Below are 101,317 nucleotides of genomic sequence, written 5' to 3'. Positions count from 1 at the left end.
CTCCGCACCGGAGGTCGGGGGTGGGAGAGGCCTAGGGGGTGCTGAACGTGTCCATTCTGGCCAGCTCAGAGGGCTCCCTACAGTCACGGGCCAGCGCTCGGCAGAGTCCAGTTTTAAATGGTCTCAGACGATGGGCTTCCTTCACTCCGAGAGCTGGTTCCACAGCTCAATGCGTGGCGGTCACCGTTAGATTTTCAGTCCGGGCCCCAGAAGTGGAGTCGCCAAAACGGCCCCCCACCCCAAAAAAAAAAAAAAAAACCCCAAACCCCAACACAACGAAGCCAATCAACAAAAGGCCCGAGGAGGGGCGACGAAGGGGGACTGAGAACATGGAAGGGAGCAAACGACCTACATCATGTAACGTCACCCTTTTCAAATCAAATTCATCTTTAGGAACCCCCGACCCCGGGGGCCCCCTGTGCGCCAAGGCGCGGGGTTCGATTTGAAAAGAAGCGCCTCCGTGTCCCGAGACGGCGACCCCCCCCCGCCCCCCCCCCCGCCCTAAGGCCCAGGCCGGCGTCTGCACCCCGTCGGCCGCCCGGCCTGCAATCGACGGGCATCTTCACCCTCCGCCCGAATCCGTCCAACTCGTCGGACGTCCCAGGCTGGGCCGGCGGTGAGGGTGGGGGTGGGGGTAAGGGTGGGGGGTGCGTGGGAATCAAGTGTCACAGGCCCGCGAGGGTCACTCACACGGGCGCCCCGGAGCGGAGGGCGCCCCTGGATCGAGGCTCCCGCCCGGGGTGCGGGTCGCCAGGGGCTGCGGTGGACGCGGCCCGACTCCAGCCTGAGCCTTAAGGCAGGTTTCACCTCCTCCCAACACCGGGGGGGCTGTGGGGACAGGGGCGGGGGGGGTCCCCCGACTCCCTGCCGGCTCCAGAACACCCCCTTTTTTCCAGTCCTGGCCACCAAGTCAACGTCAGACGACAACACCCGGGGGAAAGGGGAGGACCGACGGGTGGGGAGGAACCGACCTGTCGATGAGGATCTTGTGGTCCCCCATCCAGGGGATGAGGTGCTGTCCCTGCTCCAGGGCCAGGGCCCGCTCGTCGTCCCGGAACAGCTTGCAGGCATAGCCGAACACCAGCAGCTCCACACGGTTCCCCCCACCGCCGGCTCCGCCCGGCCCGGCCTCCTCCTTCGCGCCACTTTTCCTCTCGGTTTTGGCGCGGCCGCCGCTCGCGCCGTACATGACAGCGTCCCCGGCGACCAGGCTGGCTCTGTCGTGCGCCGCTCCGCTGCCCCCGAAGCCTCCGCCTGGCCTGCCCCCTCAGTCAAAAGTGCCGCATCCCGGCTCTGATCCGGGCGTCGCCGCCATAGCGGGCAACAAAATGGAGGGCGCGGGACTTCCGGCGACGGGCCGCCCCACTTCCGGTTGGCCGGGGCGGCAGATTCGTCACCCCTCGGAGCCGTGGGAGCCGCTGGAAAATATGTCGGCTCCAGCCCTTGGCACTCGGGGGGCGCCCCCGCGGCAGGAGCTTTCGTGTTCGGTAGAGAAAGCGTTTTTTTTTTTAGTATCGGTTTCCCCAGGTGGCTGTCGGCGGCGCTGACGAAAGTGCGGCGCCAGATCGTGCGCCACCTGCAACCGGGCCGGCGGGCGCCCGGAGGAACGAGGGCGGGCGCTGCGTGGGCCGCGGGCGCGGCTCTGTGGGCCCCGGCGATGGGGGTTCGGGGGGCCTGGAGAATCGGGGGATCCTGGCTGGTCCGGGGTCCTTGGAGGCAGAGGACTGGGAGGTTGGGGAACTGGGGGTTCCGGTATCCTGGGAAGCTGGAGACTGGGGGGGCTGGGAACTGGGGTACCGGGACCTTGGGAGGCAGGGGGACTGGGGGACTGGGATCCTGGTGGGCTGGTAACTGGGGGATCGGGGATCCTGGGAAGCTGGGGACTGGGGGGCTGGGAACTGGAGTACCAGGATCCTGGGGGGCAGGGGTAGTGGGGGATTGGGGCTCCTGGGAGGCAGAGGACTGGGAAGTTGGGGGACGGGGGATTCTGAACCCCCCAATCCTGCCGCTCCTCCCGCGGGTGTTTTTCTTTATGAGATTATCAGTGATAATCTTTATTTTTTAATCCTCACCTGAGGATGTTTTTCCATTGATTTTTATTTTTATTTTTTTAAATATATTTTATTGATTTTTTTACAGAGAGGAAGGGAGAGGGATAGAGAGTTAGAAACATCGATGAGAGAGAAACATAGATCAGCTGCCTCCTGCACACCTCCCACTGGGGATGTGCCCACAACCAAGGTACATGCCCTTGACCGGAATCGAACCCGGGACCCTTGAGTCCGCAGGCCGACGCTCTATCCACTGAGCCACACCGGTTAGGACTCCATTGATTTTTAGAGTGGAAGGGAGAGACAGAGAGAAACATGGATGTGAGAGAAACCCATGGAACGATTGGACCAGGGCCCTGGCGGGGAGGAGCCTGCAACGGAGGGACCTGCCCTTGTCAGGACCGGAACTGAGACCCTTGGGTCCACAGGCCTGCGCTCTATCCACTGAGCCACACTGGCCAGGGCTCTTCCTCAGATTTAGTCACTAAGCTCTCGAGGCCCAGGGTGAACACTGAAAGCCCATGATTCAAAAGACACACTTGGGCCCTAACCGGTGTGGCTCAGTGGATAGAGCATCGGCCTACGGACTGAAGGGTCCCGGGTTCGATTCCGGTCAAGGGCATGTACCTTGGCTGCGGGCACATCCCCAGGAGGGGGCGTGCAGGAGGCCGCTGATCGATGTTTCTCTCTCATCGATGTTTCTAGCTCTCTATCCCTCTCCCTTCCTCTCTGTAAAAAAATCAATAAAATATATTTTTAAAAAAAGCCACACTTGGTGCCCACACAGGGCTCTGCAGTTGCCCACGGTCTGTGCACCACGTCCCCGCGCAGAGCCTGGGAGCAGCCACCCTCAGGCGGGCTCGGGGTGACGATGGCTCCCGGGGACGGCTGGGATCTGGGTCACCTCCCTCCGGACGGAGCAGAAGCCCGTCTTGGAAGGTTGTCCCAGAAGGGAATTACCCCAGAGCTGGTTTCCATCCCCCGAGATCACTCTGTCGATCGGAGGTGACCCCTGCCGTTTATTGCGGACAGAAGCGGTCCCTCGGACAGGGCTTCCCGGGAAAGCATCGCCGTGGAAACCTGGGGAGAATTCAGCGGAGACGCCCCCCACCCCCCCAGCCATGCAGCGGGGCCAGCCCTGACTCAGCCCTGGGAGAAGGGGGAACGCGTTTACCCAGCACTTGCCTCTGGAAACCATCCCAGGGCGTAGTGGGGGCGGGGGGGGGGGGGGAGTGCACGCCAAGATTGATGGCCTTGGCGCTGTGTACAGCGGTGGAGAGGAGGGACCCATTAAGTAAATGACTGCATTATCGCCCGTCGCATTCCAAGCATGCATCAAAGTAATGCTGAGCCCTGGCCGGTGTGGTTCAGTGGGTAGAGTGTTGGCTTTGCAGACTGAAGGGTCCTGGGTTCGTTCGATTCTCTCCCTCTCCCTTCCTCTCTGTAAAAAATCAATAAAAAATAAAAAAATAGGGGTAGATAGATATACACCGAGTGGCCATATTATTCATCAGTACTAGGTTGGGCCACCTTTTGCCTTCAATACTGCGGCGATTCTTCTTGGCACTGACTCCACGAGATGCTGAAAGGTGATGCGAGGAATCTGACACCATGCCGGATGAATAGCACCCCTATCTTCAGAAAAAAATCACTGTCGTGGTAAACAACCTGCTTCCCTACTTAGAATGGTCTGGCCCTCTAGCAACTCCAGCGCGGAATTATAGCTAATTTGCCTGCCAACGTCAGGTGGTCATAATAATCTGGCCACTCAGTGTACCTATATGTTTAAACGTGTTCATGTTCAGACGACCTCTGGAAAAAGTTATGGAAACGGTGACATGGGCTGCCTCTGGGTGAGGCAAACGGGAGACAGTGGGACCAACATAGCCCGGCACTGGGTCCCATTTATATTCGGTTACTTTGTAACCATTTATATTCGGTTACTTTGTAACCATGTATATTCAGTTACTTTGTAACCATTGCCCAAGTCTTAATAGGGGGAGGGAGTGGGTAAAATGTAGCCTAGTATACAGATATAGGATAATGGGTGAGGGCATCTTGTTATAATAATAATAATTGCTGACCCTTCTCTGCCTCCAAAATCTTGTTGCTTTCCATAGTCTATGAAACATTAGTTTCGTGGTGTGTGTGTGTGTGTGTTTACTAGTAAAGGGCCCCAGAATCCAGAATTCTCGACAACATGTTGCAAAACGCCTATTTCTACTGTTATTTCCCATGGCTCTGTTGTACAGCAAAAAACATTTTAATTTGCCTGCTTTTGCATATTAACATTCATTTAAGTTCCATTATGTAAAAGCTAACAAAGGATTTTAAAAAATAATTTAAAAAAAGCCGATTCCATTTTCTGAGTTGGCAATTCTGTGGAAGTGAAGCGAGAAAGTCACTTCATTCTCCAATCTCTCCGTGTGCTCAGAAGATCGGAGTTCACCAGCACAAAAACAAAAACAAAAACCCCACTGCGTTTAAGCCGGTCAGGTTGCCGTGTAAGCTGGCGTGTTCTGCATGAGCTGAAACTCCTGGGAGAACCTGGCCAGCGGAGGGCAGTTTAGCAGACGGGCTGCCTGGCTGAGCCGGTTCACGCTTCCTTAAAGTTTCATGTAAACTTCCCTAAGTTTTCTTTTCTTTTATTTATTTTTTAATATATTTTATTGATTTTTTTTTTACAGAGAGGAAGAGAGAGGGATAGAGAGTTAGAAACATCCATGAGAGAGAGACATCCATCAGCTGCCTCCTGCACGCCCCCTACTGGGGATGTGCCCGCAACCCAGGTACATGCCCTTGACCAGAAGCGAACCTGGGACCCTTCAGTCTGCAGGCCGATGCTCTGTCCACTGAGCCAAACTGGTTAGGGCAAGTTTTATTTTCTTTTAAAAAATATGTATTTTTATTGATTTCAGAGAGAAAGGAAGAGAGAAACATCAATGATGAGAGTCATTGATCAGCTGCATTTCAGAGAGGAAGGAAGAGTGAGAGAGAGAGAGAGAAACATCAATGATGAGAGTCATTGATCAGCTGCCTCCTGCACGCCCCCTACTAGGGATCAAGCCTGCAACCCGGGCATGTGCCCTTGACTGGGAATTGAACCTGGGACCCTTCAGTCCGCAGGCAGACACTCTATCCACAGAGCCACACCAGCCAGGGCTTTCTGTCCCATCTTCTATTCTATCTATACATTGTAACCGTTGTAGGAGTCTTAATCAGGGAAGGAAATGAAGGAAACATAAACTGACACACAAATGCTATGGCCTTGGGCACTGGCCGGCCCCGCCCGCTCTGGGGCGCTCTCTCTTCAACGCCCGTCTATACGCTGGAAATGCCACCCGAGGGGCACTGGCCCGTGGATGAGCCACAGCTGGTGGCCCGTGTCTGAGTCCCCCCACCAGACGGCCAGGTTCCCTCCGCTGGTCTTGTCCAAGGTGCTGAAGCACTTTTGTGGGTCTTGCAAGCGATTCTTTTTATTTTTTTATTTTATTTTTATTTTTTTAAAAAATATTTTTATTGATTTCAGAGAGGAAAGGGAGAGGGAAGAAGAGAGAGAGAGAAAGACATTAATGATGGGAGAGAATCATTGATCGGCTCCTCCTGCCACTGGGGACCAAGCCCACAACTCGGGCATGTGCCCTTGACCAGAATCGAACCGGGGACCCTTCAGTCCACAGGCGAATGCTCTATCCACTGAGCCAAACAGGCCAGGGCTCTTTTTAATTTTTTTAAATATATTTTTATTAATTTCAGAGAGGAAGAGAGAGATAGAAACATCCATGATGAAAGAGAATCATTGATCGGCTGCCTCCTGCACGCCCCCCCACTGGGGATGAAGCCCGCAACCCGGGCACGAGCCCTTGATGGGAATCGAACCCGGGACCCTTGAGTCCATAGAAAGACACTCTTATCCACTGGGCCAAACCGGCTAGGGCAGCAATTCTTTACCAATAGCGTAGTGTCAAGTCTGGTGATCCTTTTGGCGTTTGACAAAGGGGCTTTTGCTAATGGGCACTATGTTACCTCATTCTCGGGAGCCGTCTCGTGGTGGAGGGAGGGAGGGTGTGTGTGGAGCGGCTTCCTGTCCGGAGGTTAATCACCCGAGGCCCTGGGTACGGGTTCTGTGCCTCGTGGCAGAAACTCACACTCTGGGCGGCGTGGAAAGGGAATTGGTCGGCTCCCAGATCAAGGGATCTGGGTATTTCAGCCTCAGGTGGGGCTTCATTGGGGCAAGAAGCTGTCCCTCTCCCTCTTAGCTCCGCCCTCTTCCGTGCGGCCTTCAACGTCAGGCCCCCGCCTGGTGTCCGGCGGCGAGCTGGTCGGGCCTGCAGGACCTCCATCCCAGGCGCTCGATAAAGAACACGGGCCCTGGCCCGTGTGGCTCAGTGGATAGAGCAGCGGCCCACAGACTCGCAGGTCATGGGTTCGATGCCGGTCAAGGGCAGGTACCTCGGCTGCAGGCTCTATATCCCCAGCCCTGGTCCGGGTACATGCGGGAGGCAACCCATCGATGATTCTCGCATTGATGTTTCTGTCTCTCCCTCTCCCTTCCACTCTCTCTGAAAGTCAATAGGAAAATATCCTCGGGTGACGATTTTTTTTTAATATATATTTTATTGATTTTTTACAGAGAGGAAGGGAGAGGGATAGAGAGTTAGAAACATCGATGAGAGAGAAACATCGATCAGCTGCCTCCTGCACACCTCCCACTGGGGATGTGCCCGCAACCAAGGTACGTGCCCTTGACCGGAATAGAACCCGGGACCTTTCAGTCCGCAGGCCGACGCTCTATCCACTGAGCCACACCGGTTTCGGCATTGGGTGAGGCTTTTAAAAAGAAAAAAAGAGCCCAGCCAGTGTGGCTCAGGGGTTGAGCTTCGTCCTATGAACCAGGAGGTCACGGTTCGATTCCCGGTCAGGGCACAGGCCCGGGTTGGGGGCTCCATCCCCAGTGTGGGGTGAGCAGGAGGCGGCCGATCCATGATTCTCATCATTGATGTTTCTATCTCTCTCTCCCTTCTGATATATATATTGGGGGGGGGGGGAGGCAGGGAGAGTCCACAGGACTTTCCTAATAGCTGCAGCACCAGCGCCGATAGGACTCCGATTGGTCCAAATGCGGTCCCATGCCCAGCCCCCAGTAATGCTGAGGCCGGGACGCTGTGCATTTATTATGAGGACCCAGCCAGCCACACGATTCACACAGGAAAGGGTGAGGGCCCCAGGCAGACCGCTGACAGGAATGACAGTAGTGAGGGGTCTCCCCCCAAATGGGAAGCCATCCCAGAAGAACGGGGGGGGGCAGTCCTGGGGAAGGGACACCTCCGTGTGCACCTCGGAGCATGACCTTACCCAAGGTCGTCTGCGCCAGGGACCTGCTGATTCTTCTTACTCCCCGAGAGCCCTGCGGGTCCTCCTCAGGCCCCGGGGGAGTGTCGGCTACTCCTCTGAACAGCATCTGTCAGGCGCCCGCTGTGCTGTGGAGAGCGGTGGGAAGCCCGAGGCTGTTTCCGACCTGAGTGACAAATGAAGTCTCTCCCTGCTCGGGGGACTTCAGCTGGGGTGGGGGGAGGGGGCGGGCGGGGGGGGGGATGCCTGCGAACGCCGGGCCCTGGCAACGTCTCTGTCACTCAGGCCCGCGTCCCCCGCCTCAGCCAGGGCAGGCCTGTCACTTCCTGTCCCTGGGACAGGGCTGTTTCCTTTTGGTGACTTAGGGTGAGCAGGGACCCGGTCAGAAGAGGGTGAGGTGGCCCCGCCAGCGAGGCTCAGTGATGGAGCGTCGGCCTGTGAACCAGGAGGTCACTGTTGGATTCCTGGTCAGGGAATCTCTCTCTCTCTCTCTCTCTCCCTTCCCCTCTGAAATCAATCAAATATATTTTTAAAAATAAAAAGAGCCCTAACCGGTGTGGCTCAGTGGATAGAGCGTCGGCCTGCGGACGGAAAGGTCCCGGGTTCGATTCCGGTCAAGGGCATGTACCTTGGTTGCGGGCACATCCCCAGTGGGAGGTGTGCGGGAGGCAGCTGATCGCTGTTCCTCTCTCATCGATGTTTCTAGCTCTCTATCCCTCTCCCTTCCTCTCTGTAAAAAAACAATAAAATATATTAAAAAAGAAAAGAAAAGAAAGGCACCAGGTCATCAGTTCAGCCCCTGTGTTGGCCTGTGCTCTGTGGGGGTGGGGGGTAGGGGGGGGTGGAGGAACAGCCCAAATCTCAACGGAGCCCGGGACAGAGTCTGGGATCCCGTGAACGTGACCAGCAGCACCTTCTGGTCTTTTTTTTTTTTTTTTGAAAGAATGTGTTTTTATTGATGTGTAGAGAGAGAGGAAGGGCAGGGAGAGAGAGGAACACGGATGAGAGAGGAACATCACCCACTGCCTGCCTCCTGCACATCCCCTACCCGGGGCGGAGCCCACACCCAGGCATGGGCCCTGACCGGAATCCACCCAGCGGCCTCTTGGTTCCTGGGTCAACGCTCAACCGCTGAGCCACGCGGGCCTGGCTTGGCCTGCACCCTGCGGCCCAGCGCCCCCTGGGACTTCACGCTGCCCGCGGCCGGCCGTGGAGGTGGCCTAAGGCCTGCGGCTTTTTCCTGACCCCACGCGATCTGGCCCTTGACCATCAGGCCCTCCGGTTCTAAGAGGCTTTAGACCCTGATTCTCCAGGGCAATTACGTGACCAAATTACCCTCAACTCATGAATTCCCACCTGCGCCCAGAGGAGCTTTGCGTGGGGGGTTGCTATGGCACCCGTCGCCATGGCAGCGGCGCCCGGTGACTGAAATCAAACGTGGGACTGAGCAGCATCCCTGTCGGATGGCGGGATGCTCATGGGAATGTGAACCTCTCGGTGGTTTAGCCCCTGGGCCCCCTCCCAGGGGCGCCCACAGCTCCTAACCTCCTCTGCACCTGCCCGGGGGCCAGGGGGGCACAGCGGGGTCTCCCTCAGCCCCTCTCCCTGGAGCCCTGCTGGCATCTCTGACCCCGTGGGAGACCTGCCCGTGACCCCTGCTCACCCCAGGAGGGCTTCTGCGGGGGGCAGAGAGAGCAGAGGCACCTCCTGTGCCCCCCCCCCCCTACGCCACCCCACGCCAGCCTGGGCACCAGCTGTGACCCTTGCAAGCCCCGCCCCTCACCGCCACGCCCACTCCGAGCCACGCCCCCTCCCTCCCAGACAGGAAGCTCCTTGTGACTCTTCCCAAGTGGGAGGCCTGGGCAGGGCAGGCAGATGCGAATCTAGAAAGTTCTCTAGCGTCACATTTCTACGCGGGCTCCTCTGTCTGGTTGGCAAGACTGGATCGCCCACTTGCACTCCCCTCCCCCCCCCCCGCCCCTCCCTGTCTGGCACCCGCTGTGGGATGGGGGAGCTGGGGAGAGCCCACCTGCTCCCCCCCCCCCCACCCCCCCCCCCCCCCCCCCCCGCAACCCGCCCTGATCAGCAGGTGGTCAGTGAGCGGCCAGAGAAAGTGTGGGCCTGAGGTTCCTCGTCAGAAAGGGGACCCTGGGCCTTAACCGGTGTGGCTCAGTGGATAGAGCGTCGGCCTGCGGACTGAAGGGTCCCGGGTTTGATTCTCAGAAATCAATAAAAATATTAAACCCTACCCGGTGTGGCTCAGTGGATAGAGCGTCGGCCTGCGGACTGAAGGGTCCCGGGTTTGATTCTCAGAAATCAATAAAAATATTAAACCCTAACCGGTGTGGCTCAGTGGATAGAGCGTCGGCCTGCGGACTGAAGGGTCCCGGGTTCGATTCCGATCAAGGGCATGTACCTTGGTTGCGGGCACATCCCCAGGAGGGGGTGTGCAGGAGGCAGCTGATCCATGTTTCTCTCTCATCGATGTTTCTAACTCTCTATCCCTCTCCCTTCCTCTCTGTAAAAAATCAATAAAATATATTAAAAAAAAAAAAAAAGGAAGGGGACCCTGGTTCCAAGCCCAGGGCTCTCTCTGCTCCTTCTGGGATGGACATGTGTGTGGTGTGTGTGTGTGTGCGTGCGTTCACGTGTGCGTGCAGATCGGTATGTTGCATGTGTGCCCGCCCGTGTACAGGTGCATGTGCGTATGTGGGTGTGTGTCGCTGTGTGTGTACACGTGTGTGTGCCCCTGTCCTGCCTCTCTCCGGAACCACATGCCCCTCTCAGTCCGTTCTTTAGGGGGGGCAGACCCACCTCGGGGTGCTCGCGGAGGGCAGCTTAGGCCGGCCTGGTCACTGGGGCTATTCCCTTTCCCCGGCCACAGCGAATGAGCATCCGCAGGCCAGTGAGTCACCTCCTTTGCTGGATGGAGCTCGCGGGAAAGCAGGCTCGCGTTCAGAAACGAGAGAACTGAGCCCGAAGGTGCCGGGCGCCCCCTGGTGCTGCCACCGGGTAATGTCAGGAGAGAGAGAGAGACAGAGAGAGAGACAGAGAGAGAGAGAGACAGAGAGAGAGACAGAGAGAGAGAGAGAGAGACAGAGAGAGAGAGACAGAGAGAGAGAGACAGAGAGAGAGAGACAGAGAGAGAGACAGAGAGAGACAGAGAGAGAGAGACAGAGAGAGAGAGACAGAGAGAGAGAGACAGAGAGAGAGGGAGAGAGACAGAGAGAGAGAGAGAGACAGAGAGAGAGACAGAGAGAGAGAGACAGAGAGAGAGGGAGAGAGAGAGACACAGAGAGACAGAGAGACAGAGAGAGAGAGAGAGAGAGAGAGACAGAGACAGAGACAGAGAGAGAGAGGGAGAAACCTCCATGATGAGAGAGCATCGTGGATCAGCTGCCTCCTGCACACCCCACACTGGGGATCGAGCCCACAGCCCAGGCAGGTGCCTGGGAATCGAACCGTGACCTCCTGGTTCCTAGGTCGACGCTCAGCCACTGGAGCCAGGCCGGCGGGGCGCCTTTGCCCCTTTTGATGTAAACTGTTCTTTCTCGGTGACCCTGGGCCTCCTCACACACAAGACTGGGGGGACTTTGTCCTTCCAAGGATGCCCGGGGCTCAGCTTCCCCGTCCGGCCCGGCTCCTGGGCCGCTGGGGACCCGATTCCGCCTCGTTCCGTTCCCAGTTCCGAAGCCAGCCCCGCTGGAGCTGGGGAGGCGGCCGCTGGGAGGGGCAGGCTTGGCGGAGCGCCGCCCTGGGTCCGCCCTCCTTTCCTGGAAGTCGCTCCCCCGGCTGCACGGAGGACATTCCGGGCATTTCTTTGGGGAACGGGCATGAGTCATCACTGACCACGCACCACCCGGGGCTGAGCCGTGACTCTGCTGCCTCCAGCCCCTGTGCCGAATAGGGCCTGGGAGGGCAGAGGGGAGGAGGGCCACGGGCAGGGGGGCTGGGGAGGCCTCGCCTCCAGAACCATTCTTTTTTAAATATATTATATCTCTATTGATTTCAGAGAGGAAGGGAGAGAGAGAGAGAGAGAGAGAGAGAGAGAAACATCAATGATGAGAGAGAATTATGGATCGGCTGCCTCCTGCACGCCCCCTCCTGGGGATCGAACCCGCAACCAGGGCATGTGCCCTTGACCGGGAATCCAACCGTGACCTCCTGGTTCATAGGTCAATGCTCACCTGAGGATATTGTTCCACTGATTTTTATTTTTTATTTATTTATTTATTTTAATATATTTTATTGATATTTTACAGAGAGGAAGGGAGAGGGATAGAGAGTTAGAAACATCGATGAGAGAGAAACATCGATCAGCTGCCTCCTGCACACTCCCCACTGGGGATGTGCCCGCAACCAAGGTACATGCCCTTGACCAGAATCGAACCCGGGACCCCTCAGTCCGCAGGCCGACGCTCTAGCCACTGAGCCACACTGGTTAGGGCTCCATTGATTTTTAGAGAGTGGAAGAGAGAGGGAAAGACAGAAACATCGATGTGAGAGAAACACATTGATGGGTTGCCTCCTGCACGCGCCCTGACCAAGGCCCCGGCCGGGGAGGCGCCCGCAACCGAGGTCCGTGCCCTTGACCCGAATCGAACCCGGGACCCTTCGGTCCCGCAGGCCGACGCTCTACCCACTGAACCACACCGGCCAGGGGCGTTCATGGGAATTTAAGTCCCAGCAGCCCGGCTGCCCCTCCCCCCCATAAGAGGAGACCCCAGACATCGCCAACTGTTCGCCAGGCCTACGGGTCAATTCACCCCACGGCTGCTGGCCCCAGGACGCGGCTCCCCGCACGCTCGCTCTCTGTGACTTTTCATCCCGCACAGCCCGCGATGGCCGGGGCATCGCTGCAGCCCCATCTGCAAACCCCGAGCAGCGCGGAGCCGAGCCCAGTGCCTGCTGCTGCGACTTCAAACGCGAGCCCGCAGGTGCTCAGGGGGCCTGCCCCTGCCTCCCCGCACCTGTCACTCAACAGAAGGCTCAGCGCAGAGGCCCCGCCCACCGGCCCCGCCCAGAACCCAGAGATGCTCCCGGGCGTGGCAAGGCCCCCCCCCCCCCCCCCCCCCCGCCCGTGGTCTCCGAAGCGGGCGGTTTCCTCCTGCAAAACTTCCCTCCTGAAAATTTATGAGCCCGAGCAACACATTCATTTTATGGGACACGGAGTGAAATTAGGAGCACGGTCGTCTCCTTTCTTTTCTTTCTTTTTTTTAAATTTTTTTAAAAATATATTTTATTGATATTTTACAGAGAGGAAGGGAGAGGGATAGAGAGCTAGAAACATCGATGGGAGAGAAACATCGATCAGCTGCCTCCTGCACACCCCCCACTGGGGATGTGCCCGCAACCAAGGTACATGCCCTTGACCGGAATCGAACCCGGGACCCCTCAGTCCGCAGGCCGACGCTCTATCCGCTGAGCCACACCGGTTTCGGCTTCTTTCTTTTCTTTAATTCTCTGGGCACCACGTAGGTTATTCCTCAGAGGGTCAAAATGTTTTCGTGCATGAATTGGTTCTTAGAAAAGTGTGCGATTGCCCGAGCGGGTTTGGGCTCAGAGTGTCAGCCTGTGGACCGAAGGGTCCTGGGTTCGATTCAAGTCAAGGGCACACCCCCGGGTTGGGGGTTCGATCCCCAGTGTGGGGAGTGCAGGAGGCAGCCGATCCCTGATTCTCTCTCATCATGGATGTTTCTCTCTCTCTCTCCCTCTCCCTTCCTCTCTGAAACCAATAAAAAATATAAACATATATATATATATAACCTGTATACATTATGCATATCAGTATTTATCTTGTGCATTATATAAAATATGTGCAATATACTGATATAACTGTAACTTCTATTTACATGTGATATAAACATACACATTATATAAACACTTAATCTATTTGTGTTGTTTAGAAGAATTGGCTGTTACTGAAATTCGATTACAACTCAATCCGGAGGAGTATTTTAACACCTGAGGCTTTTTAGACACAAAATTTATTTTATGTAAGCCTCAAATATACGTGTTTCCGTATATATATTTTCCTGTTACGGAGAAGTATAATCTAGCCATCAATAACATGCTCTGGAACATCACCCAGCGTCAGGGGGAAATGGGACGCAATGAAATGTGAGTCTCGGAGAAAACAGGAGCGCGTACGTCTCCCGGCTGTCGCTTTAAACAGACGATATAATTTTAAGTGGGTGACACATCTCTGTGGTTTCCTGTCTCCCCGGAAGCATAGAGAAGAATGATGTAGCAGTTTTATTTTAGAATGTCAATATTGGCCACAGATGAGGGATTACAGTTCTGCAACAGTGTATTTACATTTCTGCAACAGCGTGTCTGCATCCTAAATAGAAATGTTAGATAGCAATGCGTGAGGAGGTCGATTATTTAAAAATAAAAAGCACGCCCTGACCGGTGTGGCTCAGTGGATACAGCGTCGGCCTGCAGACTGGGGGGGTCCCAGGTTCGATTCCGGTCAAGGGCATGTACCTTGGTTGTGGGCACATCCCCGGTAGGGGGCGTGCAGGAGGCGGCTGATCGATGTTTCTCTCTCATCGATGTTTCTAACTCTCTGTCTCCCGTTCTCTTTGTAAAAAAATAAATAAAATATATTTAAAAAAAATAAATAAAGCCCTAACCGGTGTGGCTCAGTGGATAGAGCGTCGGCCTGCGGACTGAAAGGTCCCAGGTTCGATTCCGGTCAAGGGCATGTGCCTTGGTTGCGTGCACGTCCCCAGTGGGAGGTGTGCAGGAGGCAGCTGATGGATGTTTCTCTCTCATCGATGTTTCTAACTCTCTGTCCCTCTCCCTTCCTCTCTGTAAAAAATCAGTAAAATATATTTTAAAAATAAAAATAAAAATAAAAAGCACACAACACCGAAGGGCAGCGGCCTGGAGGTGGCCAGGGGAGCTGGGAGCCAGGTGGCAGGTGTGCCCCTAGGATCTGAGTTATGGTGGGAAGGGGAGAGGGGAGGGGCCATTCCAGGCAACGTGAGGGGCCGGTGGGGGCCTAAGGGAGGAAGGGGGGTTCCGAGGGCCGAGGTCCAGGCACAGGGAGGGGTCGGCATTAATAACCCAGAACCAATGATCACCCCCCTTTTTTTCTAATTCCTCCACTTCGGATTCCCCTGCCAGCCGTGGGCAAACTACGGCCCGCAGAGCCGAAAGAGAGGAGGGTTCTCTTGCTCTCCCCTCCGCTCCTTTACTTTGAATTTATATTAGTTCACACAAACACTCCATGCATGCTTTTGTTCCAGCCCTCCGGTCCAGTTTAAGAACCCATGGTGGCCCTCGAGTCAAAAAGTTTGCCCACCCCTGCAGCCCGTCTCTGCGGGTTACTGCACAGCACAGAACTATTTGGGGCTTGGTCAGAAGGGCTGTGGGAAGACGTAACCAGCCACATAAATAGGAAAGTAGCGGCTTATCCGTCAGCGGGTCATTTTTTTTTTTTTTTTGTCGCCGGGTCATTTTGTTGCTGGTGGAAATGGGGGTCCTTTCACGGAGCCTCAGGGAAAGCATTCCGGGGGGCCCTACACCTTCTCTGGGAATCTTTGTCTCTCTCGCTCTCGTTTCTTTCATATAGATTTTTATTGATGTCAGAGAGGAAGGGAGAGGGAGAGAGAGAAACATCCGTGATGAGAGAGAACCATCGGTCCGCTGCCTCCTGCACGCCCCCCCCACTGGGGATCAAGCCCGCCACCCGGGCCTGTGCCCTGACCGGGAATCGAACCCCGACCTCCTGGCTCCTAGGTGGACGCTCACCCCCTCAGCCACACCGGCCGGGAATTTAGATTTTAAAGCAGATGCTTTCCCAAAAGCAGGCCTGTCTCTCCGCTGCCTTCATGCCCCAGGACCATCTGCTCACTGAGAGGCGAGGCTATTACTTCTGACCCTGGGGTCACAGCTGGACAGCATAGGGTGCCCCCCTGGCCGGCAGGTCCGAACGCTGCCCGGGAGCTCATTATTTATCCTCCGCAGCGCCGCCAGGCCCCCTGCTGCGGGTGTTTGAAAAGGAACTTTATGGGGGTGACCTTGCCTTCCCCATCCTGTGCATTTCCGTGCACAGCTGCTGCATCGCACGTCTGTTGCACGGTGTGCCCGCCCCCCCCCCCCACCGCAGTCTCTCTCTCTCTGTCCCCATGTGTTTGACCCCTTTATGCTCCTCACCCACCCCCTCCCCCTCGGGGACCCCCTGCTGCTGTCCCTGCCTGTGAGTTTGGGTTGGTTTAGTTTGTTCATTTGTTGCTTCTGACCCTCCCCCCTCGGGAGGCTCCGGGTCTCAGCAGGGGACAGAGGTGGAGGGAGGGTCAAGTCCCAGGAAGGTGGGGGGACTGTGGTGGTTATGATGGGGGGGGGAGCCTGGGGTGAAGGGGCGCTCGGGACTCTTCCACGGCAGCGGGGAGCCATGGCAGGTTGTAGAGGGAGGTCATTCTGCCCCCGGGGTTCTCAGGGGGCCTCTTGGCCGCTGCGCCTTCACAGCTGGGCCCCAGCCCCCCCCCCCCCCCCCCCCCCGCCCTGCGGCCGGCACCTCTGCCCTGGGTGAGGCCCAGCTGCGGCAGGACTGGGGGCAGGATGCTCGGGCCTAAATAGCTCCATTCAAGGCCCCGAGGTCAGCAGGGCCAGGAGCTGGAGCTGGAAATAGACCAGCGGTGACCCCGCACGGCCAGGGCCACGGCCCCGGGGTCGCCTTCCTGCTCACGTGGGCGGCAATCCGCAGTGGGGGAGGCGGTCCCCGAACAAGGCCGCCTTGTGTGGCTCTCTGAGGCGCTTTATCGTCGCCCGCCGCCCCGGAAGGCCCAGCCGCAGCCCCTCCGCACAGGGACCCTTGGGCCCTTCGTGGAGGGACCCGGCCAGGAGGGGGAGCAGACAGCGGTGGGGGGGAGGGGCTTGGGAAGGAGCCAGACCCCCAGGGACCCCACAGCTGCTTCCAGCCCCTCCCCCCTCAGCCCCTCCCCCCACAGCCCCCCTCCCAGCTGCAGGGGCAGGAGGTGACTCCCTTAGGGCTCCTCACAGGGCAGGCTCTGCCGCCTCAGGGGAGGGACAAGGCAGGTCCGGCTGGCAGTGGAAAGGGACAGATTCTGGCCCAGCCGGTGGGGCTCAGGGGTGGAGCGTCGACCTAGGAACCAGGAGGTCACAGTTCCATTCCCGGTCAGGGCACAGGCCCGGGTTGCAGGCTCCATCCCCCGTGGGGGGGCGTGCAGGAGGCAGCCGATCCATGATTCTCTCTCATTACTGATGTTTCTCTCTCTCCCTCTCCCTTCCTCTCTGACATCAATTAAAGAAAAAAGAAAAAAAGAAAAAAGGGACAGATTCTGGTGCAAATGGTCACAGCCACGAAGAGGGGGTGGCTCGCCCACCTGGGACGCCTGGGGAGGACGTAGGTGCAGCCGGGCCAGGACCTGACCCCGGTCTCAGCCCCACTCTCCTCTCCGTGGGGACGCAGCTCCTCAGCTCCCTGAGAAAGTCCCTCCCTCGTGGAGAAGGAGCGGGAACGTGGGGGAGGGGGTGGGAGAGGGGGGAGGGGGGACTGGGAAGTCGGGCGGCCAGTGTCAGGAGAGAGAGGTCCCTCCTTCCAGTTTCCCACGGATGCGCGTTCCTGGCATCTCCGCCGGCCGGCCGGGCGGATACAGCCACCCCACTGTCCCCCGGCTCTGACATCTCCTCCAGTTTGGAGACCAGCCCCGTGTGAGACAGAATGTCCCGGCTCCAAGGTCAGCTTCCCAGGGAAAGGGCTCCCTGGTCCCAGCTGCTGTCCACTCGGGGCCAGCTGTCCACTCGGGTCCATCCCCTGGGGCTGGAGGGCGCAGTGACCACTTTCCCAGGTCCTCAGACACACCCTCCCCCGTGGCCGGGGCCCCACACGTGGCCAGCGGGTGACCTGTCACCATAGAAACCAACGCCGGGCTGGCTGGTGTGGCCTGTGGTTGAGTGTTTCGGGTTCAAGTCTGGTCAAGGGCACGTATCTCAGTTGCAGGCTCGATCCCGGGCGTCCGTTGGGGCACGTGTGGGAGGCAACCCATCCATGTGTCTCTCCCACATCGATGTTTCTCTCTCTCCGCCTTTCCCCTTCTCCCCCTTCCACTCCCTAGAAATCATGGAAAAAATATCCTCGGGTGAGAATTAACAAAACAACCACAGCCACAAAAAATAGCCTAAACTGGGTGGGCTCTGTTAGCAGGTGGGCCTGCCCCTCCCAGGAGCCCCGGGGGTATGTTCCCCGGGCAGGGCCTGGGGGCTGAACGCCATGGTCTCAGCTCCCGCACCTGCTCCTGCACCCGCCTGCACCCGGACCCAGGCTGCAGACTCAGCTCCAGCCTTTGGACCCTCCCGTGTTTCCAGGTACTGATTCCGAGTTTCATTAATGATTTCCTGAGACAGGTGGTGTCAGGGGAGAGGTGCTTGCTCATCTTGCTGTGATTGCAACAATGTAACACACACACACACACACGTGCTTTTTATTGCAACAATGTAACACCACACCTGTGTGGAGGGGTTATTGCAACAATGTAACACCACACATGCTTTTATGTGAAGCAGCTGGAACAGCCGCCAAATGCTTGTAAAAAAGCTTTGCAGCCAAAACTACACGGATACTGAAAAAAAAAACAAAGGTGCTGAGAGGGGACCCACAAAGGGACCAAGGGACAGTGTATCGAGTGGTGGCTATTTTGGTTATCGTGTGACCTCACGTCCCCCGACTCCCTGCTTCCCACTTACAGGGCGGTGTTTCAGAGGTGGGACTGGGCCCCCCCAAAGCTCCCTGTCACTCAGGGGACCGGCCCAGCTGACTCTGCCTTTAGGACCCCCGAGGAGCCCAGCGTTGAGGAGCTCAGGCCCAGGGCCAGGATCTATCTTTTCTTTGTTTTTAATCCTCACCCGAGGATATTTTCCCATTGATTTTTAGAGAGAGTGGAAGGGAGAGGGAAAGACAGAGAGAAAGGTCCATGTGAGAGAAACACATTGATGGGTTGCCCCGGCCAGGGACGTGCCCTTGACCGGAATCCTTCGGTTCGCAGGTCAACACTCTATTCACTGAGTCAGACTGGCTAGGGCCCAGGAACTCTCTTCCTCCTCCTCCTCCTCCTCCTCCTCCTCCTCCTCCTCCTCCTCCCCACTGAGTCAAACTGGCTAGGGCCCAGGAACTCTCTTCCTCCTCCCCCTCCCCCTCCCCTCCCCCTCCCCCTCCCCCTCCTCCTCCTCCTCCTCCCCCCTTCCCCCTCCCCCTCCCCCTCCCCCTCCTCCTCCTCCTCCTCCCCCCTTCCCCCTCCCCCTCCCCCTCCCCCTCCTCCTCCTCCTCCTCCCCCCCTTCCCCCTCCTCCTCCCCCTCCTCCTCCTCCCCACTGAGTCAAACTGGCTCGGGCCCAGGAACTCTCTTCCTCCTCCTCCTCCTCCCCCCTCCCCCTCCCCCTCCAGGGGCTGGGCTCAGAGCTCACCCCTGGGACGCAGGAACCTCGGCCCTTGAAGGCCCAAAGAACCCCAAGTCCTTGCTCCGAGGATTCCTTCTGCCTCTCTCCTCCTTCCAGGCGTGTTAGGAGCCGGTTCTGAGGTTCTGTTGGCTGAACATCCTCCGGGGAGGGTCAGCGGGTGGCACGAGGGCCAGGTGGCTATCTCCCCCTCCCCGCTCCTCCTCCCCCTCCCCCTCCACTGCAGGGGCAGCGAGGGAGAGGCTGCTATGCTCAGCTCGGCTGATCAGACATCGGCCCTGAGGGTTGCAGGGCCTTCCCAGCCGCTGGAGTGGGGCTGTTGGCAGAAATAGAACGTGATTCCTCAGGGATTTGCCCGAGAATTCACGGTGCGTGTGGACGTGTTCTCAGTGTGAGCTCTCAGCACCCACTCCCCAGGCAACTGGGGCAGAAACACCGCATCTCCTCCTCCCGCTCGCTCCAGGTTCGTAAACACTTGGGCTCATAAAAGCCCTCGGCCGGCCGCACGCTGTCCCCCCCCCCACACACCGGAAGGATGAGAAAGGTCCCCTAGGGTCCGGCCGGAGCTCCCAGAGCTCTGGGTGAACATGGGGCCCTTTCTTTGAAGGAGGACGGAACGCTCTGGGAGGGGCCGGGCCAGAGCCGGTTTTTAAAAATGTATTTCTTAGTCTTTGAGCTTCTTTTCCAGCTCCCAGTGGCCCCGAGAGACTCTGACACGGCATGAACAATACCAGGCAGCGCTAGCTTCTTTTTTTTTTTTTTTTTTCTGATTTTACTTAGGTTTTCCTTATAGAAATTTTTACTAGTTCTCCATAGAACTTTTATTTATTTATTTATTTTTAATATTTTATTGATATTTTACAGAGAGGAAGGGAGAGGGATAGAGAGCTAGAAACATCGATGAGAGAGAAACATCGATCAGCTGCCTCCTGCACACCTCCCACCAGGGATGAGCCCGCAACCAAGGTACATGCCCTTGACCGGAATCGAACCCGGGACCCTTGAGTCCGCAGGCCGACGCTCTATCCACTGAGCCACACCGGTTTCGGCATCGCGCTAGCTTCTCTTGATTTCTGTCTCACGGGGCAGAAACACCCCTCAGAGCAGCTGGGGCAAAGCCTGAACTCGACTGCCTCCTCTGGCAAAGCATCCAGGGCGATGGCTTCAGGCACGGCTTGATCCAGGGGCTGACTCTCCCGTTGTCCACCCGGCAGATCTGATCTCTCCACGTGCGCTGGGCTCCCCTGGCCCGGGGTCGGGACAGACAGCGGCCTGGATCCCAGCCTCACGAACACCACGGCCTCTTCTCAGGAAGCTTACAGTTCCTTCTCAACAGGTTTTTGTTGTTGTTAATCCTCACCTGAGGGTATTTTCCCATTGCTTTGCAGAGAGAGTTGAAGGGGGGCAAGGGGGGGGAGAGCGGAGAGAAACATCCATGTGGGAGAGACACATCTACCAGCTGCCTGCCACATGCGCCCTAACTGGGGGTGGGGAGCGAACCCCAAACCCAGGTATGTGCCCTTGACCAGAAATCAACCCTGAGACTCCGGTGTGTGGATCGACGCTCTAACCACTGAGAATACCAGCATAGTTTTTTTTTGTTTTTTTAAAAATTCATTTCAAGGAGAGGAAGGGAGAGGGAGAGAGAGAGAGAAACATCAATGATGAGAGAGACTCATGGATCCGCTGCTCCCTCCACACAACCCGTGCTCCGGGTGGTGAGCAGTGTCGCCTGTGGCTGTCTGTGGTGTCCCACAAGCACCCGAGGTGGGTGCTACTTTTACAGACGAGGAAACTGAGGCCAGCAGGGCCCGGGTTCAAGGCTGCACAGCTGGGAGGGGCTTCAAACCAATTCTGGATCCCGATCTGTCCGACCCTGTATGCACGAGCTCTCTTCCGGTTGAAAGCGACAAGAAACCCACCTCCAAGCTCCTCCCGAAAAACCGGGAAGCATTTGGCTGGCTCCTCACCTGAGACCTGCATAGCTCAGGGCCGGCTTCAGGCACAGTGCGATCAGGGCTCCAGGTTCCAATCGCTGCAGCCAGGGCAGAGCCAGGGGCAGGCAAAAGCCTTTCCTATTGGCCCTGGACAAACAAACCCTGGTGCTCACTCTGATTGGCCATGTGGAGGTCAGGTGACCATCTCCGAACCAATCACAGCAGCCAGGGCAGAGCCAGTGGCAGGTAAGAGCCTTTCCTATTGGCCCTGCTCAAACCCTGGTGCTCACTCTGATTGGATGTGCTGAGGCCATGTGACCGTCCTTGACCCAATCACTGCAGTCCTGGGGAGACCTTCACAGGGAGCCCCGCCCAGATCACAGGTGTGAGAACTTGGGGTGGTAGTAGGAGAGGTGCATGCTGGGAGTCCGCCTGCAGAATCTGGGTCAATGCCCCTGGATGCCCCTACAGGGGGACCCCATTGTTTCCTCCTCACTTCCAGCCCTGGACCCGTGTCTTTGAGACCCGCTGACCTCAGCCAGAGCCTGGGACCCGAAGGACTAAGGCCGCCTGGACAGTCCTGGCCAGAGTCGCCCCGCCCCCCCCCCCCCCCCGCCGCCTCCCCAGCCTCCCCAGCCGCCCCAGCGCCTCCCCCTCCTCCACCTTGGCCTCCCCAGCCTCCCCAAGCCTCCCCCTCCTCCCCCGCCTCCCCAGCCTCCCCAGCGCCTCCCCAGCGCCTCCCTCTCCTCCCCAAGCCTCCCCCTCCTCCCCGGCCTCCCCAGCCTCCCCAGCGCCTCCCCCTCCTCCCCCGCCGCCCCGAGGGGGCGGGAATGCTCCCTAAATGGTCCCGAGTGGGCCAGCGCGAAGAGCGGGGCTCTGCACCGACCGGCTCTGACACTCGCGGCGCGGAGGCACCTGGCGGCTCTGAAGGAATCTGAGTGCTTAACCGACTCACCAGCTCGGAAGCCGCCGCTTCCTCCCGCGCGGGAAGGTATCAGCGAGCTGCAGCCGGTGCTGTGTGCGCCCGAGCGAAGCCCGGGCCCGGGATTTTCCGCTCGATTTGCGGCCAGAGACGCAGCTGAGAGGAATGCAAAGCTCTGGGGTCGCCCGGGGGAGCCGGCGAGGATGCTGGCTGGCCCGGGAGCCACAGCAGTCCCCAAGGCCTGTGTCCGGGAGAGGCGTGCCCCCACCCCCGTCCCCCCAGTTCTGTCCTTGGTGGAGAAAGGGCCCACACCCCACGACCTGTGTTATGGTGTGTGTGCGCACGTGCACACGATTGTAAGCGTGAGAATTGCTCTTTTTATAAAAATTATGTATTTTGCCCTAACCGGTGTGGCTCAGTGAGTGGATAGAGTGTCCGCCTGCGGACTGAAGGGTCCCGGGTTCCATTCCAGTCAAGGGCATGGACCTTGGTTGCGGGCACATCCCCAGTAGGGGGTGTGCAGGAGGCAGCTGATCGATGTTTCTCTCTCATCGATGTTTTTAACTCTCTGTCCTTCTCCTTTCCTCTCTGTAAAAAATCAATAAAATGTATTTTAAAAATAAAATTAAAAAATATGTATTTTTATAGATTTCAGACAGGAATGGAGAGGGGGAGAGAATCATGGATCGGCTGCCCCCTACTGGGGATTGAGCCCGCAACCTGGGCGTGTGCCCTGACCGGGAATGGAACCCAGGACCCTTCAGTCTGCAGGCTGAGCCACACCAGCTAGGGCTCATTCTCTCTCTCTCTCTCTCTCTCTCTCTCTCTTAAATATATTTTCATTGATGGGAGAGGGAAGGAGAGAGAGAAACATCCATGATGAGAGAGAATCATGGACTGACTGGCTGCCTCCTGCACGCCCCCCACTGGGGATCGAGCCCCGAAACCCAGGCAGGTGCCCTCGACTGGGATCAACCCGGGGGCGCAGGCCGGCCAAGGCTCCATCCACTGAGCCAGGGCGGGAACCCCTCCGGTTACCACCCACCAGGAATGAATTACAGCCTTCCGGGAGCACCGTTCATTTCTTCGGAACCCTCCCGACGCTGTCCCAGGAGCCATTTCCTGAGCGGCCTCATTTCCTGCCCCACCTGGCGGCGTTAAAGGTTCCCCTGGGGAATGAAATCTCCACGCTTGGTTAGCACCACCGGATGGCGACTTCATTGCAGAATTTCGTTCCATGCATCCCGGCCCTCGGGGAGGTGACAGCAGAGCGCGTGCTAACCAGCAGGTGGCTTTTTACAGCTTCCCCCTCCCTTCACACCTGGGAATCCTCAGCTTCAACCTTTTTCTTCCTAAATATGCACAGGACAGGAAACGGGGGGCAGGTTTGGCCACAGCTCCTTCTTTGGGGATCCCGTCCCATCTGCTTCTTACTCCAGGCTCAGCACACACCGCCGCGTTCTCACATTTGCGGGTTAAATAGCTCCCCACAAGCCCAACAGGAGTGGCTCCGTGGTTGAGCGCTGACCTATGATCCAGGAGGTCATGCCCGGTTCGATTCCCGGTCAGGGCACATGCCGGGGGTGTGGGTTTGATTCCCAGTGGGGGGCGTGCAGGAGGAGGCAGCGGATCCATGGTTCTCTCTCCTCATGGATGTTTCTCTCTCTCTCTCCCCCTCTCCCTTCCTCTCTGAAATCAATAAAAATATATTTAAAAAAAAAATAAAGACACCATTCTCATGGTGTTCAGTGTTGTACCGTGGACCAAGGATGTCCTTTCTGGGCTGGGATCAAGGAAAACCACTGCCGAAACAAGGGCTTGACTGGACCCCTGAGGGGGCCCCTCACTCACCACAGCTGGAGCAGCTTCACCCCCAGGCCCCCCCTCCCAGCACCTCCCTCTGTCCCCCCGTGACCTGGCCCCTTGCTGGTCCCCCTCTGTGCCCCCAAGCACCAGCAGGAGTCCCACCCTGGTCCCTTCACCCTGCAGGAAAGCTTGCAACTGAGTTAAACGCCCATTAAGCAGGGGAGCGGGTTTTTGGGGTGTCTCCTGCGGTGAGCGGTCTCAGCCCCGGGCCCCATGAAATTGCAGTTCCTGCCTGTCTGGGGCGGGGGGCGGGGGGGCACTCAGCTTAGCTCCCACGGTGCCGGAGGGACCAGCCCTGACCCTGGGCAGCGGGGGCTGTCCCCACGGGCCGTGCCCCGGGCTGGCGATGTGGCGTGTGCCCCGTGTGGGTGAGCAGAGGGACTTGGCTCGGGGGAGCGGGGACATGGCTCCTGTCCCTGCTCAGCTGTCCCCAGACCAGGCCTGTATGGCTGATCCATTTCTACGGAAGAAAATTACATTTGAGAGACAGTCATTGTGCACTTGGAATTATCATCCTAGGAAATCACATTATTGATGTCTAGACGGGAAAAAAATTGAGTTTTGATGATGATTATTATTTTAAAATATATTTTTATTGATTTCAGAGAGGAAGGGAGAGGGGGAGAGAGAGATAGAAACTTCAATGATGAGAGGGAATCATGGATCGGCTGCCTCCTGCACGCCCCCTACTGGGGATGAAACCGCGGGCAGGTTCCCTGATCAGGAATCAAACCAGGACCTCCCGGTTCAGGGATCGATGCTCAACCACTGAGCCACGCTGGGCTGGGCTGAGTTTTTTTTTTTTTTAATATATTTTTTATTGATTTTTTACAGAGAGGAAGGGAGAGGGATAGAGAGTCAGAAACGTCGATGAGAGAGAAACATCGATCAGCCGCCTCCTGCACACCTCCTACTGGGTATGTGCCCGCAACCAAGGTACATGCCCTTGACCGGAACCGAACCTGGGACCCTTGAGTCTGCAGGCTGACGCTCTATCCACTGAGCCAAACCGGTCAGGGCTGAGTTTTTTTTTTTTTAAATATATTTTTTTTATTGATATTTTACAGAGAAGAAGGGAGAGGGATTGAGAGTTAGAGACATCAATGAGAGAGAAACATCGATCAGCTGCCTCCTGCACACCTCCCACTGGGGATGTGCCCGCAACCAAGGTACATGCCCTTGACTGGAATCGAACCCGGGACCCTTCAGTCGGCAGGCCGACGCTCTATCCACTGAGCCACACTGGTTTCGGCCGGGCTGAGTTTTGATGATTTAACCCCATTTCCTGTTGCTCTCTGATGAGGATGCTTTCAGAGCAGCACCACGAGGGGCTTCTGGACGTTTCCGGAACGCTCAGTCTGTCCCAGAGGGTCAGCCTGTAAGGCCCTGGTGCCCACTCTGGACCTGTCAGCCTTCAGACTCCTCCCTCCCAGCCCTGCATCCTGGGCTGACCCGTGGGCGGCATGCCCCGGCCCTGTTCTCTGGGGGCCGTGCTGGAACTGCGTGTGCTGCATTCTCGCCACACCCACGTGCAGTTCATAAAGCGTTCCAACACATGCATTTCAGCAAGAAAAAAAACAGAGAGCAGATTCACATGGAACGGTCAATACCGCACTACTGCTTCTCAGATGCTTTCCACTGTGGCCTGCGTGTTGCGTTCTCCGTATAGCCACATCTGTTCTGCAGGCGTTCTACAAAGCCCGTGGGCATTGTGTGCAGCGGCTGATGTCAACCTGTCATTATGGATGTCAGAGAGGAAGGGGGAGGGAGGGAGAGAAACATCCACAATGAGAGAGAATCGTGGATCGGCTGCCTCCTGCACGCCCCCTACTGGGGATCGAGCCCACAACCCAGGCATGGGCCCTTGACCAGAATCGAACCCGGGACCCTTCCGACCTCAGGCCGACCCTCTCTAGCCACTGAGCCAAACCAGCCAGGGCTCTTGAGCATTTTTAAATAGAAATAAATTCAGGCCGAAACCGGTTTGGCTCAGTGGATAGAGCGTCAGCCTGCGGACGGAAGGGTCCCGGGTTCGATTCCGGTCAAGGGCATGTACCTTGGTTGCGGGCACATCCCTAGTAAGGGGTGTACAGGAGGCAGCCGATCGATGTTTCTCTCTCATCGATGTTTCTAACTCTCTATCCCTCTCCTCCCTTCCTCTCTGTAAAAAATCAATAAAATATATTTTTAAAAAAAGAAATTCAGGCTTCACGCACACACACACACACACACAAAGGAGTGGACACCTTGAACAAAGGAGGGACTTGAACCCAGAACCCCGGGGGCCGTTCCATTAGGCCCATGCGCAGAAGGAGACGCCAGGGCTCTGAGAGGCACTGTCACGCCCCCCCCTGCCTCCCCCCCTACCCCCTCCCCCGCTAACCAGGAGACGGACCGCCTCCAGTCCAGCCCCACACCTGCTGACCCCAAGCCAGCCTTCTCCCAGGGCCACGTCCGCAGACGGCGCCTCGTTATCTCGAGTCTCCTATCTGAGGCAAAATGGAACCAAAATGAGAAATGCAGGAGGAAAAATTGCTGACGCCAGTGGCCGGGCTTCAAGCACCATCCGTCATCTTTACCGTTTCCTCGGGATTGTCTTCGTGCTCGGAATGACAATGTCCTGGTGCTGGGGGAAGGTTTGGGGCGCCCAGACCGGGTGTCGGGGGAGTCAGGGAGGCAGCTCCCCAGGAGCGGGCACAGGAGGCAGGCAGCCGGGAAGGCGGAAATGGACAGGGAGCGTGGGCGGGGTCCCAGAGCTCTCCACGGTCACCTCTGGGGGGGTCCGGTTTGTGTCGGAGGAGGGGCTTCCCCCGTCCAGACCCACGCAGACCCCGGGTGCAAGCTCTGGGCTCCAGCCCACAGAGAAAAGGCCATCACACCCGTAGTCAGCCCAGGTGTGTGCGCTCAGGACAGGTGTGTGCGCTGCAGTGGGGAGGGCCCAGGAGGGAGCCAAGGGGCGGGGCCCGCCATAGGGGAGGGGCACACATGGGGCAGGAGCAGCCATAGGGCGGGCCAAGCCAGGGGGCGGGGCCAGCCTAGGGGCGGGGCACACATGGGGCAGGAGCAGCCATAGGGGCGGGGCACACATGGGGCAGGAGCAGCCATAGGACGGGGCAAGCCAGGGGGGGTGGGGCCAGCCATAGAGGAGGGGCCAGCCATAGGGGCGGGGCACGCATGGGGCAGGAGCAGCCATAGGATGGGACAAGCCAGGGGGCGGGGCCAGCCATAGGGGCGGGGCACACATGGGGCAGGAGCAGCCATAGGGCGGGCCAAGCCAGGGGGTGGGGCCAGCCTAGGGGCGGGGCCAGCCATAGGGGCGGGGCACACATGGGGCAGGAGCAGCCATAGGGCGGGCCACGCCAGGGGGTGGGGCCAGCCATAGGGGCGGGGCATGATAAAGGGCGGGGCCAGTTATAGGGGCGGGGCACACATGGGGCAGGAGCAGCCATAGGACGGGCCACGCCAGGGGGTGGGGCCAGCCATAGGGGCGGGGCATGATAGAGGGCGGGGCCAGTTATAGGGGCGGGGCCAGGCCCCGGAGGGGCGGGGCCACAGTCCATTAGGTCCAGGAGGTGGGTCTCAGCCCCTCTCCCTTGCCATCTTCTTCTTTGGACCTAAAAGCAATGAGGGGAGCTGGTCCTGGGGCAGCACCGTCAGTGAGCCTCGGTCATCTGCCTGCACCTGGGCCCCACCTGGTCTGACTGCTTCCTCATTCCCCTTTCGTCTGATCCCTCCCCGCCGTCCCTCCCGCCCTGAGGAACTCATAAAACCGTGTTTAACCGCATCTTTTCTCTATTGACTTTTTATCTTATTTACTTAAGAAGCGTCGGCTGCGATTCCTTTCTGAGATTTTATTCTTCGGGAATCTTCCGGCTGTGACTGATGGCGCATCTGAACGTGTTCTTGCAAAGTGCCCATTGCTGTTCTGTGGGCCCGTATTTTAAATCTACTGCGTCGAAGGCGCTGTGCTGTGCGTCTCATTCTGTTCGGGATGTGATTAAATTTTACGAATAATTATGTGTTGGACCTACGCGCACCCCGCGGGATATGCAGCACCTCTTGTTTGCACGGCGGCGGCATCATTCTCCAAGGTGCCCGTCCCCACGTTGTCCTCTGTCCCCTCTCCCGGGGCCCCCACCCAGGTGCCTCCGACCCCCGGCCACCACGAACACACTCAGGGCACACCCTTAGGGGCGTCCATGGGCGGGACCCCTGCTCACAGGTGGGCGTGGCCTTGATCTGACTAAACAGTGCCAGGCTGCTCCCCGGGTGCCTGCCCCACCCTCCCTCCCACCTGCAGGGCACCGTGTCCCTGCGTCCCGTCGCCCGGGCCACCCTGGGAGGGGCAGTTCCGAGCATCTGCCCATTCCCGTGGTGTGGGTGCGTCCCCGGGACGGAGTGTCAGCTGGAGCCGGAGCCAGGTCACAGGGCGGGAGCGGGACCCCAGTGCGTGACTAACTCGGCCTCCACCTTCCGGGGAGCTGCTGGGCCCCAGCCCCAGGCCCACCCTGCACCCCCCAACGGGCTCTTCCGGGCCACAGGCCACCCACGCTGCCAGCCAGAGACCCTGGACTGGGAGGAGACCCCGCGGGAGCGACAGTTCTCCGTATAGATGCCTCTTCTTTAAAGGGGACCCCCCCTCACCTTGCCCAGCCAGTGTGGCTCAGTGGTTGACTGTCGACCTACAAACCAGGAGGTCGTGGTTCGATTCCCGTCAGGGCATAGGCCTGGGTTGTGGGCTCGATCCTCAGTGGGGGGCGTGCAGGAGGCAGCCGATCCATGATTCTCTCTCCTCATTAACGTTTCTGTCTCTCTCCCTTTCTCTCTGACATCAACAAAAATATTAAGCCCTGACTGGTTTGGCTCAGTGAATAGAGCGTCGGCCTGCGGACTGAAGGGTCCCGGGTTCGATTCCGGTCAAGGGCATGTACCTTGGTGGCGGGCACATCCCCAGTGGGAGGTGTGCAGGAGGCAGCTGATGGATGTTTCTCTCTCATCGATGTTTCTGACTCTCTATCCTCTCCCTTCCTCTCTGTAAAAAATCAATAAAATATATTTAAAATAAAAATAAAAATATTTAAAACCAGAAAGGAAAAGGGACTTCATGCCCCATTGCACGCGTTGCCCGGGAAGGCTCTCTGTGCGGCGAAAACAAAGGTAACCTGCCGTGGCAGGCGTGTGCGCGGCAGAGAAGGGACCCGTCTCATCCTGGAACCGCCTGGGGATGGGGAGGTGGTGGTGGGGGGGGGCATAGGCCTTGGCGGGGCAGCGGGGCGGGGTGGCAGGGGCCGGGGGCCTACCGTCACTCTCACTGGAACGCCTGTCACCCCGCCAGACGCACGCCAAGCTCCGGGCACTCGATGGAACCCGCAGCCCAGCTTCCTCAAGTCTCTGCACGTGTGTGTGTGTACGTGTGTGTGTGTGTGTGTATATACGTGTGTATGTGTGTATGTGTATGTGTGCATGTGTGTATGTGTGTGTGTGTGTGTGTGTGTGTGTGTGTGTGTGTGGTTCTGGCCGCCTGTTCTCGGGACCGAGCCCATCAAACACTGTTGTTTTCCAAAAACGTCCCCAGTCTCCCTTCTTCCCCCGAGATCCAGGTGAGCGCGGGAGGGAGGGAGGGAGCCCTGGGCTGGAGATGCCATCAGTTTAATTAAAGTCTGAAGTTCAAGGTGGGGATGATTTATCGCCGGATTCCGGCTGCTCCGGCTTCAAGGAGCCGCAGCCTGAGGCCCCGGGGCTCAGAACCGCCCTCGGAGGGGAGGGAACCCCACCCCCCCCCGTGACAGCCCGCACTCACCTGACAGGTTCTGGTCCCCAGCTCTCCTGGGGTAAGAACACAGTTTCCATGGAAACCGAGACCTTGGCGGTGGATTGCATGGGCTGGCGTCAGTGGTGCCGAAACGATGTGGTGGGAGCAGGAGAACCTTCTAGAATAGATGAAGTTGATGTCATTTCCTGAAACTCAGAAACCGCCCCCACGCTCAGGGGTGGGGAGGAGCCCAGCAGTAGGTGTGCCCGCATCACCGCCCAGCCCACAGCGGCTGCGCACCCACCTGGGGGCAGATGCAGGCCCAGCACGTCTGTCCGCAGAGAGAGGGCGCACGGGGACGGACCGGGACACCGCGGAGCGCCCTGGGAGAGCCACCCAGAGGCGGACGTCCCTCGTCATGGTCACGGCTCCCCACGTCTCTCTGGGAGGCCCCCGTGGGACAGGCTACGTGGCCGCCGTGCAGAGTCCGTGAAGGACCCCCCCGGAAACTGATTCACTCCCTCCTGCCTGCACGGTGCCCGCGGGTGCACCGGCCCCCACCTCACCCGCCTCCTGGAACGTTGCATCTGCACTTCCCCCTTTTTTTTTTTTAATTAAGATTTTTCTTTCAAATATATTTTTATTGATTTCGGAGAGGAAGGGAGAGGGAGAGAGAAGCATCAATGATGAGAGAGAATCATGGATCGCCTGCCTCCTGCACGCCCTCCCTGCCCCCCCCCCCCCCGGGATCGAGCCCACAACCCGGGCTCGATGTGCCCTTGAACCGAATCGAACCCGAGACCCTTCAGTCCTCAGGCCGAGGCTCTACCCACTGAACCACACCGGCCAGGGCTAGAATGTCCTTTCTTTAACCAACGCAAGGCAACTGCGGTTAACAGAGCACGAGTCCCATTTCCCATAACCATGGCTGGTCCCCAGTATTCTATTTTGCCCCTAACGCCCTGAACCCCCCTTCCAGACTCAAGACCATGTCAGACCCAGGCCCGCCTTACGAGCCCAGCTTCCCGGTTAAGAAAAAAAACAATAATTGTTCTGGTGTCTCCCCCGGGCCCGAAAGCCAATCTGGCTGTTCCTCCACCTCAGCAACGTCTCCCCGAAGCACCCGCTTCCGAGCCCCTCGAGGCAGGTGAGGGGGACTTGATTCTTTCGTAACTAAATATAGTCTCTCCCCAGGGCCCGCCTCTGCCTAAAACGGCAGGAGAAAACGGATTCGGTTCCAGGTGAACGGCAGCAAGCACTTTTCCTGGACCATTGAGGGTTCCCTCCCCCCCCCCTCCCGTCCCGCATGCCTCGGAGTCGCGGCTTCACCTGCCCCCCCCCCCCCGTGCTCCCCTCCCACGAAGCAAAGCCATCGAACGCACTCCCCCGTGAGGGACAGGAAGCTTTTATTTCGTCAGAATCACAACACGTTTTCACTGCCGAGCAAGCGGCACCCGTCGGCCTCCCGCCCGCCCTTCTCCCCAAGGTCACCTTTGGTGGCTCCTTCATTAGCGGGGGGGGGGGGGGGGGGGGGGGGGGGGGAGGGGGGGGGGGGAGGCCTCGTCCCTGGTCTCCTGACACATTAGCTACGAGGGTGCGTGCATGTGTGCGGGGGAGAGAAACACAGCTTCGCCTGCAAGACAGTCCCACCAGGAGCGAAGGAAGGAAAGGAATCCGAGTGTCCGCTGAGGGGGACAGGGTCTCGCTTCTGGGGCCCACGGGAGCGGAGGGGGCCTGCTTCCGAGTCCCCCGGGAGGAGCCAGGGCCGGGCTGGCACGCGGCACTTGTCGCCAAACGCGGGGGCGGGGGGGGGGGAGGCCTCTGCAGGGACCCCTGGGGGGCTGCGCCCCGCCCGAGCTGCGTGGCATTGGCACGACCCGCTCATCGACGGGGGCACCTGGGGTCTCGCCTGGAGGGAGGAAGAGCTCACCCCCGTGGACCGTGCGCGGCTCCGAGGGACCCCTCGCAGGGCAGGGGGGCCTGTGCTGACTCACACTCACCCTGACACTGACAAGGAGCCAGAGGGGCCCTGGCCGGTTTGGCTCAGTGGTTAGTGCCGGCCTGGGGACCAAAGGAGCGTGGGTTCGATTCAGGGTCAAGGGCACGTACCTGGGTTGCGGGTTCGATCCCCGGCCCTGGTCGGGGCATGTGGAAGAGGCAACCAATCAGTGTCTCTCTCTCTCTCATCTCTCTCTCTCTCCTACGTCTCCCTGCCTTCCACTCTCCTCTAAAAGATCAATGAAAAAGATACCCCGGGGTGGAGATAAAAAAGAGGGTGCCAAGGGTGCGGAGGGTGCACAGAACAACAGAAACCACGGGCGTGCGGGCGGGAGGCGGCGGGCCGCCCTGTCACAGTGTTGGGGGTGGGGTTTCCAGTAGCTACCCCCGGCCTGCCCCCGACCGACCGACCGACCGACCGGCCATTTCACAGACACGCGGGCCGTGCGGTCACAGTGTGTCTCTCCCAGCCCCTCCCCGGATCCCTCGGTGGCGTCAGGGCCGCCTCTGTGACCTCGAACCCCAGCGACCGTGTTTGGCAGGATTCCGACCACGCACGGAGTGTGACCGTGACGCCAAGGCCCGAGGGGCCGAGTCCACAAATTCACATCCGCTCAGAAGACGCAGCGACGGGCACCCCCCCACCCAGCGCCAGCGGGCAGCGGCGCGTGAGCGACTGTGCGTGAGCGACGGGAAGCCTTGGTAAGCAATGCCGGGAAGTCAGGCCTCGGAAAACATCTGGACGGGCCCTGGTGGGCGCCCCCGGCGAACGGAAGGGAGGGGCCAGAAAGGGGGAGATCTGTGAGGCCGTGACGTCGAGTCTGAAGCGTCCACGCCCGTGAGGGGCGGTTGGAGGAGCAGCCGTGGCCCCGAAGCTCCGGGGGACTCAGCGGCCGGCGCGTCAGCCCGCGGCCTGGGCGTCAGCGAGGCCCCGGCACAGACCTCCCACCGTATCATCGCCGCGTGGAGTGGCTTCAGGGAGCCGGTTCTGGGGTGGGTTCAGCAGGTTGACGTTTCTCCCTCTCTCCCACGCACCCCATCTGCCTCGGCCCGACCCTCTGGGGCTGCGTGGGGACCTGAACCCCTAGCAGCACCCAGCCCTGTGGTCCGAGTCCCCTTCCCGGATCAGATGCTCAGCCGCCTCCTGGAGCTGGGCCGCTGGTCCTCGAGCTCAGTCACAGGTCCGACGGGGAGGCCCAGGGGGCAGGACAGCAGGCCGCCGAGTTCTGGGGAGCCCCGAGGGCTGTCACCCGGCCGCGGGGGGACCGAGCCAGGGGGTCCGCCCTCGTGGTGGACAGGCTGCGGGTGGAGTGGTGGCCTCTGTCACCCGGGACGGCTGTCACGGGGACCCCACGGCCAGACGGCGATGCGGAGAGGGTCCCGCGGGCAGAGGCGGAGTGCGTCTCGCGTGCTGTCGGGGGCCGCGCTCTGAGCGGCAGGCCAGCCCGGGTGCTGCGTGGCCTCGGCTCACACGGGGGACAGGTCCGCATGGTGGACGGACTGGCTGCTCCTGTGCCAGGGGCTGAGCTTGGAGGAGGCTGTGCCCGGCCGGGTCCCGTTCATCTGCGGAGGCAGAGGAGTGAGGCGTGAGGCTGGCTCCGGGCCCAGACACCTGAGGCCCGCGTGAGTGCGGGAGCAAGCCTTGGGCCTTGGGCCAGAACGTTGCCTGAGGGTCCTCCCTGGGGGGGCCCCACTGCTCCCCAGAAATGAGGATCTTGAACTGGAGAGGGTGCCCTTCTTCCACCTTCCTCATCCCTTCCAGGTTCCGGTGTGCATTCATTCACTCCTGTATCATTCATTCACCCCTTCATCCATCAATCTGCCCTTGTATCCATCCATCCATCTGTCCATCTATCATCCATCCATTCATCATCCATCCATTAACCCATCCCACCCATCCATCCATCCATCCATCCATCCATCCATCCATCCATCCATCCATTCATCCATCCATCCATCCATCCACCCATCCCATCCATCCATCCATCCATCCATCCATCCATTAACCCATCCCATCCATCCATCCCATCCATCCATCCATCCATTAACCCATCCCATCCATCCATCCATCCATCCATCCATCCATCCATCCATCATCCATCATCCATCATCCATCCATCATCCATCATCCATCCATCATCCATCCATCATCCATCCCTCAATCTACCCATGTATTCATCCAGGACAGAGGACAGGATGTGGGTGTAACATCGGCCCAGGGTGTGTAGGGTCCTGCAGGCCAAGGTCAGGTGTGAGAGGTCAGGTGTGAGAGGCTGAGCGACAACCCCCACACCTCCCCCACCGTCCAGCAGCCAACTGCACAGCAGGAGCCGGGGGAGGAGGGACCCGAGGGCCGGGAGGGGCGGGAGGCTCAGGGTGAGGAGCCCAGGGCCTCAGCTCCACGCAGCCCTTGGTCAGGCAGAGGCTCAGTGAAGCCAGCGTGTGCCGCTGACGGACCCCTTCGGGTGCGCGTGAGGGCAGCGCCCTGGGGTCATGGGGTCAGGGGTGCGGGCGCCCGGGGAGGGGCCCAGGGACGCCACACCACTCACCGCGTCGGAGCTGAAGGGCTTCGGGTTGGCAATGCGGCTGGAGCTGCTCGTGAGGGACCAGACCTTGGTTTTATGCTTGAAGGCGGCTCTCACCTTCGAGGGCAGAACGGGGTTCGTTGGAAACAGCGTCAGAGGTTGGAACAGGAGCCATCGGGGCTCCTTGAGGAGATCTCCTGCCCCGTCCCCCCCCCCCACCCCCCGCCTCCCTGCAGGACATCCAGAGGGGGGAGGCTTGGAGGTTGCTTAGCAACGGGAAGAGATGCAGGGGCTGAGGGGAAGGCAGCTCGCCCCTGAGCTTCCTGCCCTTTCAGAAAGGAAAACCCTCCCGGCCGGCGTGGCTCCGTGGTTGAACTCTGACCTAGGAACCAGGAGGTCACGGTTCCATTCCCGGTCAGGGCACAGGCCCGGGTGGCGGCCTCGATCCCCAGTAGGGGGGCGTGCAGGAGGCAGCCGATCCGTGATTCTCTCTCCTCGTGGATGTTTCTCTCCCTCTCCCTCTCCCTTCCTCTCTGACATCAATTACAATATATATTCCTAAAAAAAGAAACGAAATCCCGTTCCCAGCTGCCCCCCCGCGGGGAGCGAGGGGACGGACGCACCTCAGAATTCAGGAGACAGTGGAAGAGGAAGATGAAGAAGCCCTGGAAGGGAGGGAGGGGAGAGTCAGCCCCACCGCCTGTTCCAGACGCTCCTGAGGGCTCCTGGCTCGCCAGGCCGCACACGGGTCGGGGAGCAGCTCCCGGCGGCCCAGCCTGTTGTTGGGGAGCCCCGAGGGAGCGGGGTGCTCTGCGGTCCGTGAGGAGGGACCCGCGGTCATATGACCTGGAGGCAGGCAGCCGCTAGGACCGGGGGTGGGGGGCCGTGCATGGGCCAAGATTCAGGGACAGGAAGTTCCCAGACAGGCTCCCCCTGGGGCGGGGGGTGGCGGGGTGGGGGCGGGGGGAGGCTGTAGGCTGCCCTCTACACGGGGCAACTGACTCGCCCGCCCCGGAGGCCCCCGGCGCCCACCTGCAGGGAGTTGAGGATGGCGAACGCGTACTGGAAGACCACCGCCTGGTTGTTGACGGCCAGCACCCCGAAGACCCAGGAGGTGCCCAGGATGGGCAGCAGCACGGCCACCGCCTTCGCCGTCAACCTGGGGGAGCGAGGGTGATGCCTGGGGGGCGGGGAGCGGACCACCCGGGACGGGGATGGACGCGGGGTCCCCACGGGCGGGCTCAGGGCCCGGTCCCCCCCGGACCCTAGAGCAGCACTGGGCACAAGGGCCGGGTGGACGCGGGTCCCAGGCGCCCACAGAGGACGCAGCGGGGAGGCGTGCCCAGCACCCAGACCCCTGCAGGCCAGCTCGTGGGCTCGCTCGGGAAGGGGGCACCGTGAGAAAGGGCCCTGCCCCCCCCCCCCCCCGCCCTCCCCGAGCCTGGAGCGGAGCTGGTGCCGAGTTCGTGTGCACGGAGGGAGCCGTGCCCGGCCGTCCGACTCCGGCTGGGGACGGGCAACCTCGCAGGGAAAAACAGGGACGTGACCCCTGACCCGTGACCCCTGACCCAGGGCCATCCTTCGGCTCCAGGGCACAGCCCTCCGAGGTCTGCAGAGGCCGAAAGGCCCAAGGGGCCGGGCCACCGGTCACGTTAGTCCACAGGGTCGGGCACTCAGGACAGAGGATTTGCCGTATCGACCTGCCGTTGACCTCCTGGTTCGTAGGTCGATGCTCAACCCCTGAGCCACACCGGCCGGGCAGAACGGGTCTGTTTTGCTGTCTTTTCTCTGCCCCACGGATATGAGCCCCCAGAGGGCAGTCTCGGGGGGCCGGTGGGCAGGTGCTCAGGGACGTATTTCCTGTTTCCCCTCAGATCCGATCGGATACGCTGTGGCCGGTCTCTCGCTCGACGCCCGCGGCCGGCACCTGCACCCCGTTTCCAGCCCCCCGCCCCCCGGTTCCCTGGGAGGAGCCACCCCTCCACCTCCGGGCCTGTGCTTTGGGGGGGGGGGTGAGGGGTCTGACTGCACCTAGAGCCAGGGTGGACCGCCCCCCTCCGCTGCCCGAGCCGCCCTCCGTGGGTGGGGCACCCTGGCGGCCCAGGGCCCACGTACTTGAAGGCGCTGGGGTCCCCATGGACCTTGTAGTTGTCGGCGCTGATCTGGGAAATGACTCTGGTGACGGCGACGAGGATGCCGATGTTCACCTGGCGGAGGTGGGGGGGCGGAGAGAAAGGGGGGGCGGGGAGAAGGGGGGACAGGTGAGGGCTGGGGCGGCACCTACTGAGCACCTGACTCTTCCTGGCGCCGCCCTCCCCGGCCAGGGCTGCACACACCTGGAGGGATGGCACCCAGGTCCCTGAGCACCTGCCCACCGGCCCCCCAAGACTGCCCTCTGGGGGCTCATATCCGTGGGGCAGAGAAAAGACAGCAAAACAGACCCGTTCTGCCCGGCCGGTGTGGCTCAGGGGTTGAGCATTGACCTACGAACCGGGAGGTCAGGGTTCGATTCCTGGTCAGGGCACAGGCCCCGGTTACAGGCTCGATCCCCAGTGGGGGGCGTGCAGGAGGCAGCTGATCCGTGATTCTCTCTCCTCATGGATGTTTCTCTCTCTCTCTCTCTCCCTCTCTCCCTGCCTCTCTGACATCCATGAAAATGTGTATTTTTAAAAAAGAACAAAGGCGTCTCCCCAGCTGCGGTTGGTGTTAGAATTCTGTGGGATCCCAGAGTCGGTTCCCAGCACAGGGACAACCCCATCGGAGAGGCAGGGACCCAGACGCCTGCAGGGGGCTCCTCTGACCCCTGACCCCGGACCTGACCCCGGACCCAGGACTGACGGCACCTGCTCCTGACCACCAGCTTAGGAATATCCCGTTCCTGTTCGACCCCGAGTGGCCCTGGGACCCTGGGACTCCTGACCGCTGTGGGGGTTCCCAGAGGCGTTCGCCAACCTTCCCCAAGGCAGCCCTGGGCCCGGGCGGGGCTCCCTGACCAGGAAACTGTGGGTGAGGAGACCCTGTGGGGTCAGAACCCACGTGTCTGCCCGTTCCCTGCCCGACCCACACCCGCAGCTTTGCCTGGAACCTGAACGTGGCCCGGCTCCCCCCGCCTGTCACCTGGGCCATGAGTCCGGGCCACAGCCCCCTGGGGAGCGTCTCAGGGCCCAGGCCCCTCTTAGGGAGCCCCAGGGCCCCCCCCCCCCAGCTCCTGCTCCCCCCCCTCAAGGCCGGCACCTACCAGGATGACCAGCAGGGCAGGGGCCACGAAGGCCCAGATGGCGCCGCTGTGCAGGGACAGCCAGCAGCTGCGGAGGGAAGCGGCCACTCAGCCCTACTCCTGGCACGTGACCCCGGCCTGGCCCCACACCATCCCGTCCTCATCCGGGCTCCACGCCGGGCGGCTGGCTGGCCGCCGCCCGTGGATACGTGGCGGGAGGTGGCGACCGTGGGGAAATCCCCTCGGCTACGTGCCCCGGACCGGCCTGGTGCACCCGCCCGCACTCCCCCGCACCCGTGGGTTCCCAGCTGTAATTACGGAGCATCGGGGTGCCCTAGGCCCCTACGGACCACCCCCCCCACCCCCCGAAAGGGCTGCAGTCACCGACCCGGGCTCCAGGGGTGATCCGTGTCCAGGAAGGCCACGGGAACAAAACAGTTCCGTCTGCACCCTCTGCCCACCGGCTCCCCCCCTCCCCCGATGCCCCTGCCCCTGCCTCAGCCAGCCCCGCCCCAGGGGAACCTGGGAGATCAGCACCGAGGCCGGGACCCCTGTGACGCAGGAGGCCGAGCCCGCTTACTTGTTGGTGGTCCCGTAACTGTCCAGGGCACAGGAGATGGAGATGACGCAGATCAGCAGCGGGGACCCTGCGGAGACCAGAGCGGGCACCCCATGAGCCCCCCGCCCCTCGGCTCTCACGCCTGAGTTCGTTTATTCGTTTTGTGCCCGATTCGCACCAAGAACCACGGGCAGGCTGCGGATGCAGAGCAGCCGGGTCCTCCAAGAGCTTACAGTCTGAACAAGGAGGTAGCAGCCCGGCCGGCGTGGCTCTGTGGTTGAGCATCGACCTACGAGCCAGGAGGCCCAGGAGGCCGGGGCCCGGGTGGTGGGCTCCATCCCCAGCGGGGGGCGTGCAGGAGGCAGCTGATCCATGACTCTCTCCCATCATGGATGTTTCTCTCTCTCTCTCTCCCTTCCCTTCCTCTTGGAAATCCATAAATGCATATTTTTTAAAAAATAAAAGGAACACCCATAGAAGTCAGAAACGCGGGGAGCAAGTGATTCCCAGGATATGAGACCTTTGCTCTGTTTGGCCAACGTGGTTCTCCTTCGATCCTGGCCTTTTCGAGGTGCGGAGAAGGCCAGTAGGGAGAGCAAACCCCATCCCATCCCATCCCATCCCCCCCCACAGCCCCGCGGCACCTGCACCTGCCCCAGCCCCCCAGCACCTACCCCAGCCCCCCGGCACCTACCCCAGCCCCCCGGCACCCGCCCCAGCCCCCCGGCACCCGCCCCAGCCTCCCGGCACCCGCCCCAGCCCCCGGAACCCGCCCCAGGCCCCCGGCACCCACCCCAGCCCCCCGGCACCCACCCCAGCCGATCCCGTAGTAGTAGCGGTGCTTGCTGTCCTCGGAGCCGAAGACCTTGATCACCATGCTGTAGAGGTGCAGCCCTTCCACCAGCATCCACGCGAAGGCGCTCAGGAAGAAGTAGTGCAGGAGCATGGCCAGCACCTGGCACGGGATCTGGGCGCCAAGCAGAGAGGCCGAAGGTCAGGCCTCTCCGGGCGTGTCCTGGGGCCCCAGCCTCCCAGCGCCCATGTCTGGGGCATCTTCTGGGGTCACGTGGTCTGATTTTCCGCCCTGGGAGTCAGGGCTCCCTCCCGTGTCTAGTCTGGGTGGGGCACGTGACTCATGGGGAACCAATCACTGCCCCATGCTCCCTCCCAGGCACAGTGATTGGTCCAGGAAGATGTGGGAATCAGATCCGGCCAATCAGCATACATATCCCCATTCCCTGCGACGGGATTGGCTCAGAGGGGAGCCGCCAGGGAGCCAGGACTGGAGCTTGGGCCACCACACTGGTCCCCGAGGGGAGGCCTGTGGGAAGGGGGTTCAGAGGCAGAGCAAGCAGCCCCGTGGCGTGGCTTCCCCCCTAGATTCTGGAATGTCAGTCTGTCCACCTCGAGGTGTCAGTCAGCCAGACACCATGTCATCTGCATGCCATCTTCTCATCTCCCTGGGGGGACCCCGGCCTGGCTTTCTGGGGCGGGGGTGGGGGGGTCCCTCTGTATTCCGGGTTGGAGAATTCCAGCTGCAGAAGGCGCCACCCCGGTGGCATCGGGGGAGCAGGGTGGGTTGGGGGGGGTGGACTCACCGTGCCCGGCTGGCAGTGGAAGCTGACGAGCAGCAGGACCTGGGCCACCAGGACGGCGAAGGACAGGTTGGCGTGGATGTGGTAGCGCTGGTTCCGGATGGTGCTGACCGAGCTGAGGGCAGAGGGCAGAGGGCAGGGGGCAGGGGGCAGGGGTGAGGCCATGACGGGCCTCTGGGAAGCGGGCTCAGATGCTGTCACTCTTGGACCCTCGACGACTCCCGGCTGCCCTTGGAAACGGACCCTGCTCTGGGCAGGCCCCACGGCTCAGTGAAAGCCGGTGTCCTCCAACGCCACCACGTCCCTCTCTGCACCCCAGGCCTCAACATGAAAAGTGATTGAGGCCGAAACCGGGTTGGCTCAGTGGATAGAGCGTCGGCCTGCGGACTGAAGGGTCCCGGGTTCGATTCCGGTCAAGGGCATGTACCTTGGTTGCGGGCACATCCCCAGTGGGAGGTGTGCAGGAGGCAGCTGATCGATGTTTCTCTCTCATCGATGTTTCTAGCTCTCTATCCCTCTCCCTTCCTCTCTGTAAAATATCAATAAAATATATTTAAAAAAAAAAAGAAAAGAAAAGTGATTGAGGACGCCCCGCCGGCGTGGCTCCCTGGCTGAGCGCCACCCTACGAACCAGGAGGTCACGGTTCGATTCCCGGTCAGGGCACAGGCCCGGGTTGCAGGCGCCATCCTGTGTGGGGCGTGCAGGAGGGCAGCCGGTCCATGATTCTCTCTCCTCATGGATGTTTCTCTCTCTCTCCCTCTCCCTTCCTCTTTACAATCAATAAAAATTATATATATATATATATTTCAATCCTCACCTGAGGATATTTCTTTCCATTGGTTTCGAGAGAGAGTGGAAGGGAGAGGGAGAGACGGAGAGAAACGAATCGGTTGGTTGCCTCCCGCGAGCGCCCCTGACCAGGGCCGGGAGCCTGCAAACCAAGTACGTGCCCTTGACGGGAATCGAACCCAGGACCCTTCCGTCCGCGGGCCGACGCCCTATCCACTGAGCCAAGCCTCGGGCTAGAAAATAGCAGTTTCGCCGAAACCGGTGTGGCTCAGTGGATAGAGCGTCGGCCTGCGGACTGAAAGGTCCCGGGTTCGATTCCGGTCAAGGGCACGTACCTGGGTTGCGGGCACATCCCCAGTGGGAGGTGTGCAGGAGGCAGCTGATCGATGTTTCTCTCTCATCGATGTTTCTAGCTCTCTGTCCCTCTCCCTTCCTCTCTGTGAAAAATCAATAAAAAATATATTAAAAAGAAAATACCAGTTTCTTACAAAGTGACTGAGGAGCACCCACCCGCTGTGGCATTCAGCGTGCAGACCCAGCTCCTGATACAAAGGCCAGCAGGGAGACCGAGGGGGGAGAGGGGGACCGAGCGGGCGGGGAGGGGGGGGTTCCTGTTCGAACGGAGCCGTCAGCCTCCCGGGACACGGACACGGACACGGGTGGGGGCGGCAGGGACTCACGAGAGCATCGCGAAGGTGGCCAGAGTGACCGCCAGGCAGAGCACGGACAGGGAGCAGCCGATGTAACTGATGGACGAGAGCGCCACCTGGTGTCCGCGCGTGAGCTGTGCGGGGAGCGGAGCGCAGGGATCAGAGGTCAGCACCGGGGACTGGCCCTCTGCGGTGAGTGAGGTGAGGCCGGGCAGCCCCGCGGGTGCCCCCGCTGCGTGTCAGGGGCCCCTGTCCCGCCGGGAGTGCGCGGTGGCCTCCAGGTGCCCTGTGGCTGCCGCCCACAGAGGTTGGGTCCTCCAGGGTCAGCCCTGGGTTTGCACCTCGCAAATGCCCCAATGGCCCCACCCTGCCGAACGGTCCCTTCCCCACAGGGGAGCCTGGCCTTGGGGTCCCGCTCTGCCCACCGAGGGCCCTGCCCCTTCCCTCGGCGGTAGCATCGCAGCCCACGGGAGGGAGGTGCCTTCATTTCCCTGCTGGCGCGGGAGAAGGTGCCTTTTCGGCACGGATCGTGGTTCTTTGAGCATGGGTAATTTTCGTGGTTTTGCATGGATCCTGTTAAACCGCTTTCAGGCCGACCTTCCCAGGCGATGAGCGGCTGGGGTTTGCTTCTACGAAGACACCCACAGCCGGTCTAAATCGGGCGGCCGGCCCCGCAGGGTTTTGTCTTAAGCTTATTGGACGAGGCTGCCTCCCTCGCCCCGGCCCAGCAGGCCCGCCACCTTGCAGCTCAGCGAGGGAGGGACCTGGAGAAGGCCCTGCTCGCTGCCCTCCGCTCCGATGGGGGCACAGCACCCCCTGCCCCACCCCCCTCCTGCTGCCACATGAGCCCTCGGGGCCAGGAACGTCCTCCCGGCCCCCGGCTCACTCGGAGGGCACTTCCTGGCAGACGCCGCTCTGACCACACTGTCAAAAGGTGCTGTCAGGCCTGGCCGGGTGGCTTGGTGGGTCAGGGCAGTGGTCGGCAAACTCATTCGTCCACAGAGCCAAATATCAACAGGACAACGATGGACATTTCCTTGGAAAGCCAAATTTTTTAACGTAAACTTCTTCTAACGCCACTTCTTCCAAATAGACTCGCCCAGGCCGTGGTATTTTGTGGAAGAACCACACTCAAGGGGCCAAAGAGCCGCCTGTGGCTCGCGAGCCGCAGTTTGCCGACCACTGGGTTAGAGCATCGTCCCGCTGGGCCAGGGCTGCGAGGTCGATCCCCCCGTCCAGACACAGATGAGAGTCAGCCAGTGAACGCTCCGGTAAGCGGAGCCACAGACCAACCTCTCTCCCTCTCTCTCCCTCTCTCTCCCTCTCTCATCAGTTAGTGAACGTTAAAATGAAAAGTGTTCCACCTCCCTCTCCGCCCACACCTCCACCTCCCTCTCCGCCCACACCTCCCTCTCCGCCCACACCTCCACCTCCGCCTCCACCTCCACCTCCGCCTCCACCTCCACCTCCGCCCACACCTCCACCTCCACCTCCACCTCCACCTCCACCTCCACCTCCACCTCCACCTCCACCTCCACCTCCACCTCCACCCCCGCCCACACCTCCACCTCCACCTCCACCTCCACCCCCGCCCACACCTCCACCTCCACCTCCACCTCCACCCCCGCCCACACCTCCACCTCCACCTCCACCCCCGCCCACACCTCCACCTCCACCCCCGCCCACACCTCCACCTCCACCTCCGCCCACACCTCCACCTCCACCTCCACCTCCCTCTCCGCCCACACCTCCCTCTCCGCCCACACCTCCACCTCCACCTCCACCTCCCTCTCCGCCCACACCTCCCTCTCCGCCCACACCTCCACCTCCACCTCCACCTCCACCTCCACCTCCACCTCCGCCCACACCTCCACCTCCACCCCCGCCCACACCTCCACCTCCACCCCCGCCCACACCTCCACCTCCACCTCCACCTCCGCCCACACCTCCACCTCCACCCCCGCCCACACCTCCACCTCCACCCCCGCCCACACCTCCACCTCCACCTCCACCTCCACCTCCACCTCCGCCCACACCTCCACCTCCACCCCCGCCCACACCTCCACCTCCACCCCCACCCACACCTCCACCTCCACCTCCACCTCCGCCCACACCTCCACCTCCACCCCCGCCCACACCTCCACCTCCACCTCCACCTCCACCTTCACCCCCGCCCACACCTCCACCTCCACCTCCACCTCCGCCCACACCTCCACCTCCACCCCCGCCCACACCTCCACCTCCACCTCCACCTCCACCTCCACCTCCGCCCACACCTCCACCTCCACCCCCGCCCACACCTCCACCTCCACCCCCGCCCACACCTCCACCTCCACCTCCACCTCCGCCCACACCTCCACCTCCACCCCCGCCCACACCTCCACCTCCACCCCCGCCCACACCTCCACCTCCACCTCCGCCCACACCTCCACCTCCACCTCCGCCCACACCTCCACCTCCACCCCCGCCCACACCTCCACCTCCACCTCCGCCCACACCTCCACCTCCACCCCCGCCCACACCTCCACCTCCACCTCCACCTCCACCTCCACCTCCACCTCCGCCCACACCTCCACCTCCACCCCCGCCCACACCTCCACCTCCACCTCCGCCCACACCTCCACCTCCACCTCCACCTCCACCTCCACCTCCACCTCCGCCCACACCTCCACCTCCACCCCCGCCCACACCTCCACCTCTGCCCACACCTCCACCTCCACCTCCTCCCCCGCCCACACCTCCACCTCCACCCCCGCCCACACCTCCACCTCCACCTCCGCCCACACCTCCACCTCCACCTCCGCCCACACCTCCACCTCCACCCCCGCCCACACCTCCACCTCCACCCCCGCCCACACCTCCACCTCCACCTCTGCCCACACCTCCACCTCCACCCCCGCCCACACCTCCACCTCCACCCCCGCCCACACCTCCACCTCCACCTCCGCCCACACCTCCACCTCCACCCCCGCCCACACCTCCACCTCCACCCCCGCCCACACCTCCACCTCCACCTCCGCCCACACCTCCACCTCCACCCCCGCCCACACCTCCACCTCCACCCCCGCCCACACCTCCACCTCCACCCCTGCCCACACCTCCACCTCCACCCCCGCCCACACCTCCACCTCCACCTCTGCCCACACCTCCACCTCCACCCCCGCCCACACCTCCACCTCCACCCCCGCCCACACCTCCACCTCCACCTCCACCCACACCTCCACCTCCACCCCCGCCCACACCTCCACCTCCACCTCCACCCACACCTCCACCTCCATCTCCACCCCTGCCCACACCTCCACCTCTGCCCACACCTCCACCTCCACCCCCGCCCACACCTCCACCTCTGCCCACACCTCCACCTCCATCTCCGCCCACACCTCCACCGTGGGAACGGGGTCTGCACCTGGGGGGCGGGGCCTGCACCTGGGGTTCGGGCCCGCACCGGGGCTGCCCGAGGACCCCGAAAGCCTGGAAATTTTATGTCCACAGCAGCAGAGCTCACGGATCTCCCTTCCCGAGCGTCTCCCTGCTCATTGGCCTCCCCTCGGCCCCCATGGCTGACAGCCCCCCGCCCCCCCCCCGCCACCTCACCTCCAGCGGCACCACCTGCATGAGGATGGCGAAGTTGGTGAGGTGCGTGCAGCGGCAGACGGAGTAGCCCAGGTTCCCTTCCACGAGGACGCAGCCCTCGTTGGACCAGACGCCTTCCCCGGAGCTGCGGACACGGGAGGGTCAGTGGGAGGCAGCCGGCCCAGCCTCGGCGAGAGGCGTCCCCGTCGTCAGCCAGCAGAAGGCGGCCGCGTGGGTGAGGCCGCAGGGGCCCCAGGGCCCTCCCGGGAGAGGAACAGGTGACGCTCCGCCACCACTTTGGAAGGCACCTGGGCTGCTGTCCGTTAAGGAGCGAGATGCGTCCCTGCCAGGGTACCTCTGAGCGCCACGCCCAGGGCACGCCGGGCACGTACTGAGAGACGGGGACGTGGGTAACCCGGTGGCCGCCCTGGGGACTGGACACTCGGCCGGGGGGACACACGGAGGTGACAGGACGCGCACCCGCAGGAGGGACACCACATCAGGTCTCCGGTCTCAGCACGAAACCAAAGGTCGTGTTCCCTCCGACCAGAATCACCTCCTGAGTCTATTATTCTTCTTCTCCTCACCCGAGGGCATTTTCCACGGACTTCCTTATTATTTATTTTTATTTAAAAAAAATAATACTTTTATGGATGTCAGAGAGGAAGGGAGAGGGAGAGAGAGAGACAGAAACGTCCATGAGGAGAGAGAATCCTGGACCGGCCGCCTCCTGCACGCCCCCCACTGGGGATCGAGCCCGCCACCCGGGCCTGTGCCCTGACCGGGAATCGAACCCTGACCTCCTGGTTCCTGGGCCGATGCTCAACCCTGGAGCCACGCCAGCCGGGGAAGCGTTTAACTTTTATTATTATTTTTTTAAATATATTTTATTGAATTTTTTTTTACAGAGAAGAAGGGAGAGGGATAGTCAGAAACATCGATGAGAGAGAAACATCCATCAGCTGCCTCCTGCACACTCCCCACTGGGGATGTGCCCGCAACCAAGGTCCATGCCCTTGACCGGAATCGAACCCGGGACCCTTCAGTCCGCAGGCCGACGCTCTATCCACTGAGCCACACTGGTCAGGGCGAGGCGTTTAACTTTTAAAAGAGGAATGCACGAGCAGATGCTCGAGTCAGTTCTTCCAGTTCCCGTCTAGGAACAGGTAAGGACCCGAATCCCCTCTGTGCCCAGGGGGACAGTTTCAAAATGGAAGAGAAGCCTTCCCCAGACAGACAGACAGACAGACAGGGACACGCCGCCCACAGGGGTGCCCTGCGAGGGAGGTTAGCGTCCATCACCCCCCGAAACGCTGAAGGGGAAACCACGAAGGTACCGGGGGAGGGGGGGGCGGGGGGGGGGGGCAACTGGCGTTTCCTTATTTCCGATCGCTGGAGGATCGACAATTATCGAGTGCCGCGTGGAGGCGGCTTTACGGCGCCGTCTATGGACGGAGACATGGGGGGGGCGGGTCAGACCCTCCAGTTAAAGGGACATGCACCTCAGGAGTCAACAGTGGAGATCAAAAGGGCATACATTTTACCCCCCAAATCCTAATGAAGTAAGAAAAAGAGAACATAACAAACAAAGACAGCCTGGCCGGCGTGGCTCAGGGGTGGAACATCGACCTAGGAGCCAGGAGGTCAGGGTTCGATTCCCGGTCAAGGGCGCAGGCCCGGGTGGCGGGCTCCATCCCCAGTGGGGGGCGTGCAGGAGGCAGCCGGTCCATGATGCTCTCTCCTCATGGATGTTTCTCTCTCTCTCTCTCTCTCCCTTCCTCTCTGACATCCGTAAAAGTGTATTTTAAAAAATAAAATAAATGGGGACCCGGATCAGGACGTGGTGCCCCCCCCGCCCCCGCCCCCCTCCTCCCTGGAGCCCCCCCCGCCCCCGCCCCCCTCCCCCCCGGAGCCCCCCCGCCCCCCTCCCCCCGGAGCCCCCTCCAGGCCGCACCTGAAGTCCAGGAAGGCGCAGTACAGGAACACGCGGTTGGTCTGGTTGGTGGCCTCGCGGCGCTGCCTGCTCGTCTGAAATGGGAAAGGGGGCGCCTCGTGAGGCCAGCTTCCCAGCGCCCACGCGGGAGCCACACCCCCAGCGGCGAGGCTGCGGGCTGGGGACGCGCAAAGCCGCCGACTGTCCCCGTCACGGGTCAGAGGGCCCAGGGCTCCCTCCTCGGGGCCTTGGCTCGTGCTGGGCCCCCTTCCGAACCCGCTTCCCCGGACGAGCTCTCTTCCCGCAGCTCCCAGTCCCTCCGACAGACCCCCTGCGCCCCCACGCTCCCCGAGATTCACGTCTCCGGTCCGGCGAGGACACACGTGGATTTGAGACCCCGTCACCCACCCGCCCCCCGCCGCCGTCTGCTCTGCCTCTGTGTGCTCAGACACGGGGAGCCCTGTCCCCAGCCACACCGTCCCACGGAGGGTCACCAGCGGGGGAGCCGGCCGGCGTGGCGTGGCTCAGGCCGTGAAAGGAATGTTAAGCCGAAACCGGTGTGGCTCAGTGGATAGAGCGTCGGCCTGCGGACTGAAGGGTCCCGGGTTCGATTCCGGTCAAGGGCATGTACCTTGGTTGCGGGCACATCCCCAGTGGGGGGTGTGCAGGAGGCAGCTGATGGATGTTTCTCTCTCATCGATGTTTCTAGCTCTCTGTCCCTCTCCCTTCCTCTCTGTAAAAAACCAATAAAATATATTTAAAAAAAAAAAAAAAGAAGAAGAAAGGAATGTTAAGGCTGCAGCCAGGCCTGGAGGCACCCACTCCCACCCGAGGGAGGCGCCCAGGGCTCCGCGCCCTGCCCTCCCCGTGACCTCTCGACCTCTGGCGGAGGCTGATATCCCCACCCTCCAGGAGGGTTGCAGATGCACCGGACCACAGCCAGCCGCCCTGTGCGTGTGTGTGTGTGCGTGCGTGTGTGCGTGTGTGCGTGTGTGTGTGTGTGTGTGCGTGCGTGTGCGTGTGTGAGTGTGTCTGTGCGTGTGTGCGTGTGTGTGCGTGTGTGTGTGTGTGCTTGTGTGAGTGTGTGTGTGCGCGCGTGTGTGTGAGTGTGTGTGTGGTCGGAGGGCGGAGGCCCAGGTCACACCCGCCTCGGCCCAGGCCCTCCCGGCCGTGGGAACGCAGGCTGTCCAGTCTCCCTGGGGGCGGGGGGGGGCCCAGAAGGTTCTGGGGCATCGTCGGCTGTTAGAACTCGGGGTGTGGTGCTGCAGGACGAGGGAGCCCCCTGGTCGTCCCCACTTTCCTGGAGAAACTGGGAGGGGCAGGCTGCCCGGAGCCTCCCAGGGCCTGGGGGGGCGGGGAGACCGTTCCCGCTAGTGGTCACCCCCATGGCCGGGGACCAGGAATGAATGGGGGGCGTCATCAGGGTGAGGGGGAGGAGACAGTCATCTTGAACCCCGAGTCCTGGAGCCGAGGGGCCCTGTGCAGCCCTGGGGACGACAGTGAGGGCTCCCTCCACACAGGGCCCCCCGACACAGGGCCCCCCCTGACACAGGGCCCCCCCCGACACAGGCCCCCCTGACACAGGGCTGCCCTGACACAGGGCCCCCCGACACAGGCCCCCCTGACACAGGGCCCCCCGACACAGAGCCCCCCGACACAGGGCCCCCCGACACAGGGCCCCCCCCGACACAGGGCCCCCCCCGACACAGGGCCCCCCGACACAGGGCCCCCCGACACAGGTCCCCCCCCGACACAGGACCCCCCCTGACACAGGGCCCCCCGACACAGGGCCCCTTGACACAGGGCCCCCCGACACAGGTCCCCCCCGACACAGGACCCCCCCCTGACACAGGGCCCCCTGACACAGGGCCCCCTGACACAGGGCCCCCCGACACAGAGCCCCCCCCCGACACAGGGCCCCCCCCTGACACAGGGCCCCCTGACACAGGGCCCCCCGACACAGAGCACCCCCCGACACAGGGCCCCCCCGACACAGGGCCCCCCCGACACAGGTCCCCCCCGACACAGGACCCCCCGACACAGGGCCCCTCCAACACAGGGACCCCCCAACTACACCAGACATCCCCCCTGACGTGTGTCTAAATGTCTCCACCTGGGACCAGGCCGGACCCATCCCCCCACCCCCTAGTCCAGTCCCGTGGTCCCAAGTCCCTAGTCCTGAGGCCCCAGGAACTCGGGGAGCACCACTGTCAGCGTGGGAATCGGGGACCCCCCAGGGGAATTCAATTGCACACGGTGGTCCTCAAAGTCCCCCACACCCTCCTCCCCTGGGGCCCAGGAGCCCGGGAGGCGGCAGAGCCTGTGGGCACCTGCCTCGGCCCCATGGCTGGCGCTGAGTGCGTCCCCGCCAGCAGGTGAGGGGGTCACGCGCCGAGGAAATGGCTTGCACCCTCGGAGGGAAAACAGAAAGCCGAACCGGGTAATTACGCAGAATCTGGGGTCGATCGCCGCTCAGAGCTGAGCAGGGTCCCCGCGTCCCCCGTGCCCCCCGCGTCCCCCACGTCCCCCGTGTCCCCCGTGTCTAGGCTGGTGACCTGGAGACAGGAAAACGCGAGCTCGCGGGCAGAGCCAGTAAACGCCACCTCTGAGTCTATCCAACCCCCAAAACGGGAGGAAAAAATATGATTTTCATAGCACAAGCCACGGAGCAGAGCCCGGGCTCTGCAGGTAATCCCGACATTTCCATTCCGCCCCGGGGCCACGCCGCGTCCCAGCGCTCAATGCTCGTATTTCCATGCGAATAACGGGCTGGGTGTAAAAGGTGAGAAGACGCTGATCTAGTTTACAGCCTAGGTCCGGGGCTGCCGCTAAGAACTCATCGGACGTGTGGTCTCCAGCCGGCTCACAGACCACATTCGACATAATGCTCTTTCCCCCGGGAAGGGGAGCGACCTCACACGGGGAAAGAAAGCAGGGATTCGACATCCCGCGTGCACATTCTGGAACCGTCTACGGAGAAGGCGTGTGTGGGGACCTGGGACCCTCGCCCGTGTGGGCTGGGCACCTATTTCTGTTCAGCTCATTCGACCCCCACGTGCCACTGCTGACGACGCTCCACATTGATAAGTAAACTGGTTTAGCCCCAATTTCTCCGGGCCTGACACACCCAGATGCAAAAAAAAAATAAAAAATAAAATAAAATAAAATCCCATTTAAAAATATACACTGACTGGCCAGATGATGATGATCTCTGAACACATAATCATATGGCCACTCCGTGTCTATCCTATAGAATAAAAGGCTAATATGCAAATGGTCCCCTTGACCAGGAGTTGGACCAGCAGGCAGGCCGGCCAACCGCCCATGTCCCCTCCCCCTGGCCAGGCTGGCTGGACCCCACCCATGCACACATTCATGCACCGGGCCTCTAATATACATATATATACACACGGAGTGGCCAGATTATTATGCGCTCAGAGATCATCATCATCTGGCCACTCGGTGTGTATTTGTATTGATTTCAGAGAGGAAGGGAGAGGGACAGAGAGATAGAAACATCCACGAGGAGAGAGAATCGTGGATCGGCTGCCTCCTGCACGCCCCCCACTGGGGAATGAGCCCGCCACCCGGGCCTGTGCCCTTGACCAGAATCGAACCCGGGACCCTTCCGCCTGCAGGCCGACGCTCTCCTCACGGAGCCACCCCTCCGGCCAGCGCTGAACCCCTCCTTTCGTTTAAGGTAGCAGAGCCCGCGGGGAGCCCTGACATCCTCTTCCCGCCCATTAAAGGCACCTTTTCAAAAGGGTAAAGTCGGACTCTCAGATCTAACCGAGCGCGGATCAGAGACGTGACTGCGCCCCCGAACGGGCGAGCCCCCGGCAGATGTGACTGCACTTCAAGGGAAACGCTCAGAGCCCTCGGCAGGCGAGGCGACGGGGGGGGGGGGGGGGGGGGGGGGGGGGAGGGGGGGGCGCGGGAGCAAGCTGCTGGGGAGGCAGCCGGCCTCGCAGATTACACCCACAGGGAGAGGCTCGTCGCCGGCTCGGTCTCCGGTCTCTGGTCTCCGCCCGGCACCGATGCCATTTCACCGCGAGCAGCCAAACGCCCCTGGGAAGAGGAGGGACGGGAGGCTGTCTCCCGACCTTGAGGGAGAGACAAGGATTTCTTTTTCTTTTCTTTTTTTAAAAAAATATATTTTATGGCTTTTTTACAGAGAGGAAGGGAGAGGGATAGAGAGAAACATCAATGAGAGAGAAACATCGATCAGCTGCCTCCTGCACACCTCCTACTGGGGATGTGCCCGCAACCAAGGTACATGCCCTTGACCGGAATCGAACCCGGGACCCTTCGGTCTGCAGGCCGACACTCTATCCACTGAGCAACACCGGCCGGGGCTAGACAATGATTTCTTAAGCGGGTCTCAGAGGCTCTGAGACCTCTGCCCACTCCGAGGTCCTGGCCTCTGGGTGTGTCCCTCGGTGCAGGGGGCAGGATAAAGCAGCTGTGAGCAGAGGGGCTCCAGGAAGGAAAATGCAACATTCCTCGCACGCAATGGCCACGTACGATGGGAAGGAGGATGCAAACGTGGGAACAGAACCCGGCCGGCTGGCTCAGTAGTGAGCGTCAACCTAAGAGCCAGGAGGTCAGGGTTCGATTCCCGGTCAGGGCACAGGCCCAGGTTGTGGGCTCCATCCCCAGTCGGGGGCGTGCAGGAGGCAGCCAATCCATGATTCTCTCTCATCATGGATCTTCCTTCCTTCCTTCCTTCCTTCCTTCCTTCCTTCCTTCCTTCCTTCCTTCCTTCCTTCCTTCCTAAATATATTTCTTTATTGATTTCAGTGAGAAAGGGAGAATGAGAGAGAGAGATAGAAACATCCATGATGAGAGAGAATCACTGACTGTCTGCCTCCTGCACGCCCCCCACCGGAGACCGAGCCCGCAACCCAGGCACGTGCCCTTGGCCGTAATCGAACCCGGGACGCTTCAGTCCAAAGGCTAATGCTCTATCCACGGAGCCAAGCCGGCCAGGGCTCATCATGGATGTTTCTCTCTCTCCCTTCCTCTCTGAAATCAATAAAAAAACATTTTTTTTTTTTTTTTAAAGAAAGAAATGCGAGCAACCCAACAAGGCCTGGGTCCAGCAGAGGCTGAGCGGGCATCCGTGCCGCAGCCCCTTTGGCGACGATGGAAATTGCTACAACCTCTCTGAAGGGCAGCAGCTCCATGTCCCCCGCGGATCGATTTTAAACGTGTCTCTCGCCCACAGCAGCCGAGGCGGCCCCGGAGCACAAGGCTGGGGGCCGAGGCTAGGGGGGGCAGGAAGGGGGGCCTCGGGACCCGTTAGGGAACCCGCCGTGACCGCAAGCGACGAGAGCGAGGGGTAGAGTCTGGACGGCGTGCTTGCTTCACGACTCGACGTGTATGTATGACAGGGGGGTTATCTCTCCGGCCTGAGCCAGGCCGGCCGGCAGCATCCCGGTGTAAGTGGGAGATCCCCTCTACCACTCTGGGCCAGAAAAACGGGGTGCCTCAACCTTGGGCCTCAGCCCGCCCCTCCCCCCGCCGCCCCCGTCCATGAGGTGCGCGTCCACCTCTCTCCCAGCTCCCGCCCACTCGCCCCCCCCACCCCGCCCCGCACACCGGTTTGCCCTCGGACGAATGTTTCCCACCGAACAAATCATTTCAACTCCAAAGAGCCCTCCCAAAAAATGTCCTCAGAAATGAGAAAGCAACCTTCAAAGGAAAACCCCAAAACCCTGAGGGAGAGCCTGGCTTCCCCGGGGCCTCAATTACGGGCCCCCTCTGGAATGATAAACACCCCTCCCTCCCGCGGGCCCCGGCCACCACGCTCAGAAACTCTCTGCTTCAAAAATAACAAGCGGCAGCCGCCCAGGCCTGGCTGAGCCACGGTCCGCCTTCCTTTGTCTCCGTCTCCAAGCTGGCACCTTCCGGACTCCCGGAGGCTGGAACCCGGACTTCCAGGAGGCCCTGAGCACCAAGCCCCGCGTCCAGCTGTGGCGGGAAGCTGGGAGTGTTTGGGGGAGACGGGGGCCCCCCGCCAGGCGCTCACACTCGCTCCTGGACCTGGCAGGACGGCTCTTGTGACAGGAAAGGGTCTAGTCCGGCCGGCGTGGCTCAGGGGTTGAGCGTCGACCTAGGAGCCAGGAGGTCACGGTTTGATTCCCGGTCAGGGCACGTGCCCAGGTTTCGGGTTCGAGCCCCAGTGTGGGGCGTGCAGGAGGCAGCCGATCCATGATGCTCTCTCATCATGGATGTTTCTCTCTCTTCCTCTCTCAAATACCAGGTGTACAGGTTAATAATGCGGATTCTTTCCAATCGATGGGGTTACACATATGCTGACATAGATGCGATTTGACATGCAGGCTATTTTGTTGTATTGACAACAAGCTTCAAAACCTCCTATGTCAGATTTTCTGAAGGTGTTAACATCATAGATATGTTCACGCTTAAAAATGTCGAATTTCGTGCCAAAAAAAGAGCATTTGTGGGAAGTTTTAATTCATTACTTAGTTGTTGTTTTTTAAAAATATTTTATTGATTTTCTACAGAGAGGAAGGGAGTGGGATAGAGAGTGAGAAACACCGATGAGAGAGAAACATCCATCAGCTGCCTCCTGCACACCACCTATTGGGGATGTGCCCGCAATCAAGGTACATGCCCTTGACCGGAATCGAACCCGGGACCCTTCAGTCCGCAGGCCGACGCTCTATCCACTGAACCAAACCGGTCAGGGCCATTACTTAGTTTTGAAGAAAAGCGCTGCTGAAAGGGATCGTATACTTCGGGAAGCGTTGGGTGAACATGCTCCATCTCAAGACACTTGTGAGCGCTGGTTTAAACGCTTTAAAAGGGATGATTTCGATGGGAAAGACAAAGAACGTCCAGGTCAACCAAAAAAGTTGGAAGACCAACAAGGACAAGCATTATTGGATGAAGATGCGGGTCAAACTCAAAAATAACTCCCAGAAAGATTAAACGTTGCTCAGCAAACCATTTCTGATTGTTTACAAGCAATGGGAAGGATTTTAAAGGAAGGAAAATGGGCGCCACATCAAGTGAACAAGACAAATGGAAAACCGAAAAGTCACCAGGAAAACGTTGTTTCAACGGCACGAAAGAAAGTCTTTTTGGCATCGAATTGTGGCTGGCGATGAAAAGTGGGTTTATTTTGAGAATCCCAAACGCACAAAATCATGGGTTGACCCAGGTCAACCATCAACATCGACTGCAAGGCCAAATCGCTTCGGAAAGAAGACACTGCTCTGCGTTTGGTGGGATCGGGAAGGTGTGGTGTATTAAGAGCTTCTAAAACCAGGTGAAACCGTTAATACTGATCGCTACCAACAACAAAGAATCAATTCGAACCACGCTTTGATCGTAAAACGGCCAGAATGTGCCAGAAGACATGGCTAAGTAATTCTGCTCCATGATGACGCACCATCACACACTCCAAAACCAGTTAAAGACACGTGAGAAGATCTTGCCTGGGAAGTAGGAACCCACCCGCCGTGTTCACCAGACCTTGCTCCTTCAGATGACCACCTGTTCCGATCGATGGCACACGCACTTTCTGAGCGGCACTTCCACACGGACGCAGAAGTGGAAAATGGGGTCTCTGAATGGTCTGCCTCAAAACAAGAAAAGTTCTATTGGGACGGTACCCACCAATGACCCGACAGATGGGGGAAATGTGTGGCTGGCGATGGACATTACTCTGAAGAAAGCACTTTGGATGTTTCTCTTGAAATTATCGTGTTTTCTTTGATGACAAAATCTGCATTTTTAACCAGTTAATAGCTCATCCGCATTTTTAGCTGTTATCCACATTTTTAACCAGTTAAAGCGAATCCCCATACCGGTTAAAAATGCGGATTTTGTCATCAAAGAAAACACGGTAATTTCAAGAGAAACATCCAAAGTGCTTTCTTCAGAGTAATGTCCATCGCCAGCCACACATTTCCCCCATCTGTCGGGTCATTGGTGGGTACCGTCCCAATAGAACTTTTCTTGTTTTGAGGCAGACCATTCAGAGACCCCATTGTCCACTTCTGCATCTGTGTGGAAGTGCCGCTCAGAAAGTGCGTGTGCCATCGATCGGAACAGGTGGTCATCTGAAGGAGCGAGGTCTGGTGAACACGGCGGGTGGGTTCATATAGAATATTAAAAAAAAAAAAAAAAAAGCATCAAGCACCCGCGGGAGACGATGCCCCCGGCCCTGCCCAGGTCCTTCCTGGATGAGATGCCCCCAGCTCCTCGCGCCCACAAGGATGGACGTCCTTAACAAGGTCAGTCCCGCTTCCAGCAAGCACGGTTTTCCTCTGATGCGGCCTCGCCTGCCTCGCACGAGGCCCAGCGACGCTCAGGACCTTGGGAAGCCATTCCCTCCACCTCCCAGCAGCCCTGGCCCAGGTCACATGGCCGAGCAGAGCCGTGGGCCCCCGTCCCCACCTCGTCCGCACCCGTCCCCACTCCTGAACGGCTGATTTAGGCTCTGCCTCTGGCGGGATCGTGACAAACGTGGAGAGAGTTTCATCTTTCATCTATAAGACGCATTCTATGTTATCGGCGGTCGACAGCGCGAATACGTGTGTCCAGACGTGAATTAAACACACACACACACACACACACACACAAGGGGGGTCACGGAGAGGTCATGGGGTAGGGACCTGGATTCCCCATCCTGTCCTGCGTACAGACCGATGCTCGGCCACCCTGCCAAGTACCTGACGGTCTAGTCCAGCCGTGGGCAAACTACGGCCCGCGGGCCGGATCCGGCCCGTTCGGCTGTTCTATCCGGCCCGCGGAGCTGAAAGAGCGGAGGGTTCTCTTGCTCTCCCCTCCGCTCCTTTCCTTTGAATTTATATTCGTTCACACAAACACTCCATCCATGCTTTTGCTCCGGCCCTCCGGTCCAGTTTAAGAACCCATGGTGGCCCTCGAGTCAAAAAGTTTGCCCACCCCTGGTCTAATTGCTGTGCTGTACACCCGAAGGCAATACACGGTGATATTGAAGGTAGACTCTTCATGGAAAAAAACAAAATTAAGGCTAGGGTACAATGGGCGAATAGTTGGGAACTCTGTCCTGTTTGGCGACGGTTAAGTTCAAAATCATCATTTCACATAAGAAGCCCCAAAACGGTAAGCGTATGGAGAGAGGCAGTGAGCGGGTGACCCTACTGGCTGGATTCCACCCACAGATTTATTTTGGTTGACAGCAGTGCCGACCACACGTCCGGAGGTGTAATTTACAGCCAGACGGATGGCTTCCCCCAGCGCCAGGAGCTGCAGAGATCCGTGCACACCCTCGGGCCACAGGGCCCAGCCCCCCCCCCACCCCCCCCCCCCGGTCAAACGCAGGTTCCCACGCTCACGGCACCGGCCTGGCCGCTGAGCCCCCTCGGATCTCGTCCACACCTTTCAGGCTCCGAGGCGAGTCGGTCCCAGAATGGGTCCGTGGCTGCGGTTCGCGTGGCCCCCTCCTCCCCGCTCTCCCCGCGAGGGAAACGTCCACCCCAAACACACCTCGTCTCCACCACGGCCGTCCTCGGCTGCCGTGTACGCTTGATCACAGACCCGCGGCGTCTCGCGGCCACGTTACAAAACCCCAGTGCCAGCCCGGCCGGCGTGGCTCCGTGGCTGAGCATCGGCCTGTGCACCAAGAGGTCATGGTTCCACTCCAGGTCAGGGCACAGGCCCCAGGTTGTGGGCTCGGTCCCCAGTGTGGGGCAGCCGATCAATGACTCAGCAAAAAAAAAAATCACCAGCACGACTCAGAAAAAAACCAATACTGTGACCCAGCAAAAAAAAAAAAAAAAAGCATCAAAGGATCAACATGCCCTGACCGGTTTGGCTCAGTGGATAGAGCGTCGGCCTGCGGACGGAAGGGTCCCGGGTTCGATTCCGGTCAAGGGCATGTACCTTGGTTGCGGGCACATCCCCAGTGGGAGGTGTGCAGGAGGCAGCTGATCGATGTTTCTCTCTCATCGATGTTTCTAGCTCTCTATCCCTCTCCCTCCTTCTCTGTAAAATATCAATAAAATATATTTTAAAAAAAAAAGCATCAACACTACTCGCCAAAAATCAATAGAGTGACTCAGCAAAAAAATCACCAGCATGACTCAGCAAAAAAAACCCCCACAAAACAAAAGCCATGACTCAGCAAAAAAAAAATCGCCAGCACGACTCGCCAAAAATCATCACCGTAACCACTGGCCTGCGATCTGTGGTCCAACGGTTAATGAACTCTCCCCTAACACGTTGGCAGGCCCAGACCCGGTGATCTCTCGGGCCTTCCCGGCCGCCCCCACGCCTGCTCTAGACAACGGATCAAAGAACAGGAACGGGGGCGGATCCGCCTCCACTCACCAACTTGTGCCTGAGCCGGACGGTGGTCAGCGGGGAGCCCGAGAGGTTCCGGGAGAGCGTGGGCGGCGGCACCACCTCCAGGGAGATGAGGTAGCTGGCGGCCGACAGCGGGCAGCTCCTGTACGCCGCGGCCTCGGCGATCCTGGGCAGGACAGGGAAGATCAGGACCCGGCGGGGCGGGGTACGCAGCGAGGAGCCTGCCTGGCATGTGGGGGCCGGGGGAGGGACGTTTGATTTCCAAACTTCCGGGCTGGGCGCTGGCACCCAGGGGCGAGTCCTATGCTCAGTGTGTGGATCCTGCAGCTTGAATTGGATCGATCAAAACCCGTTCCCTTGCTCGGCCGGCGTGGCTCAGGGATGGAGCATTGCCCCGTGGACCAGGAGGTCACGGTTCGATTCCCGGTCAAGGGCACAGGCCCAGGGTGGCGGGCTCGATCCCCAGTGTGGGGGGCGAGCAGGAGGCAGCGGATCCATGATTCTCTCCCCTCATGGATGTTTCTCTCGCCCTCCCTCTCCCTTCCTCTCTGAAGTCAATAGAAGTATTAAAAAATAAAAAAACCCAGCCCTGGCCAGTGTGGCTCAGTGGATAGAGCGTCGGCCTGCGGACTGAAAGGTCCCGGGTTCGATTCCGGTCAAGGGCATGTACCTTGGTTGTGGGCACACCCCCAGTGGGGGGTGTGCAGGAGGCAGCTGATCGATGTTTCTCTCTCATCGATATTTCTAGCTCTCTATCCCTCTCCCTTCCTCTCTGTAAAAAATCAATAAAATATATTTTTTAAAAAAATAATAAAAAAATAAAAAACCAAAAAAAGTCCAGTTAACTCATTGTGTGCTCACGGTGAGACCGGCACCAGAACCCCTGGCCCATGGGAGGACACAGACACACACACACACACACACACACACACACACACACACATGCACGCACGCGCACACACACACACGCACACACACATGCACGCACGCACACGCGCGCGCACACACACACACACGCACACACACGCATACAGACGCTCACCGGGTGCGGTCCGGCCGGATGTTGTTCAGGTAGCGGTGCATCGTGTGGTAGAGCAGCCCCACGATGGTGGTCCAGGCTGCGGGAGGGCGGGAGGGCCGCGGCCCGTCAGCATCCAGGGGCGAGCGGGCAGGAGGGGCAGGCAGCCCCCGCCAGGCCCCCCCCCCCACCCGCAGGCTCTGGCCCGAGAGCCAGGGAGGAGAGAGCGAGGGACCCTCCTGAGTCCTAGCTCTCCCACTGTCACTGCCTCGGCGGTGTCTTTACAGCAACACCGACTCCCCCTGCCCCCCACCCCCACCCCGGCCCATCACCCCGCTGTCCTTCCTGCCTGCAGCTGGGCCCGCCTCCCTCCCAGGGCAACTTGGGAACGGGTGGGCATCCTGTCTTCTGCCGATTCCCTCTGCTAGCCGGGGGGTGGGGGTGGGGGGGGTGGGGGGTGGGGGGTGGGGAGGGTGGGGGGGGGCCTCCTGAGGTCTTGAGGGGGTTTGTTGAGACGCAAACACTTGAGGGATGTAGTGAACTGTCCACGTCTGGTTCCCAGGCTGGAGGCGTGGACTTGGACTCAGGTAACGAGGGAGCTTCCCGGCAACTCCCCAGGGTGCTCCCAGGGTGCACCCCCCACCCCCGAGGGCCCCAGGCACCCACCGTGGCTGCGGAAGGCCTCCTGGGGGATCTCAATGTAGCTGTGGCCCTGGGCCGGGAAGCGGTAGTGGGAGGCGTTCAGGGCCTTGGGCAGGAGCTTGGCCACGGAGAACTCTGCGGGGGGGCGGGGGGGAGGGTGGACAGGGGGAGCAGTCAGCACTTCCTCGGGCAGGGCCGGGGGGAACCCACCTGCTCTGGCCTTTTGTAGCAGAACATGCTCTGGGGGTGCAATCCCCGTGACAAAGCAAGGACCTGACCCCCTGGGAGTCTCGGGGAAGGGGGGAACGAGGGGAAACGGGGGATGGGGAGGGGGGGGAGGGGGGAGGGGGTGGGGAGGGAGAAGAGGGGAAACGGCCACGTGGCTCCCGTGTCCATCCCGCCACGCCGTGGGGCACTCGGGGTCTGAGGCCGCCCCTCCCGCGTCTCCGCCCGCCCGTCCCGCCCCCACGGCCGCCCCACGGCCGCCCCAGGCACCTGCCACGGAGGAGGAGCCGACGATGGCCACCTGCGGTTCGTGGGCCTGCAGGTTGGAGGAGATGTGGCTCATGACCACGTCCACCGTCTCGATCAGGCCCAGCACCACGGCGTTGTCCTGGCAACGACAGGGGGGAGCTGCGGCATCGACCTCGCTCAGAATCTCGGCACCGATGCCCCGGACGCCCCCAAATCAAGCTCCCACGGGTGCTCCGCGGACATGGGCCCAAGGGAGGAGACACCAGAGCCGCCGGGCCTGGGGTTCATGATGGCCCCTTGCTGGGGGAGCGGCAGAGGGAGCCAGTACGCCTGCGCGTCCACGCCGCCTGGGGACGGGGGGTGGGTGGGGGCGGGGCGGCGGGGGGCGACGTCCCTGGAAATCATGAACCTGGGGCTGTGCCTTTTTCCTTATTTTTGTTCTGTGAATCCTCCCCCAGGAGGTGTTTTCCCATTGGTTTTTAGAGAGAGTGGAAGGGAGGAGGAGGGGGAGGAGGAGGGGGAGGGGGAGGGGAAGGGGAGGGGGGAGGGGGGAGGGGCGGAGACACCGAGGTGCGAGGTCGCCGCCCACAGGCCCCGGCCAGGACCCCAGATCGAGCCCGCAACCGAGGTCAGTGCCCCTTCACCAGAGTCCAACCCGGGGCCCTTCGGTCCGCAGGCCGCGCTCTATCCACGGAGCCACCCCGGCCGGGGCGAGGCATCGCCGTTTTCCCGGGAAGACAGGGGCCCCGCGGCGGTCGGACCGGCCGCTCTCACCTCCGACACGGCCGTCCAGCTGGGCAGCAGCAGCACCTCCCCCACCGCCTCCAGGAAAGTCTGCGACGGGAAGGGCCCGCTCAGCACGCGCCTCCAGCCAGACGCCGGGGCGTGGGGGGCGGAGGGGGGGGGGCAGGCGGCCGCGTTGGGCGATGGCACCCACTGCCCACCCCCCCTGAACGGGCCCCGCGGGGCTGTCACCGCAGCAGCGGGAGCAGCCGCTCCACCTGGGGGCTGGGGACTCGCTGGGGCCCAGGCCTCACTGGCAAAGTTCCCAACGTGCTGAGCTGTGTGGGCCGGACCAAGCCCTGGCAGCCCCCCTCCCCGCCCCCTTCCCCTTCCCTGCCCCCCATTTCCCCTCCTTTCCCCCTCCCCTCCCCTCCCCTTCCCCTTCCCTGCCCCCCCATTTCCCCTCCTTTCCCCCTCCCCTCCCCTCCCCTTCCCCTCCCCTGCCCCATTTCCTCTCTTTCCCCCCATTTCCCCTCCCCCTCCCCTTCCCCCCTCCCTCTCGCCCCCTTCTGTTTCCCCTCTTCCCCCATTTCCCCCGTTTCCCACTCCCTCTCCCCCCTTCCGTTTTCCCTCTCCCCCCATCTCCCCGGCCTCCGAAGCCCAGGCCTCACCTCGGTGAGGTTCCGCGCCGTGTCCTCCGTCAGGGCCTTGGCGGGCAGGCTGAGCGACAGGCTCTGAAGGTAGCTCAGGGCGACGCCGGGGCTCTGGAAGCGCCACCTCTCCCCCGTCAGGCTGGTGATGACGGGGCGGTAGGCGTTGGTGGTGGGCACCTGAGGAATACGATGAGGAATAAGAGCCGGACCGGCCGGCGGCGGCCTCAGGGGCTGGGCGTCCACCTAGGAACCAGGAGGTCCCGGTTCGATTCCGGGCAGTTGCGGGCTCAGTCCCCACCAGTGGGGGGCGTGCAGGAGGCAGCCGGTCCATGATTCTCTCTCATCATCGATGCTTCTCTCTCTCCCTCTGCCTTCCTCTCTGAAACCAACAAAAACATTTTTTAAAAAAATGCCAGATGGGGCGGTTTTGGTGTGAATGGACCCTGTCCTCCAGCAGGGGTTCAGGGGGAAGCCGAGTCTGAGGCCGCTGCAAACCCCCCCCCCCACTTCTCCCCACTGCCAGCCCCCGGTGCCCCCACCCTGGGCCGTCCTGCCTCTCCATTCCTCCCCCCGGATGCGACAGCCACAGCAGCAGAGAGCTGTCTGCCCTGTGACCTCAGTTCCCAGCTCAGCCCCCCACCCGCTTCCCCTCCGCCTGCTACGTCGCCCCAGACCCCGTGCTGCCCCGAGTCGCAGCCAAAAGACCCCAACAGGAGGGACCCGCGGGCCTCTGCTCACCAGGGTGCTGGCCGGGGGCGTCGCGAGGAGGCTCGGGGGCGTGGACAGCCAGACGTGCTTCCCTGGGGAAAAACGGGGGAAGGATGGGTGAGGACCCGCACCGGCCACAGTGGGCAGGCACCAGCAGGGACGGATGCGGGAGGGGCGGGGGGGGGCAGGGGGGGCGGATGGAGGAGCTGCCTGGGGTCTGGACGCCTCTCCCAGGCCACCCTGTGTCTGTCCCAGGTGTGTCCTCAGCTGCTTTCCAGCACCTTCCCCGCCCATCGCTGTAAAAACGGTGCTTTCATACAAGCTGCTGACACGCTCAAGTAAAGAACAGCCCCGGCCCGTGCGGCTCCGTGGGTAGCGCATCGGCCTGCGGACTGAAGGGTCCCGGGTTCGATTCCCCGTCAGGGCGCATGCCCGCATTGTGGGCTCGGCCCCCAGAACGGGGCGTGCAGGAGGCAGCTGATTCGTGATTCTCTCTCATCACTGACGTTTCCATCTCTCTCCCCGCCTCTCCCTTCCTCTCTGAAATCAATAAAAATACATTTAAAATAATAAATAAATAAATAACCACTAGGAGATGTCGCTCGCGGCCGGACGAGTTAGATGCTGATCCCGGGGACGAGCATCTCCCCTCCCAGACGGAGGCAGGGGGGCCCCCAGAAAGCGGGGGGCACGACCCTGCCGAACCCCGTCCTCCCCAACGGTTCTGTTATGCTTTCTATTCAGGACTCCATTGTGGGTAATTACAAATAGGGTCAGGGTCAGGGTCAGGGGTCAGGGTCAGGGTTTAGAAGTCAGGGGTTAGCAGGGGTGGGCAAACTTTTTGACTCGAGGGCCACCATGGGTTCTTAAACTGGACCGGAGGGCCGGAACAAAAGCATGGATGGAGTGTTTGTGTGAACGAATATAAATTCAAAGTAAAGGAGCGGAGGGGAGAGCAAGAGAACCGGACAGAACAGCCGGATCCGGCCCGCGGGCCGTAGTTTGCCCACGGCTGGGTTAGGGTCAGGGGTTAGAAGTTAGGGGTTAGAAGTTAGGGGTGAGGGTCAGGGTCAGGGGTTAGAAGTTAGGGGTGAGGGTCAGGGTCAGGGTCAGGGGTTAGGGCAGCCTTGGGCAAACTATGGCCCGCGGGCCGGATCCGGCTGTTCTATCCGGTTCTCTTGCTCTCCCCTCCGCTCCTTTACTTTGAATTTATATTCGTTCACACAAACACTCCATCCATGCTTTTGTTCCGGCCCTCCGGTCCAGTTTAAGAACCCATGGTGGCCCTCGAGTCAAAAAGTTTGCCCACCCCTGGGTTAGGGTCAGGGTTTAGAAGTTAGGGGTGAGGGTCAGGGTCAGGGGTTAGAAGTTAGGGGTTAGGGTCAGGGTCATGGTTAAGGTCAGGGTCAGGGGTTAGGGTCAGAAGTTAGAAGTCAGGGGTTAGGGTTAGGGTCAGAGGTTAGAAGTTACGGGTTAGGGTCAGGGTTATGCTCAGGGTCAGGGTCAGGGTTAGGGTGGGGAAAAGAGGCATGCTGGGGCGGGGTGGATACTCAGGTGCTCCCCTTTCCCCCCCAGGAAGGACGCCAGCCATGGCCCCCCCCCCCTCCGCCCGCACTGACCAACGGCCGCGGTGAAGTACATGGCGACCTCCTCAGGGGTCAGTGCCCGCTCCCAGATGATGAACTCGTCGAACGCCCCGTTCTCGTAGCGCCGGGCCTGGTCCTGCTCGGAGCCGAGGACCAGGTTGGCGCTGGGCTCCCCGTAGGCGGGCGACGCCTTCCCGCGGGGGTCCCAGGTGCTCAGGGTGCCGTTGACGTAGACCTTGAGGCCCTCCTCCGGCTTCCAGGTGAACAGGACGTGGGTCCAGTGGGGCCCTGCGGGCGGAGGGCGCGGGTCTGAGCGCGGGGACCCTGTCCCCCCCGGACACGTCCTCCCGTCGCTCTGACCCCACCCCCAAGCCCCAGAAGCAGTTCAAAGAGACCCTGTTCTACTTTATTTTTTTTTATTATTTTTTTTAAATTTTTTATATATTTTATTGATTTTTTACAGAGAGGAAGGAAGAGGGATAGAGAGTTAGAAACATCGATGAGAGAGAAACATCGATCAGCTGCCTCCTGCACACCTCCTACTGGGGATGTGCCCGCAACCAAGTTACGTGCCCTTGACCGGAATCGAACCTGGGACCTTTCAGTCTGCAGGCCGACGCTCTATCCACTGAGCCAAACCAGTTTTGGCGACCCTGTTCTACTTTAAATTAAAACGAGGTAACAGCCCGGCCGGCATGGCTCCGTGGCTGAGCATCGACCTAGGAACCGGGAGGTCAGGGTTCGATTCCCGGTCAGGGCACAGGCCCGGGTGGTGGGCTCCATCCCCAGTGGGGGGCGTGCAGGAGGCAGCCGGTCCATGATTCTCTCTCATCATGGATGTTTCTCTCTCTCTCTCTCTCTCTCTCTCCCTTCCTCTCGGACATCCATAAAAATATATTAAAAAAAGAAAGTGGGGCCGAAACCGGTGTGGCTCCGTGGATGGAGCGTCGGCCTGCAGACTGAAGGGTCCCGGGTTCGATTCCGGTCAAGGGCATGGACCTTGGTTGCGGGCACATCCCCAGTGGGAGGTGTGCAGGAGGCAGCTGATCGATGTTTCTCTCTCATCGATGTTTCTAGCTCTCTATCCCTCTCCCTTCCTCTCTGTAAAAAAATCAATAAAATATATTTAAAAGATAAAAAAAAGTGGGAGTCAACAGGGAGATCCACGTGGGCCTCTCCACACCCACATGCCTGAGTCCGGCTGCACCTGCCCCTCCCCCCCCGGGTGCCCTCCCTCTGAGGAGGTCTTCCCAGCAACCCTCTAAGGCAGCCTTGGGCAAACTACGGCCCGCGGGCCGGATCCGGCTGTTCTATCCGGTTCTCTTGCTCTCCCCTCCGCTCCTTTACTTTGAATTTATATTAGTTCACACAAACACTCCATCCATGCTTTTGTTCCGGCCCTCCGGTCCAGGTTAAGAACCCATGGTGGCCCTCGAGTCAAAAAGTTTGCCCACCCCTGCTCTAAGGGCAGGGGTCCCCTGCCAGGCTCCTCAGCTCCCATCGTGGGGAAGGTCCCCCCGAAGTGCCCCCCCACCCCCACCCCAGGGCGACACACCCTCACCTGGCGGGCTGAAGGTGGCCTCCCAGGTCCGGGAGTTGTCCCGCGTGTACAGCTCCACGGAGCCCTGGCCGCGCCTGGAGCAGACCTTGAACCCGTCGGAGATGACCTGCCCCCCGTAGGCCGAGGGCCTGGGTTGGGACAGCTCCCCTTGCGTCTTCCAGAAGAAAGAAAAGGTGACCCCTGGGGAAGGCAGAGGCGCCGGGGGCTCAGCCTCCCTCCACGGACAGCGTGGGGGCCTCCCACGTGGAAGACACAGGCAAAGGCAACAGGTGGGGCTCGCTGACAGCGCCCCGAGCACCGGGGGCTTCCCAGGAGTTTGCAGCGAACTCTCTCCTCCTGGCTCTTACAGGAAGCCCATTACACAGACGGAGAAACCGAGGCCACGGGCCCCAGGTCGCTAAACGCGTGACGGAGGCGTGCGTCCTCAAACTACGGCCCGCGGGCCACCTGCGGCCCGCCGAGGACATGGATCCGGCCCGCCGGGGGCCGCTGCCTGTCCTGCTTAGCAGCCGACGACGCATCCCGGGCCCGCAGTGCGCATAGGAATTTGTTCATCGTTTTTTTTTTAAACTATAGTCCGGCCCTCCCACGGTCTGAGGGACAGGGAACTGGCCCCCTGTTTAAAAAGTTTGAGGACGCGCCGAAACCAGTTTGGCTCAGTGGATAGAGCGTCAGCCTGCGGACTGAAGGGTCCCAGGTTCGATTCCGGTCAAGGGCATGTACCTTGGTTGCGGGCACATCCCCAGTGGGAGGTGTGCAGGAGGCAGCTGATCAATGTTTCTCTCTCATCGATGTTTCTAGCTCTCTATCCCTCTCCCTTCCTCTCTGTAAAATATCAATAAAATATATTAAAAAAAAAAAAAAGTCTGAGGACCCCTGGCTTAGAGCGTCGGCCCGCAGACTGAAGGGCCCCGGGTCCGATGGCTGGGCGTGTAGCTCCGTTGCCGGCTCGATCCCTGGCTCTGGTCGGGGGAGGGGTGCGCAGGAGGCAGCCGATGGATGTGTCTCTCTCCCATCGATGCTTCTCTCTCTCCCTCCCTCGCTCCCCTCCACTCTCTCTCTAAAAAAAAAAACAAAACACACACCAACAATCAACGGGGAAAATATCCTCGGGTGAGGGCTCACACACACAGACGGGACTTGGGGGGTTGCTCGGGAGCCCGCTGTGCTGTCCCGGGACCTGGCCATTTCCGGAGCCCGCAGCCCCGCTCCCTGCGAAGGTGGTGGGCTGAGCCTCAACGATGGGGTCCCCCCCCCAGCCTCTCCTGCTGGCTTCCGAAGGGGGGTGGCCGCCGGGCCCGGGATACACCCGAGCCCCTGAGGGGCCTCTCCAACCGCAGGAACAGCCGCTACCCCGGGAGACGGCTCATTGCGAAACGCTTGTTATGAAACCGATTCCCCGGGGGGAGGCGCGGAGTCCATTTCCCCCAAACACGTCGCCGCGTTTAAAAATGTGTTCTGGCCCTGACCCGGTTTGGCTCGGTGGACAGAGCGTCGACCTGCGGGGGGTCCCGGGTTCGATTCCGGTCAAGGGAGGGGGGGGGCACAGGCCCAGGTTGTGGGCTCGATCCCCAGTGGGGGGGCGTGCAGGAGGCAGCCGATCAGGGATTCTCTCGCATCGTGGATGTTTCTATCTCTCTTTCCCACTCCCTTCCTCTCTGAAATCAATAAAAAATATTAAAAATAAAAATAAAAATAGCCCTAACCGGTGTGGCTCAGTGGATAGAGCGTCGGCCTGCGGACTGAAGGGTCCCAGGTTCGATTCCCGGTCAAGGGCACAGGCCCAGGTTGTGGGCTCGATCCCCAGTAGGGGGCGTGCAGGAGGCAGCCGATCCAGGATTCTCTCTCATCATCGATGTTTCTCTCTCTCCCCCTCCCCCTCCCCCTTCCCCTCGGACATCAATGAAAACATTAAAAACAGACAAACACGGGCACGCACCTTCGGGGCCGCACTGGGTGGGGTTGCTGAGGCAGGAGGCCTTGTAGCGTCCGTAGTAGAGCAGCGTGACGCCCTTCTGCTCCCGGAGGTAGATGCCCTTGCTCACCTTGCCCTCCACGATGTCTGGGGAGAAGGGCACCGGCCGTCAGGGGCCTCCTGAGGCCGGAAGTCCAGAGACCCATCCCACAGACAACCCACCCACACGCTGGCCACCGTTCGCGTTTATAACGAAACTGGAGGCCCGGAGCGAGGATTCGTGCACCGGTGGGGGTCCCTCGGCCTGGCCTGCGCCCTCTCGCAATCTGGGACCCCTCGGGGGATGTCAGAGAGCTGGTTTCGGCTCGATCCCCGCAGGCCAGGCTGAATCCATGCACCGGGCCTCTAGTACGCATATACGATCTTTGGTTAATCTCTTCCCGCCCTCCCCCCTCGCCCCCTTCCCTCTGAGAGTCATCAGCGTGTTCCCTGCCTGTGCACGGAGCGTCGGCCCCTGGTGGTCAGTGCGCGTCATAGCTACCGGTCGAACGGTCGAACGGCTGTTATATATATAGATGTCTCTCCTAGTTCGTATTGCTATGGGATATTCGTATCAGCCTTCGTTCATATTTTGGAATTAATCATTACGTTATCAATGGTCTATAAGCTGATGTGAATAGTCACATCATCAATTCATATCCAGCCCTAACCGGTGTGGCTCAGTGGATAGAGCGTTGGCCTGTGGACTGAAGGGTCCCGGGTTCGATTCCAGTCAAGGGCATGTACCTTGGTGGCGGGCACATCCCCAGTAGGAGGTGTGCAGGAGGCGGCTGATCAATGTTTCTCTCTCATCGATGTTTCTAACTCTCTCTCCCTCTCCCTTCCTCTCTGTAAAAAATCAATAAAATATATTTTTAAAAAATAATAAAAAATAAATAAATTCATATCCATTGCCCGGCTGGCGTGGCTCAAAGGTTGAGCATCAACCTATGAACCAGGAGGTCACAGTTCAATTGTGGGTCAAGGGCACAGGACCGGGTTGCGGGCTCGATCCCCAGTAGGGGGCGTGCAGGAGGCAGCCGATCCATGATTCTCTCGCCTCATGGATGTTTCTCTCTCTCCCCTTCTCCCTTCCTCTCTGACATCAATAAAATATATTTTAAAACACACACACACACACACACACACACACAAACAAAAAACAATGACAACAGCTCACACAACAATAGCCCTCTGGTGTGAATGAATAAAATTATCCTTTTTTTCTTTTTGTCGGATCAGCAAAACAATCTATTTTGGGGCGTGCCGCAGATTCTCCTCATTAGTCCACGTGCGGCACATCGCTGGCTGGCAGAGCAGATAAGCGCGGGCCGTAAAAGCCCGGAGCAATCGGTCATGTACAGTTCACGGGGTCAAAGTCGCCTCAACCCCTCCCCTGCCTGCGGGGACTGGATGCGGCTGCAGGGAGCCCTCCGCGGACCGGCCGTGGGCAAGGTTGATTCCGAAGCCCAACACCTCCCAGCTGGACGAGCAATGGGGATGCGTTAAAAAGAGATCAGCCCTGGCCGGTGTGGCTCGGGGGGTTGAGCGTCGGCCTGTGGACTGAAGGGTCCTTGGGGTTCAATTCCCGGTCGGGGCACAGGCCTGGGTTGTGGGCTCCATCCCCAGTGGGTGGCGTGCAGGAGGCAGCCGATCCATGCTTCTCTCCCATCATCGATGTTTCTATCTCTTTCTCCCCCTCTCCCTTCCTCTCTGACATCAATAAAAAGGAGAGGGGAAAGCCCTAATCGGTGTGGCTCAGTGGATAGAGCGTCGGCCTGCGGACGGAAGGGTCCCGGGTTCGATTCCGGTCAAGGGCATGTACCTTGGTTGCGGGCACATCCCCAGTGGGAGGCGTGCAGGAGGCAGCTGATCGATGTTTCTCTCTCACCGATGTTTCTAACTCTCTATCCCTCTCCCTTCCTCTCTGTAAAATATCAATAAAATATATATTTTTTAAAAAAAGTAAAATGATAGAAACATACTTTTAAAAAAATAAAAATAAAATATATTTTTAAAAAAAGGAGATCAGAGTGTGGCCCCCCAGGTTATGGGGCCGACGTCCCGGCTGACGGGCCATCACCCCCTCGCTCTGCGCTGCGTAGGGAAAGCGGGAAGCAGGGCTCCGGGAGTTATTAGAGAAGATAATTTCTCCATGACACCAGCGGGTGTGTTTTATAACACAGTCTCTAATGATTAAAAAAAAAAAAAATTCCAGCAACAGATAAGATAACCATTTCCCCATGACGCTGGCGGGTGTGTGCTGTATAAAATAGCTTCTAATGATTAAAAAAAAAAAAAAAATCCAGCTAAGGAAAGCGGTGTTTAATGCCGGTAAAGAGGGCCAGTGTTTTACGGGGCCTTTGAAAGCCCTCCCCCCAGAGCACAGGCCCTTTAAGAATCCAAACAGTCTCTATTTTTAGAGCCTCCGTCCTGGGTCTGTTTTGTGCTGAAAGGAGGAGACGGTTCGGAAGAGCCTGGCCCTGTCCGGCCGGCGAGGTTCGGTGGTTCCGCCTCGACCTGTGAACCAGGGGGGTCACGGGTTCGATTCCCGGTCGGGGGCACAGGCCCGGGTCGCGAGCTCATCCCCAGCGGGGGTGGGGGGGGCGTGCAGGAGGCAGCCGTTGATGATTCTCTCTCATCACCGATGTTTCTCTTTCTCTCTCCCTCTCCCTTCCTCTCTGAAATCCATAAAAATACATTTTTTAAAAACATATTTTATTGATTTTTTACAGAGAGGAAGGGAGAGGGATAGAGAGCTAGAAACATCGATGAGAGAGAAACATCGATCAGCTGCCTCCTGCACACCTCCCACTGGGGATGTGCCCACAACCAAGGTACATGCCCTTGACCGGAATCGAACCCGGGACCTTTCAGTCCGCAGGCCGACGCTCTATCCACTGAGCCACACTGGTTTCGGCCATAAAAATACATTTTTAAAGAAACACACACAAAAACCCTGGGTCTTCTCCTTTCCTGGGCTCGCTCGCCGTGACAGAGAGGATTCACATGGAACCTTCACACCCACGTGCGCCCGGCGGACGGGACGGGGGAGCGTGCTCACCTACGGTCGCAGAGGCATTTGAGTAGGCAGAGTCATTGGTGGGCACAAAGGTAGCGTTATGGGAGGGGGGCCCGGTGAGGTTGCGGGCTCGCCATGCTAGGTGGACGACAAAGGGAAGAAAGCACAACGGGTGAGTGACACGGAACACACACGGCACATCTCTCAGCGGCACCGCGGGGGGCCGGGGCGCTCCCCTGGCCGCGGGCGCCCTCTCGGACCTCCCGCCCACCTCTCGCTGCAGCCACACGATGGCTCACGCTCAGGGGCCCGTCGGGCCCCAGAGCGCCATGGCCATGGGATCTGGCCACGGGATCTGGCCGCGGGACCTGGCCGCGGGATGGGGTCCACGGGATCTGGCCATATGATCTGGCCACGGGATCTGGCCGCGGGATGGGGCCCACTGGATCTGGCCACGGGATCTGGCCACGGGATGGGGTCCACGGGATCTGGCCGCGGGACCTGGCCACGGGATCTGGCCACGGGATGGGGTCCGCGGGATGTGGCCACGGGATCTGGCCCACTGGATGTGGTCACAGGATCTGGCCACAGGATCTGGCTGCGGGATGGGGTCCACGGGATTTGGCCATGTGATCTGGCCACGGGATCTGGCCGCGGGATGGGGCCCACTGGATCTGGCCACAGGATCTGGCCCACAGGATCTGGCCCATGGGATCTGGCCACAGGATCTGGCCCACGGGATCTGGCCGCACACTTTGGTCCCAGCGAGCTGGCTCCGCGCCCACCTGGGCCTCCCGTTGAGAGATATGACCTTGAGCTCGCCACGGGAGGATGGACGGCGATGACGTCACAGGGACGGATGGGACAGAGACACGGCATGAAGACAGGGACGTGATATGGAGACACGTGCACACACGACAGAGGACGAGCCACGGAGACCAAAGCTGACCGTCCACGGACGTTTCCCCGCAGCCGGGAGGCCGGCTCGGTCTGCGGGGTTTCCTCAGCCCGCACGGCCTGGAGCCATAAACCACGGGCACGGCCCGGGCCTGCGGGGAGCCCCCCATCGTCCCCGTGGCTCGGGGCGAACGTCACTACACTGAGCCTGTTGTGGGAACGGAGGCGCCGGCAGCCACGGGGCCGTCACAGAACAGCTGTGTCTGCGGGCCGCCCTCTCACGGGAAGGGGTTTCATGGAGGAGAGTTTTCCAAACACCGAAAGGGACCGATGGAGCCGGCCGGCGTGGCTCAGGGGTTGAGCATCGACCTGTGAACCCGGAGGTCACGGTTCGATTTCCAGTCGGGGACAGGGGCCCGGGTGGCGGGCTCCATCCCCAGTGGGGGGCGTGCAGGAGGCAGCCGGTCCAAGATTCTCTCTCATCATGGACGTATCTCTCTCGCTCCCTCTCCCTTCCTCTCTGACATCCATAAAAACATTTTTTAGAAATAAAATAAAAGTCTGATTAGACTAGGAAAAACACCGCTCAGGAATGTCTGGGGCGTCTGCTTCCGGCAAAGGTCAGAATCGAGTCAGAGCCCTGACCGGTGTGGCTCCGTGGATAGAGCGTCGGCCTGCGGACTGAAGGGTCCCGGGTTCGATTCCGGTCAAGGGCATGTACCTTGGTTGCGGGCACATCCCCAGTGGGAGGTGTGCAGGAGGCAGCTGATGGATGTTTCTCTCTCATCGATGTTTCTAGCTCTCTATCCCTCTCCCTTCCTCTCTGTAAAAAATCAATAAAATATATTAAAAAAAAAAAAAAAAGAATCGAGTCAGAGAGAGACGCTCCCCATGCAAGTGGGTGCGTCCGAGAGTGGCCGGTGGCGGTGGTTTGCGTCGACCTCTGAACCGGGAGGTCGCAGTTTACTTTCGGAAAGGGAGGCGCCCTGATGCGGGGAGCGGCTGACTGGCAGGTGGGGGCACCTTGGCTGAGGGAGACCGTGCCTGGAACACACGAGCCCGTCCCGGGGGGCACAGCCCTCGGCGCATCACAGCGGGGCCCCCCTCGCAGGGAACGTATCCGCTGAGCGCTCACCCCTTAGGCTGTCGGGGCGGGGGGGGTGGGGGGGCGCGTGCGGGAAGGTTCTGAATCAACTCCGACCTCCGATCACAGAAACCCCTGCTCTCTAGTCCGCTGCTCTGGAAGAGCGACGTGCAGGGGCAGCCAGGCGTCCAGGCGGCCACACACATGCTGTTCCCGCGTCTCCCGCCCCGTGCCCTCCCTGGGGGCCCTCGCCGCCCGCGTGTACCTCCAGCCGTTTCCTGCAGCTCATGGATGCCGTCCACGTGCTCCAGGGGCCAGTAGTGGGAGGCCGTGAGCAAGACCTTGAACCCTGAGAACAAAGGACAAGGAGTCAGCGCCGCGTTGGGGATACATTCAACGCGCTCTCTTGCTTTTTATTATTATTATTATTATTATTATTATTATTATTATTATTATTTAAATATATTTTATGGATTTTTTACAGAGAGGAAGGGAGAGGGACAGAGAGTCAGAAACATTGATGAGAGAGAAACATGGATCAGCTGCCTCCTGCACACCCCCTACTGGGGATGTGCCCACAACCAAGGTACGTGCCCTTGACCGGAATCGAACCTTGGACCCTTCAGTCCGCAGGCCGACGCTCTATCCACTGAGCCAAACCGGTTAGGGCTATTTTTTTAAAAAAATATATTTTGTTGATATTTTACAGAGAGGAAGCGAGAGGGATAGAGAGTTAGAAACATCGGTGAGAGAGAAACATCGATCAGCTGCCTCCTGCACACCTCCCACTGGGGATGTGCCCGCAACCAAGGTACATGCCCTTGACCGGAATCGAATCTGGGACCCTTCAGTCCGCAGGCCGACGCTCTATCCACTGAGCCAAACCGGTCAGGGCTATTTTTAATATATTTTTATTGATGTCAGAGAGGAAGGGAGAGGGAGAGAGAGATAGAAACATCCATGAGGAGAGAGAATCACGGATCGGCTGCCTCCTGCACGCCCCACCCTGGGGATCGAGCCTGCAACCCGGGCCTGTGCCCTGACCGGGAATTGAACCCTGACCTCCTGGTTCCTAGGTCGACGCTCAACCCCTGAGCCACGCCGGCCGGACCAGTTGCTTTGCTCTCACCCTCCCGGTGAGCCTGGGGACAGTTGCCTGAGGGGCCGCCCCGTCCAGTCCCACACTCGGCTGAGGTCCCCCCTCTGAGCCCCTCTCCCTGGGCCGCTCCCCAGAAGTGCAGGACCGGCCCCGATGACTAAACGCTAATCAGACGCCCCAACGCCTGCCAGGTCCCAGCGCGCGGAGAATCAATAAAATGACCCTTGTGCCCGTCCCTGCAATAAACGTTTTGAAAGAGAAGATAATGGGATCATTATTTTCAGACGATGTGTGCTTCATAACCAAAATGCAGGGGGAAAAAAACACAGAAAACCATTACAAATAAGAAAAGAATTTAGTGAGTGAGAAACGGTTACAAACAATGAAAGAATGCGGTGAGGAGGCGGACACAGACTTCCCCTGCGGCCTCGGCGGCTCCCTGGGCTCCGGCAGCCACACCGGACACCACGGCGGGGACCCTCTCAGGTGCCATGGCGTCCAATAGAGAGAGAACACGGCCGGCCCGGCTGGCGTGGCTCCGTGGTTGAGCCTCAATTCAGGAACCGGGAGGTCAGGGTTCGATTCCCGGTCAGGGCACAGGCCCGGGTTGTGGGCTCCATCCCCACCAGTAGGGGGCGTACAGGAGGCAGCCGATCCATGACTCTCTCTCCTCATGGATGTTTCTCTCTCTCTCTCTCTCTCCCTCTCCATTCTTCTCTCTGAAATAAATTTAAAAATATATATATATATATTTTTTTTAAAGAAAAATAGCCCTAGCTGGTTTGGCTAAGTGGATAGAGCGTCGGCCTGCGGACTGAAGGGTCCCAGGTTCGATTCCAGTCAAGGGCATGTACCTTGGTTGCGGCCACATCCCCAGTGGGAGGTGTGCAGGAGGCAGCTGATCGATGTTTCTCTCTCATCGATGTTTCTAACTCTCTCTCCCTCTCTGTGAAGGATCAATAAAATATATTTGTTTAAAAAAGAAAAATAAATAAGCAAGAAAAACGAGGGAAATCTGGCGAGGGCGGGAGAGGATGGGGGTCAGGCAGGCCCCAGGAAGACACCTGGCAAAGACGATGTGGCACCCCGATTTGGAGCACCCCAAGGGTAGACAGGCCCGTGGGAGAACACCGCAAGTAACCCCAAGCACCTGCGTAAAGTAATTCACCGTCAAGGCGGTGCTTCAAATGGAAGGAGACACAGCATTCGTCCACGGCCTGAGGACCCACCAGCCCCCCCAAACCTCACTCTTCTCTAAGGACATCGAATGGATCAACACTTCAGTGTCATAAAACAGAGACGCTTCGAGGCAAACCGGCTGTAAATTGGACAACATGATTTTTTAAAAATATATATATTTTATTGATTTTTTTACAGAGAGGAAGGGAGAGGGATAGAGAGTTAGAAACATCGATCAGCTGCCTCCTGCACACCCCCCACTGGGGATGTGCCCGCCACCAAGGTACATGCCCTTGACTGGAACCGAACCCGGGACCCTCGAGTCCGCAGGCCGACGCTCTATCCACTGAGCCACACCGGTGAGGGCGGACAACATGAATTTTTTAAAGTCTGCACCAAACCATAAATCGAGCTACACGGGACTGGGGAGCCATGGTCACGTGACACACGGGACAGACACGTACCGGTTGCTGTTTTGGTATGTTACGTACATGACAGGAATGAAACTCCTGCCATGGGAAGGACATTTCAGCCGAAAGAACGTGGGGGGAAAGGACGTCAACGAAGATAAAGAAATGCAAATTGCCGAAACCGGTTTGGCTCAGTGGATAGAGCGTCGGCCTGCGGACGGAAGGGTCCCGGGTTCGATTCCGGTCAAGGGCACGTACCTTGGTTGCGGCCACATCCCCAGTGGGGGGTGTGCAGGAGGCAGCTGATGGATGTTTCTCTCTCATCGATGTTTCTAGCTCTCTATCCCTCTCCCTTCCTCTCTGTAAAATATCAATAAAATATATTTTTTTTTAAAAAAAGAAATGCAAATTATTTTTCAATCCATGAAAAGGTGACGCCCTGGACAGAGCGTCGGCCCTCGTACTGCAGGGTCCCGGGTTCGATTCCAGTCGAGGGCATGGACCTCGGTTGCGGGCTCCTCCCCGGCCCTGGTCGGGGCCCCATTGCAGCAGGCAGCCCATCAGGAGTCTCTCTCAGATCGATGCTCCCCTCTCTGTGTCTCTCCCCCGCCCTCCCACACTCGCCCTAAAAAGAAAATAAAAAGTAAATAAACCGGTGGAAACAATATCCTTGGGTGAGGCTTAGCAAATAAACCTCCTACGCATCTCCGTCCTCCGTCCCCTCCGCCCTCCTGGCCTCACACCTGCTCGTCCTCCTCGGCCTAACACCTGCTCGTCCTCCTCGGCCGAGGGGGAGACGGGCCGGCCGGTGCCTCACCTCCTCAGGGAAGGAGCAGGGACGGCGAGAGCATCTGCTGTGGGGGGCGCAGCCGGTGCCTCCAGAGACCCCTCCTCCCACCGGCCCGGCTCTCCAGGGTCCGCGCTGTCCACGGCGGGAACCGGGGTCCGAGGCCAGGAAAGGCCCCGGGCAGCCACGGCCGGGACCACTGTCTCCCACGCGCCCGACCGCGCCAGCTCAGCCCCAGCTCACACCCCGCGTCCGTGGACATGTGTGGAGGTGTGTGGACACATGGGGTTGTGCCGCCCACCCTCGCCCCCCGCGCGCAGCTCCGCGGGGCACCTGCCGTGATCCGAGATGTCGCGTGGGGTCTGGCGGCTGTCTCCTCTCAGCTGCCACAGCGGCTGGGCCAGAAGCGCCATCTCTGCCCCGCGAGGCCCGAGAGGAGGCCGGCTCCGCAGAGAACTGGACTGAGGGCCAGGCACGCGTGTGGAGGCATGTGGACCGTGTGGGTATGTGTGAGCGTGGGTGGAGGAGTGTGGGTGCAGGTGGACATGCATGGAGGCACGTGGATGTGTGTGTGTGGACATGTAATGGCGTGGTGGAGGCGTGTGAACGCATGTGGACATGCCTGGAGGCATGTGGACACGTGTGGGTGGAGGCACACGGGCATGTGTGGATCCATGGGGACACGTGTATGTGTGCATGTGGAGGCATGTGCACACATTGGATATGTCTGGAAGCATGTGGACATGTGTGGAGGTGTGTGGACACGTGTGGACATGGGTGGACACGACGTGGCCCAAGCACACGTGGGAAGCGCCTCCCAGCCTTCTAACTGTGAGCAGCCGGGTCTGGGGCCGCCCGTCAATGGTCCTGGTGAGGACACCCCGCCCCCTGTCCGCTGTCATTCCCTCCCCACGAGGCTACCCGGGGGAGGTGTCTCGGCCGCGTGTCCTCTCTCTGCCACGACGCTGGGTGATCTGCTCGTCCCCGAGCCACGGGGAGCCTCTCTGTCCACGGGGAGCCGGGACGGTCTCTGCCCCCTTCCCAGCAGCGCTTGAACTAGAACCCGAGGACGAAAGACAGGTGGCCACACCCTCCCACACCGATACGTCGGGGCGATACCTCGGGGCGTGACACCTGGCCAGAACGTCCGCGCTCTGCCTCTGTCCCCGCCCGGAGGATGGAATCCCCCCAGCTCTGACTCAGCCCCGGGTCCGCGCCCACCCCGCCCACGGGCTCCGTCCCCAGCCCCCCCGGCTCAGTCCCAGGCAGGACCAGGCGAGTTGGCTGTGCCCACAGCCCCTGGTTGACCAGAGAGGTTGCCCCCTGAGGTGGCGGGGTGGGGGGCCCGCCTCCCAGGCTGTGGGGGCACTCGGCGAGGTTCCTCCTCTCACCACACACGTGCCGGCCCGGGAGCAAACGGGGACAGCGGCCACACGCCCCCCGCCCCCCGGCTGCTCACACGTGCCTCCGTTGTGCGCCTGAGCCTCCCCATTTGCACGGGTGGCCCCACCTTCCGGGGAAGCTGTTTGCCTCTGTCCCCCAACGCCCCGAAAAGCCTCCTCATACAGCATCTAGGCCGAGGACTCTCACAGCAAAGGATTGGGGAGGGGGGGGCGGCACCCTGGCCAGTGTGCCTCCGTGGATAGAGCGTCGGCCTGTGGACTGAAGGGTCCCGGGTCCAATTCCCGGTCAGGGCACAGGCCCGGGTGGCGGGCTCGATCCCCAGGGTGGGGCGTGCAGGAGGCAGCCGATCCATGGTTCTCTCTCATCACTCCTATTTCTCTCTCTCTCTCCCTCTCCCTTCCTCTCTGAAATCAGTAAAAATAGGTTTTTTAAGAAAAGGATGGGGTGGGGGGCCCACTGGGGGGAAGGGACTCCTCCCTCTGCTCTACCATCTCCGCGGGGCTGCAGGCGCCAGGCGCCGGGACGACAGGGCAGGGCCGAGGCTCTGCGTCCCCCAAGCAGATCCGCCCGGGACACACGTAGTGAGAGAGAGAGACAGACAGCCGACCTGCGCGGCCTGAGGACGCTCCGTTTCCTTAGACACAAAGAGCAGGGGGCTCCGGGCCCGGAGACACCACCTCTCCCGCCACAGCTCGGGCCACGGAGGTTGGGCCCCGAGGACGAGAACCGGGACCAGGCCCTGCGGGTGTGGCTCAGTGGGTAGAGCGTCGGCCTGGGGACCGAAGGGTCCGGGGGTTCGATTCCGGTCAAGGGCAGGTACCTGGGTTGCGGGACCCTCCCCCTCCCGGGCCCTGCAGGAGGCAGACCGTAGATAATGTCTCTCTCACATCGACGTCTCTCCCTGTCTCTCTGCTCTCTTCCACCCGCTCTGAAGATCCACGGAAATTTCTCCCTGTCTCTCCCGCTCTCTTCCACCCGCTCTGAAGATCCACGGAAAAAGATCCTCGGGGGAGGATGAACCACAGCAAACAGAACAGGAGGGCCCCGTCCAGCAGGCGGCTGGCTGGACCCGGGCCGCCCCGACCTCCTCACAGACAGACAGACAGACAGACAGACTGACAGACTGACAGCCGGAGCCCCGATGCCCGCGAGGCAGGGCGGGCAGGAAGCTCCTTACCTGGATGGGCCTGAGAGCTGGACAGGGCCGGGCGCACCTGCACACAAAACACGGCAGCGTCAGACGCAGGCCTCCCGCTGAGCCGGCCGGTCCCCGCACCCGGGTCCCCGCGGAGCCAGCCGGTCCCTGCACCCGGGTCCCCGCCCATCCCCGCGCCCAGGTTCCCGCCCATCCCCGCGCCCAGGTCCCAGCGGAGCCGGCCCATCCCCGCACCCGGGTTGGTCAGAGCCGGCCAGTCCCGCACCCGGGTCCCCGCGGAGTCAGCCCGTCCCCGCACCCGGGTCCCCGCGGAGTCAGCCCATCCCCGCGCCCAGGTTCCCGCGGAGCCGGCCCATCCCCGCACCCGGGTTGGTCAGAGCCGGCCAGTCCCGCACCCGGGTCCCCGCGGAGTCAGCCCGTCCCCGCACCCGGGTCCCCGCGCCCAGGTCCCCGCGCCCGCCCCGCGCCCGCCCCGCGCCCACCTGGGACGCACCTGGAAACTGCAACAAAGTAGCAGCAGGCAGGAGGGCCAGCGGGGACGCGGACGCGGCGGCTCCCTCATGGCGCCCCGCTCCCCCGCCAGCGTCCGACGTGGGCCTTTACGGTCCGCGTCCCCGGGAGAGGCGCGCTGCCCCAGGCCCCCGAACGAAGAGAAGGGATCCGTTCCTGCGCCGCGTGCGGAGCCGCGGGGGTCAGCGCGTGGCTTTCGGTCCGCAGAGCCGAGCGCCTCCGGGATGGACTCCCGCGGCGCAGAGCCGGGCGCGGCGGCGGGGATGCGCGAGGAGCCGCTGCCGACGGGCGATGTCGGGGCGGAGGGCAGGCGCCCAGCCCGCGAGGGAGGGAGCCCCGGCCGGCGCCCGGCCCGCTCAGCCCGCAGCCGGCATGCCTCCGTCCGGGTTGCAGCCGACGGTTCTTGGCGGGACCCAGGACCACGGGGCACTCTGTCCCCCGCCCGCCAGGTCCTCGGGGTCCTGACCTCGGTCCGGCGGCTCCCTGGGTGGAGGGAGGCAGTGATGTCAGGCTGCTCCTCAAACTTTGTTCTGGCCTGTCCTCTATTTATATCCCGGCTGCCCCGTCCCTCCTGGGTCCTAGCTCCAGTCCGCTCCTCCGCAGGACGCTGGGCGGGAGGCAGAGCCCACAGCCGGCTGCCTTTTTATCCGCCGCCATCGCTGTGAATATTAATAAGTGGGGGGGGGGGGCACGCCACCCATAAACTCTGTTTGCCCCCAACAAAGAGAGAAGGTGCTATGGGGTGCAAAGGAGAGAGGCCCCGCCCCCTGCCCGCCACCACGGCTCTCTCCTTAACCCTTCGGGGGTGAATGGACGCTGTGGGCTGTCTCCAGGGGACACAGTGTGGCTGCAGCCAACCCCAGCCCCCCCACCCCCCACAGCACTCGGGACAGTGCTCCCCACGTGCTTAACAGCCAGACCCCCAGCCAGCCTGCACCTCCGTTGAATTAGGATGAAAGGGTGGCCCGGCCTGCGTGGCTCAGTGGCTGAGTATCGATCGACCTGTGAACCGGGAGGTCAGGGTTCGATTCCCGGTCAGGGCACAGGCCCGGGGTTGCCAACTCCATCCCCAGTGGGGGGCGTGCAGGAGGCAGCCGATCCCTGATTCTCTCTCATCATGGATGTTGCTATCTCTCTGTCCCTCTCCCTCTCCCTTTCTCTCTGAAGTCAATTAAAGTATCTTTTTTTAAAAAGATGAAAATGTATCCAATCTAGTCCAACACACACACACACACACACACACACACACACACACTCGGTTAGTCACGGCTCTCGCCTGCCCTGTGATGTGACTCACACCCGCCTCTCTGTACCATCCCGGATGCTGACCTGCTGTGTGTCCTTAGGCAAGTTACGGCACCTCTCTGTTTCCCACTGCCTCTGGGCTTGGAAACAATGTAGCTCTCCAGGCTTGGAAACAATGTAGCTCTCCAGGCGGGCCTTGGAAACAATGTAGCTCTCCAAGGCGGGGCTTGGAAACAATGTAGCACTCCATAAATGCTGGCTAGTGTCTGCAAAGCCGCACCACCACTCAATAAACGTCCCCGCTGATGATGATTACACGGCAGGAGATAACAGCTCGCCAACGCCTCTCCCTGGGCCTGACTTTAAATGGGAATGGAGTCCTGCGGGCAAGGGGACTGGAACGGACTTGGGTCTCCAGGAGGGAGGAGAGCGCCCCACATCCAAACCCTGGCTGCCGTGTTCCCAGGGGGCTGCAGCCCGGGCCTGTGATCCAGACCCCGAACCGCCGGTGAGGCTGCCCAGGTACCAGAACACCTCCTGGAACTGTTATCTCGGCCCTTGAGAACCCGGGAACTCCAATGACAGGCAGGGCCCCCCCACCCCCAGCAACGACCTTTACCCATCGCCCAGGCGGGAGGCACCTCGGGGGGGAAATCTAATTTACAGCCTTTATCTTTGCGGTTCATCGGTTCCCGATCCCAGCCGCCAGGCCCTGCCGCTGAGGAGGAAAGTGAGTGTTGAGGTCAGGGAGGGGCCCCCCTCCCCCCTCCCCCCCTCCCCCCTCCCCTACACTGATTTATTTCTCCGTTCAGATCTTGATGAAAGAGGAATGAAACAGACAGCTCCCCACGTGGGCCTCGCCGGTGCCAACCCTGAACGAAGCTATCGTGTTCCTCTTTTCACATCCACGTTATTAACAGGCACCGGGAGGTCCCCACTCCAGGGGGTAATAAAAACCGGATCTAAGCAGAGGAAGTTGAGCCCTCCCGTCCCCCCCCCTTCCCCCCCCCCGCCGCCACCGGCATCCACAGGCGAGCGCTCGGCTCATCACTTCTTGCTTGGACGAGCCGACAAGCCCACCTTCATTTATTTTATCTTTTTTTTTTTTTTTTTTAAAAAAAGCCAAAACCGGTTTGGCTCAGTGGATAGAGCGTCGGCCTGTGGACTGAAGGGTCCCGGGTTCGATTCCGGTCAAGGGCATGTACCTTGGTTGCGGGCACATCCCCAGTGGGAGGTGTGCAGGAGGCAGCTGATGGATGTTTCTCTCTCATCGATGTTTCTAACTCTCTATCCCTCTCCCTTCCTCTCTGTGAAATATCAATAAAATATATTTTAAAAAAATTAAAAAAAAAAAACAAAGAAGAGCTCACACCAGGCCGGTGTGGCTCAGTGGTTGAGCATCGACCTATGAACCAAGAGGTCAGGGTTCGATTCCCCATTAGGGCACATGCCCAGGTTGGGCTCCATCCCCAGTGTGGGGCGTGCAGGAGGCAGCCGGTCCATGATTGTCTCTCATCATGGATGCTTCTCTCTCTCCCTTCCTCTCTGAAATCAATACAAATGTACTTAAAAAAAAAAATAAGTAAAAGAAGAGCTCACATTTGTTCTTATTTATTTTTGTGAATCCTCACCTGAGGATTGTTTCCCATTGATTTTTAGAGAGCGTGGGAGGGAGAGAGAGAGAGAGAGAAACATCCATGTGAGAGAGACACATCGATTGGTTGCCTTCGCACATGCTCTGACCAGAGCTGGAGCCTGCAGCCGAGGCCCATGTCCTTGACTGGAATCGAACCCGGGACCCTTCAGTCTGCAGGCCAATACTCTCTACGGAGCCACACCCGCTAGGGCTATTTTTTCTTTGTTTAAAATATATTTTTATTGATTTCAGAGAGGAAGGGAGAGGGAGAGAGAGAGAGAGAGAAACATCAACGATGAGCCCTGGCTGGTGTGGCTCAGTGGATAGGGTGTCGGCCTGTGGACTGAAGGGTCCCGGGTTCGATTCCGGTCAAGGGCACATACCCAGGTTGTGGGCTCCATCCCCAGTGTGGGCCATGCAGGAGACAGCCGATCAGGGATTCTCTCTCATCATGGACGTTTCTTTCTCTCTCCCTTCCTACCTGAAACCAATAAAAATGTATTAAAAAGTCACTGCATCTCACACTTTGAAGAGGTGAATTTTATGGCATGTGAATTTACGTCTCAATAAAAAAGGAAGAGACACTTTGTCAGACAAACACTCTCTGGAGGAATCTGTCCCCGGCCGCAGCTCCGGAGACACGCGCCAGCTCTCCCGGCAGAACGCGGACACGCGGGAGAAACGTGGGTGCACGCGAAGGGATAAATACACCCTCCCCGCAAGAAGAAATGAAGAGACCCAGAAATGGCTACCACTCGGGCAGATAGAAAAGACCCTTCCTCTTATTTTCAGTTGCTAGAAAAATCAGCAGGTGTGGCTCAGTGGATAGAGCGTCGGCCTGCGGACTGAAAAGTCTCAGGTTCGATTACAGTCAAGGGCACATGCCCAGGTGGTGGGCTCGATCCCCAGTGGGGGGTGTGCAGGAGGCAGCCGATCCATGATTCTCTCTCATCATGGATGTTTCTATCTCTCTTTCCCATTCCCTTCCTCTCTGAAATCAATAAAAAAAATATATTTTAAAAAATCAGCAGGTTTGGCTCTGTGGATAGAGAGCATCGGCCTGCGAACTGAAAGGTCTCAGGTTCGATTCCGGTCGAGGGCACAGGCCCGGGTGGTGGGCTGGATCCCCAGTGGGGGATTTGCAGGAGGCAGCTGATCCATGATTCTCTCTCATCATGGGTGTTTCTCTCTCTCTCTCCCTCTTCCTTCCTCTCTGAAATCAATAAAAATATATTTTTTAAAAATCACGGTGTCTCATAAAAAGGGTAGGAGGCACTGTGGGTAGATAGCATATGTTTGTAAAAATAAACTATAAAGCCTGGCCAGGGTGGCTCAGTGGTTGAGCGTTGACCTAGGAACCAGGAGGTCAGGGTTCGATTCCCGGTCAGGGCACATGCCCAGGTTGCGGGCTCGATCCCCAGTAGGGGGCGTGCAGGAGGCAGCCGATCCATGATTCTCTCTCATCATGGATGTTTCTCTCTCTCTCCCTCTCCCTTGCTCTCTCTCTAAAGGTCAATAAAAAATATTAAAAAAAATAAACTGTCTGAAAATGTCACAAAAGCTGGGAGGGGGAGCGGAGGAGACAGCTGGGGGTTCGCCCTGCCCTGACGTGCTCTCATCTGATTGGAAGGCAGAGCGTGATCGGTTAGAGACATCCCCTTGGCACCCCCTCAGGACGACCCTGGCAAAGCCTTCACCGAGAGATAGAGACTACGCTAATAATAAGACAAGATGGAACCATGACAAATCCTAAAATAATCCAAAAGCAGAAAAAAAAAAAAAAAGAAGGCGAAAGAGCACAAAACACAGATGGAGCAAACAGAAGAAATGGCAAGAACGCTGATTTCGTTCCAATCGTACCCGTCACCGCGCTGACTCTGATGATCCAAACACACGCAGTAAGACACCGAGTTGGACATAAATAGAAAGACCCAACTGTCTACAAGGAACACGCCTGAAATAAACATGTGCAGCCTGCCCCGGGCCGGTGAGGCTCAGGGGTTGAGCGTTGACCTAGGAACCAGGAGGTCAGGGTTCGATTCCCGGTCAAGGGCACAGGACCGGGCTGTGGGCTCGATCCCCAATAGGGGGCGTGCAGGAGGCAGCCGATCCGTGATTCTCTCTCATCATGGATGTTTCTCTCTCTCTCTCTCTCTCTCTCTCTCTCTCTCTCTATCTCTATCTCTATCTCTATCTCTCTCTATCTCTCCCCCTTCCACTCTGAAGTCGATAAAAACATGTATTTTTTAAAAAGATGGCAAGGAAGGAAAATATTTTTAAAAAAACCACACTTGGAGAAAAAAACGGATGGCCGAAACCGGTGTGGCTCAGTGGATAGAGCGTCGGCCTGCGGACTGAAGGGTCCCGGGTTCGATTCCGGTCAAGGGCACGTACCTTGGTTGCAGGCACATTCCCAGTGGGAGGTGTGCAGGAGGCAGCTGATCGATGTTTCTTTCTCATCGATGTTTCTAACTCTCTATCCCTCTCCCTTCCTCTCTGTAAAATATCAATAAAATATTAAAACAAAACAAACAAACAAACAAACAAAAAACGGATGGAATTCAAAGGAGAAATAGACAAAACCACAGACAGACGTGGAGGCTTCCACTCTCCTTTCTCAATCACAGCCGGAACGAGGAGACGGATCATTAGCACGGGATTTAGAAGAAACCAACATGATCGACCATCTGGATCTAATTGTCACTTACGGGACACTCCACCCAACAACAGCACATAGACAAATAAATGCCCGCGGGACATGCGCCTTGATGGACCGTGTCCTCGTCCATGAGACAGGTCTTAACCCGTTCAAAGACGCAAACTCACTGAACAGAATGAAATTGAACTAGAAATCATTAACAGAAAACTAATAGATACCCAATCAAACCGCAGATTCCCAAATGACCCACACTCAAAGGAAACTGGGAAATATTCGGCACTGAGTGACCATGAACATACAACATATCAAAATGGGTGGGATGCAGCTAATGCAGGGCGTAGAGGACAATTCATAGCACCGACTGCTTCTACGAAAAGAAGGTGCCACATCCCCAGTAGGGGGGTGTGCAGGAGGCAGCTGATCGACACTTCCCTCTCATCGATGTTTCTGACTCTCTATCCCTCTCCCTTCCTCTCTGTAAAAAATCAATAAAATATATTTAAAAAAAAATAAAAGAAGGTGCCAAATCCATCATGTGAAGGTCCATGGCAAGAAACTAGAAAAGAAAGAGAAACGGTAATCTCCAGCCGAAACCGGTTTGGCTCAGTGGATAGAGCGTCGGCCTGCGGACTGAAGGGTCCCGGGTTCGATTCCAGTCAAGGGCATGTACCTTGTTTGCGGGCACATCCCCAGTGGGAGGTGTGCAGGAGGCAGCTGATCGATGTTTCTCTCTCATCGATGTTTCTAGCTCTCTATCCCTCTCCCTTCCTCTCTGTAAAATACCAATAAAATATATATATATTAAAAAAAAAAAAAAGAAAAAAGAAACGGTAATCTCCAAACACACGGAAGGGAAGAAATAGACTTGGCTAAGGCATCACTGGCCCTCAAGAGTTCTGAGCGGGTAAATGGTTGCAGAAATGACGGCATCTCAACAGTATCTCCGCTTAGACATCTTCGGTGATAGAATTACTCACCGAAGAGAATGGTGACGAATACGCCCCTTTCCTGTTATGATCTCACACAACTTCCCCACACGATCATCTTTTCTCCCTGCTTCCCCTGCCACTCGGAGTATTTTAACTCCGGCCGGCTGTGCCCCTGCCCCTTCCTGCCCCCTTTATTTGTTTGTTTGTTTTTAAATATATATATATATATATTTTGTACTGGTTTCAGAGAGGAAGGCAGAGGGAGAGAGAGAAACATCAGTGCTGAGAGAGAATCCCTGGTCGGCTGCCTCCTGCACGCCCCACACTGGGGATGGAGCCCGAAACCCGGGCCTGGGCCCTTGACCGGGAATCGAACTCTGACCTCCTGGTTCCTAGGTGGACGCTCAAGCCCGGAGCCACGCCCGCTGAGCAGGACTAAGTTTTTATAGCAATTTCACGTGGGAAAGTTCAAAGACTTTGGAACGTTTCCCAGACTCATAGCATCTTCCTCTCAAGACAATGTTTCCTTCTTGTTTTAAACAAATATTTTATTTACTTTTTATTGTTTAGAGAGAGGAAGGAGGGAGGGAGGGAGAGAGGAAGAGGAGGGAGGGAAGGAGGGAGGGAGGAAAGGAGGGAGAAAGGGAGGAGGAGGGGGGAAGGAGGGAGGGAAGGAGGGAGGAGGAATGAGGGAGGGAGGGAGGAGGGAGGGAGGGAGAAAAGGAGGGAGGGAGGAGGGAAGGAGGAAGGGAGGGAGGGAAGGAGGGAAGGAAGGAGGGAGGGAGGGAAGGAGGGAGGGAAGGAGGGAGGGAGGGAGAAAAGGAGGGAGGGAGGAGGGAAGGAGGAAGGGAGGGAGGGAAGGAGGGAAGGAAGGAGGGAGGGAAGGAGAGAGGGAGGGAGGGAGAAAGGGAAGGAGGGAGGGAGGGAGAAAAGGAGGGAGGGAGGGAGGTTTGCTGTCCCACTTACTGACGCGTTCATTGGTTGGGTCTTGTATGCGCCCCGACTAGGGATCGCACCCGCCCGCCGCCTTGGCGATCGGGAACGAGGCTCTCACCAGCTGAGCTCCCCGGCCAGGCCCAAGAATGGCTCTTTCTTCCATCTCTTTTTCAAAAACTCACTTCCTGTTCCCGCCCTGCCTGAGCCCTTGGCCAACAGGCCCCTCTCGTGGGCCTGGCCGCAGCGCTAAGGCACGGACCTCGCCGGCCGGCCGGCCAGCGTGCGGGGCTGGCTCCCAGGAGGAGACGTAGCACCGCTCACACTGGGCTTTGCCAGAGACCAGTCCGGGGCGCCTGGCGAATTGAATCGTGTGAGTTCCTGCGGCATAAGGAAGTGGCATCGATCGGCCTGCGCGCGAGTGTTTATCGCGTGGAAGGGCGGGTGTTTATCTCACCCAAGGGAGAGGCCGCTGGGTGTGAGCCCTTGGCGGGAGCTCCGAGGGGTGGCCTACCCAAGGACGCGTGCCCGCAGGGAGGTGCGTGCCCAGGACGCTGGAGCTGAGACGATTATACAATTTCTTGCCAAACCCGTGATGCTGGGGCCACGCCGAGGAGAGTTCCTGCTGGATTGGGGGCCGGGGCGGGGTCGGGGGGTCGGGGGGTCGGGGGGTCGGGGGGTTGCCAGGTTACCTGAGCTCAACACTAAGTAACACAGGAAGCCAAAACCGGTGTGGCTCAGTGGATAGAGCGTCGGCCTGCGGACTGAAGGGTCCCAGGTTCGATTCCGGTCAAGGGCATGTACCTTGGTTGCGGGCACATCCCCAGTGGGAGGTGTGCAGGAGGCAGCTGATCGATGTTTCTCTCTCATCAATGTTTCTAGCTCTCTATCCCTCTTCCTTCCTCTCTGTAAGAAATCAATAAAAAATATATTAAAATAAATAAAAGAAAAAAGAATGCAAATAATCTCCTTAAAAAAACAACAAAAAAAACTAACACAGGAAGATGCGCAGTAACCTTTGCGCCGTCGGCACCCAGGATGGAGCTGCCTGCAGGCGGCGGACGGTTTGGGTCCTTGGCGAGGCTGAGATGAAGAGCGAGGAGAGGCCTCGTGGGGGTGGCTCAGTGGCTGGAGCGTCGGCCGGCCTGCGGACTGAAGGGTCCCCCCGGGTTCGATTCCGGTCAAGGGCATGTACCTTGGTTGCGGGCACATCCCCAGTGGGAGGTGTGCAGGAGGCAGCTGATGGATGTTTCTCTCTCATCGATGTTTCTAACTCTCTATCACTCTCCCTTCCTTTCTGTAAAATATCAATAAAATATATTTTAAAAAAATATATATATATATTTAAAAAAAATAAAAATAAATAAATTTGACACCGAAGCTGGCCGTGTGCCGGCTGCAGGCACGGCCGGACCCAGGACCTCGGACCACATTCCTGAGCTCACGTCTTGGGGATCCCCCCTTGGGACACGGGCTGGTTGCCCTGGTGTCATAGCCCCGATTCTCCACTCCCCGTTGGTTTTCCCAGAAAGAGGCAGCATACCCCTCCGGACGGTCTGGGATGTGAGTCAGATCCACGGCAAAGAAACCTCTCTCCTCCCAAACCACACCCACCCCGCGCACCCGGCACTTTTGCTCAGAAGCAGAAAACAAAGGCTATTATTCGTTCCCGGTTTGGGAAACTTTAAAATAGCAGATGAGAGGACGCCGCACGATCCCGAAGCTCCGACCTCTACTTACGGCTATATTTAGCGGTGAGGCCCTCCGAGGAGTAACTGCTGGTTTTGGGGGGGGGGAACCGGCGCGGCCCCGGCGCGGCGTCTGTCTTTGGAAAGGAACGCCTCTGAGTTTGGGAAAACCACAAACTCCGGCGGCTGCCGCCTGGCTGGCACGCGCTGGGACCCACCACCGGTCAGAAGCAAGTCCAGGCGCCCCGGCCAGTGCGGCTCAGTGGTTAGAGGCTCTCCCATGCACCCAAGGGTCATGAGCTCGAGTCCCGGTCCGGGGCAGGCACCTGGATTGCAGATGTTTTTTTTTTTTTGAAATATATATATATTTTAATATATTTTATTGATTTTTTGCAGAGAGAAAGGGAGAGGGAGAGAGAGTTAGAAACATCGATCCGCTGCCTCCTGCACGCCCCCTACTGGGGATGTGCCCACATCCAAGGTACATGCCCTTGACCAGAATCGAACCCGGGACCCTTCAGTCCGCAGGCCAAGGCTCTATCCACTGAGCCACACCGGTTAGGGCTGAAATATATATATATATATTTTTAAATATATTTTATTGATATTTTACAGAGAGGAAGGGAGAGGGACAGAGAGCTAGAAACATCGATGAGAGAGAAACATCGATCAGCTGCCTCCTGCACGCCCCCTACTGGGGATCGAGCCCAAAACCCAGGCATGTGCCCTTTACTGGAATCGAACCCAGGACCCTTCAGTCTCTGATGACATCATTTTTGTTAGAGCCACTGTCACCTCACTGGGCAGGGCCACGGACATGCCTCAGGTACGTCTCCCCACATTTCATATCTAGATACACATACGTATGGCCCTGACCAGTGTGGCTCCGTGGATAGAGCGTAGGCCTGCGGACTCAAGGGTCCCGGGTTCGATTCCTGTCAAGGGCATGTACCTTGGTTGCAGGCACATCCCCAGTAGGGGGTGTGCAGGAGGCCGCTGATCGATGTTTCTCTCTCATCGATGTTTCTAACTCTCTATCCCTCTCCCTTCCTCTCTGTAAAAAATCAATAAAATATATATTTTTTAAAAAATAGATACACATACATATTGATTTCAGAGAGGAAGGGAGAGGGAGAGAGAAAGAGAAACATCCATGATGAGAGAGAATCACTGACCGGCTGCCTCCTGCACACCCCCCACTGGGGATCGAGCCCACAACCCGGGCCTGCGCCCTGACCGGGAATCGAACCCTGACCTCCTGATTCCTAGGTTGATGCTCAACCCCTGAGCCACGCCGGCCGGGCTGGCCGACCACAAACCAGCAGAGGGTCTTGGGGCGTGCAGCCCCCCGCTCCCCGTCTCCCTGAGGTGGAGAATGGCGTTGCCTGACATCACTCGGTCCTTCTCCAACTCGGAGAACAGAACTCAGCTCGGAAAGGGGCCGTTTCTCCGTGGAGCGTTCTGGGTAATTTCCCACTCCCTCCCGGCGCTGAGCTGAGCGTCAAGTGGATTTATAATGGGAGCAATTAGCAGGCCGCTTGGCCCCCGCCCTGGGCTAACGGGGCTCCCTCCCGCCTCCTGCCTGCCTGCGTTTCTGGAGACGCCGGAGACGTGGGGAGCGGTGGGAGGCAGCTCCCCGTATCTCCCTGCAGTGAGGACAGAGCAGGTGCTTTGCCAAAACGGCCTCCGCCCAGCCCGCTCCTGGCATCCCTCCGGCCCTCGTTTTTTTATTTGTATTTTCCTGCAATTAGGGCTACATGAATGCTGGGAACGGCTCCCGTCTCGGCCAAGTTATTCCCACCCCCGCCCTCCGGCTTTCCCCCCAAATCTCCTCCCCGTGGGGAAACCCGGCGTCTGACCCAGCCCGCGTCCTTGCACGGGGGGTGGGTTATCTTTCTATTCATTTATTTATTTTAAAATGTATTTTCATTGATTTCAGAGAGGAAGGGAGAGGGAGAGATAGAAGCATCCGTGAGGAGCCCTGGCGGGTGTGGCTCAGTGGATAGAGCAGGGATGGGCAAACTTTTTGACTCGAGGGCCGCCATGGGTTCTTAAACTGGACCGGAGGGCCGGAACAAAAGCATGGATGGAGTGTTTGTGTGAACTGATATAAATTCAAAGTAAAGGAGCGGAGGGGAGAGCAAGAGAACCCTCCGCTCTTTCGGCTCCGCGGGCCGGATAGAACAGCCGAACGGGCCGGATCCGGCCCGCGGGCCGTAGTTTGCCCACGGCTGGGAGCGTCGGCCTGCACACTGAAGGGTCCCGGGTTCGATTCCCAGTAGGGGGCGTGCAGGAGGCTGCCGATCCGTGATTCTCTCTCATCATGGATGTCTCTCTCCCCCGCTCTCCCTTCCTCTCTGACGTCAATGGGATACATGAAGCCAGTGGGTCGGCGGCCCGCGCCCCAGGCCCCTGACTGGCCGGCCACCAGCGCGCAGACCTGGCTCCCAGCCAAGCAGCCCCGCCCTTGGCCGCGCCTCCTTCGACTTGTGAATCCAACCCGCGGGCCAAGCAGCCGGGCCTGGTCACCGTTTGGCCGTCAAACACACGTTGGCAGGGACGGCCCCGGAGGGAGGGCCCGCATTCCAAGGAGGTCATGGCCAGGCTCCCTCCCAAGGGCCCCGGCGCACGGGCCTCCCTCCTGGCGGGAGAGGGGACCTCCCGGGGCGCCTTGTCACATGCCACAGCCCCGCCGTGGGGCCCCCACGACGCCGGGCCCTCCAGACAAGCCCCCTCCTTGTTGACCTCCTGACATGCTCCGTGGCTTCAATCTGGACAGACAGCTGACGCCATACACGGGCCCAGGTACCAACACAGGCCCGGACGGCGAGTGCGGGCCAGGGAACGCGGTCCGTCACGTCGTCATAGCTGCCTACGCAGCCGCCGGGCGGGGACTGGAAGTGCGTCACACAAGGGTCTGCTCGCTGTGCCTGACGCCTGAACCGACTCTAGTATCGCACATCAACGGTAATTAAACCCTGGCCAGTGTGACTCAGTGGGTAGAGCCTCGGCCTGCGGACTGAGGGGTCCCGGGTTCGATTCCGGTCAAGGGCATGTACCTGGGTTGTGGGCACATATCCAGTAGGGGGCGTGCGTGAGGCAGCTGATCGGTGTTTCTAACTCTCTCTCCCTCTCCCTTCCTCTCTGTAAAATCTATTTAAATAAATAAATAAAAATAGCCAAAACCAGTGTGGCTCAGTGGGTAGAGGATCGGCCTGCGGACGGAAGGGTCCCGGGTTCAATTCCAGTCAAGGGCATGTACCTTGGTTGCGGGCACATCCCCAGTGGGGGGCGTGCAGGAGGCAGCTGATCGGTGTTTCTAACTCTCTCTCCCTCTCCCTTCCTCTCTGTAAAATCTATTTAAATAAATAATAAATAAATAAATAATAAATAATAAATAAAAATAAACACGCCCGGCAGGCCCCGTGCTGTGCCCACCGCACAGTCGCCTTGCGATGCTCGCACACAGACACGTCCCCGTCGTCAAGGGGCCTGTGACTGGTGCCCGGGCTCCGATGGTTCCCTTGGCAACCGAGGTTGGTTGGTGCCAGTTGGTCCTTGCCCCTCAAGCCTGCCTCTTTCTCCTCGGGGTCTCTCGCCGTCAGATCCTCTCCCCGTGTGGAGGGGACGGGAGGGTCCCCCGAGCCGGGAACCCCCAGCCAGTGCCCTGGAGACGGGCTGAGACCCCAGCCCCCCGCGGTGGGGGTGGCCCGCTGACCCCCACAGCCACCCCAACCCTCCGGCGGGGAAGGCGCCCCTGCTCGCTCCGAGCTGATGGCAGGACGCGAGCTAATTTCCACGCCGCACAGGGCAGCCCGGGGGACCCCACGGTGGAGGCCGGCCCCCTCCCACGGTGCCGCCGCCCCAAATGGCTGTCTGTGAGGTTCCACTTCTCCCCCGGGCTCTCTGGAAACGGGTGTCAGAATGCCATGGCAACCCCTGCCAGGCCGCAGTTGCCACCCTCCGCTCTGCTGCCCTCGTGTGGGGATCCCGGCGCCAACTCGGTGCCCGTGGCCCACGTGACCTGTGCTCGCGCTGGGCAAGGCGGCGTCGGTCAGATGCGGACGTGCTCTAGCCCGGCCGGTGCGGCTCAGTGGGTAGAGCGTCGGCCCATGAACCAGGAGGTCAGGGTTCGATTGCGTCAGGGCGCAGGCCCGGGTTGCGGGCTCGATCCCCAGCGCGGGGCGTGCAGGAGGCAGCCGATCCGCGATTCTCTCTTATCATGGATGTTTCTATCTCTCCCTCTCCCTTCCTCTCTGAAGCCCATAAAAACCTATTTTTTAAAGACGGAACAGGCGTCTATGACTCAAGGGATAACTTCAGGTGTGTGAGCCCTTTTGGAGGTGACCTGGAGGGGTGGTCACCGGGAGCGTTTGCAGGTTTCCAACCAGCAAGCCTGTGGCCACCGGCATGGAGCGTGAGCGCCCCCGTGTGGCTCGTGGGGGAATCATCCCCGTGTTAGGGCGCTGAGGCAGAGAACAGGGCGGGTGGGGTCCCGGCACCACGAAGGGTCCACCTCAGGGAACAGCAGGGACTTGGAATCACGCCTGACAGCGCCCCCAGGACAGGATCCTGGCCCAGAGTGTGTGTCAGTGGTTGTGCATCCATCTATGAGCCAGGTCACGGCTGGGTTCCCGGTCCGGGCACAGGCCCGGGGTGTGGGCTCGATGCCCAGTAGGGGGCGTGCAGGAGGCAGCCGATCCATGATTCTCTCATCATTGGCGTTTCTTTTCTTTTTTTTAAATATATTTTATTGACTTTTTACAGAGAGGAAGGGAGAGGGATAGAGAGTTAGAAACATCGATGAGAGAGAAACATCGATCAGCTGCCTCCTGCACGCCCCCCACTGGGGATGTGCCCACAACCAAGGTACATGCCCTTGGCCGGAATCGAACCTGGGACCTTTCAGTCCGCAGGCTGACGCTCTATCCACTGAGTCAAACCGGTTGGGGCTCATCATTGGTGTTTCTATCTTTCTCTCCCTCTCTGAAACCAATAAAAAATATATATTTAAAAAACAAACTGTTGCCCAACCAGTTTGGCTCAGTGGATAGAGCGTCGGCCTGCGGACTCAAGGGTCCTGGGTTCGATTCCGGTCAAGGGCATGTACCTTGGTTGTGGGCACATCCCCAATAGAAGGTGTGCAGGAGGCAGCTGATCCATGTTTCTCTCTCATTGATGTTTCTAACTCTCTATCCCTCTCCCTTCCTCTCTGTAAAAAAACAAAATATATTAAAAAAATAATAAAAACTGTTAGCCTGGCTGGTGTGGCTCAGTGGATAGATCATCGGCCTGCGGACTCAAGGGTCCTGGGTTCAATTCTCGTCAAGGGCACATGCCCAGGTTGTGGGCTCGATGCCCAGAGTGGGGCGTACAGGAGGCAGCCAATCCATGATTCTCATCATTGATGTTTCTCTCTCTCTCACCCCCTCCCTTTCTCTCTGAAATCAATAAAAATATATTTAAAAAACAAACAAAAAGAAACTTAGTGCTTTAATGTGCGTTTCTAATAACGACTGTGCTGTTTTCTGGGTTGGTTTTGGTAGATTCACAGGAACATTATTATGGGCTGCTGTTGTCCTGCCTGTCTGCATGCTGGTCCTTTTCTATTGGCCGCAGAGCATCACCAACCGTACGTGATTGGCACTGGCTCCCCTGTGCCCTCCGCTTCTTCTCCGGCTCTGCCCTGGGTGCGTTCAATCATCTGGAAACGGTCTGATCCCCTCAGGTCTTGATTTTAAGCTTTTAGTTGAGATTGGAGCCGCTTTTAGGTCTCAGCCCAATTCTGCGGTGGCGTTTGAGGCAGCAGCCCTGTGGAGTCCCTTCCTCAACGCCCACAGACCAGGACCGCTCCTTCTGCTGTGGCAGCAGCGGGCCCAGCCTGGGTGCGCACAGATCTAAGCCTCCCGAGGGGCTCCTTGGCTCTGATGGTTCCCCAGACGCAGGTCCCAGGACCAGATGGAGATCACGGCGCTGTCCCCAAGGGCTCCCCACCCGGGACTCTGGCCTGCACGCTGCAGTCGCTTCTGCTCCTTGAACCCCAAGCCCATCACAACTTGGGGGTCTGCTGGCCTCCACCTGTGGGCCACAGCCTGGACACGCTCCAGGGAGCAGCTGGAGTGTTTTTCATTATTGGTACATTTTTATTGATTTCAGAGGAAGAGAAACATCAATGATGAGAATCATCCATCGCCCTGCCTCCTGCATGCCCCTACTGGGACCGTGACCTCCTGGGTCATAGGCTGATGCTCAACCACTGAGCCATGCTGGCCAGGCTGGAATATTGTTTTAAAATCCTCACCGGAAGATATTCTTCCATTGATTTTTTTTTTTTTTTGAGAGGAAGAGAGGGACAGAGTGGGAGAGAGAAACATGGACGTGAGAGGGACACATCTCTTAGCTGCCTCCCTCACACAGCCCGAGCAGGGCTGGGGATCGAACCTGCAACTGAGGCACGTGCCCTTGACCCTTCAGTCTGTGGGCTGACGCCCTAACCACTGAGAAAAACTAGCCAGGGCCAAGCTGGGCTGTTTGAGGGGCTCACCCCATGTTTCCATTTCAGGTCCCTGCTTTTCCTTGTTTGATGGTAAAACGTCCCCCTGGCTGGTGGGACTCGGTGACCACAGAATAACTTTACATGCTCTTGGTGCGCGCGAAACAATGACCGAGGTGGTGAGCTGCTGAACAGCTCGATGGGGGGAATCATTCCACCGACACGGGCACTGCACGCGGTAAAGCCAGTCTCACTCGTCACGTGAACCCGCGTGAAGGTGGCTGAGGCCTGTGGCTCTGAAGGGAAGGTGGTGGCCGGCAAGCACAGCGGATGCTGCTTCGAGTCTTTGCCGATGGGTCGGTGAAGAGATGGTTCTGGAACATCGCAGCGTGGAGGACAGCCATGACAGCCACGGCTGGGCTCCCTGGGGACCCTCTGGCCCCGAGGGGCTCCCGCTGTGCTGAGCCCAGGTCTGCACACGGGCTTCCAGAAACCCTCCCCTCTCCGGCGTCCCGGCCCGGGTCTCCGCCCGCTTGTCCCCTGGCCTCAAACCCTTCTCCACCTCCACCCTCCCCAGCCCTCAGGCAGGTCGCTGCCGCGGCGCTAAGCTCCCGTGTCCCCTCCTCGCAAGGACCTCGGCCACCCCTCAGCTCTGCCGCGTGGCTCCCAGGATGGACGCCACCGCCGAGCCCACGGCACGGACCGCCCAGGTCACGTGGACCCCGCACCTGCTGTGGTCTACACGCTGCTTCTCCAAGGCAGGAACTGAGAACATGCAACACAAGGTTCTTCTCCGCCTGGCTGCGCCCAAGCGTCAGCCCCGCAGCGCGCTCGGCGCCACCTGAGCTGGGGAATGGCCCCTGCGCGTTGCTGGCCTGACCACCCCCCGCCCCCAACTCCTGACAGAAAGGAGCTGGACCACCACACGGGTGAGAGTGGTGGTGTAAGACTCGCCTGCTCCTCCCCACGCCATGGGGTCAGCCGCACCCTAACCACCCCCACATCCCTGTCTTCCTCGTTCCCACGGGAAACCGAGCCCTGGGGACAGGAGCGAGCAGACGGCAGTGAGACCTCGGCGGGGACCGCCCAGCACACCCACTGCACCGGGCCGAGGGGCAGCGCCGTCCACAGCAGCCCAGGCCCAGGCCCAGGCCGCACCAGTGAGCGCTCAACGCAGAGGCGCTGCCGGGCGGGCCAGGCCTGGAGAAAGGGGCTCTCCGGGTCAGCTGCGGAGCCCACCTCCTTCTCGGGTGAACTCAGCCCCAAGGCCTCGGCCCAGCCCCGCTCCCAGCCCACGCGGCCCAGCTGGCTCCTCCCACCTCTTCGTCAACTTTCCTCTTAGAACTTGAAGAAACACGAAGGCTGGTGATGGGGTGCCGGTGACCCAGGATGCAGCCAGACCCCCTTTCTGTGGACTCTGCCCTTCACGGCCGGCAAGGACTCTGGTGCCGAGGAAAACGTTTCCTCCGGACACGGCTTCCAGCCTGAGGGTCGCCGGTGCGGGAGAGGCCTGGGCTGCTGCTGCTGCTGCTGCTGCTGCTGCGGCCACAGGGGTCACCCAGCCTGAGGGCAGGCGGGCTGGTCCCACGTGCACAAGTCGAACCGATTCAGCCATCACTGGCTCAGCGTGTCACTTCCTGACAGTGGTGTTTTACCGCAGAAACAACAAATCCTCTCTAATGGAGTCACTTCAGGTACCCACCATCAGCCAGGAAACGGGTCCTTTTTTGAAAACGTGGCATTTTGAGGTTGAAAACCCAGTCCGTCGGGGCTTTAAACAGCACTGGCCATGCTCAGAGAAGGCTGCTGTTCAAAAGCGGTTCACCCTCACCGCACGGCAGCGCCCCCTTCTGTTCAACCTCTTTTATTGTGAGATACTCCGCGAAGGGAAAGACTCCTGCCTTCGGTGCAGGCCCCCAATGCTGCCAGGGCGTGACCCTGCGTCTTCCTAACAGGTTACAGGTTCACAGTAACGAGCAAGCCCCCAATGCTGCCAGGGCGGCGTGACCCTGCGTCTTCCTAACAGGTTACAGGTTCACAGTGACAAACGCCTGCAGAAAACAGGCCAATCCCCACTCGTGGATCTCGGACAGAAATCCGCTCCCAAGACGCCGACCTGGGCTCCTCAGCGTTTCACACACACCGAGACTCAGAGAATCCAAGCCGAGCAGAAGCCATGTACTCCGCAGCAGCATTTCCTCCCAGGGACGTGAACTCTGTCCCACCCCACAGCAAACGGCTTCAAAACACAGCGGTATTTTAAGTTCGAGTGCCCACCACTCGGCTTTGCACACACGCGCACACGCCCCCTTCACTGAAGCACCTGGTCCTGAACGGAATCGAGCTCAGCAGCAATTCAGACGTGTAAGAGAACCTACGCGTGTGTTTTCTATCCTAAGTGAAATTTAATCAATTCTACCCTTCGAATCCTACTTTTCTGCATATTTAAGTGATGCTTCCTTTTCCTAAGGTAACTAACTGTGTAAGGAAACCTCGGACAGCTGAAGAGCTTTGGTAAAACTAGGGCAGAACCTACTCACATGAGCAAACAGCTCCTACACTGAGACCCCCAGTCCTAGTGTGCTGTCACCGGGCAGGACGGAGCCAGTTCGGTCTCACGGAAACCACACCAAGGTCACCGGGGAGCAAGACCTCCTTCTCCCCGCGGCGGACTGCCTGGTTGTTCGTCCACATCCTCGCACCACTCACAACACGCTAGCATGGAAGCTGCGGCGTGTCTGATGGAAATCCTTCGTTCCGGCATCTTTAAAGCTTGGGAGCAACTTGAAAGCAGTGGGCACACATGGACACCTCCTGGAACTTGGCTCCTTCCACATCGACGCCAAAGGCAGGTGAAGGGGTCATTGCCATTCCTGCTAGCGAGGCGGCTGTCCACAGCCCCGCCATCACTCGCAGCTCCACCCGGCTCTGAAGAGCTGTGCGACCACGTGGGGGCCTTGGCCATCCAACGGAAGCATCCATGGTCCTCAGAGCGCCTGTCGTCCGCACCACCTTTACTCTGGCGGCGCCAAGTCCTGAGCAAGCGCTTCCCCTGGTGACAGCGCGGGCCAGAAGGCAGCGTGGAGGACAGTTTGACTGCATTGGCAATATTTACAACTCTCAACAACTTACCAAGTAAGTACTGTCATTTCATTTGTGTGAAATGATCCAAATGTACAAAAATAAAGACTGGGAAGACGAACAGACTCCAAATTAAGTGACAATAATAATAAAGGCATTCTAAACAGCACCATCTTCCCTACTAGTGGTTTTCAGATGCTTATTAAACAAGGGATAAGCTCACTTGCTTAGATATTTGAAATACAACTTTATTCTGATTCTAAACGAAAAGGAATGGGAATGACAGTAACAAACAAGGTTTCACCACGGAGTATTGTGATGCGACTGCAGCATTCTTATCGTTGAAACTCAATAAGGAAACAACTGTGTTCCCGAACAGCTAAATATGCGGTCCAAAGTGAAGGTATCTTAACTGCCACACTCCCTCCGGAGCCCATCCGTCTGTCAGCATCCCGGGGTCAAGCACAGGCTCTGCTTAGCTATGTAATAAAGTGGCAAACACGCGCACCACTGACATCACAGGACAGCTGCCTATAAAACTAGACTTCTGACGCTGGGCCCCAGCTCCCGTCTCACAGGTCGTCATCCTCGTCGGGGAGCGCGGTGGTCTGAGCAACCTGGACAGAGAGACGGACAGGTCACGCTGCAGCCGCAGCAGCAGGCGGGCGAGCTCACAGCGTCGCCGGGAAGGACCACTCACCTCGAGATCGTGCTCGTACTGTGCTGCCAGCGCGGGGTCCATGACCACCTCTGGGGGGGCGAGAGCAGGCATGGCGACGAACTCCAAGTTAGGGTCCCCGATGAGCTTTCTGGCAAGCCAGAGGAAGGGCTTCTCGAAGTTGTAGTTGCTTTTGGCAGAGATGTCGTAGTACTGTTAGGAGAAGGAAACGCGACTTTGGTTATTCTAGGAGACGTCTCAGCCCAAAGACAAGATTCTTCGGTCCACACGTTTATGAGTGGTCCACACGGACCCACACTACTCTTATCCAAGGGCTACGTCCGTAAGCTTAGGACACGCACCTGAAGGTTCTTCTTTCGGTGGAAGACAATGGACTTTGCCTTCACCTTCCTGTCCTTGATGTCCACTTTGTTGCCACACAAGACGATGGGGATGTTCTCACACACGCGCACCAGATCTCGATGCCAGTTAGGCACATTCTTGTAAGTGACTCTCGAAGTTACATCAAACATGATGATGGCACACTGGGCTGGAAGACGGATTCAGAGAGATTAGGACACTCCCAGGGGTTTTCCACACGGATGAGAAACAATAGGAACTATGAATTCAAGCTCATGGTCTCAGGCAAACTCCAGGTCAGCGAGGTGTCTCTCAATATCAAGGCCCCCAATTCTAGGGATCGCCGTACTGAACAGTACGTGTATGCAGTGGGCCCTCGTTTCTCAACCTTCATTTGTCCCAGAGGGTTATCTGAAAACCAATCATTTCTTCCCATAAGAAATCATGTAAATCCAAGTAATCCGTTCCGGACCCCCAAATGATTCCATTTTAGCCTTTCTTACATACAAGCCCACTGTGTTATAAACACTAAAAATAAAAAGGACATGAAATGTAAATTTAACAGAGGAAAGGAAACCACAACATCCTGAGATGTGCAGTGCCAATGGGCGCATGTCGGCTTCTCTCCTGTCACCGGGGAGATGGGTGACTGGTCCCACAGGTGTCACAGGGAAGGGCTGTCAGGAACTGAAGACCCGCCTGCCATACCCAAGCTCTCTCCCTGCAACGGTTCATCCTCCCACCTCACCCCACGAGTATCCAAAGTAGATTCACGACCCTCAGCATCCAGAGAACTCACCCCTGTATTACGAGGGTCTCGAAAACTATTCTTTAAAAGGCCCGTAAGTGGCCGAGTACATGGGATGTTCTGTGCCTGTTTTTTAAAAGCCAGCGGAGCCTCTATCTATTGACCTGCACATACAGCCGTGATCGCGTGAGAACAGGCCCGAGTGCGCCACGGACAGACAGTGAAAGGCGCGGAGGGGCTCCCGACACCTGCGTCCATAGTGAAGTCCCAGACGTCAGCCTTCTCTGGTCATCGTTTTGTTTGGTTCAACAATGAACGTTCACTTCCTTTGCCACTTTTAAACCGAGCATTTTGGCCCCAACCGGTGTGGATGGAGCGTCAGCCTGTGGACTCAAGGGTCCCGGGTTTGATTCCGGTCAAGGGCATGTACCTTGGTTGCGGGCACATCCCCAGTGGGAGGTGTGCAGGAGGCAGCTGATGGATGTTTCTCTCCCATCGATGTTTCTAGCTCTCTGTCCCTCTCCCTTCCTCTCTGTAAAAAATCAATAAAATATTAAAAAAAGTAAACGGAGCATTTTGGGAGCAAATTTTCTTTTACAAAATCCAGCGGCGTTAAAAAGAAACCAGCTGGTCCCTTTCCACGCTGGCCACCAGCACGCCAGCTCCTCGGACCGTGTGTGGCCGCCTGCTCGCCTCTCCTTAACGGACTGGCTAACGGTCACTGGTGACCCCCAAGGTATCCCACACTAGGTCTCCAAACGCTGACGCTGCACCCCCATCTGCTAACCATGAGCCTCCACGCAAATCCGTGTTTTTCATCAGGGCGCAGCGGCCCTCCGACACCCAACACTTGTGTCAAATCGTGTCCCCTGCACAGGCGGGCGGCTCCCCGAGGCGGCAACCTCCTTCCCTCCCGGCCGTTGGCCTGGAGCTGCCGGTCGGAGGGGAGGACCACGGCCGCTCGCAGCCCTACCTTGGATGTAGTAGCCGTCTCGCAGCCCCCCGAACTTCTCCTGGCCGGCCGTGTCCCACACGTTGAACTTGATGGGCCCTCGGTTGGTGTGGAACACGAGGGGGTGCACCTCCACGCCCAGGGTGGCTGAAACAGGGCGTGCGGGTCAGTCCCGGAGCCCGCGGGCGCCCACCTCCCCGGCCCCCACACCCCGCGGCCCCGCGCCCCACGTACCGACATACTTCTTCTCGAATTCGCCCGTCAGGTGGCGTTTCACGAAGGTGGTTTTCCCCGTCCCCCCGTCACCGACCAACACAAGCTGCCGGGAAACGCGTCCTTGGAACGAAGCACCCCAAACACAGATCCCCCCGCCCCGGACCCCAGCACCAGGGAGCTGTTGTACTTTCTGGAACCCCACTTCCCGGAAGGAGGAACCCCCCCTTTAACGGCCCCTTCGGGTCACTTTCTACAAAGGACCGCCGGGAAACGGCCCCCGGCTCCGGCTTTCGGGGGCCACTGGAGGGTCCCCGCCCCCGCCCGCGGCCCCAGAGGAAACCCGGTTAACAAAGGCGGCGTGGACGGGCCCCCCGCGTCCCCAGGACCGCCTCCCCTGCGGACCCCCCGCGTCCCGCGCCGCCAGCCCCGCTCCCGGGGACGACATACTTTGAACTGAACTTGGGGTTCTCCTTGGGCGGCCATGGTGATGTCACTGCAAAGCGAGAGAGGAAGAGAGCTCAGGCCCTGCGCGGGCGGGCGGGCGGGTGCGCCGACCCGGGGCGCACATGGCGGGCGGGCCCACGTGCGCCCACAAAGGCCGGCGCCCCGCGCCCCGGCCCCCGCGCTGGCGGGCAGGGCGGCGGCGGCACGAGGGCGCGCAATGGCGGCGGGTCCCCGCCCGCTCATTCAGCGCCGGGCTGGCCGCGCGCCCGACCGGGAGCCGCTCGGAGGCCGGACCGCGGAAAGCGCCTGGTCACGCGGGCGGCCGGCCGGACGGGCCTCGGTCCCCCTGCCCGCTCCTTCCGGGCCCTCCGGTGAGACCACCGCCCGGCTGTCCTCCCCGGCCCTCCGCGCTGGGACCCCGGCCCCGCGGCCTCCGCCACCGGGAAGGGAGAGGAGCCCGCGCCCGCCCGCCCGCCCGCCGCCTGGGCCCGCAGTAACCGCCCGCTCCTGGCCGCCGCCCGGGCCGCCGCCGCGACGTCCCGGACCCGCCCTCCGTCCCGGTCCCCGTCCTCGGTCCCCGGTCCCCGGCCCCCGACCCAGCCCCGCCGCCGCCGATACCTTCCAGAACCGTCTCCCGGGCCGTCTGACTGAGAGCTGGAAAGATGGCGGAAGCGCGATTCAAATGCCCGGAGACGCAGCCGACGCCGGCGCGCGCCGAAGGAGGCGGGGCAACGGCGCGGCGCCGCTCCCACGTGGCCTGGCGCGCGCGCGCACGCCCGCCGCCGGCCGCACCCGTCTGCGGGCGCGCACGCGCACGGCTGCCGGCGAGCCACGTGCGCCCTTCGGGAGGGCGGTTTCCCGCGTGCGCATGCGCCGTCGGGAGGCGGCGCGCCCTCCGGCCGCCGCGGTCACAGAGCTGGGAGGGGTCGGCCCGGGCCGCTTGGGCGGGAAACGCGGGCAGCGTCCCACACAAAAGACCACGGGCCTCCCGCACGGGCACGGGCATGGCAGCGCAGCACCCTCCGGCGCCCTGGTTGGGGTGCGGTCCCCGATCCCTGCCCCTGGGTCTCCATCAGGACCCGGGGGGGAGGGGGGCAGGGGGGGAGGGGGGCAGGGGGGGGAGGGGTACAAAGTGTGGACTCGGTCTGCAGGCTTTGGGGTCGTTTCCTGCCAACGCGGGGGGCGGGGGGCGGAGATGAGTTTGCGTGTTTGCAACCCGCGCAGCTCATCCTCGTGGCTAACCCGGATGCAGCTCATGAGTATTGCGGTTCCGGACTCTTTTTTTTTTTTTTAAATATATTTTATTGATTTTTTACAGAGAGGAAGAGAGAGGCATAGAGAGTTAGAAACATCGATGAGAGAGAAACATCGATCAGCTGCCTCCTGCACACCTCCCACTGGGGATGTGCCCGCAACCAAGGTCCATGCCCTTGACCGGAATCGAACCCGGGACCTTTCAGTCCGCAGGCCGAGGCTCTATCCACTGAGCCACACCGGTTTAGGGCGGTTCCGGACTCTTGACCGAAGGCTGTGGGGCAGTCACTTGCACCCGCCATGCACGAAAAAGGGGAAGAAGGCCAGGAGCCGACTGGGGGCTCAGGGAAGGCCTGCCTGGCGGTTTTGCAAACTCGGACCTCAAGGAACCTCGAGGGATGGCCTGGAATTAAACATTTACCTAAAAGCAGTTTGTCATGTCCTGGGCCAGTATTTACCTGTTGTCTTTCTGCATCTAAGACAGTTTGGCTCAAATAAACTCAAAATTCTTTACAGTTTTTTTTTTTTTTTTTTTTCACATGAACACTAGGATGTCCCCCCTCCAAGGGGTGGTCAGGCGAGAAAAGGAGATGAGCTTGGAGTCACTTTGAGCAAAGTGGGCCGAACGGAGTCCTCCACGCTCTCGAGTCTAAGGCTGGTTTTGGCCTTTGTAGGGACAAGCCACAGT

General features: G+C 59.6%; 3 protein-coding genes across 3 annotated transcripts in view; all 3 read right to left on the bottom strand.

The window, feature by feature from the left end:
- The window catches only part of SFSWAP (splicing factor SWAP), a 30,726-nt gene extending 29,410 nt beyond the window's left edge, over positions 1–1,316 (bottom strand). The window contains 1 exon segment of the mRNA XM_080650118.1: positions 972–1,316. Within this exon segment, the coding sequence (XP_080506244.1) occupies positions 972–1,189 (218 nt within the window). The 5' untranslated portion in view covers positions 1,190–1,316.
- A 30,669-nt stretch (positions 1,317–31,985) lies between these two features.
- ADGRD1 (adhesion G protein-coupled receptor D1) lies at positions 31,986–77,624 on the bottom strand. The gene is made up of 26 exons (XM_080650119.1): positions 77,317–77,624; positions 76,845–76,881; positions 71,054–71,137; positions 68,850–68,945; positions 65,771–65,893; positions 63,832–64,011; positions 62,304–62,558; positions 60,715–60,776; positions 59,995–60,153; positions 59,375–59,434; positions 58,622–58,739; positions 58,151–58,261; positions 57,509–57,584; positions 56,491–56,632; positions 46,165–46,238; positions 44,232–44,355; positions 40,668–40,771; positions 39,201–39,312; positions 38,416–38,569; positions 37,624–37,690; positions 37,065–37,131; positions 35,942–36,033; positions 34,859–34,985; positions 34,450–34,491; positions 33,851–33,943; positions 31,986–32,864 (listed from the first exon to the last, which is right to left on the bottom strand). Exons 1-26 carry the CDS (start codon positions 77,383–77,385, stop codon positions 32,769–32,771), a joined length of 2,724 nt encoding a protein of 907 aa, XP_080506245.1. The 5' UTR covers positions 77,386–77,624; the 3' UTR covers positions 31,986–32,768.
- Positions 77,625–96,224: 18,600 nt separating this feature from the next.
- On the bottom strand, positions 96,225–100,159 carry RAN (RAN, member RAS oncogene family). Its single transcript, XM_080650069.1, has 7 exons — positions 99,994–100,159; positions 99,379–99,424; positions 98,950–99,034; positions 98,737–98,862; positions 97,018–97,205; positions 96,698–96,868; positions 96,225–96,614 (listed from the first exon to the last, which is right to left on the bottom strand). The coding sequence occupies exons 2-7, from the start codon at positions 99,412–99,414 to the stop codon at positions 96,570–96,572; spliced, it is 651 nt and encodes a 216-aa protein (XP_080506195.1). The 5' UTR covers positions 99,415–99,424; positions 99,994–100,159; the 3' UTR covers positions 96,225–96,569.
- Positions 100,160–101,317: the final 1,158 nt, after the last annotated feature.

Source organism: Plecotus auritus (assembly GCF_963455305.1).
Source record: "Plecotus auritus genome assembly, chromosome: 13".
NCBI classification, from domain to species: domain Eukaryota; kingdom Metazoa; phylum Chordata; class Mammalia; order Chiroptera; family Vespertilionidae; genus Plecotus; species Plecotus auritus.
Note: the sequence above shows the minus strand (reverse complement) of the source record. Positions and strands in the feature narration are given on the sequence as shown.

Excerpts from the sequence above, each read along its gene's own strand:
- ADGRD1 (XM_080650119.1), bottom strand. The coding sequence starts at position 77,385 with ATGAGGGAGCCGCCGCGTCCGCGTCCCCGCTGGCCCTCCTGCCTGCTG. Across the intron at positions 68,946-71,053 it reads GCTGCAGGAAACGGCTGGAG|CATGGCGAGCCCGCAACCTC; the intron begins GTACACGCGGGC and ends TCGTCCACCTAG. Across the intron at positions 46,239-56,490 it reads TCCGGCTCAGGCACAAGTTG|ACGAGCAGGCAGCGCCGCGA; the intron begins GTGAGTGGAGGC and ends TTCCCATTTCAG.
- RAN (XM_080650069.1), bottom strand. The coding sequence starts at position 99,414 with ATGGCCGCCCAAGGAGAACCCCAAGTTCAGTTCAAA. Across the intron at positions 97,206-98,736 it reads AGACGGCTACTACATCCAAG|CCCAGTGTGCCATCATCATG; the intron begins GTAGGGCTGCGA and ends TCCGTCTTCCAG. Across the intron at positions 96,869-97,017 it reads ACCGAAAGAAGAACCTTCAG|TACTACGACATCTCTGCCAA; the intron begins GTGCGTGTCCTA and ends TTCTCCTAACAG.